Source organism: Staurois parvus, unplaced genomic scaffold (genome assembly GCF_062004578.1).
Source record: "Staurois parvus isolate SC_StPar_1 unplaced genomic scaffold, SC_StPar_1.0 ptg000163l, whole genome shotgun sequence".
NCBI classification, from domain to species: Eukaryota; Metazoa; Chordata; class Amphibia; order Anura; family Ranidae; genus Staurois; species Staurois parvus.
Window position 1 is genome coordinate 3,536,819 of NW_028317959.1, and position 108,182 is coordinate 3,645,000.

At 42.3% G+C, this 108,182-nt stretch overlaps 1 protein-coding gene across 3 annotated transcripts; it reads left to right on the top strand.

Annotated features, from left to right (window-relative positions):
- Nucleotides 1–20,129: 20,129 nt before the first annotated feature.
- Nucleotides 20,130–102,431, top strand: LOC149463010 (AP-2 complex subunit alpha-1). 3 transcript variants are annotated; one of them, XM_089676080.1, is made up of 24 exons: nt 20,134–20,432; nt 48,255–48,323; nt 56,203–56,345; nt 57,405–57,598; nt 58,005–58,134; nt 61,602–61,703; nt 71,413–71,521; nt 72,722–72,872; nt 73,025–73,193; nt 74,411–74,548; nt 76,746–76,928; nt 77,260–77,357; nt 79,108–79,339; nt 80,082–80,246; nt 80,626–80,783; nt 83,202–83,264; nt 85,094–85,159; nt 88,867–88,949; nt 89,504–89,592; nt 93,630–93,754; nt 93,835–93,951; nt 95,349–95,418; nt 96,395–96,529; nt 98,169–102,431. In XM_089676080.1, exons 1-24 carry the CDS (start codon nt 20,366–20,368, stop codon nt 98,244–98,246), a joined length of 2,934 nt encoding a protein of 977 aa, XP_089532206.1. In that variant the 5' UTR covers nt 20,134–20,365; the 3' UTR covers nt 98,247–102,431. The 3 variants fall into 3 exon arrangements, with proteins under 3 accessions (XP_089532204.1, XP_089532205.1, XP_089532206.1); XM_089676078.1 differs by lacking the exon at nt 83,202–83,264 and having other exon boundaries at nt 20,130–20,432; XM_089676079.1 differs by lacking the exons at nt 83,202–83,264; nt 85,094–85,159 and having other exon boundaries at nt 20,130–20,432.
- Nucleotides 102,432–108,182: the final 5,751 nt, after the last annotated feature.

Here is a 108,182-nt window from a genome sequence, read left to right on the forward strand (position 1 = left end):
GACCTTTCAAGATTTCTGCTCGGATCAACCCAGTCACCTTTCGCTTATAACTTCCTGACAGTATGAGGATTCACCCTGTTTTTCACATATCGTTATTCAAACCATTTCATGAAAATCTTTTCTCTGGAAGAATTCTTCTATCTCCTCCACCTGTTGAGGTACAGGGTGAAGAAGAATATGTGGTAGAGAAAATTCTTGACTCTAGGATGTTTAGAAAGAAATTGCAATATCTTGTTGAATGGGAAGGATATGGGCAAGAGGAGAATTCTTGGGAGCCTGAGGGAAATGTTCATGCTCCTAGATTAACAAAAGAATTCAACCAGAGGTTTCCCCACAAGCCTGGCCCTAAGACGTCCAGGGGAGTACTGTCAGAGCCTGGGTCCAAACCTGGCCCTTCTGCGGTGAGTGACAATGTTTCTTCTTGCTGAGCCACCTGGAATGCTGGACAGCTACCTGGACAAATATTTAGATGATCCTGCTTTGACCTTTTTTGTCATGAACCTGGAACCCCTTGCTCCTCCCATGAACTTCCTGATATAAGCCATGTCTCTGCACTTCCTGTTTGCCAGATTATTGTGCTCTACAACCAGTATCTTGCTCCTTGCCTTCTCTGCTGTCATCCATATTTTGCTACCACTCTTTATTGACTCTTGGCTTGTTCTTGAGTACGCTTCTGCCTGATCCCAACCTGCGATTGCTCATTACCGACCTTGGCTTGTTCTCGACTACGCTTCTGCCTAATCCCAACCTGCAACTGCTCATTACCGACCTTAGCTTGTTTACTGACCATTCTTCCATTTGATCCTTACCTGCTTAATACGCTACTGGACCTCTGCTTGCTCATGCTCCTGGTGGGGTGATCCTGAGGACTGCAACCTGGTGCTAACACACAGCAAAATCCATCTCCACCATCAGGGGCTCTGGTGAACACCAGTTAGTACTTAGACTCCACACCTCAGGTGAGCCCACTCCTCAGCCACGGCCTTTGTAGCTATCCTGCTGGTTTCAGTGTGAGCCTCTCCACTGCTATAGCAACTGTTCTTCGAGCCTGACCCCTGATTGTTACATACAGCCAGAGCAAGCGTTCCCCGCTCTAGAGTTTGTTGAGCAATTTACAAGCGATTTTGCATGTTACACATAGGGCAGCCCATTCACTTCATGGGCATCCTCTATGCATGTATTCCACCCATAATCTCCAAGCTCATGCTTATTTTTGTGCAACCAGCGTGGAACGTTTTTACTGTAATTGCTACGCACAATAATCGCAGCAGAATCACATCATGTTTGGGGTGACGTTAAGGATTTATCGCATCCAAAAATGCATTGCATATTCTGCCACAACTTGGGATCGTGGGCAGAGTTGCAGCAATTCTGCCTGCAATCCTAAATTGCAAGATGTGAACAGGGCCTAATAGGAACACCAACAGCAATAAAAATCTGACAGGCGTTATAATTTCTCACCAGTCTATCTAAAAGTAAAAAATGTTTTGCCTTTAGTTATACTGTGAGGCCTCATGCACACAAGATGTTTTTACTGCGGCTTTTAGGGGCAGCAGGTTTTTTATTTTTTTCCTGCTTCCACACACCCCTCCATGTTAGTCTATGTGTCCATGCACACATAGACTTTTACAGGGCTTTTTTTCAGCAGGAACGTGAAGGAAAGCTGTTCCAGCACCTTCATCACCCCCAGAACTGAATGTATGTTATGGCAAGGGGTGTTGGGGTGTGCTGGAGGGTCTCCTGATGCTGGCTGCTGGGGAATTCATTTTTGCTAGGGGATCTATTGTTGTGGGGAACCTGTTGTTGCTGAGGAGGTCTATTGTTGCTGGTGGGGGGATCTGTTGTTGCTGGGAGGGGGTCTTATGTAGCTTGAAGGAATCTACTGTAGAGGGAGGGGTCTATTGTTCCTGGTTGCAGGAGGGTCTATTGAAGCTGGTGAGGGTCTATTGTTTCTGGGGGGGATATTGTTGTGTTGTGGGGATCTATTGTTGCTGAAGGGGATCCATTGTTATTTGCTGTAGCGGATCTATTTTACTGCTTTTTGTTATTAACAATTTCATACAAATTACCACCACAAAATGATACTTTGTATTCTCTAATAGGGGTGGTACTGGGAGGTAGGTAGGGGGTGGGACCAAGAGACGATCTCTAAGGTGAGTAGTGGGTGGAGTCAAGGGGTGAGTACCTGCACCTATTCTCTAAGAAAAAAGCCTTGGACTTTTAGCAGAGTTTAGAGGCAGGAAAAAAAAACACTGCCAGTGCATCCAGGAGCAGCGGAGTTTTGTCAGACAAAACGCTTGGAGCTTGTAAACGCGTGTTGACATTAGGTGCATTTAAAGCTTGAGCATTAATTCATTTCAATGGCCAGAATAAATTAATATTCTGGCCAATGAAATGAATTAACACTCAAGTGCTTGATGCATTATAAAAGCGTTAGACACTTTTACAAGCATCAGGGGGTTTTTTTTCTGCTGCCAGGAGGAAAAGCTTCTAGGAGAGTCTTCAAAATGTCATGTGCGCATGAGGCCTGATTGCAACTTTAAGAAATGCCCACCAAAGGGAGAAAAGGAGCAGCAAAGATTCTGCAAAACAAACTCTAATAGGGTAAAGATATTCTGTGTTACACTGTTGGCCTAAATTTACTTGAACACGGGAGGTACAGTAGTTGTCACAGCACATGGAAAGTGCAAAATGTTGAAGTCCTGCTGACTCATGGAAAACATTTCCTAATAAACAGTTCTTAGGAACCCATAGTTTTCCTCTGAATCAGCAGTAGGCTTGAACCCATATGAGGACAGCGGTTAGATTTTTGATGCATAGTTTATTGAAAGAGGGGACAGACAGAATAAATCTGATCACTACTGTTATAGTGTTAGGCGTAGAAAGCGAGTTTATAGTAGAATTTTACAGCAATTTTTTTTTTTACGTTTGTATTCTGCATTTTACTGACATGAACTCTAGAATTGTCTGCTGTAGAACTTAAAGGCTACATTCACATTATAGCACTTGAGCTCTGGAGGATTTTACCCCCTTCATGACCAGGCCATTTTTTTGTTATTTAGCACTGTGCTACTTTAACTGGCAACTGTGCAGTCATGCAGCACTGCATCCAAATTAAATTTAGCTAATTTTTTTCCCATAAGTAGAGTTTTCTTGGTGGTATTTGATCAGCGCTGGGCTTTTAATTTTTTGCTATATAAACGAAAAAATACCAAAAATGTTGAAAACATTTTTTTTTTACTTTCTGCTATAAAACATCCAATAAAATTTTTGTTTTAAAAAATCTAATTTCTTCATGAATTTAGTCCAAAATGTATTCTGCTTCATGCCTTTTAGTACAAAAAAATCCCAATAAGTGTGTATTAGTTTACTTTAAAGTTATAGCGTCTACAAACTATAGGCCATACAGTATACTGTAATTTTTATTTATTTTTTAAATACTAGTGATGGTGCAATCAGCAACCTTTAGCGGGACTGTGATAGTGCAGTGGGCAATCTGACGCTGGGTGGAAACTGACTAAATGATACTTAACATCTCCAGTAACACCAATACAGTGATCAGTGCTAATAATATACACTGTCACTGTACTAATGGCACTGGCTGGTAAGGGGTTAAAATTTCGGGGCAATCAAATGGTTAACTGTGTGCCTAACAATGTGTAATGTGTTTACTGTGTTGTGTTTTCACCAAGCAATGTGCCGGTTTTCACTCCATGCTTTTCAAGGAGAAAAAAATGACACATCACTGCTGTCAGTAGAAAGCTGTGTTATATACCAACACAGAGCTTTCTCCTGTCATTCACTCTGCCCATTAGCAGGTCCCAGCCATAAATCTTTGGCCGGTACCCACTGATTAGCATGTGCCAGAGCGAATGGCTCCATACCCAGAAGAGCCGGATCTTGTACATGTACGTGATCCAGCGTAGGGGAGCAGTATTTTTACTGTGGCCCGGTCGGGAACTGGTTAAGTCGTGCCATGCATATGCACGTTTCCACTCATATAGGGCAGCCCATTCATTTCAAAAGCCTGGCCTATGCATGACAAATGTGGTAAAAGTAGCTCATGCACCATTTTGAACTTTTTTGCTTTTTATAACCACACATGTTGATGTCCGTTTTTTCACTGAAAAAAGCACATCTGTTTTGCTATGTTTGGAGTGCCTATAACAATGAATGGCGCAACAAGCTTGACATTTTTGCACATGTAAAAATCGCACAATTTTACACATTCACAAACCTCATGCAAAATCAAAACTGCCAAAAACATGTTGCATTTGTAGTGCTGTTCATTGTTAATGGCACCCCAAATGCAGCAAGGAGGAGCATGTTTTTTCTCATGGAAAAACCATGTGACAAATGCATCAAAGCTCAAAAAACTCTATGAGTACTTTGATGCATTCGACACATGTAGGACAGTCCATTAAAATTAATGGGCTGCCCTATGCATGCAATACAATGTACATAAATGTGCAATGCCCACCATCATGTGTCATAGTATGAATGGGGCCTAAAATATATCAAAAGGCAAACTTTCCTTTCAGATTTTGATAGAACGGCAAGGGGTTAGAACCACTGTCAGGTTTTTATTGCTGTCTGTGTCTTTGTTAGACCCCTTGCACACTGGGCTGATCAGCTGCAGTGCGTCCCTCCAAAGCTTCCCTCTGCATTCTGGAACCTCGTCCCTGAACAGACAGGGTCCTAATCACCAGTTCCACTCAGCACAGCATTCAACTCCATTCATTTTCAGTCTGCCATACAGCTTTTTTTTTATAACTCTTATTTGTGGAAATGACATACAGTAAAAACCAGAAAGGATGTTCACCAGAATACAGAGAAAAACGGTACAAATGTCAGAGCAGCACATGAAATAATCGCATTGGATCCATTGGGGTTCATCAAATCCTCATGAGGGGTCAACGGACTAAGAACAAGTGATACACGAAATACATATGACATAGCAGGACCAAAACGGATTATAGTGCATCGGCTGAAAAACGTCCTAGAGAAGAGGGAGAATGTGGCGAAGACTGGATAGATTGGACTTACTGATTACAAAGATGTTAAAGGTAACATAGGAAGGATAGCGAACCTACATAGTAGGAGCCATACCAGTATCAAAAATAACAGGGAGAAGTGGTGGGGGAAAGTGAGGGATAGACTGTGAAGGAAAACACTGCAGGGGGCCGGGGTGGGACAGAGAAAGACTGGGAATACTGCGCAGAGGGAGTTAAGTGGAGGAAGAGGGAGCAGAGGGAAGAGGAGGGTAGAAATGAGGAGGAAAAGGGCAAGATCCCATAGTTTTTTTCGTCCCTTCCCGGGGTGATAAGGCAAGACAGATGGAGGTGAAACTTCATTGGTGGTGAATAGGTTCAGCCATATATGCATCTGTAAATACAAAGTTTTGCCAGGGGTGCCAGGTGTTCCGAAAGCCCTCATCCTTGTTATACAAAGTGGCAGTAAGATCCTCCATGTCCCTAAGCTCATTTACCTTGAAGAACCACAGAGAGAGGGTGGGAGGGTGGATGTCTTTCCACTGTAGTGGGATGCAGGCCTTGGCTGCGTTAAACAGCTGGATAGTGAGAGAGGCCTTATATTTTCTGATGGGTCTCCCCGAAAGATGCAGCAGGCAGTCTGCTGGGTCATCTTGCAGGTCTACATCGATAAGTTGTATAATAGTGATGGTCACTCCTTACCAGAAGGATTGAGGCTGCAGGCACTGCCAAAAGACATGGAAAAGAGTGCCACCATCGGACCCATAGTGCCAACATACAGCTGGAAGCTGTGGCAAAATACGGTGGTTAAAAGGCACTCAGCACCAAAGCGTGAAGAGTTTATAGTTGGTCTTCTGGACTTTGGTGGCCAACAAGGACTTTTTAGCAAAGTGTAGATCTTTTCCTGTTGTGATGCTGTAAATGACACTCCCAGGTCTGTTTCCCATTTAGCGAGAAATAGGAGAGCAAAGTTGGGTTCTAGGTGGATGAGGGAAGAGTAAATTGTAGAGAGGCTGTGACAAATTGGTTCTCCCTTGTGGCATAAAATTTCGAAGGCAGTCAACTTCCAGGCAACACTGGGGGAGTGCAAGAAAGAATGAAGATAGGAGCTTAACTGAAGGCCTCCCTAAAAAGTCAGTGGAGGCTCCACCATTCGAGTAAAGTCATTGGCGAGAAGGACCCCAGTGGGATTGAGAAAGTCCACCAAATGGGAGTATCCGATGGTTGTGAGATGGACAAATTGATTATTGTCCTGTCCTGGAGGAAAGTCAGGTTTTCCCAGGAAGGGAACAAGTGAGGAAGGCACAGGAGAAATGGACGTACTACGGAATGTTTCCTGAGCAACTGCAAGAGTGACGTCAAGAGTTGGGTGCCATAGAGCTTTAGTGCACTTAGGGAGGACAGAATGTCTGCAGTGGGGCTGGACACTCTCTGTTGCACTACAGCTCCGGGAGAGATGCACTGCAGCTGAACGGTCCCACATGGAAGGGACCTTAGGCTCCATTCACACTTGTGTGTCTTTTCATGTGACTTTGGATATCAGAGCTGCATGACAGGTTGCAGCCCATTATTTTCAATGGCACCGATTCAAATTGATGTGACTTAGAAAAGGTGCCTGCACTACATTTGATGCAACTGATCCAAAGAGTGTAAAGTTGGGTCAAAGTCACATCAAAGTTGCACTGAAAATCATGCGACTTTGTAGTCACTCAAGTGTGAATGGAGTCTTAGGGAGATTCAATCTCTCTAATTGTCCTGATCACACCCATGTTACCAGGAATGAAACCAGGGTTAAATCCAAAATTTTAAAGTGGTATTAAAGCCTTCTTTACCCCCTTGCCTACCGAGCACTTTTACCCCCTTCCTGCCCAGGCCAATTTTCAGCTTTCAGCGTTGTCGCATTTTGAATGACAATTACGTGGTCATGCAACACTGTAACCAACAAAATTTTTTGCATTTTTTTTAGACAGATAGAGCTTTCTTTTGGTGGTATTTAATCACCACTGGGGTTTTTATTTTTTGCTAAACATACTAAAAAAGACTGAAAATTTTGAAAAAAAAATTTTTTCTTAGTTTCTATTATAAAATTTCGAAAATAAGTAATTTTTCTCCTTCACTGATGTGCACTAATGAGGCTGCAGTGATGGACACTGATAGGCGGCACTGATAGGTGGCACTGATGGGCATGGACAGACATCAATTGTGGGCATTGCCAGGCATCACTGATGGGCACTGAAAGGCAGCACTCATATATGGCACTGATGGGCACTGATATGTGGCATTGATAGGTGGCACTGACTGGCACTAATAGGTGACACTGATTGGAATTGTTAGAAGGCACTGATGGGCACAGATAGGCGACACTGAAAGACAGCTCTGATGGGCACTGATATGTGGCATTGATGTGCACTGATGGGCACTGGTATGAGGCATTGATGGGCACTGACACTGTAATGGTGCACAATGAAAACCTGTGGCTTTGTGTAATTAAAAGGCAGGCTTGATCCACCTGCTGGCTTTTATGCAATTTTTAGGCATTTTGCCAAGGCACCCCTGAATTAACTTGAATAACCCCTGAATAGGCACTCTGGTTGAAAAAGGCTGATCTAGAAAGTAAGTCTGTTGTTTTGCAACAGAACCAGCTGTGCTGCAGATGTGGCTGAAACAAACCATTTACCATTCACAGGGTACCTACAATGGTCAGCTTTTATTTATTCATGTAAAACCGTTAGCCCATTCTTTTTAAAAATAGCTGTTGCTGTAACTGCTTAATAAGTTAGCTGGAGTTCAGCTTCAGTTTGTTAGTGTACAGTATATAAATCTGCTCATACATCTAACACTCCCCTCTCCCCCCCATTAACAATTCTGCTGTCCAAAAGTGTCCCTGTTGCTCCTTCATCCAGAGTGGGGGCACTCTAAGGCTCCATTCACACCAATTCCTTGTTAGAGTGCTTTTTGCTGAACCGCACTACAGTCCATTTAACATGGTTTCTTATGGAACATTTTCACATCTATGCTTTTTTGAGCTGCTGCATTTTTGGAAAGGGTCAGGGACTTTTTTTTAAAGAAAAAAGCAGCATTTTTGTTCAACGGAGAATCTGCTGAAATGCATGGTAGTGCGTTTTTGCCGAGTTTTGCATTTTTATTTGGCCCAGCAACAAAAAAATTCCACTTTAAAAAAAAAGCTGAACAGAACGCGGTAAAAACGCTGTAAAAATGTGTCAAAAACGCACGTAGAAAACTGAAAAAGGGATTGCGAATAGCACTGCAAAACAGACAAAAAGCAAACTGCATAGGTGTGAACGGAGCCTAATACAGGAGGTGTGTTACTGGCCAGATCACCAGGTGAAGACAGGGAAAAAGCCTTAAAAAAATAAAACGAATGCAGCCACTACATCTAATGATTGGTAAGCTACAATATATTACATTACTGTTTTTGAATTTAATCCTGCTTTAATGACTTCTTTATTTGATAAACCAATAAATACAGATTTAAAACCAGCCTCCATATGTAATCGAGGAACCAGAGCACAGATTACTGAAACAATCACTTCATTAGTTTCTAAAGAATTACAACAATTGGAGAGAATCCCTACATGCAAGAAAAATATTAATAAAACAAAAAGAAGAGCGCTTAAAAAAACTTAACATGAAACAATTACACTCACCGGCCACTTTATTAGGCACAGCTTGCTGGTACCGGGTTGGACCCCCTTTTGCCTTCAGAACTGCCTTAATTCTTCATGGCATAGATTCAACAAGGTGGTGGAAACATTCTTCAGAGATTTTGGTGTGCCAAGAAAATATCCCCCACACCATTACACCACCACCAGCCTGAACCGTTGATACAAGGCAGGATGAATCCATGCTTTCATGTTATTTATGCCAATTTCTGACCCTACCATCTGAATGTTGCAGCTGAAATTGAGACTCATCAGACCAGGCAATGTTTTTCCAATCTTCTATTGTCCAATTTTGGTGAGCTGTGCTAATTGTAGCGTCCATTTCCATTTTAGCTAATAGGAGTGGCATCCGGTGTGGTCTTCTGCTGCTGTAGCCCATCTGCTTCAAGGTTTGATGTGTTGTGCGTTCAGTGATGGTATTCCCCATACCTTGTTATAACAAGTAGCTTTTGAGTTACTGTTGCCTTTTTTATCATCTCAAACCAGTCTGCCCGTTCTCCTCTGAAATCAACAAGGCATTTACGTCCACACAACTGCCGCTCACTGGACATTTTTTCTTTTTCGGACCGTTCTCTGTAAACTCTAGAGATGGTTGTGCGCAGGGGCGGACTGACCATTTGGAAACTCGGGCACTGCACGAGGGCCCGGGGTCAGTAGGGGGCCCCATGAGATGCCCCTGGTACCTTTCTCATAGGCTTTTTTGAGTTTGGGCAAGGACCCAGGGACCCAATGATCCCCTATTGCCCGGGGGCCCCATGAGTTGTCAGTCCGCCCCTGGTTGTGTGTGAAAATCCTGGTAGATCAGCAGTTTTTGAAATACTCAGACCAGTCCGTCTGGCACCAACAACCATGCCACATTCAAAGTCACTTAAATCCCCTTTCATCCCCATTCTGATGCTTGGATTCAACTTCAGCAAGTCGTCTTCACCACATCTAGATGCCTAAATGCATTGAGTTGCTGCCATGTGATTGGGTGATTAGCAATTTGGGTTACCAAGCAATAGAACAGGTGTACCTAATAAAGTGGCCGGTAAGTGTATATTGTGCTTATGAATGCGGATAAAGGGGGTGAAAGTGTAATTCAAAACACAACTGATTATATAAAAGAAGCATACAGCGTTACAAATAATATGAAGACCACCAGAGTGCGGCACTTTTTTTTTTTGAGAAATTGACTAGCAAGTCCCCTCCCCAAAAAAAATAACCTCGGCAGGAAGAAAATTTAGATCTAGTGAAACTAATGTCACTGTAAACATTAGCCAACTTTAACATTTTGCTTTAGCGAGAAACTCAGCATTCACTTTTATTCCCAATTTTTTTCATGTCTGGGGAGTAATTGGTCACCCCCTCAAGTCTGATGCCAGAGTCCATCATGAAAGCATTACATCTAGTAGTGCACACTGATTTGCTTGACTGGTTTCAGGCCTGGCTGTCTGCTCTTATTTCTGACCAGTGTAAGTAGTACAATGTGTAGGGCAGTGTACAGGGGTCAGTAGTGTGTAGGGCAGTGTACAGGGGTCAGTAGTGTGTAGGGCAGTGTACAGGGGTCAATAGTATGTAGGGCAGTGTGCAGAAGTCAGTTACATGTAGGGCAGTGTACAGGGGTCAGTAGGTTGTAGGACAGTGTACAGGGGTCAGTAGTGTATAGGGCAGTGTGCAGAAGTCAGTAGTATGTAGGGCAGTGTACAGGGGTCAGTTACATGTAGGGCAGTGTACAGGGGTCAGTAGGTTGTAGGACAGTGTACAGGGGTCAGTAGTATGTAGGGCAGTGTACAGGGGTCAGTAGTGTGTAGGGCAGTGTACAGGGGTCAGTAGTGTGTAGGGCAGTGTACAGGGGTCAGTAGTGTGTAGGGCAGTAGGTTGTAGGACAGTGTACAGGGGTCAGTAGTGTGTAAGGCAGTGTACAGGGGTCAGTAGGATGAAGAGAAGTGTATATAGATCAGTAATGCAGAGAACAGGGGTAAGCAGGTCAGGGATTAGCAGGAATTTTATCAACAAAATATTCTTAGGGTAATGCAGGAATCCCAGCAGAACCCCAAAAATGAACAGGAAGCAAAGTTAAAGTCCACTACAACACCAAAATAGGGTGTTGTTCACAGTACCCAAAATATAACTAGAAAACAAAACTAGTAAAGCTACAATTTCTGGGGAAATTGTGTGAAGTGTTCTTGCCTCCACCAGTAGTCTACAACTCACACTCTAGCTTTTGTCACTCTGCTGCCTGCTCACACACCTGGGTTCCTATGGCAACTCACTCTACAGCAAGGGCAGAGAAGAGCGGTTAAAAACAAACTGCTCCAACTTGCTTACTTCACTGGCGGTTGCCATCTTCATACAGTTGTAGTTTAAAAATTATAAATCCTACACCATATATTGTGAGAATCACAAGACCCAGACCTACATTTTGATGTATAGTATGTCTCTGAAATATTAAAAATGAAGGCACAGCCGCAGTTTAGAAATTGCCCTTCAAAATTGAGGTGGCTAGAGTGGAGTTTCAATGAATGTCAATGGGCGGCGTGAGTTGCAAACAAATGGTCATTTTGTGAAAACTATCAGGACTATGGCTTAGCCGTGGACATTTTTAGTGGCAGCAGGGATAGGTGAACGTTTTGATATAAGATTTGTGTAGGTGGGCTTGAAAATGAGGGAGTGATGGCAGTTTAGAAATGTCCTGATTTTTCAGCTCATACTAGCTTTTGTCAGCTCCCACTCTAGTTTTGAACATTCCGCCATTCATTCCTATGGGACCAATTTCACCACAAAAAACGCTGATATTTCGTGAACCATTCGGCGAAACGTTCCACAAAGTAATAGCACACCAATCAGGAACAATCCGCACGTTTCGGTATATTACTGTCTATGTAGTGTAAAAACTGTGGGAGGAGTTAGGGTGGTACATTTGGCTATAATAATAAGACTATATATGTGAGATAACAGTAAGTGGTCTTGCCATGCAAAAACACTTAATAAAGGGAAAGAAGCCCTAAAATGTAACTAATGTGATCCAAGTAGTTTGACTAAGTAACAAATTTTATCACAGAACCACGAAAAAAATATTCCAGTACAAAAATATACACCTCCACCCATCACCATGAAAAGTTTGACAATGTTGTCAATTAAAAGCAAAGAGTCCGGACTGAAAGTGGCTTAAGGGCAATCCAAATATACTGAATGAGGAAAGAACAAACAGAGGGTGCACAGGCCTAGTGCATTACCATAAAAAATGTTTAACCACTTGAGCTCCTGAGGATTTACCCCCCTTAATGACCAGGTCTCTTTTTGCTACTTGGCGCTGCACTAATTCAACTGATAATTGCGCGGTCATGCAATGCTGCACCCAAACTAAATTTACGTCCTTTTTTTCACACAAATAGAGCTTTCTTTCGGTGTAATTTGATCACCTGTGTGCTTTTTATTTTTCACGCTATAAACAAAAAAACGCCAAAAATTTTGAAGAAAAACAATATTTTTTATTTTCAGCTATAAAAAATATATAGTAAGCTCAAAGTTGGTTATAAATTTAGGCCAAAATGAATTCTGCTACATGTTTTTGGTAAAAAAAATCCCAATAAGTGTATATTGATTGCTTTGTGTGGAAGTTATAGCGTCTACAAACTATGGTATAAATACTGCAATTTACGCCATTTTTCTGCTATACAGCTCTGCGCTAGTTTAACAGACAATTGCACGGTCATGCAATATGGTACATAAATGAAACTTACATCCTTTTTTTCCCCACAAATTGAGCTTTCTTTCGGTGGTATTTGATCGCCTGTGCAGTTTTTATTTTTTGCGCTATAAAAAAAAAGGCTGATAATTTTGAGGAAAAAAAAACAATATTTTGGACTTTTTGCTATAAAACATGTCCAGTAAAAAAAAAATGCAAAAATCAAATTTAGTCATAAATTTCTGCCAAAATGCATTCTGCGACATGTCTTTGCTAAAAAAAAACCCAATACGTGTAAATTAATTGGTTTACGTGAAAGTTATAGCGTTTACAAATGGCGGGAAAGATACTGGGATTTTTAGGGGTTTTTTATACTAATAATGGTGGCGATCAGCGAATTATGGCGGCGATCAGGGACTTATGGCAGCGACTTATGGCGGGACTGCGGCGGACATTCTGACATTGGGGGGTACTGACTTGGGGTCACTGACATCCCCAAAAACACTAATACAGTGATCAGTGCAAAAAAAAAACCTGACACTGTACTAATGGTAATGGGGAGGAAGGGGTTAACTTTATTTTGCAGGGAAGGGTTATAGGAGTGAGGGGAGTGTTTTACTAGGGGGCGGGGGTGTGTACTGGGCGGGACAAGGCTGATCGAGAAAGTGAAACTATTCTTTCTCGATCAGCTCATTTTCGAGCTGACAGAGAGGTGACAGACAGCACAGCTACTGCAGCTGTGCTCTCTGTCACCGTTTACCGCCGGGACATAGCCGCTAATGAGCGGCTGTGACCCGGCAACTGATATCTGCGGCGGTGATCCACAGGACAAATAGTGCGGCAGCGCGCCTCGTGCACGCCCCCTATTTGTTTACAAAACACACGTTTTAAAACGTGGTTTTGCCTGTGAGTGCCGCCCTGCCACCGTATATGTACAGTGGCTGGGCGGCATGCGGTTAATAAGAAATAAAGTAGGTGTTTGTTCTTTCCTCATTCAGTATATTTGGATTTCCCCGGTCTGTTGAGGGCAGCAAGGTGTGCATGTTCCAGGACATTCTTAATGTGGTTGTAGCCTGCATCGAGTCCATCCCCAAGCACAGGAGCATTCGTGTTTGCTGCTACTTAAGGGCGATGTCTGACCATCAGCAATATTATGTCTTATATCATGAACCTCCGCTCAACTTTCACGTAAACCAATTCATATACAATTATTGGGATTTTTTTTAGCAAAGACATGTAGCAGAATACATTTTGGCTTAATTTATGAAGAAATCTATTTTTTTTAATTTTTTCATAAAATATGTTTTATAGTAAAAAGTCAAAAATATATTTTTTTTTCCAAAATTGTCTGTCTTTTTTTTGTTTGATAGTGCAAAAAATAAAAAACACAGAGGTAATAAAATACCACTGAAAGAAAGCTCTATTTGTGGGGAAAAAATTACTTAAATTTCATTAATGTACAGCATTGCATGACCATGCAATATTTAGTTAAAGTACCGCAATGCCGTATCACAAAAAATGACCTGGTCAGGAAGGGGGGTAAATCCTCTGGAGGGCAAGTGGTTAAAGCAGAACTATACTCACCACCACTCCAGTGCTGCGGTGCCCTAGAGCTCCCGCTGACATCTGTGGCTGATCCTCTTCCAGGTTCCGATTTGCAGCTGCTTTTACTAGCTGGGTCAGGATGATGTCATTACTGCGCATGTGCTGGAGTATATTCATTTGGACCGATGCCAAAATTGTACACTGGACTGCGTACAGTGTGGACAAGCAGCTGAGAAACTTTAATGCAGAAGAGTCATAATATGTTTTTTCTGCATTAAAAAAACTGCCAGTTTGCATTTTTTAAAATTCAGGTATAAATAAGGGCAATTTTTTTTTACGTTTTTGGATACAGTGGAGATGGATTAGAACACCTGTCTGTTATTCTTGCTGTCTGTGCCCCCATTAGGGAGATTCCCCCTCTCTTTGTCCTGTTTACCATTATCAGTGAAAGTGGAAAAAAAAACTCAAATTATGAATTGTCCCCAGAAAAGTAATAGAGGAGAAATACTTTAATGGCAAAACTCAGTTCCATAACTGTCAAGAGAGGCTTTCCCTCACATTGGAAAGACTTCATGTCACTTCCTATTGAGTCCACAAGGCAGGAAGTGAAGAAAACGGGGACATTAGTTCTAGTGACAACCTAAGACTCCCTCTCACTTCTTGTTATAGCTACAGTCAGGTCCATAAATATTGGGACATCGACACAATTCTAACATTTTTGGCTCTATACACCACCACAATGGATTTGAAATGAAATGAACAAGATGTGCTTTAACTGCAGACTGTCAGCTTTAATTTGAGGGTATTTACATCCAAATCAGGTGAACAGTGTAGGAATTACAACACTTTGCATATGTGCCTCCCACTTCTTAAGGGACCAAAAGTAATGGGACAGAATAATAATCATAAATCAAACTTTCACTTTTTAATACTTGGTTGCAAATCCTTTGCAGTCAATTACAGCCTGAAGTCTGGAACGCATAGACATCACCAGACGCTGGGTTTCATCCTTGGTGATGCTCTGCCAGGCCTCTACTGCAACTGTCTTCAGTTCCTGCTTGTTCTTGGGGCATTTTCCCTTCAGTTTTGTCTTCAGCAAGTGAAATGCATGCTCAATCGGATTCAGGTCAGGTGATTGACTTGGCCATTGCATAACATTCCACTTCTTTCCCTTAAAAAACTCTTTGGTTGCTTTTGCAGTATGCTTTGGGTCATTGTCCATCTGCACTGTGAAGCGGTGTCCAATGAGTTCTAAAGCATTTGGCTGAATATGAGCAGATAATATTGCCCGGAACACTTCAGAATTCATCCTGCTGCTTTTGTCAGCAGTCACATCATCAATAAATACAAGAGAACCAGTTCCATTGGCAGCCATACATGCCCACGCCATGACACTACCACCACCATGCTTCACTGATGAGGTGGTATGCTTAGGATCATGAGCAGTTCCTTTCCTTCTCCATACTCTTCTCTTCCCATCACTCTGGTATAAGTTAATCTTGGTCTCATCTGTCCATAGGATGTTTTTCCAGAACTGTGAAGGCTTTTTTAGATGTCGTTTGGCAAACTCTAATCTGGCCTTCCTGTTTTTGAGGCTCACCAATGGTTTACATCTTGTGGTCAACCCTCTGTATTCACTCAGGTGAAGTCTTCTCTTGATTGTTGACTTTGACACACATACACCTACCTCCTGGAGAGTATTCCTGATCTGGCCAACTGTTGTGAAGGGTGTTTTCTTCATCAGGGAAAGAATTCTTCGGTCATCCACCACAGTTGTTTTCCGTGGTCTTCCGGGTCTTTTGGTGTTGCTGAGCTCACTGGTGCGTTCCTTCTTTTTAAGAATGTTCCAAACAGTTGTTTTGGCCATGCCTAATGTTTTTGCTATCTCTCTGATGGGTTTGTTTTGTTTTTTCAGCCTAATGATGGCTTGCTTCACTGATGGTGACAGCACTTTGGATCTCATCTTGAGAGTTGACAGCAACAGATTCCAAATGCAAATAGCACACTTGAAATGAACTCTGGACCTTTTATCTGCTCATTGTAATTGGGATAATGAGGGAATAACACACACCTGGCCATGGAACAGCTAAGAAGCCAATTGTCCCATTACTTTTGGTCCCTTAAAAAGTGGGAGGCACATATGCAAACTGTTGTAATTCCTACACCGTTCACCTGATTTGGATGTAAATATCCTCAAATTAAAGCTGACAGTCTGCAGTAAAATTACATCTTGTTCGTTTCATTTCAAATCCATTGTGGTGATGTATAGAGCCAAAAATGTTAGAATTGTGTCGATGTCCCAATATTTATGGACCTGACTGTATATGACAGGAAGTGAAGGGAAATCTCCCCAATGGGACACAGATGGGAAAAAAACCCAATCATGACAGGGGTTATAACCCTCCCTTATCCCTATTCAAAATGAAAGAATAATCTTGCCTTTAGGCTTTAAAGTAGAGCACCAGGCTCCCCCCAAAAAAATTAACAGTCAGCAGCTACAGATGCTATAGATGCTGAGTTTTAATATAAGGACACTTACCTGTCCAGGGATCCAGAGATGGCCTCCCCGAGCCAGTTCTGCAATCGACTTCCGGTGCAGGTGCCGGCGTCTTCTGTAAGGGAAACCAGCAGTGAATCTTTTGGGCTTCACAGCCAGGTTCATACTGTGCATGCACAATTGTGAATGAGATGTGTCCCAGAAGGGGCTGTGGGAAAAGGAGGGGGCACCGAACGCCTGGCTCAGGTTGCCGTGGCACATCTGACCAGAAGTGGGAGCAGGTACCTGTCAAGACCAGATATCTGCTCCCCCCACTCCCCAAGTGCCAAATATGGTAGTGGGGGGGGGGGAGGACGGGATGTAAGAAGCAGAACTTCCCTTTTAGGGTGAAGTTCTGTTTTCAGGGCCAGTTCACACCATCTGCAGTTACACAGTTAGTCTGGCTGAAAAAAGACAAAAGTCCATCCAGTTCAACCATAAAAAAAAGTCATAATTCTATACCCACAGTTGATCCAGAGGAAGGCAAAAAAAACAGCAAAGCAATTTGCTCCTGCAGGTGGAAAAAATTCTTTCCTGATCCTCCGAGAGGCAATCGGATATTCCCTGGATCAACTTTTATTATAAATGTTAGTATCCAGTTATATTCTGTGTATCCAAGAAAGAATCCAGGGCTTTTTTAAAGCAATCCACTGAGCTGGCCAGAACCAACTCTTGAGGGAGTCTATTCCACATTTTCACAGCTCTTACTGTGAAGAAACCTTTCCGTATTTGGAGATTAAATGTCTTTTCCTCCAGATGTAAAGAGTGCCCCCTTGTCCTCTGTGATGGCCTCAAGGTGAATAACTCTACACCAAGTTCACTATATGAACCACTGATGTATTTATACATGTTGATCATATCCCCACTTAATCTCCTCTTCTCAAGAGAGAATACATTCAGTTCCTCTAATCTTTCCTCATAGCTGATCTCCTCCATGCCTCTTATCAGTTTGGTTTCCCTTCTCTGTACTTTCTCCAGTTCCCCAATGTTCTTTTTGTGAATTGGTGCTCAAAACTGAACTGCATATTCCAGATGAGGTCTTACTAATGATTTGTACAGGGGTAATATGATATCTCTCTCTGGAGTCTATACCTCTTTTAATACAAGAGAGGATTTTGCTTGCTTTAGAAACCGCAGCTTGGCATTGCATGCCATTATTAAGCTTGTGATCTACCAGAACTCCCAGATCCTTCTCCACCATTGATTCCCCCAGTTGTACTCCCCCTAGTATGTATGATGCATGCATAATCTTAGCCCCCAAGTGCATAACCTTACATTTATCAACATTAAACCTCATTTGCCACATAGTTGCCCAATTAAACAGTGCATTGAGGTCGGTTTGTAAATTGGAGGCATCCTGTAAGGACCTTATTCCACTGCACAGCTTGGTGTCATCTGCAAAGACTGAAATGGGATTTTTAATCCCAGAACCTATATTGTTTATAAATATATTAAAAAAATAAGGGTCCCAACACTGAACCTTGGGGTACACCACTGACAACCCTAGACCATTCAGAGTATGAATCATTAACCACTACTCTCTGAATACGATCTTTTAGCCAGTTTTCTATCCATTTACATACAGATTTTTCCAAGCCAGTAGACTTTACGTTACACATTAGCAGTGTGTGGGGAACTGTGTCAAACGCGTTTGCAAAATCCAAGTATACCACGTCCATAGCCACCCCTCTGTCCAAGGTTTTGCTCACCTCCTCATAAAAAGAAATCAGATTTGTTTGACAACTTCTGTCTTTCATGAATCCATGCTGTCTGTTGCTTAAAATATTTTTTTCCAGCAAGAACTCATCTATGTGGTCTTTTATTAAACTCTCCAGTATCTTCCCAACTATAGAAGTTAAACTAAAAGGTCTATAATTACTTGGTAAAGATTTTGACCCCTTTTTAAATATTGGCACCACATTGGCCTTGCGCAAATTCAGTGGTACTATGCCAGTCATTAAAGAGTTCCTAAAAATTAGAAACAATGGCTTTGAAATGACAGAGCTCAATTCTTTAAGGACCCATGGGTGTATGCCATCCGGCCCAGGTGCTTTATTCACCTTTATTCTGTCTAAATATTTTGGGATTATATCAATTGTGAGCCAATGTGGATCATCTGGAGCAGTGTCAATACCATGCCCATTATGGACAAGAGCTCCCCCATACTCCTTTGTATACACAGAGCTAAAGAAGGTATTAAATAAATTTTGCCTTCTCTTTGTTCCCATTCACCCACTCTAGATTATTTTGTAAAGGGCCTACATGCTCAGACCGAACCTTTTTACTATTAATATATTTGAAGAATTTTGGGGGGTTGGTCCTGCTATCTTTTGCAATCTGTCATTCGTTTTCAATTTTTGCGGCCTTTGCTATGGGTGTACTGCATGGGTATTCACAACAGGGTGATCCCCACGCCGGCCATATTGGATCACCCTGTTGTGAATACCCATGCAGTACACCCATAGCATGTGGTAGAAAGCTGGAAGAAAATTCGTGGGCAATGTGAGTGGAATACTTTTATTTGAAATTTGATCTAATAAAACCGGTTGCACTATGGAGGGTCTCTACTTGTGTCTCATTATGACCCTGGGAGGAGCTGGCTGCTAGTCTGGTGGAGGCTGGAGACGTGAGGGGAAATCCTGAGAGGAATCCATTCTGACAGGATCGCTTGATCCTCAAAGCGTGCTGGCCCTGTGGGGTCTAAGTATGGAGGTGAGGGGGCACTTTGGCTGTTAAAGGATTGGCACGTGTGAATCACGCACACTGCACAATACTTTTGCATGAAGAGTGAAGTGGGAGGACCACCATAAAGCATCGCATTATTATTATTATATTTTTTTGGACTTTGGAATTGATTATTTGTTCACCAATTTTGTGCACTAGTATGTTTTTTCACAATATTGAATTAGGATTGTATTTGTCACCTTATGCACTGGATATTCCCCATGAGGGAATTCACGCATGACACTATTATTTATTCATTGGTTCATCATCCCGGGTATATATATTCAGGGGACGTGTATTTAGTTTGTGTATTGTAATCACAGATTCACTTAATATATTTTTTAGTGTTATTAGCGCTACACTGTTTATTTTAATTGACTATTCATTTTATTACATGTTTTCCTGAACATATATGTTTAATAAACAGTTGTGCAAATCTGCAGCTTGAAAAAATTGTAACTACCAGTTTTGTTCTGCAGGTCCTCTGCTCTCAGACAACAGATCATTTCCTGGGGGTTGTAGTAAAGTTACAGCCATTAAATGCAGATTTTTACATGTGTGCAAGGAATGAATAAGAGTGGAACTGGTTAATAGTGACAGGTGACGTCTCCACCATCACCGGTGACTTACTCCGTCACCTCTGATGGGTATCCCCGCCGGAGTGACGTCATGACAGCCGATCACCTCCGCCCTCTTTGGGAACCGTTAGCTTCTATAGGATACCACTTAGCAGCGGGGCCACCTAAAAATCCCGCCCACACATGACTTTCGGTCAAATCAGCATCTACCACTCAACCCCGCCCTGCCAGTAGTATTGGTAGTCTGCGCGCAGACCTCGGCAGTGTACGGAGATACACTAAGTTGGAAGGGAGACGTCATTTCCCACTACACACCCTTCGTCCCCGCCCTCTGCCCGCTGCTTTGACAGACGTTGCGTTGGTCCAATCGCTGGTGAGACGTATCAGGCGCGGTCCAATGACGGAACAAGCGGGGCGGGAGAAGCCTGCGCGGCGGATTTCCTGCTGTTCTCAGTCAGCCTGTAGCTCTCAGGCGCTGGTCCGGTCCATTAATTAGCCGGGGGGGTCGTGTTGCTGAGGCGGAGAGCTCAGGATTAGCCCGGTATTCGCCGCCGTCCCTTAGTGCCTGGCCTGGGCCGCCTCCTCCGCCGCCGTGTGAAGTCTTACTCTCCGAGGTCTGGTCACTCGCAGCCTACAGGATGCCGGCCGTGTCAAAAGGGGACGGGATGCGGGGACTGGCCGTCTTTATCTCCGACATCAGGAACTGTGAGTACGGCCCCGGGGAGAGTGCTGGAAGGAGGGAGGGAGGGGAGAAGGCTGCGGCCTGTGTGTGTGTGTATGTATGGGCGGCTGTCAGGAAGTTTGAATGGGGTGTGGAGAGCCTGTCATGGCAAAACAGATCACCCACCCCCCATTCTCCTCCAATGGACTGTACAGACCCCCTCCCCCCATTCTCCTCCAATGGACTGTACAGACCCCCCCCGCCATCCTCCTCCAATGGACTGTACGGACCCCCCCCCCCATCCTCCTCCAATGGACTGTACAGACCCCCCCCCCCCCATCCTCCTCCAATGGACTGTACAGACCCCCCCCCCCATCCTCCTCCAATGGACTGTACAGACCCCCCCCCCCCCATCCTCCTCCAATGGACTGTACAGACCCCCCCCCCCCATCCTCCTCCAATGGACTGTACAGACCCCCCCCCCCCCGCCATCCTCCTCCAATGGACTGTACAGACCCCCCCCCCCCCCGCCATCCTCCTCCAATGGACTGTACAGACCCCCCCCCCCCGCCATCCTCCTCCAATGGACTGTACAGACCCCCCCGCCATCCTCCTCCAATGGACTGTACAGACCCCCCCCCCCCCGCCATCCTCCTCCAATGGACTCTACAGACCCCCCCCCCCCCCCCCCGCCATCCTCCTCCAATGGACTGTACAGACCCCCCCCCCCCGCCATCCTCCTCCAATGGACTGTACAGACCCCCCCCCCCCCCGCCATCCTCCTCCAATGGACTGTACAGACCCCCCCCCCGCCATCCTCCTCCAATGGACTGTACAGACCCCCCCCCGCCATCCTCCTCCAATGGACTGTACAGACCCCCCCCCGCCATCCTCCTCCAATGGACTGTACAGACCCCCCCCCGCCATCCTCCTCCAATGGACTGTACAGACCCCCCCCCCCCGCCATCCTCCTCCAATGGACTGTACAGACCCCCCCCCCCCGCCATCCTCCTCCAATGGACTGTACAGACCCCCCCCCCCCGCCATCCTCCTCCAATGGACTGTACAGACCCCCCCCCCGCCATCCTCCTCCAATGGACTGTACAGACCCCCCCCCGCCATCCTCCTCCAATGGACTGTACAGACCCCCCCCCCCGCCATCCTCCTCCAATGGACTGTACAGACCCCCCCCCCCGCCATCCTCCTCCAATGGACTGTACAGACCCCCCCCCCCCGCCATCCTCCTCCAATGGACTGTACAGACCCCCCCCCCCCCGCCATCCTCCTCCAATGGACTGTACAGACCCCCCCCCCCCCGCCATCCTCCTCCAATGGACTGTACAGACCCCCCCCCCGCCATCCTCCTCCAATGGACTCTACAGACCCCCCCCGCCATCCTCCTCCAATGGACTCTACAGACCCCCCCCCGCCATCCTCCTCCAATGGACTGTACAGACCCCCCCCCCGCCATCCTCCTCCAATGGACTGTACAGACCCCCCCCCCGCCATCCTCCTCCAATGGACTGTACAGACCCCCCCCCCGCCATCCTCCTCCAATGGACTGTACAGACCCCCCCCCCGCCATCCTCCTCCAATGGACTGTACAGACCCCCCCCCCCCGCCATCCTCCTCCAATGGACTGTACAGACCCCCCCCGCCATCCTCCTCCAATGGACTGTACAGACCCCCCCCCCCCCGCCATCCTCCTCCAATGGACTCTACAGACCCCCCCCCGCCATCCTCCTCCAATGGACTCTACAGACCCCCCCCCCGCCATCCTCCTCCAATGGACTGTACAGACCCCCCCCCCGCCATCCTCCTCCAATGGACTGTACAGACCCCCCCTATCCTCCAATGGACTGTACAGACCCCCCCCTATCCTCCAATGGACTGTACAGACCCCCCCTATCCTCCAATGGACTGTACAGACCCCCCCTATCCTCCAATGGACTGTACAGACCCCCCCTATCCTCCAATGGACTGTACAGACCCCCCCTATCCTCCAATGGACTGTACAGACCCCCCCTATCCTCCAATGGACTGTACAGACCCCCCCTATCCTCCAATGGACTGTACAGACCCCCCCTATCCTCCAATGGACTGTACAGACCCCCCCTATCCTCCAATGGACTGTACAGACCCCCCCTATCCTCCAATGGACTGTACAGACCCCCCCTATCCTCCAATGGACTGTACAGACCCCCCCTATCCTCCAATGGACTGTACAGACCCCCCCTATCCTCCAATGGACTGTACAGACCCCCCCTATCCTCCAATGGACTGTACAGACCCCCCCTATCCTCCAATGGACTGTACAGACCCCCCCTATCCTCCAATGGACTGTACAGACCCCCCCTATCCTCCAATGGACTGTACAGACCCCCCCTATCCTCCTCCAATGGACTGTACAGACCCCCCCTATCCTCCAATGGACTGTACAGACCCCCCCCCTATCCTCCTCCAATGGACTGTACAGACCCCCCCCCCATCCTCCTCCAATGGACTGTACAGACCCCCCCCCCATACTCCTCCAATGGACTGTACAGACCCCCCCCCCCTATACTCCTCCAATGGACTGTACAGACCCCCCCCCCCTATACTCCTCCAATGGACTGTACAGACCCCCCCCCTATCCTCCTCCAATGGACTGTACAGACCCCCCCCCTATCCTCCTCCAATGGACTGTACAGACCCCCCCCATCCTCCTCCAATGGACTGTACAGACCCCCCCCATCCTCCTCCAATGGACTGTACAGACCCCCCCCATCCTCCTCCAATGGACTGTACAGACCCCCCCCATCCTCCTCCAATGGACTGTACAGACCCCCCCCATCCTCCTCCAATGGACTGTACAGACCCCCCCATCCTCCTCCAATGGACTGTACAGACCGCCCCCCATCCTCCTCCAATGGACTGTACAGACCGCCCCCCATCCTCCTCCAATGGACTGTACAGACCGCCCCCCATCCTCCTCCAATGGACTGTACAGACCCCCCCCCCATCCTCCTCCAATGGACTCTACAGACCCCCCCCCCGCCATCCTCCTCCAATGGACTCTACAGACCCCCCCCCCGCCATCCTCCTCCAATGGACTGTACAGACCCCCCCCCCGCCATCCTCCTCCAATGGACTGTACAGACCCCCCCCCGCCATCCTCCTCCAATGGACTGTACAGACCCCCCCCCGCCATCCTCCTCCAATGGACTGTACAGACCCCCCCCCGCCATCCTCCTCCAATGGACTGTACAGACCCCCCCCCCCCCCGCCATCCTCCTCCAATGGACTGTACAGACCCCCCCCCCCCGCCATCCTCCTCCAATGGACTGTACAGACCCCCCCCCATCCTCCTCCAATGGACTGTACAGACCCCCCCATCCTCCAATGGACTGTACAGACCCCCCCCCCCATCCTCCTCCAATGGACTGTGCAGACCCCCCATCCTCCTCCAATGGACTGTGCAGACCCCCCATCCTCCTCCAATGGACTGTGCAGACCCCCCATCCTCCTCCAATGGACTGTGCAGACCCCCCATCCTCCTCCAATGGACTGTGCAGACCCCCCATCCTCCTCCAATGGACTGTGCAGACCCCCCATCCTCCTCCAATGGACTGTGCAGACCCCCCCCCCATCCTCCTCCAATGGACTGTGCAGACCCCCCCCCCATCCTCCTCCAATGGACTGTGCAGACCCCCCCCCCCATCCTCCTCCAATGGACTGTGCAGACCCCCCCCCCATCCTCCTCCAATGGACTGTACAGACCCCCCCCCCGCCATCCTCCTCCAATGGACTGTACAGACCCCCCCCCCCGCCATCCTCCTCCAATGGACTGTACAGACCCCCCCCCCCGCCATCCTCCTCCAATGGACTGTACAGACCCCCCCCGCCATCCTCCTCCAATGGACTGTACAGACCCCCCCCCCCCGCCATCCTCCTCCAATGGACTGTACAGACCCCCCCCCCCGCCATCCTCCTCCAATGGACTCTACAGACCCCCCCCCCGCCATCCTCCTCCAATGGACTCTACAGACCCCCCCCCCGCCATCCTCCTCCAATGGACTGTACAGACCCCCCCTATCCTCCAATGGACTGTACAGACCCCCCCCTATCCTCCAATGGACTGTACAGACCCCCCCTATCCTCCAATGGACTGTACAGACCCCCCCTATCCTCCAATGGACTGTACAGACCCCCCCTATCCTCCAATGGACTGTACAGACCCCCCCTATCCTCCAATGGACTGTACAGACCCCCCCTATCCTCCAATGGACTGTACAGACCCCCCCTATCCTCCAATGGACTGTACAGACCCCCCCTATCCTCCAATGGACTGTACAGACCCCCCCTATCCTCCAATGGACTGTACAGACCCCCCCTATCCTCCAATGGACTGTACAGACCCCCCCTATCCTCCAATGGACTGTACAGACCCCCCCTATCCTCCAATGGACTGTACAGACCCCCCCTATCCTCCAATGGACTGTACAGACCCCCCCTATCCTCCAATGGACTGTACAGACCCCCCCTATCCTCCTCCAATGGACTGTACAGACCCCCCCTATCCTCCTCCAATGGACTGTACAGACCCCCCCCTATCCTCCTCCAATGGACTGTACAGACCCACCCTATCCTCCTCCAATGGACTGTACAGACCCCCCCCCCATCCTCCTCCAATGGACTGTACAGACCCCCCCCCATACTCCTCCAATGGACTGTACAGACCCCCCCCCCTATACTCCTCCAATGGACTGTACAGACCCCCCCCTATACTCCTCCAATGGACTGTACAGACCCCCCCCTATCCTCCTCCAATGGACTGTACAGACCCCCCCATCCTCCTCCAATGGACTGTACAGACCCCCCCATCCTCCTCCAATGGACTGTACAGACCCCCCCATCCTCCTCCAATGGACTGTACAGACCGCCCCCCATCCTCCTCCAATGGACTGTACAGACCGCCCCCCATCCTCCTCCAATGGACTGTACAGACCCCCCCCCCATCCTCCTCCAATGGACTCTACAGACCCCCCCCCCGCCATCCTCCTCCAATGGACTCTACAGACCCCCCCCCCCGCCATCCTCCTCCAATGGACTCTACAGACCCCCCCCCCGCCATCCTCCTCCAATGGACTGTACAGACCCCCCCCCCGCCATCCTCCTCCAATGGACTGTACAGACCCCCCCCCCGCCATCCTCCTCCAATGGACTGTACAGACCCCCCCCCCCCCGCCATCCTCCTCCAATGGACTGTACAGACCCCCCCCCCCCCGCCATCCTCCTCCAATGGACTGTACAGACCCCCCCCCCATCCTCCTCCAATGGACTGTACAGACCCCCCCATCCTCCAATGGACTGTACAGACCCCCCCCCCATCCTCCTCCAATGGACTGTACAGACCCCCCCCCCATCCTCCTCCAATGGACTGTACAGACCCCCCCCCCATCCTCCTCCAATGGACTGTGCAGACCCCCCATCCTCCTCCAATGGACTGTGCAGACCCCCCATCCTCCTCCAATGGACTGTGCAGACCCCCCATCCTCCTCCAATGGACTGTGCAGACCCCCCATCCTCCTCCAATGGACTGTGCAGACCCCCCATCCTCCTCCAATGGACTGTGCAGACCCCCCATCCTCCTCCAATGGACTGTGCAGACCCCCCCCCCCATCCTCCTCCAATGGACTGTGCAGACCCCCCCCCCCCATCCTCCTCCAATGGACTGTGCAGACCCCCCCCCCCATCCTCCTCCAATGGACTGTGCAGACCCCCCCCCCCCATCCTCCTCCAATGGACTGTGCAGACCCCCCCCCCCCCATCCTCCTCCAATGGACTGTGCAGACCCCCCCCCCCCATCCTCCTCCAATGGACTGTGCAGACCCCCCCCCATCCTCCTCCAATGGACTGTGCAGACCCCCCCCCCCCCCATCCTCCAATGGACTGTGCAGACCCCCCCCCCATCCTCCTCCAATGGACTGTGCAGACCCCCCCCCCATCCTCCTCCAATGGACTGTGCAGACCCCCCCCCCCCATCCTCCTCCAATGGACTGTGCAGACCCCCCCCCCCATCCTCCTCCAATGGACTGTGCAGACCCCCCCCCCCATCCTCCTCCAATGGACTGTGCAGACCCCCCCCCCCATCCTCCTCCAATGGACTGTGCAGACCCCCCCCCCATCCTCCTCCAATGGACTGTGCAGACCCCCCCCCCCATCCTCCTCCAATGGACTGTGCAGACCCCCCCCCCCCCATCCTCCTCCAATGGACTGTGCAGACCCCCCCCCCCCCCATCCTCCTCCAATGGACTGTGCAGACCCCCCCCCCCCATCCTCCTCCAATGGACTGTGCAGACCCCCCCCCCCCCATCCTCCTGCAATGGACTGTGCAGACCCCCCCCCCCCATCCTCCTCCAATGGACTGTGCAGACCCCCCCATCCTCCTCCAATGGACTGTGCAGACCCCCCCCCCCATCCTCCTCCAATGGACTGTGCAGACCCCCCCCCATCCTCCAAGGACACCCTTTGCAATGCTGAGTAGTTCAAATCTTTTGAGAAGATGTAAGGTCCATTTTAAAGTTAAACATTACCCATAACAACTTGATAAAAACATAAGTTCCACATTAATAATTATGCTACCAGAATAAGTGTTCTGTAAATTGCCTCCAGCATTGTTCCTGCTTCCTCTTGCAGAAGGCTGCCATTTTGCTGAAGCCCAGAGTCCTGAGCTGACTTAAATCTTTAGCTCATCAGCAGATTGGCCTCTACAGATTTGGCACAGTGCCTAAAACAACTGAGCATGTGCAGAGTAGGATGAGACCATGTATTACTGGATTTTAACCACTTGCCCTCCTGAGGATTTACCCCCCTTCCTGACCAGGCCATTTTTTGCGTTACGGTGCTGCGTTACTTTAACTGACAATTGCGCGGTCATGCAATGCTGCACCCAAATGAAATTTTGTTTCCCACGAATTTAGCTTTTTTTCAGTTGTATTAGATCACCTGTGCGTTTTTTTTTTTGCGCTATGAAAAAAAAGACATTTTTAAGAAAAAAAACCCTATTTTTTTACTTTTTGCTATTAACCAACACTCCTACTGAGCAATTATACTCCCTTCCTGCCCAGGCCAATTTTCAGCTTTCAGTGCTATCAAACTTTGACAATTGCACGGTCATGCAACACTGTACCCGTAAAAAAAAAAAATTATTTTTTCACACAAATAGAGCTTTCTTTTGGTGGTATTAAATCGCTGCTGGGTGTTTTATTTTTTGTGCTATAAACAAAAAAAAAGAGCAAAAAATTTGAAGAAAAAAGTTTTTCTTTGTTTTATTCATAAAATTTTGCAAATAGGTAATTTTTTTTTCTCCACTGATGTGCGTTGATGCGGTGGCACAGGTGGGTGGCACTGATCATCAGTGCCTTGATGATCTGTGACGATCCGTCCTCTAACAATTGCCAGTTATCGGCAGCACTTTCCTCAGGCAGGAAAAGTTTGACAGCGTGAAAAAAGTGTAGCCGATAACCGGCAACTGCATTTATCGTGATCTGCTGTGTCGTTGGACACAGCTGATCATGTGGTAAAAGGCTTCTGTGATTGACCTTTTACCACATCATGTGATCAGCTGTGTCCGTAGGACACAGCGATCATGGAGTTTGCCAGGTGTGCGCCCCCAGGGGCGTGTGGGAGGGTGCATTCTGGGAGGATGTCATATGACACCCTCCCATGACTGGACAATCGTACTGTAGCCGTCATTCGGCTATAACGTGTTTGCAAGTGGTTAAACATGTCCAGTACAAAAAAATTGAAATCAAATTTCGTCATAAATTTAGGCCAAAATTTATTCTGCGACATGTCTTTGCTAAATGTAATCCCAATATATGTAAATTAATTTGGTTTACGTGAAAGTTATAGCGTCGTCAAATGGCAGTATATACACTGGGATTTTTTTTTTTTGTACTTTTGACTGTAATGGGGGCGATCAGTGGGACTGCGGCTGGCATTCTGACACTGGAGGGAACTGACTTGGTGTCACTGACCTCTCCAGTGACACCAATACAGTGATCAGTGCTAAAAAAAAAAGCACTTACATTGTTCTAATGCAGTGTTTCTCAACTCCAGTCCTCATGGACTCCCAACAGGTCATGTTTTCAGGATTTCCCTCAGATGAAACAGCTGTGGTAATTACTAAGGCAGTGAAACTGATCAAATCACCTGTGCAAAATAATGGAAATCCTGAAAACATGACCTGTTGGGGGTCCATGAGGACTGGAGTTGAGAAACACTGTTCTAATGGCAATGGGCAGGAAAGGGTTAACATGAGGGGCGATCAAAGGGTTAACTGTGCTTTGTGCTGTTTTACTTGTTTGTGTCCATGTGCTTCACTGTAAACACACTGCTTTGCATGGCTCTGCTGTGCACAGCCATGCAAAGCAGTGTGCACAAGCTGACAGGGAGAACTGTTTTGTTTACAAACAGTTCTCCCTGTGGGAGATGCTCGGCAATCACTGGCCGGGACCTGGTGATTGACAGCCACGGTCGCTAACAGCGGTGCGGGTAGGGTGTGAGCCCCCTACCCGGAAATGCAAAATTATGTGTATGTACGTGATTTTGCGCACCCATGCTGCCCTGTAGCATGATTTCTGCTATAGGGCGGTCGGGAAGAGGTACAGACACTTTGTTTTACATAGCTATACTTGGCCAGCTAGAAGTGATCTAGCAGGACTTAATTTTCTGACTTAAGTTCCACTTTAATGTGTGTCAGTTGATGCTATTGTGAGGTGGAAGTAGTGGGGATATTAACTGCCACCAATTCGACTCGCACTGTTAAAGCTTAACGCTAGGCATAGGTGTAGGAGAGATGCTATAAAAAACATTGAAAGCTGAACTTCAGGAGTTGTCTGTATTGTGTATTTACTTTGTGCCAAGCTGGACAAATGTAAATATTGGCCTGATCAGATCCTTTGTGTGGAAGGTGCCTAACAATGTTTTTGCAACACAATATGCTGTAATCAAAAGAACCCCTAGTTTGAGCCGGCCCCCCCCCTAATGCTAATATTAAAACCCAAAATACCTTCTGCTACTTCTACCGAGTATGGGGATACCACATGTGTGAGACTTTTTGGGTGCCTAGCCACATACAGGAGGCTGAAATCTAATGACCACTTTGAAAGCCTGAAGGTGTGTAACTTCCTCACTACCTATCACAGTTTCAGAGGCCCTGAAATGCCAGGATAGCAGCAAATCCCCCCCCCTAATTACCCCTTTTTGGAAAGTAAACACCCCAAGGAATTTAAAAAGAGGCATGTGGTAAGTATTTTGCTGATCTAATTTTTTCTCACAAGGTTTTAAAGTATAAGAAAAGAATATTTTTTTCTTCATTTTCCAAACACTTGTGGCAACAAACGAGATCTGCAAAATATTCACCATGCTTCTTATCAAATTCCTTGGGGTGTCTACTTTCCAAAAAGGGGTAATTTGGGGGGTTAGGTGCTATCCTGGCATTTCTGGGCCTCCGAAACTGATAGGTAGTCAGGAAGTGTAAAGAGGAAATAAAGCCCTTTAAAAGCCTGAAGGTGCTTATTGGATTTTGGGGTCCTGTACTTGGCTAGATTGCCAAAATGTCTCTCACATGTGGTACCCCCATACTCGGGAGAAGTAGCACAATGTATTTTGGGGAGTAATTCCACATATAAGCATGGCATGTGTGAGCAGTAAATCATTTAAGTGACAAAAAACAAACAAATTATTTTTGTTTTTTTTTCCCCCAAAATTTGGTAAAAATGTGGTACAAAAAATAAATTCTATTGACTCAACGTGCCTCTCACGAATAGTTTGGGGTGTCTACTTTCCAAAAAAGGGTTATGTTGGGGGGTGGGGGCATTTTATGCCCAGCATTAGAAGTTTATGCCACACATCACTCGCTCTTCTAACCACCTGAAGACCAAGCCTTTTCTTACACTTTTTTTTCATATGAAAAAAATCAGTATTTTTGCTAGGAAATTACTTTTAACCGCCAACATTATATATATATTTTTTAAAGCAGACACCCTAGTGAAAAACATGGTGGGTGCTGTCAATTTTTTATGCCACATAGTACTTGTGCAGCGATTTTTCAAACACATTTTTTTTTTTTTGAATTTTAATATGCAAAAACATAATATATTGGCTAGGTATTTGGTAACTTATAAAAGATTATGCTATGCTGAGTAAATAGATCCCAAACATGACATGCTTTAAAACTGTGCATGCCCTGTGCAATGGCGACAATCTTCAATATCCATAGGCAACCTTTACAAGCTACCATTTTAGATTTACAGAAGAGGTCTAGTGCTAGAATTACTGCCCTAGATTTGATGTTGGCAGCGATACCTCACATGCATGGTGCAACCGCTACTAACATGCTGACACGGGGTTGACGCTTGTGCACAGGGAATGCAAATATACCCTTTCCTCTTCCTTCCTTCCTGTTATTTAAAATGGCAGCTTGATTTAAATATTTAATTACTGGTTTAATCATTTTTATTCTAATTTTGTATGTCAATATTTTCACCATTTTCTTGAGCGCGGGGATATAGGCTGTTCCCATCCTATATATTTTTAATTCATTTTTAAAAACTGTGCATTTTGATATCAGTTTTCGGCCCAGTGCATTTTGAGTTTTTGGCACCAGAATTTTTTAATTTCGGTGCACCCCTACGGTTTAATCAGTTCTGCATGACTTATCGTATAGTGAAAAATTTGTGAATCGAAACACCGTTTCCCATAGGGATGCATTGAAAACCAATTAATCTGTTCCTGAGGTCAGAAAAATGTAAACACTACTAAAATACCGCATGCGTTATTTTATTAAGTCACGCGGTATTTTAATAGTTGTAATCAAAAAGTACAGCACTGAAAATACAACAATGTATCCAATAGTACTGTTACTTTAAATAGTGCAAATATTTCATAAAGTGTGAGTATTTGGTATGACCATATACGATAAGTCCATGTAAGTAAATTATTTGCACTATTTAAAGTAACGGTACTATTGGATACATTGTTGTATTTTCAGCGCTGCACTCTTTTGATTGCATATGCTATTGAAGGTTTCAGTTTTCCTTTTTAGTGCATTTTGCTGCTGTATTGATTTAAGCGCTCGCTGATCTCTCTAACACAGGTATTTTAGCAGTGACAGCCATGTGTTAAATGTTTCAGCTGTCAGCAGGGTTCCCCACTGACAGCTGAATGTAAAAAAATTGCCGGCAATTAAAAAAATAAATGAAAAAACCGTTGTGGGGTCCCCCCTCCCATCCTTACCAAGCCCTTTGGGTCTGGTATGGATTTTGAAGGGAACTCCCATGTTAAAATTAAAAAAAATAAAATAAAAAAAATAAATGGCGTGGGGGCCCCCCCAAAATCCATTCCAGACCCTTATCCGAGCATGCAACCCGGCAGGTCAGGAAAGGGGGTGGGGGATGAGCGAACACCCCCCCCCCCGAACCATACCAGGCCACATGCCTTCAACATAGGGGGGTGCTTTGGGGCAGCCCCCCCCCCCCCCCACAGCATCTTGTCCCCATGTTGATAGGGACAAGGGCCTCTTTCCCATAACCCTGGCTGTTATGGGGGTCTGCGGGCCCCCAGATCCTGCCCCCTTACTCATTCACAAAAAACAAAGTGTAGTGTGAAAAAGATAGGACACAGTCTTTTACATATCCTTTATTAAAAGAAAAAACTAAAAAATGTCCCCCACAGTAGATCTAATTTCAATCACCATGCCCTCCGCCGCCCCGAAAAAAAAGAATTAAAAAAAAAAAAAAGGCTTCGCTTCCGAGGATGGCTCCCGCCGTTTGTCTACTCTGGTGGTTCGACAGTTCTTAAATAGGTAAGGGGTGGGGCCACCTGGGGACATCACTTGAGTGACCCCGCCCCATGTGACATCATTGGCGTATAAACAGGACAAAGGAGATGGAGGAGCTTGTACATATCGCCAAGGACTCCCCATTTATTACTACTTGCATATGTTGGGTCTATTTTCAGTCTACTGAGACTTACTGTGACACATTAGGCTACAAATACCACTTACAAAACCCGACTGCATAAGCGGACTCTCTGACAATTCTCAGCTGAATTTTCTTATAACCTTTTACAGGGGTGTGGAGATTTTTGAAAAAAGTACTTGTCCAAGGACTATATCAGTGTCTCAGTCTACTCATCCCTCATGACAATCTATTTGTCCTGATAAAAATTTTATTTTTTTTTAACCAAATTCGTATTTAAATCTGCTTTAAGTAATGTCTGGGGCATTTAAAAACAAAAGGGGCTTTATGGCGACTTAAACGTTTAATATTTTTAACATTGGACTGTATATCACCTCCTCCCCTCTTTGCCTGTCTCCAACACCACACCCGGGGACTAGCAGGGAGGGGAGAGACCTTGCAGTGCAATGAGCACCAATTGGGTGTTCATCAGGAAAGGGGAGTGTCGGGCTTAGCCTTTTATCCCTTTCGCTGCTGTTTTTTGTGTTTTTTGCACACGTTTAAAAAAAATCATTTATGGCCTGAAGATTACACAAAACCTCCAAACATATTTTCTGAAATCCTAGACCTTAGAGAATAAAAAATACACTTAAATTAATTTTAAGGGCACAAAAAGCAATAAACTATCCAGTTTTTTTTTTTTGTAAAATATAAAAGATGAGGTTGCAGCGAGTAAATAGATATCCAACATGTCAAACCTTAAATTTGCACGCGCTCGTGAAATGGCAACAAACTTTAGTAACCGCGCATACATATGTGGGGGGGTTGAAAAATTTTGGAGGGTTATATGATATATGCTTGGGTGTAATTTTAACTTTAAAAAAAATATATATATATTTTATCACATAGGGCAGTGATGGCGAACCTTTTTGAGCCCGAGTGCCCAAAACTGCACCACAAAACCAATTTTTTATTTCAAAGTGCCAACACTGCAATTAACCACTTGCCTACCGGGCACTTCTACCGCCTTCCTGCCCAGGCCAATTTTCAGCTTTCAGTGCTGTTGCACTTGACAATGACAATTGTGCGGTCATGCAACACTAATTTTTTTCACACAAATAGAGCTTTTTTTTGGTGGTATTTAATCACCACTGGGTGTTTTATTTTTTGCACTATAAATGAAAAAAGAGCAAAAAATTAAAAACATAAAAGGTTTTCTTTGCTTCTATTATAAAATTTTGCAAACAGGTAATATTTCTTCTTTGATGTGCATTGGTGAGGCTGCACTGATAGGCAGCACTGATGGGCATTGATGAGGCGGCACTGGTGGGCATTGATGAGGAGGCACTGATGATGCACTGATAAGCGGCACTGACTGATAGCACCAACTGGAGGCACTGCTGGGCGGCACTGATAATCAGTGGCCTGATTATTAGTGCAGATCTCCCCTGTCACATTTGCCGGTTATCTGCAGTACTTTCTTCAATCTGTGACAGCGTGCAGCCGATAACCAGCAACTGTATTTACATTGTGATCAGCTGTGTCATTGGATACAGTTGATCACGTGGTAAAAGCCTGCTGTGATTGGCCTTTTACCTTATCACGTGATCAGCTGTATCCGTAGGACACAGCGATCACCGGCAGCGCAGGGTGTGTGCCACTGGGTTCGCGTTCTGGGACGCCCTCCCAGAACTAGACAACCACGTTGTAGCCATCTTTTGGCTATAGCATGGTTGGCAAGCAGTTTATCTCACCTCTGGCAGTGTCAGTGTGGCTTCCAACCCAGCAGCTCATTCCCATCCACGCTGAACACGTCGCCCCTGGCTCCGGAGCAGTGTGGGAGCCTCTTCCTCTCTTCCACGCCCATACCCGGCTACGTCACCCCTGGTGCCAGATCCGCATAGGAGCCGTTTCCTCTCGTCCACACCCACCCTGACCCCAGAGACGTGGGAGATGTAGTTTGATGGGGGTCCAGTGTGGACGAGATCTGGATGGCCAGTCAGTGTGCGTGGTCCGTGTGCACTCATCTTCCTCTTCTTCCTGGCATGCCCACTGAGATGGCTCTGCGTGCCATAGGTTCGCCATCACTGACATCTTTTGTAGTGCCTCTTTCCTATACCAAAATATAAATCTCTTGCCTTGCTAAGTACCGTAGCATTTCAGGCTGTTGCAGAGGCAGCCATGACATTTGTATGATACTTGTACTGCAGCATATATTCTTGGGCTGTGGGCAGTATTGCAAGCCTGTAGGTGTGGTGTCTTGATGTCACAATAAGGCCCCTGTAAAGTGCTGAGAGTCTGACATCTACTGCAGGTGGAATGGGGCTGGACGGTGTACCGAATGCTACTAACATTAACACCCCGGTCAGATTGGGTGCGACTTGGCTCGCAATTTACGTGCCATGTGACTTACAAATCATATGCCAAGTCGCACCCTATTGTCCGCAATTACAGTGGTCAAATCGGTGCTGTTCTGACTTGGTCGGAGCCGCACCAATTTCTAAAGTAGTACATGTACTACTTTTGGGGCGATTTGCATAGACATCTTTGGCAGATGTTTTTTGCAAATCGCACCTTAATTCAACATCTCATTCGACTTTGAAATCGTGCGACTTCACTGTAAGTCGCACAATTTCAAAGTCTGGCTTGATGTAACCGGGGTGTTAGGGCAGTATGTGCCCAGGGATGCATGCTCAGAACGCAGACTGCTTGTATTGCAGGTGTTCCTCCCTGGGCACATACTGCCCTAAGGGCCTGTTCACACCAGAGAAATGCAGTCCAGATGTGTTTCTGTGCACTCTTTTTCAACGCATTCTGTTGCAATGGTTTCCCTTCTTTCTTAATTTTGTATGCATTTTGCCACGTTCCAGTACAGCTTAATGCAGAAAAGATGCAGCATGTGTTTTTTTTTTTTTTTTTTTTTTTTTTTTCTTCTCTGGTACTGGAACGCACTAGAACTGGCCGCACTGGTGTGAACTATGCCATTGGAAAGCATTTAACCAACTACCCATATGTTTTTGATGCCGCAAATAAACACACTGGACTGCATGTGGGGTGAACCAGCCCTCAGGGCTAGTTCACACTAGGTACAGTTCAGTGTTTTTTTTTGTTTTTGTTTTCTGTATCAAAAATACATGCAAAGTGTTTTCCGCATATTCCAGTGGCCCTAGTTCACACCAGTGCAGTCAGTTTCCAGTGCAGGGAAAAAAAGTAGAAAATTCTGCATTTTTTTTCTGCACAGAACCGTACTGGAACATGGCAAACTGCACTGGAACTGCGTGTGGTAACTGTAAGCAAAAACGTATCTGGAGTGCATTTTTGTAGTGTGAAGCGGCCCTCAATGTTTGTAGCACTTGGTGCATCATCCAGCAGCTGTCAGCTTCTCAGTCTTACAGGGTGCTGGCAGTGGTGCTGGACTGTGTATCTGCCTTCCACATGCACCTAAACCCCAGAGTTAAACATCTAGTGTGCATGAGGCCTTCCCCCTTATACATGGCTTTGTATTTTACCATACTAGAATTAAAAATCAATACTTGTCTTTTATACAGCATAGTCCGTGTAACATTGTTGTGCATTCTAACAATTCAATCTGAATCTTTATTTCTGTGCTGAAGTAGTGACCTGCATAACTTAACTCCAATCCGTATCACAATACGCCCCATGGGGCTGGTGTGGAGTCAGACTTCATACATCAGGAAGGACACCTGACATTTGTTAATGTAGTAGACATATTTACTCAACTTCTTTTTGCTTTATCACTCAAAGCAGTACAGAATGATTTAGCAAAATGGTAAGAAAAAAAATCTGCAGAGATTTGCAGATTTTTTGCTAACTCTGTGTATCAATACTGTTTTTGTACTGAGGAGTAATGGGTAGACAATTATCATGGACATCACTCAATTTTGTTGTTGCAAATGCACCGTAAAAAAGATCATGCCCCTCCTCTCCACCTCATTTACTTAAACACCTTGTGTTGAATAAAAAGTCAGTGGTGCTGAACGGGTGACCCCCTTTCACAGCGTGCACACTGTACAGAGGGATGTCGCTGGAGCAGCACCCGGAAGATCACAGCTATCGTATGTATGGATTTCTACAATGATTGCCTTTTGGGTATCATATGTTGATACTTACAACAAACCGAACTGTACCAATATGTTTTCAATAAATGATTCCTGAAGTTCAACTTTAAAGCTGAGCTCCACTCAAAAGGGGACGTTCCGCTTTAAGGACTGGTCCCCCGCTCCCCATTAAGGATTGGCATCTTTTGGGGAGAGGGGGGGAAAGTGGGTACCCAAAATTAACGCTCCCACTTCCTCTGCGATCGCCTAGGCGATTGGAAGTGTAAGTTGTCCTCCCCCCAAGAGCTTTTCGTGAAGTTTTTGTTTTTTTTGTGTAAAAACCCCTGAACTCCAAAAAAAAAAAAAACTGCGTGTGCATGTTCACAGATGTTTTGCAGAGTTTAACAGCAGCAGAGTTTAGGGCCAGTTAACCACCCCTCTTCTGAACGCAGAAGAATCTCATTCAGGAAAGGAACATTTTGTCCACAAAAATGCTAAACGCTAACCGTGTTTGGCACTTGTGCATTTATTCATTTCAATGGCAAGTACTCTGGCCAATGAAATGAAGAATAAACATTCACGTTCTAAACGCAATACGGTATTTACATGTGTGTTTGCCACTAGAGATGAGCGAATCGAACCAGGCGAAGTGGAATTCGATTCGAATTTCAGGAAAAATTCGATTTGCGTCGAATCCGAATATTAGCCTACTTCGGGTGCGCGAATCGGATTTTTCCCGATCAGCCGGCAAAAGTGTCCCTGCAGAGAGCTCCGCTATTTCTGACAGTTCTCTGACAGTTCCTTCACATGTACAGCGGTTGAAACATTATATCTATTTGTTTCCATTTAGGATACAGATGTTTTTATTCGGAAACAGATACAATGTTTCAACCGCTGTAAATGTGAAAGTCAGAGAACTGTCAGAAATAGAGGAACTCTGCAGATACACTTTTTGCCGGTTTGGAATTATTCTTATTTTCATCCTACTTCTTCTTCTTCCTCCTCCTCCTCCCCCCTCCCTCCCCCCTCCCCCCTCCCCCCTCCCCCCTCCCCCCTCCCCCCTCCCCCCTCCTCCCTCCTCCCTCCTCCCTCCCCCTCCTCCCTCCTCCTCCACTTCCTCCTCTTCTTCCTCTTCCTCCTCTTCCTCCTCTTCTTCCTCTTCCTCCTCCTCTTCTTCCTCTTCCTCCTCCTCTTCTTCCTCTTCCTCCTCTTCTTCCTCTTCCATCATCATCCTGCAGATACACTTAGAGGAGCTCTGCAGATACACTTTTTGCCGGCTTGGAATTCTTCTTATTTTCATCCTACTTCTTCATCCTCATCCTCAGAAGATGAGGATGAAGAAGAAGTAGGATGAAAATAAGAAGAATTCCAAGCCGGCAAAAAGTGTATCTGCAGAGCTCCGCTATTTCTGACAGTTCTGTGACATTCCCTCCATACAGCGGTTGAAACTCCTTCTTCTCATCCTTCTCCTTCTTCTCATCCTTCTCCTTCTTCTTCTTCTCATCCTTCTCCTTCTTCTTCTTCTCATCCTTCTCCTTCTTCTTCTTCTCATCCTTCTCCTTCTTCTTCTTCTCATCCTTCTCCTTCTTCTTCTTCTTCTCATCCTTCTCCTTCTTCTTCTTCTTCTCATCCTTCTCCTTCTCCTTCTTCTTCTTCTCATCCTTCTCCTTCTCCTTCTTCTTCTTCTCATCCTTCTCCTTCTTCTTCTTCTTCTCATCCTTCTCCTTCTTCTTCTTCTTCTCATCCTTCTCCTTCTTCTTCTTCTTCTCATCCTTCTCCTTCTTCTTCTTCTTCTCATCCTTCTCCTTCTTCTTCTTCTTCTCATCCTTCTCCTTCTTCTTCTTCTTCTCATCCTTCTCCTTCTTCTTCTTCTTCTCATCCTTCTCCTTCTTCTTCTTCTTCTCATCCTTATCCTTCTTCTTCTTCTTCTCATCCTTCTCCTTCTTCTTCTTCTTCTCATCCTTCTCCTTCTTCTTCTTCTTCTCATCCTTCTCCTTCTTCTTCTTCTTCTCATCCTTCTCCTTCTTCTTCTTCTTCTCATCCTTCTCCTTCTTCTTCTTCTTCTCATCCTTCTCCTTCTTCTTCTTCTTCTTCTCATCCTTCTCCTTCTTCTTCTTCTTCTTCTCATCCTTCTCCTTCTTCTTCTTCTTCTTCTCATCCTTCTCCTTCTTCTTCTTCTTCTCATCCTTCTCCTTCTTCTTCTTCTTCTCATCCTTCTCCTTCTTCTTCTTCTTCTCATCCTTCTCCTTCTTCTTCTTCTTCTCATCCTTCTCCTTCTTCTTCTTCTTCTCATCCTTCTCCTTCTTCTTCTTCTTCTCATCCTTCTCCTTCTTCTTCTTCTTCTCATCCTTCTCCTTCTTCTTCTTCTTCTCATCCTTCTCCTTCTTCTTCTTCTTCTCATCCTTCTCCTTCTTCTTCTTCTTCTCATCCTTCTCCTTCTTCTTCTTCTTCTCATCCTTCTCCTTCTTCTTCTTCTTCTCATCCTTCTCCTTCTTCTTCTTCTTCTCATCCTTCTCCTTCTTCTTCTTCTTCTCATCCTTCTCCTTCTTCTTCTTCTTCTCATCCTTCTCCTTCTTCTTCTTCTTCTCATCCTTCTCCTTCTTCTTCTTCTTCTCATCCTTCTCCTTCTTCTTCTTCTCATCCTTCTCCTTCTTCTTCTTCTCATCCTTCTCCTTCTCCTTCTTCTCATCCTTCTCCTTCTCCTTCTTCGCATCCTTCTCCTTCTCCTTCTTCTTCTCATCCTTCTCCTTCTCCTCCTTCTTCTCATCCTTCTCCTTCTCCTCCTTCTTCTCATCCTTCTCCTTCTCCTCCTTCTTCTCATCCTTCTCCTTCTCCTCCTTCTTCTCATCCTTCTCCTTCTCCTCCTTCTTCTCATCCTTCTCCTTCTCCTCCTTCTTCTCATCCTTCTCCTTCTCCTCTTTCTTCTCATCCTTCTCATCCTTCTCCTTCTTCTCATCCTTCTCCTTCTCCTTCTTCTCCTCCTTCTCCTTCTTCTCATCCTTCTCCTTCTCCTTCTTCTCATCCTTCTCCTTCTCCTTCTCCTTCTTCTCATCCTTCTCCTTCTCCTTCTCCTTCTTCTCATCCTTCTCCTTCTCCTTCTCCTTCTTCTCATCCTTCTCCTTCTCCTTCTCCTTCTTCTCATCCTTCTCCTTCTCCTTCTCCTTCTTCTCATCCTTCTCCTTCTCCTTCTCCTTCTTCTCATCCTTCTCCTTCTCCTTCTCCTTCTTCTCATCCTTCTCCTTCTCCTTCTTCTCATCCTTCTCCTTCTCCTTCTTCTCATCCTTCTCCTTCTCCTTCTTCTCATCCTTCTCCTTCTCCTTCTTCTCATCCTTCTCCTTCTCCTTCTTCTCATCCTTCTCCTTCTCCTTCTTCTCATCCTTCTCCTTCTCCTTCTTCTCATCCTTCTCCTTCTTCTCATCCTTCTCCTTCTTCTCATCCTTCTCCTTCTTCTCATCCTTCTCCTTCTTCTCATCCTTCTCCTTCTTCTCATCCTTCTCCTTCTTCTCATCCTTCTCCTTCTTCTCATCCTTCTCCTTCTTCTCATCCTTCTCCTTCTTCTCATCCTTCTCCTTCTTCTCATCCTTCTTCTTCTCCTTCTCCTTCTTCTCATCCTTCTCCTTCTTCTTCTCCTTCTTCTCATCCTTCTCCTTCTTCTTCTCCTTCTTCTCATCCTTCTCCTTCTTCTTCTCCTTCTCATCCTTCTCCTTCTCATCCTTCTCCTCATCCTTCTCCTTCTTCTCATCCTTCCTCATCTCCAAGGGCATTTAAATTAAAGGTACAGTGTTCTGCACTAATTTAAAGGCTCTCTGAAGCCTAGAAACCCTTTTAATAAGTTAAATTCGTAGCGAATTAATTCGCATCGAATCGAATTTCTTCCTCAAATTCGGCGAATCAGCCGAATCGAATTTTTGAATAATTCGCTCATCTCTATTTGCCACTTTCGCATTTTTCAGCTGCCGGCAGAAAAACGTTCCAGTATGTATGGAACCCTAATGTAGTATATTGCAGTGCTTGGATGTGGTGGCTGCGTGATATTTATTTATTTGCAAGCGAAGAACATTTTGATGAAAGTACAAATGATCCTGCCAGAAATACTGTGCCCTTATCACTTCCTGGCAGCTGAACTGGAAGCCAAAACAATACTATCTTTTGTAAAGTACTAATTACACCCCCCCACTAAATGTTTTGGGAGGGGTGGTTAGATATGTTTTAAAGTGGAACTGCACTGCATTTGAGCACCACAAGCCAAAACTGCTATTTATTGTTAATATTTAGAGCAAACTCCCCCATTCATGTCTCCATGCTTTATTTTGCTGAGAAATCATTTTTAAAAACGCACCTGTGCATTTCTGGCAGTGGCCATTATGAGTAAGGGCAGATGATTCATGTAGCATTTACTTCCTGGAATCCATCTGCCCCTAGACTCCAGGGATGTATGACCTCATTTGCCTAGGTGTGGAAACCAGGAAGTAACTGCAGAAATGTGTAAAAAAAAAAAAAAAAAAAAAAAAAAAAAGTTTAAAGCATGTAAATATGATCTACTTTCCTATCCATTTACTAATGCTAGCAGCAAAAGGATTAAAAATAGTCCATGTTAATTGAGAGCGTTTTTTTTTTGTTTTTTTGTTTTTTTTTTTAATATTGGTGAATTCTGGTACCAGTCAAATTGCTGCAGTTTAGTAGCTTTAGGATATACTGTATGCATTTGCTTTTGGTCTTGACGTTCTTGTTTTCATGGCAGTCTCCTGTTTGGGGCTATTATAAGATGCTAATCATGCTTAAATAAAATTACATTAACGTTTGGCTGGAGATGAACATTATTTAGCTTATGCTGCAGAGATGAAGTTACTGACTGTAATGTGCGCTAAATTTGGCGTGCAGACTACTACCAGTCATAAACATTACATTTGTAGTCTTTTGCTTGGTTCGTAAAATCTTTAAACGGGGTTTACACATAACTGATCAGTTATTCAGTGTTGCATGTAGATACAACAGAAGGATGACTTCAAACAAATACTGTTTTTAAGGTGGGCTTCTTTATATTCCAAATATTGGTACAACTGAACTAATGGTTGCTAAGCTGCTAGTTGATAAATATGTTCCTCCGGGGGATTACCTAAGCTTCCTGCACAATTATAATGGCAGGAGTGACGTGCGCCACATTAAAGGATAAGTTCACCTTTTGTTAAATAAATAAATGCACATCATTTGCAAGTAAAAAAAATAGCATTTTTTAAATGTGGATTTTTTTTTTTTTACATTGCCGCCTGTAAAGCATTGCACCCATGATCAGCAGTTCGGGCAGGTGCTGTACTATAGCATGTTTCACTCTAAATACGGGTGTAACCTGTTACAAAGCTGACCTATCCTTTAACTAAAACCGATCTTACATCGTTAGTTTAGCTGAAAAAAGACATCCAGTTCAACCATAAATAAAAAAAAAAAAAAAAAAAAGTTATAATCCTACACCCACAGTTGATCCAGAGGAAGGCAAAAAAAAAAACAGCAAAGCACTATCCAATTTGCTCCTACAGGGGAAAAAATTCCTTCCTGATCCCCTGAGAGGTAATCGGATATTCCCTGGATCAACTTTACCTATAAATGTTATTATCCAGTTATATTCTGTGTATCTAAGAAAGAATCCAGGCCTTTTTTAAAGCAATCCACTGAGCTGGCCAGAACCAACTCTTGAGGGAGTCTATTCCACATTTTCACAGCTCTTACTGTGAAAAAACCTTTCCGTGTTTGGAGATTAAATGTCTTTTTCTCCAGACGTAAAGAGTGCCCCCTTGTCCTCTGTGATGACCTCAGGGTGAATAGCTCTACACTGAGTTCGCTATATGAACCACTGATGTGTTTCTACATGTTGATCATATCCCCCCTTAATCTCCTTCTCAAGAAGAGTTTTTTAGATTGTAAGCTCGAAAGAGCAGGGCCCTCGAACCCCTCGTGTATTGTATTGTTACAGTCTTGTCTCATGTTCTGTCCCCCTTGCTATTGTACAGCGCTGAGCATACCCTTTGGCGCCATATAAATACTGTATAATAATAATAAAAGCAGTATGAACGCAGCACAAATGCATTTGCCCTTCAATCCCCATACTAGTTTACTTTCCCAATAGAGTTAACGTGCAGAGCCCATGCAGTACATAAAACCTCTGCTCAATTGTAGACATTCACTAACCTCTTATCACATCTGATGCTAATGTAACTAAACTACACATTTCTATGTTTTTGTGAATTGGTGCCCAGGATTGAACTGCATGTTCCTGATGGGGTTTTACTAATGATTTGCACAGGGGTAAATTGATATCTCTGGAGTCTATACCTCCGCTGTGCTACCCCCACCAATTTTTGTTTCAGAGTGAAAAAAGAAAGTCTGCCTCCAATTAACAGAAGGAATGTGGCAGTTTTTCATATAGAAAACTGCCACAGATTTCTGCTAGGTGGGACCTGTCAAATGGAAAGTCAGCTGACAGCTTGCAACCCATCTCTGCTTGTGCAGTGATTACACAAGAGCAGAGCTACAGGGTTAACAGCCCCCTCCTTCTCTGAGCTGGTCAGGAGGAGAGGGCAGCAAAGAAATTGGAGCGCTCAGCTCCTGCTGTCTGACACAGATATTGTAGAACAGAGATCTGGTCGCTCTTAACTAACAAAGGGACTTGCGCTCCTTTTGATAGGATTAGCATCTGTACAAGATTGTGTTTGTCTTCCAAACACCCCCCCCCCCCGGTGTTTAATATTATAGTCTCCCTGTTATCAGTAAAATCACAGGTATCTGTTGGCTCTTTAATGCTAGTGACTGACTATGAATTGAGTACAGCATTCATTTTATAAGGAGCATGCAGAGTGCCATAACTAACGGCAACCAATCCAAATTAATCTTTCATTATTTGTACCTAAACTGAAGGCATTTTGAAGTCTTATTGATCTGGTATAACTGTACATAGTTTGTCTTATTATTTATAGTATATCAGATGTGGACTTGAAAAGCTGGTAAAAAGTGTAAGCTGTTACCTACAGTAGAAACCACACGTCAAAAAGACTAGTAGATCCAGAGAGGTAGGCGGCTGAAAGAATAATGCAAATCCGGTTATAAAAGTCAAGCTTGGCCTCTTGCCTTCCAAACTTCTGCACTCTTCAATTAGGACTCCTAAAATATCAAATACTACAGGAGGGTTTTTATTGAAAATGTATGCCGGTGGGGAGGGAGGGGAATAAAATCCATTCACCTCTGCAATAAACATATTTCCACATTTTATTTATTTCTTACAACTACAGAAATATTCGTGATTGATCTGACAGAAATCCAGAAAGCTGTTAACTACTTGTTTACGTTGATAACGCCGTACCTGCTGCTCTGAAATCTCAAGCAGCTTTCTTGAACTGCAGAACTCCACCTATACCCTCCCCTGTCGTCACACTCCAGATGCATGGATTGGTTTTTCCCAGAAAAGTGATGTTGTAGCTTTGACTGCAAAAATCTGTGAATTTATTTATTTATTTAAAAAGCAAACTTTGCTTTTAAACTGTCCCAAGGGAAGCAAAATGTATTGAAGTGCAGTCTAATCTTTGAACTCTAAATCGTTTTAATAAAATTGTGGTATATGAATGCTAGCCAGCAACCAGTTATGCTGTCTCTATAAAGCAGGTTCTTTTTGTTTGTATAGCACGTTTGGTCTGCTGCTTGTTCATTTTGTGTAATGAGCATTTAACCACTTGCCTACTGGGCACTTTTACTCCCTTCCTGCCCAGGCCTGTTTTCAGCACTGTCGCACTTTGACAATTGCGCGGTCAAGCAACACTGTGCCCAAACAAAAAACTTTTTTTTTTTTTTCTTTTTTTTTTTTTTTTTGAGACCTATAGAGCTTAGAGTATTTAATCACCATTGGGTTTTTTATTTTTTGCTGAACAAACTAAAAACGACTGAAAATTTTTTTTTGGGGGGGGGGGGGTATGTGGCATTGATGGGGCTACACTGATCATCAGGGCACTGATCAGTGTAGATGTCCCCTCTGAGGAATGCCTACCGGCCCTCCTCTCCTCAACCACTGTCAGCATGAGGAGAGGACTGCCGATAACCGGCATTTCCTGTTTACATGCGATCAGCTGTGACAGCACACAGCTGACCACATGACAGAGCCTGTGTCATCGGCTCTTTACTGTTATCGGTGATCCGCTGTGTCCCAGGGACACTGCGCACCACCGATCGCTGCGCGCCCCCAGAGGGTGTGCATGTGCAGTTACAGTGGGAGGATGTCATGTCCTGCTCCCAGAATGAGAGAGCCGCCACCCGCCACCCGCCTGTCATTTCCTTATGGCATGTGGGAGGTAGTTAAACGATAAGTTCACCTTTCATTACATGTTACACCCATATTTAGGGTGTAACACGTTATGAATAGACCGGCCTTACTCCGCTGCTTTGACAGCTAGCGGGAGACCTTCTCCCCCCGCCAGCTGTCAAACTTTAAAAAAAAAAAAGTGGTCGTGCAAGGCTCAGTCCTGTGAATGAGAAACTACAAGTCCTGACAGCCTTAGCGGCTTTCTGCTTGTAGTTCTCAATGAACTACCACTGTGCTATGGAGACTTGCAAGTCAAGGTGCAATGTAAGGCAGGGTGCAATGGTTTACAGGCTCCTGCAACAAAAAATAAATGCTAATTTTTTAATGTGCATTTATTATTTTTAACAAAAGGTGAACTTGTCCGTTAATGTAACTTTTTTTTTTTTTCTTTCATTTATTGAATATCCTGGCACAATGAATAGTTTGCATCAGCCATTGCCCATTTATGCATCTTTTATTACTGTATTCTTGGAACGTCTTTTATCCCCTTCCAACCCACAATCTATATATTCAGCCAACACAATACCTGTTTCAAGGATGCGGTAATATAAGAACCCGCAGATGACAGATGACTTTACATGGCTGCTAGTTCTCAATCATTGCTGTTGTTGATGATCAGAATCCAATGCCAGCTGTTTGTGATTCCGATGTGTATGGTAGGGGGGGGGGTTTGTTTGTGTGTTTCATGATCATCATTTTGTTGATGACCATCCGTTTACATCTGTGTCCCAGTTTTTTTGTTTTTTTGTTTTTTTTAAACAGACAAGAATACGTCCAGATACGTTGAAACTGAGCAGACATAAATAAATACCATCCGTTTTTATGTCTGTTTTTAGGCAAGAAACCTTTTTTTTTTTTTTTTTTTTTTTTTTTTTTTAATAATTTGTCACCTCTGGTCTCTGAAATAACTAAGTAAAAGTGGATGTAGACTGGTGTAAACGGAACTGGATTTAACTGAAGTAAATTGATATAAACTAAACTGATGAAACCTGAATCCATTTTTTTTCTTTGAATAAACGTGAATGAATGGATGGCACCAATGTGAAAGGGGCCTAAGAGCACGGCAGCCTTTTATTTCGGTCTGTGTCCCCATTAAGGTGATTTGTCCTAGTGACCTTTTATCACACAGCGTGAAAATTTCAGATTTTGGGTTTTCCCCAGAGCAGTAATCAAGGGGAAATCTTCCAATGGGATCGCTAGTTTTGGTGACAACCAGGAATTCCTTCACTTCTTGTTTTGGCTATGGAACAGGATGTAAAGGGAAATCTCTCCAACGGGACACAGTGGGCAGAATAAACTGATGGGTTTAACTCTCCCTTACTCTATTGAAAGTGAGAAGTTTTGGTTATAATTTTGCTTGAAGGCTCTATTGAAAAATAAATCCTTCCACCTGCATATGAACACTGCTACCTTACTGCTGCAATATATAAAACGTTTGCTTTTTGGTTCAGGTATACTTCAACATTGAAAGAACTTTTGTTAACAACCGGTAAAAAAAAAACAAAAAAAAACCATGGCACGTTGATATCACATATTGCACAATAGCAATCACTTGTTCTGTAGTAGGGAACATTTCCAAGAGTCATTTGAGACGACAAAAGAGACTAGACAGCTAATGGGTTGCGAGTCACATGGGCACCAGAATGCCCACTGTCCCTCAAACAAGGCTTGACCGGGCTACCCACATACTAAAGCCTGGTATCGCGATCAGCCTCAGATTTAACTAGGTGGAAAACATGGGATAGCTGCGCTGCCAGATAGGAAGAATGAAAATCCAGGAGGTACGCCTACCCCCCAATCAAGGTGGGATTTTTGAGTGCGAGCCAGGAGAGCTTATGTCTACCTGATCCACAAATGAACGAGTTAAGGATTCCTTCAAGTGTTTTGAAGGTTTTTAGAGGTAGCAATTTTGGGGAGTGCCAGAACATATAGAGGAATTTAAGCAGGAGGATCATTTTAATTACCTTAAATAAGGCAAATATTTTATTATATATCACAGCTTACCAATTCTTAGATGTGATGGCTGCATTCGTTTTTCTTTTTTAGGCTTGCTTTCTTCTGTTTTTGTCTTGTGATCCGGCCTGTAAGTCTGTTGTTTTTAAAAAGAACAAGCTCTCTTCCGGATATAGCAGTTTATACGAATGAGACAAACCATTCAACACTGACAGGGCTGGTTACAGTGATCCGCATTTATGTAAACCGAACTGATTATACAGTGTTAGCTGGTGTTTGGTTTCAATTTGTTAGTGTATATAAATCTGGTAGTATATCTAACATTCCACTGCTCCCAAACTGCCAATGCTGCTGTCCAAATGTGCTCCTTCATCCAGAGTTAGGGCACTCTAATACAGCAGGGGTATTACTAATGCAAAAGGGCGCACTGACCTAGTGCATTATAGTGTAAAATAATTTATTAAAGAAACAAAAATAGGTAACTGGTTGGCTCTGAGGAAGAGGTTGTGTTCTCGAAACGCGTTAGCCAGTTGGTCATCCAGGGTTCCATCGTATGGACTCAGATGTTGTTTGGATCATACATCTTGTTCAGTTTGACATGCCTGTGTTATTATGTCCATTGTGAGTGTGATACCTATTTTTGTTTCTTTAATAAATTATTTTAAAAGATAATGCACTAGGTAGGTGCGCCCTTTTTCTGTTTCCTATTTGTATCCAGTGTATTCGGACCACCCCGGTCTGTTGAGGGCAGCAAGCAGTGCATATTCCAGAAAATTCCAGAACATTCCTATTGGGTCTACTGAGTCCTTTCGTAGCGCAGGAGTAAAGTGTTTGTTGTGTTGTATTACTAATGCAGCCACCACATCTAATGGTTGGTAAGCTGCAATATATTATATATTTTTTTGGTTTTGGATTCAATACCGCTTTGAAAAGCATTGTCTGAAATTGAACTTTAATTTATCTCATACTTAAAGCTACGTGTCAATCTACAATGACCCTGTCTACAGGGTAACGGCCCTATACCCCATTCTTTCTTCGCTAGCTGGACCTGATTCATTAAAAAGCTACCCAGGACACAATACAATTCCTCCATTTTTGCCCTTTGGAAGCTGACCAGTCACTTGGGGTGGTGTAGAGGTAGGCCACAGGAACAATTTCCCTGGTGTCTGATCCTGGACTTTGCAATAGATTTTCTTTAAGGGATGAAAAGCTAAAATGAAACTGTTGCCGAGGCACAATCCTTCACATTCTGTCTTTACGATTAGGTGAACTTTTGTTCAGTTTTGTACGGGGTAGATCCCTTGTCCCCACACAGCGGTGAGTCTGTGCATGCATGCTGATGATGGTTAGTGGGGATGAGCTGTTACTCTGCTGAATCTCAGTAGTCCCCATAGATGTTGAAAATTATCATTTATATTCTCTAAAATGCCGACTTTTTTATCTTTTCTGATTATAAAGCTTTAGCAGAATTAGAATTTCAGGTAGTAGTTGTTAATGGCACTTTGAAAGCCTAGTTTGTAATTACTAGAAGGAATGAGTTGTTAATGTTTTTTGCTTTTCTTGTTATAGGTAAAAGCAAAGAAGCCGAGATTAAGCGGATCAATAAGGAACTGGCGAATATCCGGTCTAAATTTAAAGGTATCTAACAGTTTTTAAACATGGTTTCTGGGACTATTGTTCATGAAAACGTGACACACCTATACAGTATGATAAATGCAAATACCTATAATAGCAACTGTTGCCTAACTACCCCTTTTTTTATCTTCACATGCATGTTAAAATAAATATCTTACATGAATATTCTCACAAAGGCATATTGAGCTGAAGGCAGACTTGGTGTTGTTTTTTTGGTTTTTTTTTTTTTTTTTTTGTGGTAAAATGTTGCTCTGCATTCCAGACACACATGGCTGCTGTTGCTCTCTGGCTCTGATGCTAAGCAAGGTCCTGGTGCATGCCAGGGAAGCCTGTCATGGTATGTGGGAAGCCTCTCACAATTTGTGTTGACACTGGCTACAGATCATATGAGGTTTCTCAAGCCATGCCAGGACCTTGGCTGATTTCAGAGCCAATGAGTACACAGCTGTGCATTTAAAAAAAACAAAAAAAAAACACAACCACTCATGCACATTATTTCGGTGTAGGAATGAAACTTTAAGCCCAGTTGTACTTTTGTTTTTAAATTGGCTAAATACATTGCAGGAAAAGCAAAAGATAATCAAAGTCCTAAGGCCAGTTCACACTGTTGCATTGTGGTAAGTAGTGCACCAGGTGTGTGATCCAGTCCATTCATAAATGGCACCTCCAGCCCATGTACAGAACACACCTCTGCTGTAGTCAAGGGCCTATTCAAAATAAATGGCAGTATAGCATGCCGTAGTGCACAGTAAAATGCACTGCGTTTGCATGGATTGCTACGGCACAACCCAGTATGAATGGGCACTTAAAGGTTGTTGTGATTAGAAAGCAGCCCTAGTGTAAGATCCTGTATCTTGCTAGAATTCTGCAAAAAATAACCTCTATCTTTGTGTAAGCAGCGGTGTCTCTCTGCAGTGGTCCTAAATACACCCCCACATTCCTGTTGGGTCAGCACCACAGCTGTTCAATCAGCAGGAAACATGAGCTTTGCTGATTAGAGAACTGTAGCTTCTGAATCTGCATGGGTTATACACAGCAGCAGTCGTCCCTGCAGAATGCTGGTGGGGGCAGTTCTGTACAGTGTGATTTCAGCCCATTCATGAAAAATAGTACTGCATGTACTACTTTTGGAAATGCACTGTAACCGGATCGCATGGCATTTTTTTGTACCATGTGATCTCGTGTAGGCAAACTCGCTGTTTGCGACCTGCGTGTTACATAGTTATATAGTTAGTCTGGCTGAAAAAAGATAAAAGTCCATCCAGTTCAACCATTTAAAAAAGAAAAAAAAGTTATAATCCTACACCGACAGTTGATCCAGAGGAAAGCAAAAAAACCCAGCAAAGCAGGAACCAATTTGCTCCTGCTGGGAAAAATATTCCTTCCTGATCCCCACGAGAGGCAATCGGATATTTACCTATAAATGTTAGTATCCAGTTATATTCTGTGTATCTAGGGTAGAATCCAGTCCTTTTTTGACGCAATCCCTGAGCTGGCCAGAACCAACTCTTGAGGGAGCCTATTCCACATTTTCACAGCTCTCACTGTGAAGAAACTTTTTCGTGTTTGGAAATTAAATGTCTTTTCCCTTCAGACGTAGAGTGCCCCCTTGTCCTCTGTGATGACCTCAGGGTGAATTACTCTACACGGAGTTCACTATATAAACCACTGATGTATGTATGTGTGTGGGATGTTAACTTTGCACTGACCCTCGCTGTGGATCATAAGGGCAATGCGACTGGAATGCGGTGCACCTTTCAGACCCACAGGCAAAACATGCAAAAAAACTTCTGTTTTGAGTGTACTTCTGTAATCTCCTGTAACCCTTAACAAATCTTGACGTCTGAAACCAGTTATGCAACTTTGCCATGTGTTAGTAAAGCTGCACACATCGCAGCAACTTAGTGTATCCATTTAAAATTATACCTTTTTTTTTTCAGGATAAATTGGGCCTTCGATTGGTGGTAAATAGTAATTCTTATCTCTTGCTATTAAAAATAAATAAAATCTGTTTATATCCGGCTGCCCATAGAGCCATCACAGGCCCACCCTTGTCCACTGTGCAAATGTAGAAACAAACTGAATGGGCATGGATGTCAAAACACTTAAATTCAGCCCTGATTTAGTAGGGATCTGCTCACAGATTCCCTGCTGAATGGAGCAGAGTGGCTCTGTGTAAAAGAGCCCTCCCGACTCCCTATCATTGGTGAGAGACCTGAAGCTGTTGGTGATGGCTCGGTCTCCAAGATGGGATCGCATTGTGCTCTACTCTTCCAGCACAAACACAGGTATGCATATATGTGGCCCCACGGAAGAAGACCCATTTCACTGCGGCCGCATATTTGTCTACACGTGCTGGGAAGGGTTTTTATTTTCTTCTAAATTTGAGTGGGGTTTTTTTTTTTGGGTTAAACACAGTGGGCTTCAGTTTCCACAGCTTCCTGCATTTGAAATATATTTTTTTGGGAGGGAAGGAATTTCTTGTTACTGAAATGCTTACAAGTTGCCATATTGTTGTAAGAGGTATTGTGAGCTGGAGCTTGGTGATCTGCGGTCCCTCCCTTTTCCTTCTTTCCTGCGATTGTACACACTGTCTGATCATCACTGACAAGAAAACAGAACAATCCTATTTCTGTCCATATCTACGTTTACATTTATTTAGTTTGAGCTTTTGTATCCTAGATGTATATGGGAAAAAAATAACTTTCTTCCCCTGCCTCTTTATGTTGGGTATAAACCACTAGGTTTGGCCTCTTAAACTGCAATTCCTTCTTATTGTCTTGGTAAAACTTTAGGCCACAGTCACATGAACATACCCACTGACAATGTCAAGTGTTAAGAACATACACTAGGGAATTAATAAAGAGCATCTATGACACTCTTTGGCTTTCAGTCTTGCCTCTGCACAACAAATGTCTGGACATGAATTTATCAGAGGCATGGTAGAGAGAAGCAGTGAGGTCAGTGTTAATACCACGGACACTTCTGTCCTCGGTGAATGTTCAGCACCAGTTGCACAGCGTCAACGTTGGTAAGATGCTGTCTGCTGTGCAGCCAATAGCATCATAGCAACCAGTGATACATTGCCAGCCGGGAGATTTCTGTCATTGCCCAAATATAGCTATGGCCATATTTGGGTAATGTGGTCAGAAAACATCCCCCACCCCTTTTTGTTTTACATTCAGCTGTGGGCCAGACAATCTCCTGGCAGGCAAGTAAATGTGGCCGTGGATGAGTGAGCTGATTGGGCTGATGGCGTCCGGTGTCCTGTTAACCACGAGCCCTGTGCAGGAAGCGATCACGGTCATGACCCATGTCCCAGCACAGAATGTCCCCCTCGGCACTGGCATCCCTCTGCACACCAACACCAATTGGTCCTAATTAACACCAGTTTTCTTATCTACAAACAGTGGTAATTCTTTTTGAATCGGTTACATCCATAACGACAGATTTTTAGTAGCGAAAATAAGAACTACCTTTATGTGGCGCATGTATTGGATACTGTATTGACACTACTGTAAGGCTTTTCTGAATTCGTTGCAGGCCAGTTGATAGGGGCCATGCCGCCAGAATAGTGTCGTAATTGCTTTATTGAATTTCCCCTAACTGTGTTTACCACTGACTTGGACCATGAGCTAAAGCAGATTTCATATATGAAGACATCTGGTCTTCTGACCAGTACTTTCAGTGCAGCTTACTCTGGCACAGTCAGACCTATGAATAAAGGTTTCTGCTATACTTCATGTCATTGCAATTACACATCTTCCTTTCTGCAGCCCCTCCCCCCAAGATACATATAGCTGGTTTTCAGCTTCTCACAATCTCTTTATTCATGATATAGAGTGATGTAACTGGCTGCTAATGAGAAAATAATGATCTTTGAATGTTGTGTTGTGTTGCAGGGCAGTTCATGCTTGTGAACAGGAAATCCTAGCATGGAAAGCTGTAAACCTAAATCCTTTCTGCTATAGGCATATAAGTGATGGAAGGTCTCAGTGGAAAGAGGTGTTAATAAGTGTTTGAGTCTTGAATTTACGGGTGTAGGCTGTTCAGGAGGAGCTTTGTATAGGATCACCAAACTGATTATTTGTAGAGCGTGGGTGTTGAGAATTACACCTTTTTTAATTACGTTTTTCGACAGTTATAAAATTTCTTTTAAGGCAGAATTAAACTGAACCTAGGAGTACATGCATATGAGAGATCTAAGAATAAGGCACACAGGCATTTTGCAAATGCAACACCAAGAAAATATAAAGAGTAATCAAGTTTTGGGAATCAATGCTAACAAAGAAGTATTTACCATATTGCATTCTACAAAATCTCCAAAGGTGTCTGTTGCTCTGCAATCCAGAATGTAGACACCCTAAGGCTGCTTTCACACTGATCTGTTTTTCTTCCACTTTATGTATTTAAAAAAAAAAAAAAGGAAAACATGCAACCATGTATTCCTATGGTACTTTTCACACTGATTCGTTGTGAGCCTGGTTTTTAAAAGTTCTGATTGCTGCTTGTTTGCAGTAAAAACACACCTCCCCATTGAAATCAATGCAAAATGTGGCAAAAACGCACCTGTGTAGCATTTTGGGGGCAGATTTTGAGTCCTGTGTTTAAAAAAAAACACACTGCAAACGTGGGAAAAACACAGCAAAAACTCATTTTTGCTGCAGATCAGTGTGAAAGTAGCCAAAGAAAAATTATTACTGACCAGAAAAGCTTGAACTAATCCAGCCACCATATTTAAAGTCTAACTAAATACAAAACTTTTCAAGCTTAGAAAATAAATGTTTTTTTGGGACTATGGGTGTTTGTCACCATCACTATTAAATCACAATATTCGAGAACCCCTTTTTCCTTGGGATTTTGAAGGCAGCATGTAACAAACTACATATATTTTTATAAAAACATCTTTATTACATTATTCCGACCTCTTCATGGACAAAAAGTCAGTAAATTATGAACAAAGCTTTTCACATACATAACTTTACATGTCCGTGTTTTTTACAATTATTCTTTCCTGTAGCACAGTTAGTTTCCAGAACTATACCTATGTATATATATTGTCAAATTCTATGCAGTGATATCCCCAGCTAATACATATACAAAACATGTCCACAATGACACAGTTTGTTAGCTCTTAAGAGCTGATTACGCCAGGGCTCCAACGCGTTTCAGAGCTTTTTTTTTTTTTTTTTTTTTTTCATTCGCTCCTTAGGGAAAATTATACCACTCTTCAATACAAGGTTCTAATCACAAACATATTACAATAATTAATCGTGAACTATTTCCCGATAAAAAAATTTCTTACATGTATAAACATCTTAGGTATGAAGGCCATCTCCTGCAGCCATGGAGCAATAGACAGTTGCCACCAGTGCCCCGATGGAATATTCACAAGGACTTCTGAAACCTCACTTCCCACGGTTGTAAAAAGGATGATGTGGTAGTATCATTTTCCCTCCTTTTTTCAACCGTGGGCAGTGAGGTTTCGGAGGTCCTTGTGTGTATTCCATCAGGGCACTGGCAGCAACTGTCTATCGCTCCATTGCTGCTGGAGATGGCCTTTATATCTAACAGAGTGTGCTACATGTAAGACATTTTCTAATTGGGAAATAGTTCACAATTATTCATTGTAATATGTTTGTGATAAGTGTAATTGTGGACATGTTTTGTATATGTATTAGCTGGGGACGCGACTACATAGAATTTGACAATATGTATAGTTCTGGCAGCTAACTGTGCTACAGGAAAGAATTTTTGTGACAAACATGGACATGTAAAGTAATGTATGTGAAAAGCTTTAATGATTTATTGACTTTTTTTGTCCTTGAAAAGGTCAGAATAATGTAATAAAGATGTTTTTATAAAAATATATGTAGTTTGTTACATGGTTGCCTTCAAAATCCCAAGGAAAAGGGGTTCTCGAATATAGAAACTTTTTAAGCTTTGGATGGTGGAGAGGGATTAGAATGCCTCTTAGGGTTTTTATTGCTGTCTGTGTCCTCGTTTGAGGGATTCACCCTATTTTTTCTGTTTTCCATTATCACTGAAATTGCAAGTAAAGGAAAACCCTCAGTTTGGGTTGTCACTAGAACAAGATTGGGGTGGAAAAATTCCAGTCAGGACGTTTGTTCTGGTGACAACCAAGGATTCCCTCACTTTGCTGGGATTTCCCCTCCCTTCCTATTGGTTATGGGACAGGAATTGTAAGAAAATGTCTTTAATGGGACACAGATGGGGGGGTTGCAACACTCCCCTACTCAATCCAAAATGGGGACAAAACCTTTTTACCTTTTTTAGTTCTGCTTTAAGGATTGTTAGGTTAAAATATTTTAAAGCTCTGCACCAACTGTTGGCGCTATATAAATAACTTTAATACAGTTTTAAACCAGTTGTGTAAAAAGTGTAAATCTATGTTGAAACGCTTTTAATACAATAAACAAATCTCATTTTCCAATACCTTTTGATAATCCCCTGCTTTACCAGAAATCAGGCTGAGAGAAGAAAGTGCTGACACCATGAAACGACTAAGCTCCCTTGCATTTCATGGTGCTTTCATCTTTGTTTTAGGCACTGGGGATGGAGGATGACTTCTTTGGGGTGGGAAAGAGCACAAGGGGGATCTTTTTTTTTTTTTTTTTTATTCATGGTCATACCCACAGGGGGCAGAAGTAATATGGGAAGTTTCAGATTAAAATATGGTTTCACACACTATCTAGAATGTGTCAAGGATGTGTAAATCCTAAATGTGGGCAGATATTGTTAAAAATATTTTGCCAATTTGTTTTCATTATCCAGGGAGCATTAAATTGATTATCATGGCTGTAGAATTGGGCAAAGGAATGTAATGGGCTTTCTCTTTGACCTCATGGTCTCTTTACCTTGCTCCTTCTTTTTCTTAAAAAAAAAAAAAAGTTGTTAGATTGCAGACACATTGGGATTGATTGGAGATGGTAAAATCTGGTGCAGCTGTGCATGGTAGCTAATCAGCTTCTAATTTCAGCTTGTTCAGTTAAGCTTTGACAATAAAACCTGGAAGCTGATTGGTTTCTATGAAGAGCTGCCCCAGATTTTGCGCACGAAGCATCGGTTCGCACGAAGCATCGGTTCGCACTATGCGTGCTGGTTGCAAGCGCTTCAGTCGCATCTGAACAACCATCCACAGCCGAATCGTGATCCCCTTACAAGACAAGCGGGGCTGCCATTAATTTTGAATGACACTCCCATGCATCGCAGCCTGCAGCGCATTTGCGGTTGTGAGAACTGCATGGTCAAAAGACCATGTGATTTCTCTGCAGCCGTATTTTTAAAAGTGCATGCACCTTCTTTTTTTTTTTTTTTCTTGTGTGAAAATACGGGCACAGCAGCACATTAACAGTTAATGGGTTTCTGTGCCTGAGCAAAAGGCCTTTAATAGTGTGAACTGAAAGTAAAATTTTAATAAATCAACCCCATTGACTCAAAAGTCAACAGAAAATACCAGAAAAAGAAGGCACTTTGGTACGCAAAATAAATCCACAGTGTTGAATCCTATAGAGCATGATTATTCTGGCACACTGTGAGCCAGTGAGACCCTGTTCTCACATCATAGGCTAATTTGGACACAAGATGTGTGCACAAGAGACCAGTGCTTCGAACAGAGCAAATGGCGGAAAACGGGGAGTGGAAGCAGGAGGTACAGAAGACCTTCTTGCTATCTTTTAAACCTCTTCTAATGTACTGCGCTTCACTAGTACCATGGGAAGTCTGTGTGTCTGCAGGTTTTGTACGTTAAATGTGGAGAAACTTTCTACTGTCTAACATCTTATTTTCTTGTGAGAATTCATTTTAAGTAGCCAAAGATCATTTTTCCCAAGACTTCAAGTCTGTTCCTTTTTTGCATTAGGAGATAAAGCCCTGGATGGCTACAGTAAAAAGAAATATGTATGTAAACTGCTCTTCATCTTCCTGCTTGGCCATGACATCGATTTTGGACATATGGAAGCTGTCAACTTGCTGAGCTCAAACAAATACACGGAAAAACAAATTGTAAGTAGTAATGCAAATGTCCTTGTCAACATTTTTGCTTGGAATCTATTTAAGTTTTTTTGAAATGCAGGGGAATTTTTCCTAAACACACCAACTGTGGGCTGTCTGTCACATAGAGGACGTGTAATGTATCAAGGTGTTAGACCCTGGTTCAGTGGAGCTACTTCATCACAGCCAGATTTAAACCTCAGTTTTTAAATCTTGTTGCTGATGCATGAAACCTAGAGGAAGAATAACACATCACATGTGCTGTGAAATCTGGTTGCAGTGGGTTACAGAGAACTTAGTTTAAGTACATTGAGTGGGCTTTGTGACTTTAACACAGTTGCAGTGCTTGCTGAGCATTAGTAACTTACAAGTTGTCTTTGCTTGGAATTGCTCTGTAAAACACACCTTTCATTCAAGAATCAGCAGTGTCTTCCCTCTGAAACTTCTAGTTACTTGGCTGTCTAGCTTCGGTGTTTGTCACATGACCCAAAACAAGTATACAAATAATCAGTCAGATTTGTACTGGGTCAATGACAGTCACTGTTTTTGGTAATAGTGAGGAACCTTTTGACGTGTGTGTGTGTTTTTATTTTTAAAGAGAAACTTAATTCCCCCCACCCAAGGCCCTTTTTTTTTTTTTCTCTCTCTCCTCCTACCTGTTAAACTGGGTTGTCCTCAATTTACATATTCAATATCCAGCAAAATCCAGCATTCTGCTGCGATCCACTGCTTAGGTGCCACAGCTCAGGACCTTCGCCCATCTTGCTTCTCTGGGTTGTTGCAGCCAGGTCCCCCATGACACACTCCAGGCCTGCCCAGTGGCCATTGTGAGTTCCTGTTCCTGCAGCATACTAGGAAATGTGGTGGAGATACCTTAGGAGGCTACGGGAGTAGATACATGTCCATGTCCACCTTTCCTAGGCTAGAATTGGGGGGTGAGGGAGGCATTAGGATATTTTCGTAGTAAATATTTACAAAAAAAAAAATTTAAAAATGTGTGTAAAACAAAAACAAGCTTATAAATAAATACTGCCACTGACTTTTCTAATTTGTGTTTCTTCTCTGTTCTAGGGCTACCTTTTTATCTCTGTTCTGGTGAATTCCAACAGTGAACTAATCCGCCTTATTAATAATGCAATCAAGAATGACCTGGCCAGCCGCAACCCCACCTTTATGTGCCTGGCATTGCATTGCATTGCCAATGTTGGCAGCAGAGAAATGGCAGAAGCTTTTGCATCAGAGATCCCCAGAATCCTTGTTGCTGGGTAAGTGCTTTCTAAAACCTAGGTGGGAGGTTTGCCAAATGTCAGCTAAAAGTGGACATCAGGTCTGTAGTGCCTTGCGTTTTTAAAGTAATGGCTTGAAATTAAATGTTCTGCTGGGCTACGTTTAGGGGGAGAGCTCTGGGTGGGCATAACCAGCATGGCAATATATACGTACTGGCTGGAGATGGGGATGTGAACGGTGTCTAATGTTAACCAGCCAAACCGCACAGAAGCAGTGGCTAAATCACAGGATACTTTACATTATTTTACGGATCACTGGAAACCTTTCTGTGCGCTTTTAGCAGATAAATTAAATTAGGATAAATGTAACACATTTTTGGATGCATGGTAACAGCCATCCTTCTGCAAATGTGCTTAATCATTTTCTTGTCATGTCCTTTAATAGTGACACAATGGACAGCGTAAAGCAGAGTGCAGCTCTTTGCTTGTTAAGACTCTACAAGACCTCACCTGACCTTGTGCCAATGGGCGAATGGACATCACGGGTGGTCCACCTCCTTAATGATCAACACATGGTATGTGCTTTTGATTTGTCTGGAAATGATTTACTGGTGGGAGAATACATTATACAGATTAAGTATTGTAATAAAGTCAGTATTTAATTTGCTGCTTTATTAGTGTAACTTTACAGATTATGATGATAAAGGAATAAAAAGCCCTGAACTTTAGTCAATGCGTAGCATAGTACACCGTTCGAAATTATTATGCAAATGATATTTTTCTCATTTACCTAAATAATTGATGTAAATAACAGTCAGCATAATTCTCATGTTATCAACTATTAAGAGTACAATTCAAATTTTATTGAACAAACCTCCTAATGATAACAGTATTTTTTTTAAACATAAAACACTTACAATGCACTGTTCTAAATTATTACGCACAGTAAGTTTCAAAACACTTTATAGGTTGTAAAGAACTGAAAATTGTCATTTGTTTTTGCAGCATATTTACTGAAATCAAAAGCTATTTCAATCAAACGTTTAACACTTTAACTTTTTAAACATTTTAACAGGTCACGTTACATTGTAACATAGGACCCCTTATTTGATAGCAGCTTCATAAGTCTTGCATCCATTGAACTTGAGAGTTTTTGGACAGTTTCTGCTTGAATTTGTTTGCCAGATGTCAGAATAGCCTCCAGAGCTGCTGTTTGAATGTAAACTGCCTCCCACTCTCATAGATCTTTTGCTTGAGGATGCTCCAAAGGTTCTCAATAGGATTGAGGTCATGGAAGGATGGAGGCCACACCATGACTTTCTCTCCTTTTATCCCCATAGCAGCCATTGATGCAGGGGTATTCTTTGCAGCATGAGATGGTGCATTGTCATGCATGAAGATGATTTTATTACGGAAAGCATAGTTCTTCCATCTGTACCAGGGAAGAAAGTGGTCAGTCATAAACTTCACATACTTTGCAGAGGTCATCTTTACACCTTTGGGGACCCTAAAGGGGCCGACCAGCTCTGTTCCCATGATTCTGGGCCAAAACATAACTCCACAACCGCCTTGCTGATGTCGCAGCCTTGTTGGAACAGGGTGGCCGTCCACCAACCATCCACTACTCCATCCATCTGGACCATCCAGGGTTGCACGGCACTCATCAGTGAACAGGACTGTTTGAAAATTAGTCTTCATGTATTTTTTTTGCCCAATGCAGCCGTTTCCGCTTGTGAGCATTGATTAGTGGTGGCCGAATAGAAGGTTTATGCACAGTTGCAAGGCTCTGGAGGACTCTACTCCTTGATGTCCATGGGACTCCAGAGGCACCAGCAGCTTCAAATATCTGTTTGCTGCTATGTAATGGTATTTTAGCAGTTGCTTTCTTGATCCGATGCATGGATCTGGCAGACATCTTCCTCAATGTGCCTTTATCTGTACAAACCCGTCTGTGCTCTGAATCCGTCACAAATCTCTTAATAGTGCGATGATCACGCTTACGTTTTTGTGAAATATCTAATGTTTTTATACCTCGTACAAGGCATTGAACTATTTCACTCTTTTCGGCAGCAGAGAGATCCTTTTTCTTCCCCATATTGCTGAAAATGGTGCTCTGCTTAATAATGTGGAACACCCTCCTTTTAGTAGTTTTTCCTTAAATTGGGCTCACCTGCCAATCTAATTATCACAGGTGTCCGAGATTGTTTTCAGTGATCAAAAGAGCCCTGAGACACAATGCCATCCATGAGTTAATCTGAAAAACAAAATATTTTATCTTTGTGACCCTTAAATAGAATTCACATAATAATTTGGAACAGGGTGTAAAGCCTTATTAAAACAGAACGTATGTGCACGTTTCATTCCATCACATATTTAAAAAATAAGGCTGTTATTCCTTATTACAGGACAACGGACGGAGCCATGCAAATCGTTCATTTGTGCCCAAAACAAGTAAATGCACATCCTGGCCAAAATGTCTGAAACGGCTGCATGCAGTTTAGAATAAATGACTACAATATATTATATTTTGTATTGTACACCAGCAGTTCTGGATCTGCCTTTGACTGTTTATGATGTAAAGTAATGATTTGCACCATCCTGAAATGGGAAATATTTTCTATTTGTGATGGATTGAGACATGGGTATACCTTCAGTTTTAATAGGGCTTTATTGTACTGCACTCTTGCTTTTAGGTGAAAACAATGAAAATATGGTACAGGCTAGGCCCAGTTCACACTTGTGTAAGCTGCGTTCTGTGGGTAAGGCTGCCCTCCCCACAAAAACAGAAGGAAAAGAAGCCCCGGTTAATTTTTAAAATCATTCCTCATGGAATTGCATGGTGCTGTGGCACTATGTGGTTATGGGCATCCCAAAATGGGCGTTTTGCCAGTGTGTGTGGCGGAGGGCATTAAGAATTAATGGCACCCTTGTTTATTTGATAATCCGCGCAGGTTTCTCATGTTCTGGGATTGCCTCTTCCCAGCTCTCACTACTGTGAACTTGGCCTTAGTGATGATAAAGCTTCATACCGTTAGTCAGTGTGTTGTCTGTCTAGCAGCTTAAAGTGATTTGGGAAACTTGCAGCTTCACATTTAAAACTTGAAATATTGTATATTCTGTTAAACACAGGGGCTTGTATGTTTTCATATCATCCCTTTTTTATTAAATGAGAAAAACCATTAAAATATGATTGGTTCATATAGTGAACTTGGTGTAGAGTTATTCACCCTGAGGTCATCACAGAGGACAAGGAGGCACTCTTTACGTCTGGAGGAAAAGACATTAAATCTCCAAATACCGAAAGGTTTCTTCACAGTAAGAGATGTGGAATAGACTCCCTCTAGAGTTGGTTCTGGCCAGCTCAGTGGATTGCTGTAAAACAGGACTGATTCTTTCTTGGATACACAGAATACAACCGGATACTAACATTTATAGGTAAAGTTGATCCAGGGAATATCCGATTGCCGCTCGGGGGATCAGGAAGGATTTTTTTCCCAGCAGGAGCAAATTAAGTCATGTGTTACTGGGTTGTTACTGGGTTTTTTGCCTTCCTCTGGATCAACTGTAGGTGTAGGAATATAAATTTTTTTTTTATGGTTGAACTGGATGGACTTTTGTCTTTTTTTCAGCCATGAGCTAAGCATAGGTACCAAAGGGAAGAACTATGTAAAGGAAAGAAGAGTGCAGTTGACTACATCTAGACCTTGGGTGTAGGACATAAACTCTACAAACTTCACAAGTAAGCTAGATGAAGGTAACCCCCCGCTTATTTTTTTGTATTCTGGAGACCCCACCATCATAATGCACTGCATCAGCTGATCAAATGCAGGTTTTCCAGCATGACTGTTTAGCAGAAACTGCTCATTAGATTGGCTTCTGTTGAACCGGGAGGTTTACATGCAGATTGGAATTCAGCCAGTCTCTGCTGAACCCGCAACTTTTTTTTTTTTGTTCATTTTTATTTTGACCCAGAGTTCTGCTTTTGGGTTTTTTAATTTTGGATCATACAGCTACCTTTTTTTGTTTTCTATCCTTCAATCAGGGAGTGGTGACTGCAGCTGTCAGCCTCATTACTTGCCTCTGCAGAAAGAATCCAGATGACTTCAAGACATGTGTGTCTCTGGCAGTTTCCAGACTCAGTCGGGTAAGTTTTTTTTTTTTTGTTCCTGTTTTTTTGTTTTTTTCTGTTAAAGGGAGTAAACTACCAAGAAAAATACACTTGGGTAGGCAGATTTTTAAAAATGAAAGTAGTCTGTCTACGTTTACACTTGTGGCAGACTTTGCCACCCCTCTGAAAAGCGAGGTGGATAGCTTTTCAAAACTATTTTACAGGTGGTGATGAGATGATGTATATGTTCTCCTCATAGCCTGTTTTAACTCTGCACTACATGCTGTTGCAGGCCAGTTTATGGTGCAGCCCTATTTACTTGAATGGGTCATGTTCAGCAGCAGTACTGCCAGCTTAATGTGACCGGGGTGTAATTTGTCATGCCATGTGTACAACCCTGTCTGGCAGCCTGTGCAGCTTATGGGGGGCGGTAAAACACATCTCAAATATCTGTTTACCACCTCCTAGCCACAAGTATAAACAAGCATTTTGTGTGATAGATGCACACAAGGAACTGCCATTTTGAACATGACTTGCACAGCCAGTCAATGGTTGCATTGGGATCTCAGGGCTCATGCACTTGGACTATTAGGGCTGTACAGCGCATGGATCAGTGGATTGCTGTGCTTGGTGCTGCTAGTGATTTCTCTTGAGCTGCAGACAGTAGGCATATACAAATATCTGACAGATTGGCTCTGTTTGCAGTTATTTGCATGTAATTGTACATGAGAGAATACCTGTGGTTAGGTATGGATGTGAACCCCTAAATGCAGACACATCCATCCTAAATTGTAAGTAATTGCTCTGTGTGCGATTACATGTAGCAGCTGCAGACAGCATCAGCGTGCCATACAGGCTTACTGTTCACAGCTAGACAAATACCTGGCAGTATCTGCCACAGAAATGAGCTGTTCTGGGCAGCGTATGGCCCTAATTGTTTGTGTGCATGAGTCTTTAAATCCTTTTACCTGATTTGATAAAGGCTTTCAATTTCTGGTTACTTGGTAATTGTACCGTAGTTTGAAGTTAAAGTTAAACCAGATTGTGCATTGTTTCATGCCATTCTACAACACTGTGGCCATGCCTCACAAGTGAGACATTTGAGGAAGTACACAATGTCTATGTTGCATTTTCTTTTCTATATTGCACAAGAGTTCCCCAGGTCTGTTGCTAGAAGACAGAAACTTTTATAAAAGAAAGATCTCCAATATACAAACCAAACCTAATCCTTAGTATTCCAGAGCACTTCCAATGTGGTGATGCATCTTGACAGGTTGTCTTTCATTACAATTAATAGTGTCAATTCACAGTCATTTTACGTGTAGTTTTTAATCTATGCCATGGTCATTTTCACGTCACAGATTTATTTTACAGTAATAAGTACTACATAGGTGCACACCAAAATGATTATTTTCCTATGTGAAATTAAATTTAAATTGTTGAAAGTCTTTTCTCATAAGTTTAGCTTGTTAAAGTGCTATTAATTGTTTTGAAAGATCATGTTAGTACAGTTGTGCTCAAAGGTTTGCATACGCAGGTAGAAATTGTAAAATGTTGGCATTTAATTTTGAAAATATGACTGATCGTGCCAAAAGACTGTCTTTTATTTAAGGATAATGATCACGTGAAGCCATTTATTATCACATAGTTGTTTGACTCCTTTTTAAATCATAATGATAACAGAAATCACCCAAATGGCCTTGATCAACAGTTTACATACCCTGGAATGTTTGGTCTTGGTACAGACACACAAAGTGAGACACTCACGTTAAAATAGCAATTGAGGTTAATTTCCCACATCTGTGGCCTTTTACATTGCAATTAGTGTCTGTGTAGAAAAAGTCAGTGAGTTTTTTTTAGCTCTCACGTGGATTCACTGAGCAGGGTAGATACTGAGCCATGGAGAGCAGAAGAAGAACTGACAAAAGACCTGTGTACCAAGGTAATAGAACTTTATAAATATGGAAAAGGACAGAGAGAAGACCCATAGCCTTGAATATGCCAGTCAGTACTGTTCAATCACTTATTAAGAAGTGGAAAGTTTAGGCATCTCTTGAATCCAAGCCACAGTTTGGTAGATCTAGAAAGATTGTAGCCACGACTACCAGAAGAATTGTTTGGGATAGAATGAAAAACCCACAGGTAACCTTAGGAGAGATACAGGCTGCTCTGGAGAAAGTGTGGTTGTTTCAAGAAGCACACTACAACAATAATTGAACAAAAATGAGCTGCATCTTTGAGTTGCCAGAAAGAAACCTCTACAAAGCCAGGTTACAATATGCCCGACAACACCTTGACACTTCTCACCAGGCTTTTTTCGGGCAACTCAGCCATGCAACTTTTTTTTTTTTTTCCCCTTTCCCCAGAGCAGCCTATATTTCTCCTGAGGTTACCTGTGTGGGTTTGTCTTTGTGGCCTGAACAATTCTGGCAGTTGTGGCTGCAATCTTTCTTGGTCTACCTGACCTTGGCTTGGTGTCAAAAGATCCCTGAACTTTCAACCTCTTAAGTGATTGAACAGTTCTGACTGGCATAGTCAAGGCTTTGGATATCTTTTTATAGTCTTTTCCATTTTTATAAAGTTCCATTACCTTGTTACACAGGTCTTTGACAGTTCTTTTCTGCTCCCCATGGCTCAGTATCTAGCCTGCTCAGTGCATCTGCGGAAGAGCTAACCTACACATGGACTATTTATGCATTTGGCACTAACTGCAATTTAAAAAGCCTCAGATGTGGGCAATTAACCTTTAATTGCCATTTTTACCTGTGTGTGTCACCTTGTGTGTCCGTACCAAGGCCCAACCATTCCAGGGGATATAAACTTTTGATCATGGCCATGTGGGTGATTACTGTTTATGATTTAAAAAGGAGCCAAACAACTATGTGTTGATAAATGGCTTCATATGGTCACTACCCTTAAATAAAAGACAGTCTTCTGGCATGATCAGTCATATTTTCAATATAAATGCCAGCATTTTACAATTTCTGGCAGGGTATGCAAACTTTTGAGCACAACTGTATGTATATTACATGTAAGCTAAGCTCTTACTTTGCATTGTTTTCCCACAGCACTCTATGCACTGCCTTTATACTCAGTGGGGTTTATTTACTAAAGCTGGAGAGTGCAAAATCAGCCTCACTTCTGCATAGAAACCATTCAGCTTCTAACCTCAGATTGTTCAATTAAGCTTTGGCAATAACCCAAACTGTCAAGTGCGCTGGAAAAACGCATAAATTGTAACCTGCATAGATGTGAACCTAGACTAAAAGCAAAACTTTTAGATAGAGTTGAGAGGGATTAGAACGCCTGCCCATCTTTAATGCTGTCTATGGCCCGGTCAGGGAGCTTTACCTTCTTTGTCCTTTCCTGTACAAAATGGGAAACAAAAAAAAAAGGTTTTTGACCTTATTAACACTTTAACGCCAGTGTAGTGATTTTTTTTTTTTTTTTCAGTTTGAGCTGATTCACATGCATGCGATGCGGATTTATGCTCAGGTTTCACAGCTAATTGGCACAGTAGTTGTTCAGCAGTTCAGGTCAATATTTTATCCTGTTCACACATGTGCAGTTTAGAAATGGTTCCCTTAGAAGTCAATAGCCTGTAATCCTTACCTGAACCGGATTGCATGGCTTAGAAATCGGACCGCACTCTTTCAATTCGCACTGAATCCGCACTGCCAGTGCACCAGACATACACTATATTGCCAAAAGTATTGGGACACCCCTTCAAATCATTGGATTCAGGTGTTCCAATTACCTCCATTGCCGCAAGTGTTTAAAATCAAGCTTCTAGGCATGCAGACTGCTTCTACAAACATTTGTGAACGAATGGGTCGCTCTCAGGAGCTCAGTGAATTTAAGCGTGGTACCAGGTTAGATTGCCTCCTGTGCAATAAGTCCATCCGTGAAATTTCCTTTGCTACTAAATATTCCAGTCAGCTGTTAGTGGGATTATAACAAAGTGGAAGTACCTGAGAACAACAGCAACTTGGCCACGAAGTGGTAGGCCTTGCAAAATGACAGAGTGGGGTCAGTGCATGCTGAAGTGTGAAAAAGTCGCCAACTGTTTCAGAGTCAATAGCCAAACACCTCCAAACTCTGTGTGGCCTTTAGATTAGCACAACAACCGTGCATAGAGCGCTTTATGGAGTGGGTTTCCAGGGCTGAGCAGCTGCATCCGAGCCTTACATCAACAAGTGCAATGCAAAGCATCCGTAGCAGTGGTGTAAAGCACGCTGCCACTGGACTCTCGAGCAGTGGAGACATGTTTTCCGGAGTGACAAATCGTGCTTCTCTGTCTGGCAATTTGATGGACGTATCTGGGTTTGGCGGTTGCCAGGAGAACGGTACTTGCTTGACTGCATTGTGCCAAGTGTAAAGTTTGATGGAGGGGGGTTATGGTATAGAGTTGTTTTTTGGGGGTTGGGCTTGGCCCTTTAGCTCCAGTGAAGGGAACTCTTAAGGCTTCAGCATACCAAGACATTTTGGACAATTTCATGCTCCTAACCCTTTGGAACATTTTGGGGATGGCCCCTTCCTGTTCCAAAATGACTGCACACAAGTGCAGAAAGCAAGGAGTTTGGGGTGGAGGAACTTGACTGGCCTGCACAGAGTCCTGACCTCAACCAAATAGAACACCTTTGGGAAGAATTAGAGTGGAAACTACGAGCCAGGCCATCTCGTCCGACATCAGTGCCTGACCTCACAAAAGTTTCTGGAAGAATGGTCAAACATTCCCATAGACACACTCCTAAACCTTGTGGACAGCCTTCCCAGAAGAGTTGAAGCTGTTATAGCTGCAAAGGGTGGGCCAACTCAATATTGAACCCGATGGACTAAAACTGGGAAGCCATTAAAGTTCATATGCGTGTAAAGGCAGGCGCCCAATATTTTTGGCAATATAGTGCATGTAAACAGACGCCATAGGAGGCAATGTTATTTCAAATGTAGTGGGTTGGATGCGATTTCAAACCACATCCAATCTGCATATATATGAACCAGCACTTTCTGTCCTTCCAACCACACAGCATGGTGGGGGGTTGTCATTGGGACAGTAGGAAGCAATAATGAAAACCTGGCAGAGATTGTAACCTTACTAAAAAAAAAAAAATACTATTAATTGTTAATGGCACCCCACACCAGAGGCTTATCTACCATGAGGCAAACAAAGGCGTTTGCTTAGGGGGGTGGTGCTGCCCCCCTGGAAGAAGGGACCCGGTGAGCAGCGGCAGACAGAGCTATGCAGGGCCGCCATCTGAGGGGTACCACCGGTACTCCTGTAGGTGGCCCGGACAGCAGGAGGATTGGTGTGGTGTGGGAGAGCAGTCGCAGAAGGGTGCACTGTGTATCCTTCCCTCCAGTAGCTGAAAGCCAGTTTGAGGTTTCTCCCCCTCTCCCTCCTGTCGGCTTTCTGCTGCTGGAGGGAGAGACAGACCTGGCTAGATGGAGGGAGTGCCCTAGTGTCCTGAGTGGCCGCTGTCCGCTGAGCTCCGTCCCCTGCCCACACTCCAAGCCAGGACCAGGGGAGAAATGGAGGAGAGGAAAGAGCCCAGAGGAGGTGAGCTGTGTTGTGTTCTCTGGGCTCTCCCTCCTGTCGCCCATCCAGCACATGATACATGATCACTGACAGATCATATGGGACTGTATAGACACAGTGTGATTACCACCCCCTGCCCACATTTTCTGCTGCCCGGAGATCGCAGCCCTTAGAGGGAGGTGTGTTTGTACAGTAACATAAGAAGAGGGAAGAGAGAGAATCATACTGTATATACATGCACACACTTATTGAACACTCGTTGGGCGGGGATTTTTGTGTTTCCAAGGGCAGCACAAAATCTAAATACACCACTGCCCCACACATCTACAAACGTGAGGTTTTCATGCACTCCAAACTGCATTGTGCCATTTTTTTTTTTTGTTTTTTTAAAAGTCTAGGGCTTTTCTTCGTTTCTGTGTAGGGCAGCCCATTAAAATTAATGGACTGCCCTATACTCCGTGTGCAGTAGCATGCCTGTGCTTGTAGGTGTGAACCAAGCCTAACAACAGATGGTCATAAAAACTTGACAGGCTTTAAGTTTGTTTTTGTATTTTTCTGTTGGGTTTTAACCACTTGCCATCCTGAGGAGTTACCCCCTTCCTGGCCAGGCCATTTTTTTTTCGGAACGGCGCTGCGTTACTTTAACTGACAATTGTGCGGTCATGCAATGTTGCACCCAAATTATATTTATGTCCTTGCCACAAATGTAGCTTTCTTTTGGTGGTATTTGATCACCTGTGCGGTTTTTATTTTTTGCGCTATAAGCAAAAAAAGACCGTTTTGAGAAAAAAATATTTTGGAATTTTTGCTATTTAACATGTCCAGTAAATAAATTTTAAAAATCAAATTTAGGCCAAAATGTATTCTGCGACATGTCTGCTAAAAAATAAAAATCCCAATACGTGTAGATTAATTGTTTTACGTGAAAGTTCTAGCGTTTACAAATAGATACTGGGAGTTTTATTTCTTTCTTTCTACTAGTAATGGCTGTAAACAGCGACTTTTAGCGGGACTGCGGCGGACATCCTGACACTGGGGGGAACTAACTTGGTGTCCCTAATAGTGATTAGTGCTAAAAAAAAATTAAATAATAAAAGCACTGACACTGTACTAATGGCACTGGGCAGGAAGGGGTTAATGTGAGGGGCGATCAAAGGGCTAAATATGTGCTGGGAGTGTTTACTAGGGGGTAGGGAAAGTGTGCTTTACTGTAAGCACACTGATTGAGATGGCTGGGCTGTACACAGCCATCCTGAGCAGTGTGCTCGAGCTGACAGGGAGGAAGACTGTATGTAAACAGTCTTCCTTCCTGTCTGTGATTGTTGGTAATCACCAGCCGTCGGCAGGTAATTACCGGCCGGGACCCGGTGATTTACATCCGTGGCTGTAAATGCAAAATCACGCATATATACGTGATCATGCGCACAGGTGCCGCTGTGTAGCAGTATATCTGCTATACAGCGGCGTGGAAGTGTACAGAGTGTACACTTTGTCCTCCAAAGAGAACCCTGGCCCTGAACTCCTGGTGTACAAGACTCATGATGGGGATTGTAGTACTCCTCATCCACCTGGCCGAATCCAGGCTAACCTCATACTTCAGGAGACCTACCAAAGCAATGTCTCCAAAGTACTAGGTGGTTCTTCTTCGAAGGGAGACCCCATGGTAGGAGGAGAAACTCACCAAAAGGCCAAGCGCCCCTCCCACCCCCTAAGATTTTCAGAGCAAGTTTATGGATCTACACCCTACTAATAAGGAGTTAAAATGCATAGTGCTATGCAAAAACAGACAAGCAAAAAAAGGGAATAGGGATAAAGGAGAAGTGCTTTGGGTGCCCATGCCTATACAGTGGCTGGCTTTCTGGCCAGTTTAGGAGGATTTCTCCGGTTCCAGCCAAAAGGTCCAGCCCAGGAGGTAGGTGTGAAGAAGTGTGCAAGGGGTGATGTGAACAAGGTGCTGTACTTCAGGGATGTTGAATATTTAATGCCCGGGACATGTAGTTCCCGGCATCGGACAGGTAGTTTTTCGTTTTTCTTTTTTTTCCTTCAGTCCTGCTGCAGGTAAGCACCAGGGCTCATCTGTCAGGTGGAAGCAGTCGGGCTGCAGCGCTGCCGCCCAAATGCTTCCACACAGTACCAGCCCTTCCCTCGCTGCTCCCCTCCCCTTCTCGTCCTGACCTGGAAGTAACGTTATGTCATTTCTGGGTCACTGTTGACAGATTCCCAGTCATTGAGGCTAGGAAAGAATGCAGTGCGTTATGCACTGCATTACATTCAGTGTAGTACAGGGGAGACATCCAGGGTCTTTTATACTTTGGATATCTCAATAAAGAGAACCTGTCACCAAAAAATTATCACATAGGGCATATTGTCCCCTATGTGGTGAAAAAAAATTGGCGAAAAAAAAAATTTTTTTTTTTTAATTGTAAAAAATGAAAGTTAAACCCAAGCACATAACGCCGCCCCCCTCCTCCACATATACACACACGTACAAACGTTAAAAGCACATATATGTAAAAATCGATTGCGCATGTTACATATCACCATGCGCGCTAGAATGAGAGCAATAATTCTAGCACCAGACCACCTCCGTATACTATACTGATGACCTATAAGGGGCTTTTAAAAGTGTCGCCTATAGAAAATATAGGTTACTGAAGTTCTTTGCCATTTCACGAGCTCGTGCAAATTTTAATGTTTGACAAGGCTAAGGATCAACTGTGGGTATGGTATAGGATTATAACTTTTTTTCTTTCCTTTTTTTTCCCCTCCTTGTTAATGGTTGAACTGGATGGACTTTTGTCGTGTTTTGTTTTTTTTTTTTCTTTTCTTCAGCCAGACTAACTATGCAAATAAGTTGGATATCTATTTACTCGATGCAACCTCATCTTTTATATTTTACCCAAAAATAGGGTAATTTATTGCTTTTTTTTTTTTTTTATCTTCTTGCCCTAAAATTAACTTATATTTTTTACTGAAACTTTGTGATATCATGCGACATAAAAATTGGAACTACCACTTTTATTCTCTAGGTTCTCTGATTTCAGAAAATATATAGTGTTTGGGGGTTTTATGTAATCTTCAGGCCTAAAATAAGTTTTTTAGTCTTGTGCAAAAACAACTCTGGCAGCGAAAGGGATAGAGGATAAGCTCAACACTCCCCTTCCCTGAAGAGCAGCCAATCTGTGCTCATTACACTGCAAGGTCTCTTCTTGAAGGAGAAGGAGATACAGCACAATGTTTAAAATTGTTACACGTTTAAATTGCCGTAAAGCCCCTTTTGTTTTTAAATAGTCCTAAAATCACCTGATTTAATTACAGTTTTGGTTAAAAAAAAGTGTTTTTTTTTTTTTTTGTTTTTTTTTTTTAATCTGGACAAGAAGATTGTCATGAGGGACAAGTAGATTGGGACACCGATTTAGTCCCTGGACAATTAGTTTTTTCAAACATTTTCACACCCCTGTGCTTAAATCAAAGTGACTTTCCGCACAGTGAGTTCTTCAGGCACCATTTATCTGCCAGTCCAGGGACCCAAGCACTGCAGGCTTTTCTCAGCTCTGCACTTGGCTAGACACATGCAGCACCATCCCTAGGAAACACCAGGCCAGATTCAACCAAGGAGGAAAACAGCCCTCCCACCTCTCCCACCCGCTTACATCGGGAAAATTACTGACAGGCGCCCCCCAGTTGGGCTTAAAGTAAAACTAAAGGTAAAACTTTTTTGTTTTGCATCAAGACCCCTGTCAGGTTTTTATTGGTGTCTGTGTCCCCGTTAAGGAGATTCACCTTCACGATTTGTCCTGTTTACCATTATCACCGATAGTGAAAGTAAACAGAAACCCAAATTTTAGGTTGTCACCAGAACAGTAAGAGGGAAAAATCTTCCAGTTGGGACACTATTTCTGGTGACTCGGGTGACCAGATTCATGTTAAAGATGAAAGATCAAAACATTTATGAATTGTTAAACTGCAGTACAATAAACATTTGCTTTTGGGGGTAATACTGCTTTAAACTCTATAAAGACAGCCTAGCAAAAAAGTTGCTCTGTGAAACTAGTGAACCATCTGGAAACCTGTTTAGATTTGAACCAAAGGTACACAGCCTTCTACTTTTTTTTTTTTTTTCTTTTTTTTATTATTATTAAAAATCATTAGAAACATGAGAAATTAATCTTAGTACAGTTATCTAATATATATGCCCCATATTGACAGATTGTATCTTCAGCCTCCACTGATCTGCAGGATTATACATATTATTTTGTCCCTGCTCCTTGGCTCTCTGTAAAGCTGTTGCGCCTTCTCCAGTGTTACCCTCCTCCAGGTAAAGTCCTTTTCTTGACATAATGTAACAGTTTGTCTGTTTGTGTTGTCTGTGGCGTTTAAAGGGAATTTGTGTTCACTTTAATCAACCTTAACAAAACATGTAATACAGATGTCTAAATGGCTTAATGTGCTGAATGGGACAGGGCCAGGCATATTTGTAGGCCTGTGCATATTGGTGCATCCCAGGCTTTTTGGCTCCTGAGGATCTCTGCAAAGTACATAAACATACATGTTTGCTTATGCGCTTAAAGCCGGGGTTCACATATGTGAATTGGATGCATTTTGAACCGCATCTGGTGCACATGACGTGAACCAAACCAGCTTCTTATGGAGTCGGTTCAATTATGTGCAGGCCAGCCACTGTGCAATTTTAAAGAGTCGGGGGCGATTTTCAGTCCAGTTCGGGTGCGATTTCCAGTGTTGTACACTTTTATGATTTATTTCAGGTACTTATATAGCGCCGTCAATTTACGCAGCACTGTGTATATATATATGTATATATTTTACATTCACATCAGTCCCTAACCCTCAAGGGGCGTACAATCTAAGGTCCCTAACTCACATTCATACATACACATACTAGGGACAATTTGGACAGGAACCAATTCACCTACCAGCATGTCTTTGGAGTGTAGGAAGAAACCGGAGTACCTGGAGGAAATAGGCACAGGGAGAACATGGAAACTCTAGACAGGTGGTGCCTTGGTTGGGATTACAACAAATGACCCTAGTACTGCCTTACAAATTAGCACCTGAATTGCTGAACAAAATCGCACTGGACTCTTAAAAATTTGCACTGAAACCGGCCCCACACATATGTGAACACAGTCAAAGTGAACACGAGTTCATATTAAAGGAAACCAATACTTAATGAGGCCACTGAATCAGCATGCTTGCCAGGCCAAGAATAGTTTTATAACAAGTTAGCAACCATTGCTAGCTTTCTTATAAAAAAAGTTTTTTGGCTGGCAAGCATGCTTGCTCAGTGACTTAGTTACTTTGATTCACCAGCCTGGAGAAGTATGTAGGCCTGGATTTCTGATTTCATTGGATGCTTACTTTTCCCAAACCTGTGAATCAAAGTAGTGAAATCTGAGGAAGAGCACCAAATCCTGGCAACTATTGGGTAGGCAATGGAAGTCTGGATATTTCTGTCAGCTCCAGTTTTCTGAAATAAGTCACCTCTTGTGGTTTCCAGAGGATGCTGCTGTGAAGGGTCGTTTAGTGGAGTGCCTGGAAACTATCCTGAACAAAGCGCAAGAGCCACCAAAGTCCAAGAAGGTGCAGCATTCCAATGCAAAGAATGCTATACTGTTTGAGGCCATCAGTCTGATTATCCATTATGACAGGTAGGTGATATAGTGAACGATTTTGTGGCTTCTATGGAGCTGCTTATTGGAGCTGAAACTTTTTATGCAATCAAACACTGGGCTTTGTTGATGGTTGCATTTTTAATGTTTTAATGATTTGGTATGTTTATTTTTTTTGTTTTTACTCTTAGTGAACCTAACTTGCTGGTGAGAGCCTGTAACCAGCTTGGCCAGTTTCTGCAGCATCGGGAAACCAATCTGCGCTATTTGGCCCTGGAAAGTATGTGTACATTGGCCAGCTCTGAATTCTCCCATGAGGCTGTAAAAACACATATTGAAACAGTTATTAACGCTTTAAAGGTAAGCGAATGCCCATCTGATGCACTTTAAAAACAAAACTCCAGGCAATCTGCTAAATTGTGAACTGTTGCCTGCTGATATATTTTCAATTGTTTTCAAACTTTCATTGATTTAGCTTTTCTTCACTGTGGTTTAGTAGTACATCCTGGCAATAAGGCATGCAGATTTATGCTAGTTATATTCATAAAAAACATTTAATCTTTTTACTGATCTGCCTAAAGTTAATCTTCAACAATTTGCCCTTTAACTGTTGTCTATTAATTCTAATAAGAAACGTAACAGGGAAAACCGCTCACAGCAATACTGCAGCTCTTTATGAACATGCCTAAACAAAATTAGTGCATGTGTGGGCCTGAACATATGGTGTAGCCTAAGGCAGTCCTTCTGTTTTGTAAGGCACCGTCCTCTTAGTAGGCTTTAGAGGAGATTTTGTTTTTTTTTTTAAAGTGGAATTACACTTTTTTTTTTTTTATGGGCCCCCAGGTGTTTTATGCCACAATGTGCTAGTATTCACCACATGTTATCACATTATAGCAGTCTTGTGTATCAGTTGAGGCCCTCCAAAACTGTGGCTTCAGCTGGTCCCAGTAGCTTTCTTCTTTGCCCATCTTCAATGACCTCCGTCCACTGCTTTGTAATCGCATCATCATGTCACAAAGCAAGGTCGCAAATGTACTCTGAGCTACGCATGTACCGGCCACGAGAAGCATTTAAGACAGAAGAGACTACTGGGGTCTCTTCTGTTCTAAAAACACTGCCTGCCATCATTTTTTCACAATTGACTTTTAATTCCAATTTAAGCCCTGTTCACACACATATTGCAGTAATACGCAGTAGTTCACCACACCTGTGTCAGTACATTATATTCATTTTACCGCATCACCACAAAGTAGGATATGTAGAAATGCTTTACAGCCCATTATTTTTATTTTATTTTTTTTTAATTTATTGTTGAGGTTTTATATTTTGATAGAACCATGCACCAAGTATACAAACCAGCATTACACTCCCCTGTATAATTTACCTCAACAGCCCATCCATTTGAAATAGACTGACTAATACAATTCTCTGCTTTCTTGCATTGCCACACATTGATGTTTGATGTATATGGGCCCTTAATTGGGGATTCAAAAATGTGTTTCTTGTTGTGCATTTACTAAATTTGCTGATGCTATTTTTTATCTTGTGTGTGTTTTGTGTTTTTTTGTTTTCTGTAGACAGAGAGGGATGTAAGTGTAAGGCAGCGGGCTGCTGATCTCCTGTATGCAATGTGCGATCGTACAAATGCTAAGCAGATTGTTTCGGAAATGCTGAGCTACCTGGAAACGGCAGACTACTCAATTCGTGAAGAAATTGTAAGTGTGTTTGGTTCTTTGTAATCGGATTGCGTAATAGCTGCTTCACTTGGCAGTGTAGCCTGTATTGTATACCTATTTGCTTTTGAATGTTTGTGTTTTCTACAGTGACAGCTATGTTTATTGTCATCAGTTGTGCAGGGGAATTTTAAGGATATTTCTAGGCAAAAAATGCACCCTGAGCTTAATTCATATAAAGACTATGCAAGTACAGAAACATGCCTGTTGATCTGTCAGAAATGTACTCAGCTGCTAAACCTTGTTATAGGCTAAGGTCTAGTACACTGTATGAGAAAATCCTACTACTCCTATGTAGTCGGAATGGTATTGACTTGTAAGAAAATTCCTATCCAACAAATAAAAACGTAGGCAAATGTAGCTACATACTAGCGTAGTAAAACAGGAAGTGTAGGGTTGGTCTATACTTCTGATCATGTTAATAATTTTTTTTTTTCAGTTACTGTACATATTAAATAGAAATTGGGCATTGTATTAATGTACTATAATATAAACATTTTCTAACTTGCACTGTCGTTTTTGGTCATTCGAAAAGTTGGAATCGGCTTTTGAAAGCACTATACAAGCAGTCAGATAATTGGCCGATCGTTCCTAATACGGATATTTTTGTACGGTTTTCATATCGTGTGTACGGGCCATTAGAAGACACAGCTTTTATGTGGACTGAGTGGTATCAGCCCTGTCTACTGTATTTTTTGCTAAACTACTTGACCACGCCTACTCGACACCTCTACCACATAAAGACTAATTATTCTGTAGTCCATTATGAGAATCCTGAGGGCTAAATAGCCTCTTTGTGATAACAAAAATGTTGTATAGGAAAGCTTTGAATTTCTGAAGTGTGTGTGTGCGCGAACAGGTATAACATGTTTCCAGTATTTCATTTAACAAACCAAAGGGGAGAAATCAAGTAACAGAAGTTCACTGTTAGGGCTTGCATCATTTAAAGAGATTCTCCTTCACACGATCTGATCTTTGATACGAGCACAGAATAATTAACTTTACCTCTCCATATATTAGAATTCAAGCATTTTACATTACTGCTACATCCTCCCATCTGATCTTTGTTTTAGTTTGTTTCAAACGACTCGGCTTTACAACTTTGGACCTAAATTAAATATGTGCAGTAGCCAACCCATCTCACAAGAGCACTGTTATAAGCCACTTAGGCACTCTCATTGGACAAGTGAAATACAATGCAGGGCTACACTCTTGGGGTGGGTTATATTCAAAGTTAAGGATGCGCAGAAGAGTCTTTTCTGGCTAACAAATCTAATAAAGGACTACTTGTGGTCCTTGCTCTTGGGTTAACTTTAAACGTTTTAGATTCTGCTTGTTAATCCTTCAAAGTTTTACTTTGTACAGGGCAATTTAAAGCTTTTCTAGACTAGCTGGTTGGTATAATCCAAGCAGAGGATTCAGAATTTGCCATAGATCCTTTTCCTGAGTACAGCATTGTTCTTTCATGTCCTTTAAAGTGTTCTTAAACTCACAACCCGTAAAATCAGCCTGTATATGCAGTAAAGCATTCTTGTTATATTCACTGTGGAAGCTATGGGGTTAATCCTCTGCATTATGTAAAAAGGCTGTTTGATCTTGTCTTTGATCTTTCCCTTCTACTGTCCCCAATCCATCTGCTGATAGTACAAAGCTCTAGGAGTCCCTCTGCACATGCTCAGTTTAGTCTGTATTGCTAGAGATTTTTTTTTTCTTCTTTGGGGCGCTGCATGTGATCTGCACAGGGCCAATCAGCACTGCCCAGACACGGTCAGGGGTTATACTGCCTCATTGGACAGTCAGAGCAGAATGAAAACTCCTCCTACAAGCTTTAACCAGTGCTCAGCTGGACACTGATCGAAGTTACAAGATTGCCCTATACTGCTGATGAGAAGGTATTTAGCAGTTTATGTTTACTAAAATAATTGCATTTCCATGGTGTGTGTACTGTGGGAGACCAGATATAATGAATGCAGGGTCCTGGGTTTAGTAACGCTTTTAAATTCTCATAATGTAAGACATTAGTCATGTATGGAAACACAGGCTGAACCACAAAATCAAGATGGCTTCAGATGAGACAAGTTGAGTTCAATGTTTGGTTTAATCTGGTAACTATGAGGTTTGCATGTTTTTTTTTTTTTTGTTTTTTTTTAATTTGTGGTGGGTTTTTTTTTTTTTTTAGGTCCTGAAAGTGGCCATTCTAGCTGAGAAGTATGCTGTGGATTACAGCTGGTACGTGGACACTATCCTGAACTTGATCCGCATTGCTGGAGATTATGTCAGTGAGGAAGTCTGGTACCGTGTCATCCAGATTGTTATCAACCGGGATGATGTGCAAGGCTATGCAGCCAAAACCGTTTTTGAGGTAAAATCTGCAGCTCTTACACTGTCCTTTTCCTAGTTCTGTTCGCATTAAAGCATTGTCTGCATGTTATATGTTCTCCCTGGATGCTTAATCTTCTACAAAACCATACTGTGGATGAAGTAGCTTCTTAAATTCAGCTGTATATGTAAAAAACCAGAATGGAGCAGAACATTAGACAGACTGTGGAGTTGTCTTTGAGATGTGTGTGGTGGTTTTTGTTTTTGTGGTTTTTTTTTTTTTGGTTTTTTTTTTTTTTATTTCTTTGATTATTTATAAGTTAATTCTGTAATGTGGTAAGCAGAATGGTAATTCACTTTTGCATTTCCTCCAGGCTCTTCAGGCTCCTGCCTGCCATGAGAACATGGTAAAAGTAGGAGGATATATTCTTGGAGAATTTGGTAATCTTATTGCTGGAGATCCTAGGTCCAGGTAAGACGCAGAGATAGTCCTAGGTGACAAAACAGTCAGTTTTGTGTCTGTAGATATTTTAGTGGTGTGGGAGGTTGCATGTGACTGTTTAAATTTTATGGACTGAGTGGAGAAGGGTAAAAACCACTGGAATGAGAATTTCCTCAAGGACTGAAATAACCTAAAGCAGTAGTAAACCGCGACATTAAAAAAAAAACATCCTTTGCAATGGCATAATGTGCTAGTGTGCATTGCATACTAGCACATTATGAAATACTTGCCTAAGAACGAAGCACTCCAGTGGTGTGATATAACTGCTGACAGGGCTTCCTTCTTCACCCGGGCTTCCTTCTTCACCCGGGCTTCCTTCTTCACCCGGGCTTCCTTCTTCACCCGGGCTTCCTTCTTCACCCGGGCTTCCTTCTTCACCCGGGCTTCCTTCTTCACTCGGTCTTCCTTCCGGGTTTGTGGCCTCCAAGAGCTTGAATGGCCGAGCTGTGCTGACGTCACTGCTACGCATGCACACGGGAGTCATGGGCCACAGCACAGCGCTCTAAAGGAACGACGCCAGGTATTCCTTCAGAGTGCATGCGCTGGTGATGTCACCGGCGGCCGAAAGAGAGCGATTTGTCACCTAAACAGTAAAAATCACCAGTGGGTCTTTACTACCACTTTAACAAATCTTCTAAAGCTTCACCACACTATTCAGGACTGCCTAGAGTTCCACTGTAAATTTTTTATTTTAGCCAGCCAAACAGCTCTATGTGCTAAAGGAAAAAAAAAAATCTGGAAGTTAACATTTTATATTCTTCTGTGGGCAACAACTGTTTTTTGTTCACTGTTTGTAACATCAATGTGTACTCTATGGCAGGGCTTAAAATTTAAGTCCTGAGCTACTAGCCAGGCCTTAGTTACTTGCCACCAACAAACACACACCTGTATACACACACACACACACACACACACACACACACACACACACACACACACACACACACACACACACACACACACACGCACGCACACACGCACAGAGACACGTGTACATACAGAAACATGTATAGCCACACAGGCACGTACACACACGCATACACATGTACAATTGTACATGCATATACACACGTACACACACTACCCCCCCCCATAAAACGTTGCAGTACTTAGTTGTTCACTCACAGATCCGGGTACTGCACTCTAGGGGGAGGCAGAGAGCACAGCACACACTCCTTGCTTTGCTTTCAGTGCGCTCAGCTATTGAGCAGTCTGAGGGCTCCCAGTGCCAATGACAGGTCCGGCCTGAGCCCCGAGCCTGCTCAGCAAGATGGTTCTGGGGAACACACTCGCCCCACCATAATTTCAACTCGCTATTGGCGAGCAGGCGAGTGTAAATTTCAAGCCCTGCTCTATGGTCCATGAAATAAGATGTAAACAATGTCTCCATGCGCTGGATCCCCTTGCTGCCAGCCAATTGACATAACTTCTGTGGATATTGTACCACGTAACACCTAAATCAGCCGGTGCTGAATAACCCCTGCGCATTAAAACACTTAATACTTGGGAACACCACTTATTTCTCAAATGTCCAAAAAACTTTTTTAAATCATAAAACAGGGCATGAGGACAGTGTAGATAATGCTAGTGTTAGCACTCTGCTGATAAAGGTTAATGAGATCACACTGATGAAGAAGGGTCACAGCCTTATGTGTTTTTTTGGTGGTATTTCATGATATAAAATGCACTGACTTTTGAAACGTCTGCTTTCCCCCCTCAGCCCACTGGTACAGTTCAACCTACTGCATTCAAAATTTCACTTGTGCAGCGTGTCAACTCGAGCCCTTCTCCTCTCCACCTACATTAAGTTCATCAACTTATTCCCTGAAACCAAACCCACTATTCAAGATGTGCTGCGTTCAGATAGTCAGATCAGAAATGCAGATGTGGAGCTCCAGCAGAGAGCAGTAGAGTACCTGAAGCTGAGCTCTATTGCAAGCACTGATGTCCTTGTAAGAACTGTTTTGTGTTTTTTTTTTTTTTTTTTTTTTCCAATTGGACTGTGTAGAAGTGAAAATGCACAAAAATCACAAGATCCTTCTGCTAGGTTATTCTGGTGGAAAGTTCAGCATTAAAATGACTCCATTTAACTTAATTTGGAGGGTTGGGGAGGTTTTTATAGATTTTAAAAAGCATGTATTTCATATTTAACTATCCCAGAAGCCAACCACATATAGTCTCATATAGGGACATGTAACACCCAATTTTAATTTGTTGTAACATTGCAGCATCCATTTATATTGTGTGAAGTAGATGTCACTGTATCTTGAAAACTTGCAGTAAAATCGTGAACCATTTTTACTATATTGCCACTCTAAAGTAAAGTTGTGTTTTCAAAGGAAGAAAACATTTTAATGTAGGGTAACAAGGCATTTTGTGCTATCAAATTTTTAGATGTATGGTAAAAAGCCTAGCACAGATTACCAGTAACTTTGTTCATATACGGTACAGCAAGCCTTGGATAATGTTTTACGTTCTGTTTTTGCATTTTGGGTAATTTGTGTTCCCTTCAGTTGGAAATCTCCCTTTTTGCTTCTGGATTTTTTCTCATAGAAATTATTTTACTTTATCTGTACAGCAATATAAAGGTTAAAATCTGATTGTTACATCTAATTCTACCAACTTCATTACTGTCCTCCAATGCTTCCTCTGTAAGGTAATTTTAAACTGTTGCTTGTGTGTCTGTATGCCTAGGCTACAGTGCTGGAGGAGATGCCACCTTTCCCTGAACGGGAATCCTCTATTCTGGCCAAGCTGAAGAAGAAGAAAGGACCAGGTGCAGTCAGTGAGTTAGAAGAAGGAAAGAAGGATCCAAACTCTGAGATTAACGGTGGAGTGGAACCCACACCCAGCACTGCAGTAAGATCCCCTAACTTATCTGTATAGCTGTAAAAATACATAGAGATTTCACAATCTGACTGGGGTGCCTTTGTTGCAGTTGGGCACAGAATTTTGTTCAAAGGGAACATATACTTAATAAAATAGAGGATATCACTGCTGATGTCTCAGAAAATATTAGTTTCATTGCTGTGGTGCTGATCTATTGGCTTTAGTAATTATGAGTTTCAGTCTATGAACAAGTATGCCAATCAAAAGCTTTAGGATTGGCAAAACTGGAAACTAGCATTATCAGATGTAGATCTGCAGTGAAGCCCCTATATTTCCCTCAGTACAAGTATCCAGCAGAGTGTTTTTAAGCTTTATAAAACCTGTTCCATCGTGGGCTTTGTTTTCACAGTCTACCCCATCTCCATCTGCTGATCTCCTTGGTTTGCGGAGTGCCCCTATAACAGGATCAGCAGCACCCAGCGCTGGAAACCTTCTGGTGGATGTTTTTTCAGACAGTTCTTCTGCCACTGCTTCTGTAGCTGCTGGTGCTGATGACAACTTTCTAAGGTATTATGCAATCCTTAAACCTAATCTGAATTGCAATTGGAACACATTTGCCATGTACAGTGCCTTGAAAAAGTATTCATACCCCATGAAATTTTCCACATTTTAACATGTTACAACCAAAAACGTAAATGTATTATATTTGGATTTTACGTGATAGACCAACACAAAGTGGCACATAATTGTGAAGTGGAAGGAAAATGATTAAATGGTTTTTGAAATTTTTTGCAAATGAATATCTGAAAAGTACTCTGATACCCCTAACTAAAATCTAGTAGAACCAATTGCCTTCAGAAGTCACCTAATTAGTAAATGGAGTCCACCAGTGTGTAATTGAATCTCAGTATAAACACAGCTGTTCTGTGAAGCCCTCAGAGGTTTGTTAGAGAACATTAGTGAACAAACTGCATCGTGAAGGCCAAGGTACACACCAGACAGGTCAGGGATATAGTTGGGGAGAAGTTTCAAGCATGGTTCGGTTATAAAAAAAAAAAAAAAAAAAAAAAATATCCCAAGCTTTGAACATCTCATGGAGCACTGTTCAGACCATCATCTGAAAATGGAAATGACACAACTGCAAACCTACCAAGACATGGCAGTCCACCTAAACTGACCGGCTAGGCCAGTAGAGCATTAGTCAGAGAAGCAGCCAAGAGGCCCATGGTAACTCTGGAGGAGCTGCAGAGATCCACAGCTCAGGTGGGAGAATCTGTCCACAGGACAGCGATTAGTCATGCACACCACAAATATGGCTTTCTTTCCCCACTTCCATAAAGGCCACAAGAAGTCCTTTTTGCAGTTTGCGAGAAGTCATGTGGGGAACACAGCAAACATATGGAAGAAGGTCAGATGAGACCAAATATTAACTTTTTGTCCTGAAAGCAAAAGGCTATGTGTTGCGGAAAACTAACACTGCACATCACCCTGAACACACCATTCCCACCGTGAAATGTGGTGGCAGCATTATGTTGTCGGGATGCTTTTCTTCAGCAGGGACAGGAAAGCTGGTCAGAGTTGATGGGAAGATGGATGGAGCCAAATACAGGGCAATCTTAAAAGAAAACCTGTTAGTCTGAAAAAGGTTCACCTTCCAACAAGGCAACAACCTTAAGCATACAGCCAAAGCTACAATGGAATGGTTTTACATCAAAGCATATTCGTGTGTTAGTAGAATGGCCTAGCCAAAGTCAAGACCTGAATCCATTTGAGAATCTGTGGCAAGACTTGTAAATTGCTGTTCACAGATGCTCTCCACCCAATCTAACAGAGCTTGAGCTATTTTGCAAAGAAGAATGGGCGAAAATGTCCCTCTCTAGACATAAAAAGACTTGCAGCTGTAATTGCAGTATTGAAAGTATTGAATCCAGGGGGCTTAATACAAATGCATGCCACATTTTTCAGATATTTATTTGTAAAGAATTTTGAAAACCATTTATCTTTTTCCTTTCCACTACACAATTCTGTGCCACTTTGCGTTGGTCTATCACATAAAATTCCAATAAAATACATTTACGTTTTTGGTTGTAACATGACATAATATAGAAAATTTCAAGGTGTATGAATACTTTTTCAAGACACTATATTCTGTCCCTCCTGAAAGTGTGTCCCTATTTCTTTATGTAATATTTATATTCTAAAACACTGTGTACAGAAAATCCATCTGTCCAAGAGGAGCTTACTACATCGTACACACTGCACTTGTCTACCTCTCAGAATACAGGGTGTTCTCTAAATGGACAAGTGGAGATACTGTTATTCATCTGTCCTCTTCCTTCAACCATTTACAGAATGTTTCATATTCGGTTAAAAGAACACCAGGCTTTTTGTGAATGCATGGTGGGTAGAGGGTAGGAAGAGGGAAAGCACTGATTCTTCAGTGTACACTAGTGGGAACTGTCAGTTGCAGCGCATTAAGAGGAGCAGTTTGTAATACTTACACTAATTTATTAGATGAAACATTACAACGTTATGGTTTTTAAACAAATAATTTTTCCTTTGAGTTCTGCTTTAACACAGCCTTTTATAAGTTAATTTGCTGTAGATGAACATGCTCTCTTCAGTAGTGGGGAATTACGTTTTTTTCCTGGGATACCTCTATAAATGTGGCTTTCGAGTACTCGGTGAGGGAATTCATGAGTTTTTGGGGTAATTCATGTCTTTTGACTCTTGGGGAACAACCCCTGTACTGACAATACAACACTTTAAGCACATGATTGCTTAGTAGTGTTTACCAAAATCTATATCATGTTCTACTATTGTACTGCTGTGTGTATGCTGCTATTTGTCTGTCTACTGTCTAATTGCATGTGAGTTTTCTGTCTTCTCTTTTGGTCTTTGTCTTCCTTCTTTGCTGTCTTGCTGCTGGTGGGATTGTTTCTTGTCTTTGTCTGTCTGTGCCTGCCAATGATTGGATGTGTACAGTGACTTGGACCCGCCCTCTGAAAGTCCTGCGTCCCTGTTGGTCAATGCAGACCAGCCTTCAGAGTAAGGGCTGATTTAGTAAAATTAAGGCATGCTCAATAGATATCATCAGTATTCACTACATTTGTCTGCCATTTTCTGGAGAAACCAGACTGTTCAGATCACTCTCTACAGGAGACACCAATGTTCTTTCCCACATAAGCATGGTGGGCCTTTGAGGTAGTACTACAGTACCCCTAATAATTAGAATTCAGTGAGTTGGCAACCACATGTGGCTCTAGGGTGACTTTAACGTGGCTTGTGACAGCATGTCTTCAGTTCCTGTTTTGTATGAATATGGCCTTCTTTGTACCCTTCGTATAAACATCAATCAGAAGTCAATTAGAACTTCCATCGTAGGTCACAAAGGATGAGAGCGCCACAAGTTTATAATTTAGTCCAGTATAGAGTTAATAATCCTAAATAAACGATTAGTAAGAAAAGCCAATGTGTCTTGTGGGCTCACAACAACCCCTTTATCAAGACTTGTGTTGTAGATGATAGGAAGTAAATACTGGAAAATGAGATCAAAGGATCATGGATTGGAATAAAAGCGTAGGTGCCAAACAGACATCCTAGGTCACAAGGCAAATTATCTGTCTCATGTTTTAAATGAACATATCTGTATCTGACCCAGAATGCATAATTGTTTTAGGTCAGCAAAGTTAATCATGTTTGTTATTGCTTTGGAAATACAATGTGGCCCATGGGTCAGGGAACAGGAAATTCCCCAGATACCTTTTAGAACTGATGATGTGTTCAGTGATAGATTCTCTTTAGATAAGCCCTAAAGTGTAAGCCTATTCAACAGAGTGGGTTGAATGAAAATAAACACACACACACAATTCCTCTTTGCTGAGCCTTTATATTTTGACAGTGGGGAGACTTCCCCGCTATCAGAATACACAGATCGGTGCTACCGGCTTTAGCAGGCGGTGCCAATCAAAGGAAAATTTTCCAACAGGGTGTCTGTACAGCAGTTGATTGGTAGATCAACTTCTGTGCAACCACTGTGCCCCATACATGGACCGAAAATTTGTCCGGTCCCTGCTGAAGTGGTCAAATTTTGTTCCATGTATAGCCGACTTAAGGCTGCCACTGTCGGCGCTAACAACTGGATGCTCTTACATGGTAATGAGTGTAATGCTGGACACAGTGAGCTAATTTTTTGTCCATTCCGACAAGGTTTTGTTGGAGTTTTGCACACCAGCGAGCATGCGTTATAAGGCGCATAATGCGTGTGGGCTAGTGTGATTGAACCCAGCAGCAGATCAGGGCCTAGATAGATCCTCCGCATTCATACCCTCTGTTCATTGTGTTTTGGACAAGCTCATTTTTGCCTCATATTTCTCATTGCCCAGCATGGTTTTTGTTTGCTTCTTTTTATTTTCTAGGCACTTGTGGACAGCACTTTATCAAAGACCAACAGGGAGTTGTGACTACATACTAGTTCAGGCCAGTGACTTCAGTTGTAGCGTTAGTTCAGGACAGCCCTAGAACTTGCATGTGGTATAAGAACAAGAGACCATATGGAAATGAAATACCTTTTTGAAGGTGACCCATTGATATGACTGTAGTACTGTCTCAAGACCATTACACCTCCATCAGAGTTTATATAGCAAATTCTATTTTCACATCAGAAATATAAGGTTCAGAGTTCTTAATATTAAAAAATGCAATGTGCTTCTTTTACTCCTGTCTGTGATCGAAGGTGCTGCTCTTAATTCTGGGTCATGTGATCATGTCAGGACTAACGCTTTTTGTGTGGCTAACAGATTAATTTTGTTTTTCCTCTTTTTGGTTGCTTTCTCTGCCCCTTTTTCCATTCTTTCCTCTATCCTTTTTGCTCTCAGTTCTGGCTCTACTGTTTCAGAGGATCCTGCTTTGCCTATCGCTGAGGCTGATGAGCTTCTCAACAAGTAAGACTAGCATGTGTATTGAAGCGTGTACATGTTGTAGAAGTGTAGATAACTTGTCTGTCCATATCCATATATATGTATATAATTCAGTGAAATCTTTTTTTTTTTTTTTTTTTTTTTGTAAACTGTACAATATTTCATCCAACTCACTTGTAGAACTGAATTGCATCAAATAGATTTCCACATTTCCCTGCCAAGTTGTAATGGCTGTCTGGAACACCAGAGGGGGGACCTTCCTTCATCCTAGTATAGCTGTGACGCATACATACTAGCTTTTCATCACCAGCCTTTGATGTCACAAGATGGAGAGATCTCTGTATTCCTACAATCTCCACTGAAGAGCCCAGAGCACAAAAAAAAAAATGCCTTAGCAGCTTTCACAACACTGCTGTATTTTAGGAAATGAATTCTAGGGCACTCCTTTTAACGTAAACCTGTGTAACTACACAAATCTGTTGATGCCTGAATGTGCAGTCACACACATTATAGAGCAACATGGAGTCCAGACATCTTGGACATTTTTTTTATGCAAAGTTTGACCAGCTTCTTCAAAAACCTTAGACCTACCCTCTCTCACTGCCCCTCATGATTATTTGTCAATCACAACCATTGTATTTATCGGCTAGTGGTGAGCACAGGGGATATTGTGCCTGAGCTTCTGAACACAGAAGGTGGTTGAGATTTATGTAAGAGTCCTGGATTTTGGGGCCCCTAAGGTCTGCAAGGTATAGAACTATTCATGCAGGCAGAATAGGTGCTTTCTCTTCATTCCTGGTAACAGTTCAGAAAGGTAAATGTGTACAAAGATGCACTATTTTCATGTGTAAGTCAATTTACAGTATGTATGTTTGGTTCATTTTAAATGTCGTGTTCCCATGCATTTTTATTTAGTAGGATTGTTGCCGGTAATTTATCATTATTTGCTGACTAACTGTCAAGAGTGGTGGTTTTAATTGTATTAATATTGATGTTTGTATGTCTCTTCTATAATTATAAACTTCACTGCATGGTTTTAACAACTGATGTCACCATCCCAGTGTCCAGGAGAATATAGATTGACCTTCTTAATATAAAATGTGTTTTAAACCATACATGACTGAACACCAGTTTATGGCAGATGCAGACTGAAGAAACATCTCACTTTTTTTATGCATCTTGGAGAGCAGATAGGTTTATGCGTATTATAATCCATAGTTGTCCCTAATAACTGAATAAGGTACAAATAATACCACTGGGGTCACTGAAAGATGACCCGGAGTGTAATTCAGCCTACCATTGATATGCCATATAGAAATAAACAAGTTTCGGCTAGACTGTCTTTAATGCCTAAATCCTTGTTTAAAGTCTTAAGTTCACTTTTGTAAAATAAATAAATGCACGTTTGTGGAGGTAAAAAAAAGTGCATTTATAATTTTTTTTTTTTTTTTTTTCTTCAGGAGCCTGCAGATCATTGCACGCGAAATCCGTGGATCATGGATGCAATGTCAGGCTTCTGCACAGTCTTTCTACAGCCCTGTGCCCATACCTCTGTAGAGCATGTCGGTTTCAGAGTTGCAGGAAGAGTGCATGGACTACAATCGCACTCATCAGCACTCCCAAAGTCCATTGAAAGTGTCTGTCTGCTTTGGTGGCAGATGGGATTGTAGTTTTCTTATTCACAGATTCCTGTGAATGAATGACATGGCTGTGTGGGTGGAGCTTTGTACAGCCACACTGACCGCCTGTGTCAGGTGAAGAACAGACACACTGTCACGGTGTGGAATTGGGATGCGCTGCATAGTAACATGTCACATGTTATGCCCTAAATACAGGTGTACATGTTACTAAAGGTGAACTCAGCCTTTAATGTCCCTTTTTTAGATAATTCGTTTGGGCCAGCTTGACTATTTACTCCACTAAAAGGTGCACTTGCTGGGTGCGCTGTGTTAACTATATGTAACCTCCACTACATACTGTATACAGCGCTGTGTTCTGGCAGTCCCCATCCCACTGTGGAAGCAAAATAGAATTGGGCTGAGCACTGCTCAGCAATTCGCTGGAATCTGTGTTTTATGCAAAGTTTTCTCTGATTGGCTGAGGTTGAGATCATGATCATCTGCCTGCTTCTCCACCTTAGCCAATCAGCGGAAGCTTTATATTCATATAATACAAGGCTTCTTGTGAATGGCTGAACAGCTCTCAGCCCAATTCTTATTTCAGAAGTGGTAGAGGAAGTACCTGCCCCAGGGCCAGAACACAGCACTGTAAATGGTATTAAGCTACACACAGTTAATACAGCATGCCCAACAAGCACACCTGTTGGAGCAGTAAATAGTTTATGAACTTGCCCCAGACTGTTTAAGTGTGGGCTTAAGTAGCCCATAGAAGATTCGTTTTTTTGTTTTTTTTTATTCATTCAACCAGTGGGCTAAACAAACAAAAAATGACCTGATTCCCCCCATCTGCTCATTTTGAGGTGGAATCATTCCCGCTGAGCCTATTGTATTCTGACTGGGGAGACTTCCTCGCCATTAGAATACACTGATGAGTGTTGCCAGCTATAGTTCTGCTGAACCATCCAAATTTCGATTCATGTATGGCCGGCTTAAAGCTTTAAATTGTATGCAAGTGCCAGCCTCTCCTTTTAGCTATGGAGCACATATGGGAATAATATAGAGTGAACAGGGAAATCAAGGCTTTTGTACACTGTGACGTTTATTGCAAACACTATTTCAAATGATTGTTGCATTTTTAAAGTTTCTAAACAGTTAATTTTGTTTCTGATGTCTTCTAAAATCCTTCTATACTGTGACATTTACTGGTAACGCTCTCTGGATTTCATTTTCAAGATGAGCCAGAAGCTCCTAGCTTTGTTTAAAAAAGTTTAAGCTTTCAAATGTCCATCTTGGTCTGCCTTGATCTTCTTTACTAGCTTAGCTTCACAAGTGATTTCTCAAAATTAAGGCCAAACTCTGGGCAACAAAAAAAATAAAACTCAATAGCATTGCATTCCGTTGGCAAAAAAAGAAACCTCCCCATCATGCCGGCTTTATTCTATAGTTGTCAAATTTATTTTTAAATTTAGAGGGAAGTAGATCTCTGCACCCTAGGATGTAAGTGCTGCAGGTCTCAGACTCGAGCACTATGGTGGCATCTCTCCTCCAGGACATTCACAAGGCACAAAGACCCAGGATCCATTTTATAAATGCCCTGGAGAAGAGAGGGGTGAAGATGCAAACTTGGCCCCATGCACAGATTTGTGATTGGGCTGGATGAGAGGGTGACAGGCTTGTGACCATGACATTGGGTTCTGAGACCTGCAACACTTGCGTACAAGCAGAGACAAAGTATAACGCATGCAAAAGAACAGATCTGACAGCTGTAGAATAAAGCCAGCTTAAATGGAGGTTTCTTTTCTGCCAATGGAATGTATAATTGCTGCAGGTACTGGTGGGGTTTTTTGTGTGCCTGAAGTTATGGTTTAAGAGGTATTAAATGTAAAATTACAACAGTACAAATGTGACAAACAGAGTCCCCATACTCTTGTTTCATGCAATTTGTTGTATAAATACCTGAGGTTTAGCAATTTCTTGCACAGAATAGAATACATTTGATCTTTTGGTAACATCATTTCTAACTGCATGCATTTGTGCTTAGAATTGAATTACAGGTTGTTTTGGTTTTTTTTAATATGAAACATAACGGGTGGATTATCCCTGCGGTTTTAGGTTTGTCTGCAAGAATAATGGAGTACTTTTTGAGAACCAACTTTTGCAGATTGGGGTGAAGTCGGAATTCCGTCAGAACCTAGGTACGTAACCAGAATGTGTCTGCTAGCAGTTTTTTATTGTTGGTAGTAGGGTTGCACTGATGCCGATACTGATATTGGTGCCAATACTAAGCATTTGCATGAGTACTTGTGCAAATGCTCCAATACCTAAAACAGATACCTTTTGCGGTGCAATTTGGAACTATTCAAAATGATCGGGCTTAAATTGCACTGCAAAAAATTGCATGTGATTTGAACAGGAACGCGGTGTGATTCCTGTCTGAATCACGTGGTTCCCCCCACTGCTCCTGTTTGAACTCAGGCTTGTCATAGTGGCTTCAGCCTGGGTTCACACAGGAGCCGTGCAGTGAATCTTTGCAGTGCAATTTAAGCTCATACAATGGACTCAAATTGCACTTCAAAGTATTGGTAATTGTTATCGGCAAGTGCTTGAGCACAAGTATCAGTACTCGTACTCGCTAGTAAAAAAAAAAAAAAGGGTATCTCTGCATCCCTAGTTGGTAGTAAACCTGGTGGATGGCTTCTGTAGGCCTGTAAGTCTTTCTATAAACCGTTTCCTCTCTGCTTTACTGCAGGACGTATGTACTTGTTTTATGGGAACAAAACATCGGTCCAGTTCCAGAGCTTTACTCCAACAGTGTCATACCCAGGAGAACTGCAGAACCATATCCTTTTGCTCTTCATTTAAAGGCATACCGGGTACCATATCCAGTCTTTTTTTTTTTTTTTTTTTTTTTTTTTTTCCTCTGTTTCGGTGGAATATGAAAAAATGTAATTTTTCTGGTCTTTATCTTTCTGATTTTGATCTGGGGATCATTGGCAAATGAGATCATGGCGACAATTTAAAAAAAAAAGTATCTCCTACATTTTTGTAACTTTGAACCCCTGTCACTGGGGTGTCACACAGAAACATGAAGGATGTCATCGCTGACCACCCTCTAAAAATGCTACTTATCAGACTGTTATGCTGACACTTTGGTTTTAGTACTTTCTGCTCTACTGACCCTGGGCAAGCATGAACTGCAGTCTGTGTATGGTTAGCTCTAAGCAGCCTTGTCATTTAGGAAAATACAAAGGTTATCGCTGACTGTTTTTTTTTTTTGTTTGTTTTTTTTAATGCTGGTTGACTGGCTGCTATACAGATTGAGCTAAAACTACATATCTACATAATTGTTCGGGTTAGTGACTCAAAGAACTAATGCCAGAGGGTCAGCATAATGGCCAGGCACCTGGCAGTTTCAAAAGGAAGTTGGCAATGACGGCATTCATTCTTTGTCTAGATCTTTTTCTTTGAGTTGAGCTTTAAAGGATAAGTTTGCCTTTTAACAGAAAATAATAAATGCACATTTTTTTTGCAGGTAAAAAATGTGCATTTATTATTTTTCGCTTGCGGAGCATCTAAAGCATTACCATGCAGGTCTCTCCCTGACCTGTCAGTATATCTGCTGACTCACACATCCATTATGAGCAAGCAGATACTACTGACATATTGTGTGTTACAAATATTAGTTATTGAGATCACGTATATTTTAGCGCTGCACTACATGTTTTTATATACTACTGACAGGAAGGCTCAATGAACTCGTGGAGCGCTGTGATAGTTCATTGAAAACTACAAGCCGACAGCCGCAAAGGCTGCCAGGATTTGTGGTTTTCCCATTCACACAATGCTGTGAATGAATGACGCGGATGGAGCTCCGCACAGCCAAGGTTTTTTTTAAATTGTGACAGTGGGGAGAAGATCCCCTGCTAGCTGTCACAGCAGGGATTGGTGGTGGTGGGCAGTCGGATTGTTCCGTTACACCCTGAATTATGAAAGGTGAACTTATCCTTTAAACAAAAGAAGCAACATAACACAAACATGCAAAATGTGTCATTTTTATGTTGTGCTTTTACACTCGTCACATGTATTTAACGGGCTGAGTTTATCACAATGTGCTTGCAGCCTTATTTGGGCTGTTGTACATTTTTTTTCCTTTGCAAATACTTCTTTCTGTGTAACAGCTTGTGTGAAAAGTTTTTTCAGCAAGATTCAAGCAGCTTTGTTAAGGCTTTTTAAGCAAATTTTAATTCCGGAAAGGAGTTGTTAAACACATCTTTATAGAAGTGGTGACTAACTTTAAAGCCTCACGCCATAATTTTTTTAAAATGAATACCTTAGCGGGGAGAACCCCTACACTGCAAGGGTTAAATGTGTTTTAAGAGATAAAGTAATAGGCTTTTATACTTAAATTATCCACTTGACCTTCAGACCTTTTCCTGACACTTTTGATTTATTTTTGCTATAAAATTGGTTAGAACCCCCAAACATTATATATTTTTAAAAGCAAAGGGCCTGGAGAATAAAATATTGGGTTTTACACGGTATTTGAGCAGCAGCTTTTCATACGTAATTTTTTGGTGAAAACATAACATTTTGGATTTTAATGCAAAAAAAAACCCCATAATACATAACCCAATATAAGAGATAATGTTTTTAAATGAAACTTGTCACGTTTTAAAATTGCGCACACCCCTGCAACAGTGACAAATAATGAAAATTTTACTATCCATAGGTGATGTTTTAAAAGCTTTTACAGGTTGCCACTTTAGATTTAAAGAGGTTTAGTGTTAGTATTACTGCACATGATCTGACGTTCGTGGGGATACACATGTGCGGAACGATCACTGTTTTTTTTGTGTGTTGGACTGATGTGTGCATTCACCTTTTGCGCTTGAGCACCAGGGGATGGGGGAAAAAAACATTTTTTTTTTTTTTGTGTAAACGGATTTTATTTTTTAATTATTTTAGTATTTTTACACTGTTGCTTTAAATTTTTTTTTATTTCTTGATCACTTTCATTTCTGTCACAAGGAATGTAAACATCCCTTGTGACAGCAGTAGGCACGTAACAGGTTCTCTTTATGGAGGGATCTAGGGTCTATAAGACTTCAAATCCCTCCTCTGCCCTTAAAAGCATTCAAAACCCCAAGATCGTGGTGTGTGTTGTTTTTTTTTTTTTTTTTTTTTTTTTTAATGCTTTTAATATTTCAAAAGTATCACCGTTTAGTGCCGAGTAAACCGGAAGTGATCTCAGGTCATCACTTCTAGGTTACTATAACGGAGAGTCAATTAAAGCCATTCCCGGCTTTGTTTGGCTGTCCAGCCCGCCGGCGGACATGCCAGCTGGTCCCTTAGGTCTCCCGGTGGGAAGAGAGCCACAGGAGGGGGGACATCCCCTCTGGACTGATTGAAAAAGCAATCGATTGGCTAGCCGCTACGATTGCTTTTACAAGCAAGCTGAACACCGGCTCTAAACAGTACTAGGATGATGCCTGCAGCAGCAGGCATCATCCCGGTATAACTGCTTGAAGTCCAGTGACATATGGGTACATTGCTGGTTCGCAAGTGGTTATTCGTTACTAAGGGCTGTTTTCCACCAACCTGTTTGACCAGTCCCTTGAAACCTCTTTACATTCACTCTTTGGACAGCAGTTGCACTCTGACGTCATCAAATACATTGCAGGAATAGCAATCGAGCCTTGTACACGGAAACCGCAAGGGCCTGCCCACAGCCCAGAGCATCTAAGAGAGGGGCACCAGAGCCTGCCAGAGAGAGGGTAAGTATTACATGCTATTTTTGTACCCACTGGAAGGGTATTTTTGTTTAAAAAAAAAAAAAAAAAAAATCTGAGTCCAGCTTTAAACAATCTGCTACCAGGCTTTTAACAAGTTTTAGGTAGTCTTGAAGCCTGTTTAAAGTGACAGTCAGCACCCCCATTGAGATCAGTGTTTAACCTCTTCAAACTAGAGGGGGGTGGTGCTTTAAGGTGTATGTTAATCCTAATAATAAACTCTTGTTTGCTTTCTTTTACTATGTTAAATATATCATATGAAAGTATTTGATAGCTGTTCAATAAGTGTTTTTTTTTTGTTTAGTGTAAATATGTTTGTATGTTATAGAGAAGATAAGGGTGGGGGGCGGGGGGTTGTTGGTGGGGCCCTATAGTGCTGTCCTAGTGTGACAACTCTGCTTCTCCCTAGATACAGTACAATGAGTGATTGTCACTAGAGGATGACCTCAGGTGTGTTTAGACATGAGCTATCATGCTGGAACTGTCAAAGGCAATGGTCAATCATAGGCAGCAGGGGCATTCCCCACCCAGCAGCCACACATATGCAAGAGGCATGTGTAGGTGAGGCAGGGATGCCTCAGCTGTCTGTGATTGGATATTGTCTTTTGACAGCTTCCCAATGGGATAGCTCAGGTAGGTTTAGATTCCTGTGCAAACACACCTGAGCTTGTCCCTTGCTGTCACCCTAGGAGAAGTGTGTTGCTGACTGGATCACCAGGTGAAAATAAAGGAGAAATGTCTGAGGGGGGAAAAAGCTAATTGACCCACTCAGTAAGTACTGGTTAGCTGCAATATATTACATGTTTTACTCTTGGGTTTCAGTAACATTTGTTAACAAAGCTGCTTGAAGCTGGCTAAAAGCTTCAGAAATGTTTTGTAAAAGCTTGCTGTGCACATTGATATCATAGAAGCTGAATCCCATATGTACTGGGTCTTAAAACATGACGAAGATCATGTGTAAGGAGAATTAATGCAAATAATTGATAGAATGTTAAATATATTTAAAAGGTAACCTGTGAAATAAGGACAGGTGATATATTTTACATGGCGTTCATAAGATGCAGTCACCCTTAACTTGGCATCTCACAGCTCAACGTTCAAACCAAACCAGTGGATCCTGTGGTGGAGGGTGGCGCACAAGTCCAGCAGGTGTTAAACATTGAGTGCTTGGCAGACTTTGATGAGGCTCCACTAACTAATATTAAATTCAGGTATTGGGAACCTGCTGTCTGCAAGAGTAACATTTATGGTATTTATGTTTCTGTTTAACCTTTCCATCTACGTCTTTTAGGTACGGAGGAACGTTACAGAGCATCACATTAAAATTGCCGATAACCATCAACAAGTTCTTCCAAGCAACTGAGATGCCGTCCCAGGACTTCTTCCAGCGTTGGAAACAGCTCAGCCTGTAATTACGTTATCTTGTATTCAAAGAGTGTTTGTATTGCTTGAGAAAATAATCACATTTTTAGAGTGCTTTTGGGAGGCTGATATTAGCAAGTCTTTTGCTTATCAACAAAACTCATTCCTTTTTCCATAAAACCCCTGCGGATCAAGTTTGACTGAACTAGTTTGGTGTCTCTTAAGCCAGCCATAGACTGTTCGAATTTCAGACACTTAAGCAGAGACGGCCAATATTCGAACTATGTATGGGCAGGCTGATTGTACCGACATTTTAATGCGATTATTGCTTCCCCTACCAGGAGAACACAATAGCTCCATGGGAGGAATTCCCCCATGAAAACTGACTTTTTTTCTTTTCTGCAACCCATGGTTGCAGGAAAGAACATCGTAGCATCTTTGGCCAGCTTTAAATTGATCTTTCTGGTGAAATGACAGGTGAGTAACACTTCTGCAACTTGTAGGTGCTTTGCTCACATAGTAGACTCTGGCAACATGGATTTTGCATTTCCGGGTAGAGGGCACATGCGCCGCCATACCTGTGCCGCCATTGATGGATACAGCTGTCGATCACCGGGTCCCGGCCGGAGATTACCCAGCAATCACTGAGGAATACTGACGGGAGAGGTCTGTATGTAAACGATACAGATCTCTCCCGTCAGCACCAGCATGCTGCTTTATATTGCTCTGCATAAAACACACACAGGCCACATAGTTAAACAGCACACGGTTAACCCTTTGATTGCCCCAGATGTCAACCCCTTCCTGCCCAGTGCCATTAGTACAGTGTCAGTGCTTTTTTATTAGCACTGTCACTGGGGATGTCAGTGGCAGTCAACACCCAGTGTCAGAATGCCCACCGCAGTCCCGATTATAAGACGCTGATCGCCGCCATTACTAGTATTAAAAAAAAAAAAAAAAAATTCCAGTATATATACACCGCCATTTGTAGATGCTATAACTTTCATTTAAACCAACTAATTTACATGTATTGGGATTTTTTTTTTTTTTTTTTTTTTTTTAGCAAAGGCATGTAGCATTAACATTTTGGCCTACATTTATGATGAAATTTGATTCTTCTAATTTTTTTTTTACTGGACGTTTTATAGCAAAAAATAAAAAAAAAATGCAGAGGTGATCAAGTACCACCGAAATAAAGCACCATTTGTGGGGAAAAAAGGACATAAATTTAATTTGGGTGCATCGTTGCATGACCGCGCAATTGTCAGTTAAAGTAACGCAGCGCCGTATCACAAAAATTGGCCTGATCAGGAAGGGGGGTAAATCCTCTGGAGGGCATGTGGTTAAAGTGCATCTAAAGCCAAAATTACAGTAAAAATGATGATATACATACACAAGTGTTTAAATACAGTCTGTGTATTGTATTTTTGTTTATTTTTCTAGGCCACAGCAAGAAGCACAGAAGATTTTTAAAGCCAACCATGCGATGGACTCTGAAGTGACGAAAGCAAAGGTTAGTCACGTACTCAGGCTATTCACACATCGGGTAATCGCTCTGTAATTCATCACACAGTTTTGAAAATCTAAGTTATTCTTCTGGGTGTACCTGGCATCCAACTATTTCACCACATATAAAGAGAACTGACATTATTCCATTGTGATGGTTAATCGTGAAAAAAAAAAAAAAAAAATAGATAGATAGATATCTAATATAATTTTTTTTTTTTTTGCGCTAGAACTACTCTTTCCTTTATCAGGTCAACCCATAGCTACTTACCAAGTTATGGCTTGCTGTCAGTATTGTGAAGCTGAGGACTTATCAACGTTTAAAGAAAGGATGACATGCAGGATTTTTGTAGTTGGCCATTTTGTTTGAGAACAGAAACAGTCACCACTAGCTTGTAGCAATTGTGGGAATATCCTTTTAGAGATCAGAAGTGGATTTCCACTGTATGCCATTGATCAGGTCTGAGATGTGTGCTTTTTGAAAGTGTTAGGGCTTGATGGGTCAACTGCTTGTCAGTCAGTTCTGAATTATCTCAGGGGAACCTTAAACAGATGCCATCAACACAAGCCCACAACCTTTCAACTCATAAACATAGCAATGCACAGTATTGCATGAGTGTGCCTTGTTGTGCGCTATGATGCAAAACCTAGTAAATGCACCTTTTTGACTTTCAAATAAATGGACTGCCTTTGTGCAAAATTAAGTTTTAAACCTTTTTTCTGTACTCTTGATGCATTCATCTGAGGCCACCTTCCATTTCACAGCAATGCACAGGATTCCTGACTTAGATTGCATCTACTTTGATTGTTTCTCTACCTACACTATATTCCTTGGAAATCTTTTTTTTTTTTTTTTTTTTTTTTTCCCAGCCCCATATTCTTCCTCTTGATGTTATTGGGACATAATCAACATAAAAAATGTTATCTTTATTATTGAATACTATATTGATTTCTGATCCTTCAATTGTTTTTATGTATTCTAGCTGTTGGGATTCGGTACTGCACTACTAGAAAATGTGGATCCTAATCCAGACAATTTTGTGGGTGCTGGTATAATTCAGACTAAGACTGTTCAGGTTGGCTGTCTCTTGCGTCTAGAGCCCAACATCCAAGCTCAGGTAAATGGAGAAAGGCATAAGGCAACACAGAGTTTTGTGTAATAACATGCTTACACATTCCAACCTATACGAACGTATACGGGCTTATGGGAAGTCTGTCATCTATAAAATGCTAAGAAATATGTAAGGTTATCTGCATGTTTTTATGTAAGATTTATTGAATGTCATACCTTGTTGGATTTTATAATGTGTTATCAGGCCTATTTGGAGTTTGTGACCATTGTACTAAACTGATAAAAGATCAAATCTGGTTGGATGCTGTTGGTCACTGCACCTTATGCAACATAACTTCTCTCCAAGTTGCCTTATTATATTACTACTAACATGAACCATCATATACAATTTTCCACACCTGTGCACATACACAGATCTTTCCACTTTTTGGATAACCTTTCATGTAGTGTACTTTTCTATGTGAGCTACTGTTGTAATAGAACACACAAAAAATCTGTAGCTTTTTTCTGGTACTGAATTGGAAGCCGGTTGTATGATAAAGGATCTGTCCACAACTATACCACTTTCATTTCATTCTCTTAGGCCATGATATTCTTACAAATTGTAATATAAATCCTCAATTTGTAAGACATCTTTTACATAAACTGTGTCATAATTTTTAAATCAAGAAATAGAAGAAAATTATAAAATACCAAATCTGAAGAATATATTTAAAAAAATATATGCATTTTTTTAAATATATTCAGATATTTTTGAACATATAAAAAAGTAATTTTAACATATATTTTTACATGTATTTAAAAATACAAATCTACATTTTTGGAATGCATTTACAAAGACATTTGTATATTTGAAATGCATTTTTATTACAAAATATATTAAAAATATTTTTAAAAATACATTTCAGCAAGCAGTATGTATATACATACACACACTATATGTGTATATATTGAATATGGCCAAAATTGTAGCATTTCAAATATATGGCAATATATTTGGGAAGAATATTTTTAAAATATATTTAAAATATATTTTTCTTCCATATGGGGAGAGCTCTGAAAGCTGAAAATTGATCTAGGCAGGAAGGGGGTAAAAGTGCCAGGTAGGCAAGTGGTTAAGGTTAAAAGAAATCCGTGAAAATGTGTGATATCTACTTTATCTGTAGGATTGTGAAAAACCCATCAAGGGCTCTATGCAGAATGAAGGGTGGTTGCACTCCAAGCTCATCAAAGAGTTCCAGATGATCATAAACTCTGCAGTGTCCCAGGGAGCAATTATAAGAGATTGTTTGTTTGCCTAAAAGAACATTGTTGAGGTCAGCTGAAGCGCCTGCTAGTAGAAGAAAACTGAGAAGTGTTATTGGTCAAAATGTATTGATATACTTTGGTTTTTTTGAACAATAAATATGTAGCTTTTGACCATGAACTCTTCAAGCTCTTCTGTGTTTTTTTTTTTTTCTTTTTTTTTTTTTTTTTTTTTCCCCACGGCTGCATCTTCTGACCTCATTCTTACTCTTTAGGGCAAATGTCATCTCCTTAAAAAAAAACTTGCTGACATTAATGTAAGTTTTATGTAAAGTGGAACTTTTATCTAGTCTTTTTTTTTTTTTTGTGAATTTATCAGTATGGTGGAGCAAAGAGCCGTAACTTCATGTCATTTGTTTTTTTTTTTTTTTTCCCCCCAGATGTATCGACTTACCCTGAGAACCAGCAAAGAAACTGTCTCCAAGCACCTATGTGAGCTTTTATCAAAGCAGTTCTAAGCCAACAAGAATGTGATGGCAACAGACAGTAAAACTGGCAAACTTACACTACGTGGAGGGTTTACCATGCATCGAGCAAATGTGTGTGTTAGTGTGCATGAGACAGCAGAGGCAGGGCGTTCCATGCCACCTCTTTGCGGATCAACCTTGTGTGTGCGTGTATGTGTGTGCAGTCTACGTCCGGTAAAGCCCAAGAGACTCGGAGCGAAAAAAGTCAAGGCTAACTATTAATATTCTTCATGTCCTAAGATGTGTGGTCGTCCTACTAGATTTTGTCGTTTTTGCTGTGACTTTAAATTTAAACTTGTCTGAAAGGGATGCATGAAGCCGGGGGCCCTGACGTTCTGGACGAGGGGTGCCTCCCTCCATGCGGCCTCTGCCTGTACTGTGGATAAGGGATCAGGCATCAGTGCATGCTGGCCCAAATGCATATCACTTGCTATACAGTGGAAAAGCTGCTTTATCGGAAGGATGTTTTGACAAACTGAAGTTTTCCACAAAGGGGAAACCGTATCAGTGGTCACTTGTATTCTTAACTCTAGTATTGTCTGCCCATGTGCTCTATCATCTCTTTTGTTCCTTTCATGTTCCTTCTCACCTCTATCCTTAGAAATTACATGCATTTTAGCACTTATATTATTGCAGAAAGTTAAACAACTGGGAGTAGGTAGCTGAACAGGGCTGTGCCAGTTTTGTGAAGCCAAATTGCCTGCAGAACCATATTTGCAGCATCTTACAGTCTTTTTTTTTTTTTTTTTCTTAATTTTTTTTTTTAAAGGATCAGTTTCACGTTCAATTTTTAAATGGAATGTTATCAGATAAGCCTAAATATACAGTTGTAAAGGAATCTTTGTTCCATGTATACGGGGTCTTGTAGAACGCCAGTGTTATGTCAGAAGTATTTCCTCCTTGTCTATCCATGAAGAAATTAATATAGAATTGCATCTCGCTGTACCCAGAACCTAAAATCCTAGTGTACTATGACATAGCCTGCCATCTGATGTATTTGTAAATGAAATGATGAAGTTGTCTTTTTTTTTTTTTTTTCTTTTTTTTTCCTCCCCTAAGCATTCCATTTTTCAGTAGCATTTTCAGTGAGCTTTACATTAACTTTTTACCATGTGAAATCATTCCATTTACGTACCTTTTTGTTCTGCTCTGTCACATGTTTTCTTTGTGTAAACCAAAAAAACTGGATAGAGTTGTGTATTTGGAGCCTGTTTCTTCAATGATTGCACAACTGCCTGTGCTCGTCGGTCATATTGGGTTCATCCCATGCCAGGGTCTTCGTCTCTAATACATCATCAAAGATTCACTTTACAATATCGTCTGTGGGAAGAAGTAAGTGAAACTGAGGACATCCAATAGAATGTGAAGTCAAGGCTAATCGGGTTCTATGCACCCTGTTCATTCTGTGCCTGTTGCCCTTATAGTGCCTACACCTGAAGTTTTGATATTGTGATCTAATCTACAAAATATCAGTTTGTGGGCATTTTTCCATGTAGAACCTGAAAAGAAAAAAAAGAAAAAAAAACTTTTCTTAAGCTATTGCAATTTCAGTTAATTTGGTGGAAACTGCAAGCATGTGTCTGGCACCTTCAAAAGTCTTTCGCAAACAAGATACAACTTTCTAATTGGGATCTACAAAGAAAATGACTGATGCTAGTGTAGCAAGGTTAAGAGCTTATTCAACAAAAGTCAGTGGCTTGCTGTTGGGGGAGAGTCCAGTAAAACAATTTGCTTTTTTTTGTTAGGCATTCTGTATCCTTCCAATTCATTATTAGTATTATACTGACACACTTTAGCATCAGTGCTTTAAAGTATTACACATGCAATTTTTTCATTGTTTTTTCTTATTTCTTAATGTCCTTCCCAATTCAGTAAAGCTTTTATTATAAAGATCTGCTGAGTTCACCTCATGCTTGTTACGTATCATAAAAATACTGCTACCTTCAAGCTGTCATTGGCAGTGAGTCTTTGAGTTGCCTGTTATAAAGAGCTGAAAATGCAACCATTCTATATGGAGATAAAATACCGACACACAAGATGAAATGTAGTTTCATTAGTAATAGTCTTACAATAAACAGTTTTACACCCAATGCAATTTTTTGAGCATTTTCACATGAAAATTATCTGATAACTCATGTGGCTTCGTGAATTTAGACTATTATCAGAGAAAATCTCAAGTAATTCTTATGGTTTTACAAACCCTTTAAAGCCTACCTCTGCTTTTTCGAAGGGGCAAATATATATGTATACTAGTTTATAGTGTAAAGTACTCGCTCAGCACTGTAAAAAGAAATAACGGCTCTTTTTGTGTTTGTAGTCCCAAATACAATCTTGTTACCATTGATGTAATTAAATATCCATCTCGAAATATACGTGCTATCCACAGGTCCTTGCCCTCCAATTTGGTCCATCCTGACCCTGCCTAACAACCTCATGCTTACTAGTTTTACTATCAGTTGTGTTTGGACTGTAATTGCCACATTTATCTATTATTTTTTTTTTTTTCTTTTTATGGTTGGTTGATGGCCTGCCAGTGTATATAGGTATATATAAATATATAAAATATTATGTAAATGTTAATACGTGATCGAGAGGTACATTGATACATCGAGGATACATCCGTGCACTTTTTTTTTTTTTTTTTTTTTTTTTATTAAATCTAATGAAGGTCCTGAAAATAGATTAGCAGCCCAGTTGAACTCACTCTGCCATCTAGTGGTCTATTAAAAGAAAAACAATGTAGATTCTCCTACTGGTCTCAACTATGGACAATATACAGTATCTAGTTATGTTTACTCAGTGAAGCTTTTTTCAGGTATCTGCATCGATTAAATTGGTACTTCTGCCACTGTTGAAGGGGGTGTCCCTACTTTACGATCTCATTTTATTTAGCTGTATTTCTAAAACATGTCCTACCATTTAGATAACTGTTGTAAAGTGTTATTGAATCAGCTAAATCAAATCTTCCTGCTTGTGGCCAGCTTAACAAGGCAGGGAACCAGTAAAGCTACATTTTGGTTTTTCCTATAATAAGGGACCATTGGGGACAAATATGATGACAGAACATGCTTGAAATGTGCATTCACTTTAAATGATATATTTGTACTTGACCATGTTCTCTAAGATGCCAATGTGATGGGTTGCCTTTCCTGGCATAAACCTTGTTTATAGCAATATTGTCTACAACTGCAGTCTCCTGCCAGATCGATCAAATCCTGCAGTACAGAAGTTGTTTCTGGATGTCTAGCCGCTCCCTCACTTGGTTCAAAGCCAACCTCCAGTCTCCCAGTAGTGTCTGCTAAAGGTAGCCAGGACCAGCTAAACTGGAAGTAAAAACAGCCATAATTTTTGTTCAACAAAGGAGTTCCATCATATTAGCCATTTATTATTATGTACTTATGCCCAAATATTTAATGGTGAAACTGCATTATGAAGAAAAGTATTTTCTATCAGCTGGAGACTTGGCCGAATACCATAAAATAAAGTTACCAATTCTTAGACTGCTAATAATTCCTGGTTAGAAGTTAAATTCAATGTAAAATATCTTGGCTACTTAAAAGTAAAGGCAAGTTCAAATAGATATTTATAACTGTTATTGTACAAAAGCATTTTAGGGTTACTGGCCTCCCATTAGTGTCACTTTGGAGATAATTAGCTAGTCAACTTGGCTCAGGGACAGAATTCTGCAGGAGATTGGACAATCCCCTTTAACTGTTCCCACCTCTTCATATATGGCATAAAAAATATTTGAGGTGCAAACTTGTCACATCCTATACCAAACCACTGTTAAACGTGTGTCGAAACCAAATTAAATTTTAACGCAGCTGAATTAGTGTGGGGAATTTGGTCTCATTTATGTTATTTTTTTTATAGCAGTTTCATTTTGTTTTTGCATTTCTGGATTTTATTTTTTTATTGTAATTTTTTTTTTTTGTTGCTCTGGAGTGCAGTTCCTGCTGGTGCTGTTTCTTATGTTGTGTAGTGCACTGCTAGTTATAATGGCTCCTGTCTGAGAATTTGTGTGTGTAGCTGCATTGGGATGTATTGCTGAAGCTTAGTGCGTTCTGTACCATATTAGACTCACATATTTTCTATCTGTATTTTATAAATTGTATCATTCCCACCGAAAAAAAACTCCTGGAATAAAATGTTGAGCCATGGCGTCCTCTCATTTAACCCTAGTTTGAGTCCTCTTTTCTTTTTTTTTTTTTTTTAACTACGTATAATGCAAGTTGCTGAAAAATGAATGTGGTACACCTGGACATTATTATTATACAGGATTTATATAGCGCTAATAGTTTGCTCAGCGCTTTACAATATAACCGAGAGACAATACAGTTCAATACAAGAGGGAAAGGAGGGCCCTGTTCCTTGGAGCTTACAATCTTGGAGATGAGGTGAACATAGGATTTGACTTACTGAGCTGTGCTGGAAGGTAATTGGCCTAAAATGTTGATTTGCTTTTATAAATAAGTACATGTTGGGTCATGTTTTATTAAGAAAATGTGAGGAAAGTATGGATGGTGTCTTTGCCAGTCTCTAACAAAAATGCTAGACAGATTCAAAACCAGCATAACCAACACATAAACCTTGCAACAGGAATGTAGCCAGTGAAAGCAGGACTTCTGATTTGCATACTTGTTCCAAGTCAGGTACTCTAAAAAGTCAAAGGGTCAGAATGGCAGCCAGTATTTTTAGAAGCAGGTATTTTTTAATATACAGACGATTGCCAGAGAGAACCTTTAAAACCTTTTCATGAAAGAAACCTGGAGGCCTCTCATTCTGAGTATACTTTGATAACTGAGTTTTAATGCTCAAACTTGAAGGGAATATGGAGTCTGCCACTGCCCACCTTTCTTTCTGAAAGTGCTAGTTCAATAGCTGACACAGTCCTTGTGGCTTCGTACTTTGGGTTAAGGACCTAAGAAAAATGGGAAGATAAGCATTCCTGGTTTTCCCTAATCTCTGTACTTGTTTCAGTGCTGTAATTCAAAGCCAGTCGAGAAGCATTAGGCCAGGCAACTAGCATTTTTAGGACCTCAACAACTGCAGCCTCTTTCTTCCTCTTAGGAAATATTTTCTTTTAATTCTTTATGGGTTGCCATTTCTTTCCTTATAGGAACGAGATCTGATTTGATGCAGAGAATAGTTCCTCTTATATGTCAGCCCCTGCATGCCATTGGGGAGTAATTTCTAACTAAAACATCTCCTTTGTGCTTTTTGGAAAGGATGCCCTTTGATTTATATTTGATTAATCTATGGATGAGGCAAACACAGGGTGGAAGAACTTCAACAAACCTTGTTGCTCATAAACTCAAATGAAAATATTCCAAAAAAACATTTTGGTGTTGTGATGCACATAAAATCAAGTTAACCTCTCTAGCCCTGAGCATTTTAAGCCCTTTGTGACCAGAAAAATCTTTTTGCATTCAGCTCTGTGCTACTTTAACTGGCAAGTGCAGTCATATGAAAAAATACTACCCTGCACTCTGTGGTGAAAAAAAACAATAAAATGAAAATAACTGAAAAACCAACAGCTGTGCTCACTGTGTATTCCCACCACAACACAAGCTCAATATATCTATTGATTTTAGGGGTGTTAAATATATCATTTTCCAACAACGCAACCCATTTTAAAGTGCTAATACCGATATTGTTAAATTCCTATGATTTCAAATGTGCCAAGAATAATCAAAGTGCCAAAACCGACAAAAATAAAGTGCCTTGTGCTTCAAATCTTCACCATCGTGTGTAACTCCCATGTAAATATAGGCCTCTTACCAGAACCAAAGACCTTACAAACAAGGTCTAACAGCGCTAGATAGAACAATCAGCAGAGGGCAGAGACAGGTCTTTGCTACTGCAGACCACAATCTTTTACTCTTGTCTTGAAACCATATTTGCAGTCTCAGAATTGGCTCTGAAATTAAGTCATATTATTACTATACAGGATTTATAAAGTGCCAACAATTTGCACAGCGCTTTACAATGTGAGGCCAAACAGTACAGTTTCAATACAGGGGTCAGAGGGTCCTGCTCGTTAGAGCTTACAGTCTAAAAAGGAAAGGTCGAGTGATAGAAAAGGTAATAACTGCGGGGGATGAGTTGATGGAGAAAATACATGCACAGTTGTTAGGTGAAGGTAGGCTAGGCTTCTTTGAAGACAGGTTTTCAGGGATCGCCTTAAAGTAGACAGAGTAGGAGATAGTCGGACAGATTGGGGTAGGGACTTCCATAGGATAGTAGAGGCTCGGGAGAAGTCCTGGAGGTGAGCATAACAGGAGGTCTTGGGAGGAACTAAGCGATTTGGTTTATATTTTGAGGCTAGGTTAGTGATGTAGCTGGGGCCTGAGTTGTGGATGGCTTTGTAAGTTGTTAGTATTTTGAATTTAAATTGTTGGATGAGTAGCAGCCAATGCAGGCATTGGCAGAGAGGGGTGGCGGACACTGAACAGTTGGTAAGGTGGATGAGCCTGGCAGCAGCATTCATGATGGACTGGAGGGGGGATGGCCTATGTAAAGGTAAGCCAATAAGGAGGGAGATAACTTGGGAGCTTTGTGGCTTTGGTTAGGAAGGGGTGCATTGTGGAGAGTGGGACGGCAAGCTTTGGAAAGCTGTGTGTGGGGCTGAAAGGAGAGTCCAGGGTTACACCTAGCACCCTGGCATGCAGGGACGAGTTGATGGTTCTGCCATTGATCTTGACAGAGAAGTCAGGGGAAGGGGCACGTGGGGGAGGAAATATTAAGAGCTCAGTTTTGAATAGATTTAGTTTGAGGAAGTGGTGTGACATCCAAACTGATGTCGGTCAGTAAGTTAGTGATGCGTGAGGAGACTGAAGATGTGAGCTGAGGGGTAGAGCAATAGATATGGGTGTCATCAACGTAGAAATGATATTAAAAGCCATGGGAGGCTATCGGCTGACTCAGGGAGGAGGGGTAGATAAGAATAGGAGAGGTCCAAGAACAGAACCTTGGGGGACCCCAACAAATAAGAGGACAAAGTAGAATTGTGACACTGAAGGTGTGGTGGTATAGGCAGAATGAGAACCAATGATGAGCACAGTCATGGAGACTAAGGGAGTAAAGTTGTTTTTTTTTTTTTTTTGAGGAGGGGATGGTCATACGTATCAAAGGCAACCGAGAAGTCCAGAAGTAGGTGTACAGAATAGTGTCCATAGGTTTTAACTGTTAGTAAATTGCGTGGCTGGTTTTTTTTTTAGACTTTTGGTATGCCAGGGGTGTGGGGGTTGGGGCCTGATTTTTTGTTTTTTTTTTTTGTGAGAGGGGCTATTTCTTTCAGGGTGGAGGACAGGGACCTATTGTAGACAGAAATGGCTAGATTGGGGCAGGACAGGAGTGAGATTTTGTCCTAGAGGTAGTCCGGAGTAGAGGGGATAAAATAAAGGGTAAGGTGGCGAAGGTCTCTCCAGGTAATGGTTAGGTGGTTGGAGGGACAGGTGGTGGAAGACAGGGAGAGAGCGAAACTAATAAAGTGCTGGTCAGAGGAAGAAAAGGATTGTTGGATGGAGTGCATAGGTAGGTGAATACAAGGTAAAGGGTGTTGCCATCAGAGTAAAAGCATGTACACCTTGCTTCAGGTCAAATGGTGTTAGACTAAGAAGTAGCACGACTGTTAGTATTTACAGGGATGTTGAAGTTACTGAGTGATTGTGGGAATTTCACAAGAGAAAAAGGGTAGGCAGGCCGAGACGTTATCAAGGAAAGTTGATACTGGTCTGGGGGAGGCTGGTAGATCACAGCAACTCTTAAAGAAATTAGAGAAAATAAAGTATACAGTGAGCTTCAAATGATGAGAGGGAGGGGAGTGAACAATCTGAATGGTGCTCTGTGGGGATAGGATTCCCACTCTACCTCCCTAGCGTCCACTTTGGGGGAGTGAGTCCAGAGGAGACCATTATGGGAGAGGGAAGTGGGAGAAGCAGTGTCTGATTCAAGAAACCAGGTTTCGGTGACAGCAAGTAGATTAAAGCGGTCATGAACAGAGGTGAGTTTGTTGCAGACAGAGTGGGTATTCCAGAGGGCACAGGAGAAGGGTAGGCTGATTTTGGGAAGAAGAGGAATGAAAACAAAATTGTGTGGAGTGCAGTTGCAGCCAGAGGGTACAAGGTGATGGGGGCATTGGTTTCAGTGAAGTAAAGGAAGCCCAGGGTTTGAGGATATGTCTAGAGGTTGAGAAGGGGGTAATGTGAGTGCGATTTGATATGAGAGACATGCCTCGGCATCCTGGAGATTTTGTTAGCATGTGGGATTAGAATTAGGAGGAGATGATGAGGGGAGGACAGAAGTGAGGATGATCTATACAGATTGTGGGATGAAGGCAACTGTTTAAATCGGAGTTGCAGCTGTTTTTGTGTTTAAAAAGTCAGCAGCTACAAAAACTCTAGCTGCTCACTTTCAATAAACATACACTCACCTGTCCCAGGGTCCAGCGATGTGCTCACCCTCACCGGGTGCTCTCCCTTCTCTCCCTAGCGCTGCCATCTTAACTGTGGGCACCAGGCTGTGACAAAAGAAAGTGACAGCGATCAGTGAGATTGAGGGGGGGGGGCACATGCCAGGGTGGTGCATGTTGGGGTTCTTTCAATAAAGTGGGGTTCAATAAGTGGCACTTCCGCTCTTGTACTTCAGCAATTGTACGGCTCAAAAAATCTACAGCAAGCTACTTTGTAAAATATCAGACTCTTCTCCCCATTCAGCTCTTCTTCCTCTCTGTAACTTGCCCTTTTCTATCTCTCCTTTTCACAGTTCTGTCCTCTTTCCTTAAAGGGGAGTTCCACCCAAAAGCAGAAGCTCCTCTGGTTTGCCTCCTCCCCCTCCACTCCCTTATTTGGCACCTCTTGGGGGGGAGCAGATGACTGGTTTTGACAGGTACCCACTTCCAGCTCAGGTCACCATGGCAAAGAGACGGAAGTTGGGCCCCCCTCCTTCCTCCAGCAGTCTCCTGGGAACCTTCACAGGTCCTAGAAGACTGCTGGACCATAGAAAATTTTTTTTGTACAATCCTGTCTCAGAGGTCTACAGATAATTCCTTGGACTTCATGGATTGGTTTGTGCTCTGAAATGCACTGTTAACTGTGGAACCTTATATAGATAGGTTTATGCTTTTCCTTATGTCCAATCAACTGAATTTCCCACAGGTGGATTCCAAGTTGTGGAAACATCTCAAGGATGATCAATGGGAACAGGATGCACCAGAGCTTAATTTTGAGTGTCATGGCAAAGGCTGTGAAAACGTATGCACGTTTTTTTTCGTTTTCTATTTTTAATAAATTGCAAAGATTTTAAAACTAACTTCTTTCATGTTGTCATTATGGGGTATTGTTTGTAGAATGCTGAGGAAAAAATTGGATTTAATCCATTTTGGAATAAGGCTGTGAATACTTTCTGGATGGACTGGAAATAGAATCAGATCAGTGTATTCTACCCTCCCCTAATCCACTGTATAGTGCCAAAAATGTTACTGAAATATATATATATATATATATACACACACACACACAGTATCTCACAGAAGTGAGTACACCCTTCACATTTTCATAAATATTTTATTCTATGTTTTCATGTGACAACACTGAAGCAATGACACTGTTATACAAACTGTATATTCACTACTTTACATTGTAGCACAGTGTAAATTTGCTGTCCCCTCAAAATAACTCAACACACAGCCATTAATGTCCAAACCGCTGGCAACAAAAGTGAGTGCACCCTTAAGTGAAAATGTCCAAATTGGGCCTAAAGTGTCAATATTTAGTGTGGCCACCATTATTTTCCAGCACTGCCTTAACCCTCTTCGGCATGGAGTTCACCAGAGCATCACAGGTTGCCACTGAAGTCCTCTTCCACTCCTCCATGATGACATCACGGAGCTCGTGGATGTTAGAGACCTTGCGCTCCTCCACCTTC

Bases quoted from the DNA above. Each gene is read 5' to 3' on its own strand.
- LOC149463010 (XM_089676080.1), top strand. From the start codon at position 20,366: ATGCCGGCCGTGTCAAAAGGGGACGGGATGCGGGGACTGGCCGTCTTT. The intron at 73,194-74,410 runs GTAAGCGAATGC...TGTTTTCTGTAG, and splicing joins CAGTTATTAACGCTTTAAAG to ACAGAGAGGGATGTAAGTGT. The intron at 80,247-80,625 runs GTAAGATCCCCT...TTGTTTTCACAG, and splicing joins AACCCACACCCAGCACTGCA to TCTACCCCATCTCCATCTGC.